Genomic DNA, 118,115 nt, shown 5'->3' on the forward strand with positions numbered 1-118,115 from the left:
CGCACACGGCCTGAAACAGAATTTAATCCCATACATAGCGACATGAAGAGACAAATTAACCTGCTTATGGAAAGATTAATGTTTGAACTGAAGGCTTGCTAGCATTAATCACATGATTGAATGAGGTTAAACAAGGATTTTCTGTCGCTGATGCCTAACTATGAGGGCATTCTTAAAGTTTACAAACTAAATCTATGACATAGACACACTGTGTCTCAAATAACGTGTTATGATCTAATACTTAAAATTAAAACTATATAGACAGTACTAATGTAAAACGTTAATAAAATAAGGAACATACTACAGTTAAGAGGATCCTACATTAGGGGTTCATTCAATTTAACAGTCCTTAAGGGAAGTGACATTAAAAATGCTTGCAATTTAAACAATGCCAGGCTGATGCTAGATAGTGAACTTGACCAGCATGCGTCTTTTTCATTTTAACGCAGCATCACTGATAGCAAATTGTGTTTCGTCTGTTATCAGTTCCTGTTGTGCTTGATGGAACAAATAAATGTTTATTGCATTATTTCATTTGTTCAGAAAATGTGTTTCATCCGTTTTTATTTTGTATAGTTTATTCTTTTTTCCCAGTGTGAACACAGGCAATTAGTTACAGATACTCAAACGTAATAGACAATATTATACAAGTGTCTAATTTGCTACTAAAGCAATATGCTTCAACTGGTTTAATTGATGTTATCTTTCGTTAGCAGTGTTTGAAAGCAAATATCTGTTCACTGGTGCTGGGCTGATTTTTTTTTAAACCGTAAAACTGCAAGAGCCCATAAACCACTCTGTACTTCTGCAGAATATAAACTTTATTTGAAACACTGATCAGCGAAGGTGTAATTCCCTAATAAGTTTACACCAGTGGATATCCACCTGAAAGACAAAAGCATTAAGAAAGTAGGATCTCTAGCAACCTACCAACAAGAGCATGGGCCGCTTCCATGTGGTGAGGCCGATAATCCCCGACAGGATAACCTGTGGAGAACAAAATCAGCTGCATTCAGTGCACAGCCAGATTAACAACGCCATGTCTCATGTTCATTAAAGATGGTGTTAAATCTGTGCCTCAGTAGGATGACGTTAAGAAGTGCTGTTGTACACACTCATTCAGATAGCGTTGTAGACTCACACTAGACTCAGTTCTCATCTCAAGGTCTTTTTTTTTAAATACTGGAGCTTTGAGTACCACTTCCTGTTTTGCATTTGTGTGTATCTGCCAGGATGGCATTTCTCAATTATTGTCCGGCAAAGCATGTAGTGTAGTGGTTAGCACTGTTGCCTCACAGCAAGAAGGTCCTGGGTTCGAGCCCAGCAGCTGGCGACGGCCTTTCTGTGTGGAGTTTGCATGTTCTACCCGTGTCTGCTCCGGTTTCCCCCAAAGACATTAAGGTTAGGCTAATTGGTGGCTCTAAATTGAGCATGAATGGTTGTTTGTCTCTATGTGTCAGCCGTGCGATAACCTGGTGACTCGTCCAGAGTGTACCCTGCCTCTCACCCATAGTCAGCTGGGATAGGTTCCAGCTTGCTTGCGACCCTGTAGAACAGGATAAATGGCTACAGATAGTGGATGGATATCCAGCAAAGCAGAAAGAATTTTATAGTTTAGTACAAAATACCTCGGCGGCACGGTGGTGTAGTGGTTAGCGCTGTTGCCTCACAGCAAGAAGGTCCTGGGTTCGAGCCCCGTGGTCGGCGAGGGCCTTTCTGTGTGGAGTTTGCATGTTCTCCCTGTGTCCGCGTGGGTTTCCTCCGGGTGCTCCGGTTTCCCCCACAGTCCAAAGACATGCAGGTTAGGTTAACTGGTGGCTCTAAATTGACCGTAGGTGTGAATGTGAGTGTGAATGGTTGTCTGTGTCTATGTGTCAGCCCTGTGATGACCTGGCGACTTGTCCAGGGTGTACCCCGCCTTTCGCCCGTAGTCAGCTGGGGTAGGCTCCAGCTTGCCTGCGACCCTGTAGAAGGATAAAGCAGCTAGAGATAATGAGATGAGATGAGACAAAATACCTCAACAAAGTGAAACAGTTTGAAGTGCATATCGTGAACACTTTCCTGCCCTGACAGGATTATAACCACTGCCTTGTTTTTGATGCACTGCCCAGTGTTCCCACATTCAGCATCCTGAGAAGACGTGAACATGTTCTTGTGTTTTCCTCATGTCCATATAGGTATATATGAGCAGTATGAGCAGTTCTGGTGTTCACTGGATGTTTTTGATGTGACAGAATGCTGGGAGCCTTTTTTTAACCACCGCTCCATATCTGCCTGCAGTCTTCTGGGCCCTTCTCCAATATACCCCAAGGAAATACAAGTTTTAGTTTCACTATATGAAACAAACTAATAGTTTGAAAAAAACAAACACACACATTTTTTAGTAACTCTAGTTACTGAAATCTATATAAGCGACCTGCAGAACCAGAACACTTTACCCCTATTTCACACCACAATGTTATGGCGAATAAAAATTAGTGCACCCCTGAATACTGAGAAAGAAACAGGCCTGGAGGACACTCACTGATGATCCTGCCCAAAACGGGCAGGAATTGCGGACAGGAGGCGAGTTGCTGAGGGAGAGCGCTCCGAACGAGAGCGCCACCATAGAGCAGCCGAGCACCAGCTGGAGCAGCCCGAGAGAGAGCAGCGGGCGCGCGGGCAGCAGCGGCGGCACCAACCGCGACTCCGATCCTCGCATCCGCCACGGAACTGCGGCCATACAGCGGCTCCTCCGGGACGGATCTGCGAACTGAGGGGCGAGAGAAGCCCCGGTTAAACGACAGCACGATCCAGGCAAGACTACCGGGAGAGACATGAGAAACACGCCTGCAAGAAAAACACACAAAACATAAACGGTGAATAAACGCGGAGCGACGAGCGACGTTCCGTCATTTTATTTCCGTTCCAGCCCAGAGTCCGCTCGCTCCTGCTCCCATATTCCTCTCGGTCCAAGCGGAGTTCTTTACAGTTTAAAATAGCCACTCGCTGTGACCGGGTGCTCGGATTGCGTTTCACATTTTTGGGCACTGGGACAAGAAAGGCGGAGGAGAGGAGAGGAGAGGAGGGCCCACAAGCCTGCACTCCATCACTGTGAAATGATGAGCTGTGGGTGTGCCCATTTTTTTTTTAAACATGATGTACAATGGGTGGCACGGTGGTGTAGTGGTTCGCACTGTCGCCTCATAGCAAGAAGGTCTGGGTTCGAGCCCCGTGGCCGGCGAGGGCCTTTCTGTGCAGAGTTTGCATGTTCTCCCCGTGTCCGCGTGGGTTTCCTCCACAGTCCAAAGACATGCAGGTTAGGTTAACTGGTGACTCTAAATTGACCGTAGGTGTGAATGTGAGTGTGAATGGTTGTCTGTGTCTATGTGTCAGCCCTGTGATGACCTGGCGACTTGTCCAGGGTGTACCCCGCCTTTCACCCGTAGTCAGCTGGGATAGGCTCCAGCTTGCCTGCGACCCTGTAGAACAGGATAAAGCGGCTAGAGATGATGAGATGAGATGCAATGTTTAAAATGGTGTAGTGGTTAGCACTGTCGCCTCATAGCAAGAAGGTTCTGGGTTCGAGCCCAGCACCTGACAGGGGCCTTTTTGTGTGGAGTTTGCATGTTCTCGCCGTGTCTGCGTGGGTTTCTTCCAGGTGCTCCAGTTTCCTCCACAGTCCAAAGACATGCAGGTTAGGCTAATTGGTGGCTCTAAATTGTCCATAAGTGTATGTGAGTGGTTGAGAGGAGAAAACCTCTACAATAATCCAGTAGAAGGCAACAGGAAACCATTACTGTAATGTTCCTTAGAGACTTTGATGGCTGAAGCTGTCAGAGCATCCATGTCACTGTAGTGATATGCCTGGATGGATGGATGGATGGATGGATGAGTGGGGTGTCACGGCACAGTGGCGTAGTGGTTAGCACTGTCGCCTCATAGTAAGAAGGTTCTGGGTTCGAGCCCAGCAACTGACAGGGGCCTTTCTGTGTGCATGTTCTCCCTGTGTCTGCATGGGTTTCCTCCAGAGTCCAAAGACATGCAGTTAGGTGTCCTTGGATTGGCTACTTTAAATTGTCCATAGGTGTGAATGGTTGAGAGGAGAAAACCTCTATAAGAAGAAGAAGCCTTTATTTGTCACATGCACACTCATCCATCCATTCATTATCTGTAGCCACTTATCCTGTTCTTCAGGGTTGCAGGCAAGCTGGACCCTATCCCAGCTGATTATGGGCGAGAGGCAGGGTACACCCTGAACAAGTCGCCAGGTCATCACAGGGCTGACATAGAGACAAACAACCACTCACATTCACACCTATGGTCAATTTAGAGACACTAATTAACCTAACCTGCATGTCTTTGGGAGACCCACACGGAGAACATGCAAACTCCACACAGAAAGGCCCTCGCCATCCGCTGGGCTCAAACCCAGGACCTTCTTGCTGTGAGGCGACAGTGCTAACCATTACACCACTGTGCCATCCCACTCATCTATCCATTTTGGCATATCACTACAGTGATATGGCTGCTCTGACAGCTTCAGCCATCAAAGTCTCTAGGGAACATTACAGTAGTGGTTTCCTGTTGCCTTCTACTGGATAATTGTAGAGGTTTTCTCCTCTCAACCATTCACACATGCATTCACACCTATGGACAATTTAGAGCCACCAGTTAACCTAACCTGCATGTCTTTGGACTGTGGGAGAAACCAGAGCACCCAGAGGAAACCCACGCAGACACAGCGAGAACATGCAAACTCCACACAGAAAGGCCCCCGCCAACCGCTGGGCTCAAAACCAGAACCTTCTTGCTGTGAGGTGACAGTGCTAACCACTACACCAGTGTGCCACCCATGCATACTCAAGCACAGTGAAATTTGCCCTCTGCATTTAACTCATCTGAAGCAGTGAACACAAGCATGCACACACACACATACCCAGAGCAGTGGGCAGCTATGCTACAGCATCCGGGGAGCAGTTGGGGATTAGGTACCTTGCTCAAGGGCACTACAGCCCAAGGCCACCCCCATGTTAACCTATCCGCATGTCTTTGAACTGTGGGGGAAACCGAAGCACCCAGAGGAAACTCATGCAGACACGGGGAGAACATGCAAACTTCACACAGAAAGGCCCCCACTGGCCATGAACCCAGAACCTGCTTGCTGTGAGGCGACAGTGCTAACCCGTACACCACCATAATAATCCAGTATAAGTCAATGGGAAACTACTACTGTAGTGTTCCCTGTAATGTAGGCAGCATGTTTAAAAGGGTGTACCTCATGGAGCAGGTGTAGTGGTTAGCAATGTCAGCAAGAAGGTTCTGGGTTTGAACCCAGTGGTTGGCTGACAGGGGCCTTTCTGTACAGAGTTTGCATGTTTGTGGGTTTCCCCCACAGTCCAACTGGCTACTCTAAAGTGTCCATTGATCCAGTTTGGAGATGGATGGGCTCCGCCAAGTTTAAATGCCCTACACAGACCTATGATGGACTGTTGAAATGTCATCAGTGGTGCCCCTATGGGACGAAGAAGACCATGAAGTATCTAATTGTAACCCTGTGGAGGCTTGTAGGACCGTTCCTACTGCAAATACTAGGGGTTCAAGCTACTTATCAACAAAATTATGCATCATGAACAGCCCACTTGTCTGCAGATGGTGAACACTGATACAAATTGATTTAACACCCAATCATTTATACAGTTCACAAAGTGACATAAAGATTGTGCCCTGGTCAGTCAGGATCTCTTTCAAAGTCCCGACTCAGGTTTTAACACAGAAGAGTGCCTTAGTCACACTGTACATGGAGATATTATGCAATGGAAGGGTGTACACCTGGGTGCAATGGTGCTTTTGGGGTGGATTCACCAGCTGGCATTCGCGGCATACCGCAAACCACTGGCGAACATCGCCATGAATGCCCAGCCAATAGAATACCAATAGAATAGAATACCCTCCAGGTCCCCCTAATACAGAGCTGACATCAATGGTCCTGGCACCACCTCCCCAGCCAATGCTGTGCTTGTTTCACCCCGCACTTGCAGACTGCAGGACCCATCCACAAACATTAGTGGATCGGTGAGGCGAGGACTAACCACCACCTCCACGTTAACCACTGCCGCCACGCTATGGTTTTGTCCCCAAAATCGAATGATGACAGACACTAAGGGACATGGGTGTCCCCAAACCAGTCTTCCACATCATTTTGGAGAAACTTTATGCCACTCTTTTTTTTTAAAGTATTACTTTTCTTAAGTTCATTGATGTTTCAAGGCATTCATTTATGCATAGCTCTCTTAAGAGCTTGCCACAGCATCTTGATGGGGTTGAGGTCTGTACTTTGACTTGGCCATTCCAATACCATGATTATTTTCTTCTTTAGCAAGAAGGTCCGGGTTCGAGTCCCGTGGCCGGCGAGGGCCTTTCTGTGCGGAGTTTGCATGTTCTCCCCGTGTCCGCGTGGGTTTCCTCTGGGTGCTCCGGTTTCCCCCACAGTCCAAAGACATGCAGGTTAGGTTAACTGGTGACTCTAAATTGACCGTTGGTGTGAATGTGAGTGTGAATGGTTGTCTATATCTATGTGTCAGCCCTGTGATGACCTGGCGACTTGTCCAGGGTGTACCCCGCCTTTCGCCCGTAGTCAGCTGGGATAGGCTCCAGCTTGCCTGCGACCCTGTAGATCAGGATAAAGCGGCTACAGATAATGAGATGAGCCATTCAGATGTCAATTTGCTGGTGTTCTTGGGATCATTGTTCTGTTGCATGACCCAGTTTTGGCCCAGCATAAGCTGCTCGACAGATAGTCTTACATTTGTCTTGAGAATATTCTGGTATAAAGTGGAGTTCATCAATGTCTCAATGATGGCAAGTTTCCCAGGCCCTTTAGCTGCCAAACAAACCAAAATCATTGGCCCACCACCACCATGCTTGACAGTTGATATAAGGTGTTTGTGATGACATGCTGTATTTTTTTTTTTTTTTTGCCAAACATGGCACTATGCATGATGAATTTTATTGTTCCAGAATGTTTGTGGCTTGTTCAGATGTAATTTTGCAATCCTAAGTCATGCTGCCATGTTCTTTTTGAAGAGAAAGGGCTTTTTTTCTTCCTTGAAAGCTATACGTGTTCTGTATTTTTCTGATTGTGTTGCCATGAACATAAACATTTAGTGTGCTAAGGATAACATGATGTAGCTCTTGGGTTTTTCTTTATAACTCTGAGTATTAAATGATCTTGACCTTGGAATGAATTTGCTGAGACACTCACTCCTGGGAATATTGCCAACTGTCTTGAAGGCTCCAATCTTTCTCATTGTAGAATGGTGAATTTCCAATAGTTTGGAGATGGCTATATTACCCTCCCAGATTGATGAGCAGCAACAATTACGACTCTGAGGTCATGGCCAATGTCCTTTTTTCTTGGCATAAAGGAGACACACACCTGAGTGCTCCAAAACACCAAAAGTGCCAGACATTTTGCTTTCATAGAAATAGTCACTCTTCTTGATGATTAATTAATCTTGTCTGTTTCATTAGTGACACCTGGCTGCTAATTACTCTCTTGATTGTGGAAGTAGGAAGGGTGTACTTGTTTTTTCTCTGCCTGATTTCTGAATGTTGGTTTACTTTTGGGGAAAAAATGACTACATATTGTAATCTGTTGTGTTTTTTGTCTGCTAGCCAGACCACCTCCTCTAGCAACGCTGCACGGTGGCACTGAACCCAGGCCGATGTTCCCCTCAGCAATCGCACAATGAATTGCTCCAGTGCCATCGGTCGATGATGTCCGCGGTGGTGCACTCTACAGTCAGCAGCCACCATCTGCAGGCATCTCAGAGCTGTTGGGTGAAGACGACCAGGTGGCTGATCTCACTGCATGCCAGTTTACGGACGAGCTGGCAATGTTGTTCTGAAGTGTGACCTACCCACTGCAGAATAGCCTGCTTCAGGTCTGGATACTCCAGCAGATTGGTGGCTGGGAGCTGTTGAGCTGCAGACTGGGCTTCCCCTGACAGGAGCAGCTAGACAGGCTGCCCACTGCAAGGTTGGCCATGAGCATGCTTAAGTGACATGCTCAAATACCTCCATAAACGCTTCTGGATCATCCTGTGTCTCCATCTTGAGTAGCAGCATGTGAGGTTTGGCTGCAGTATCCACAGGAGCAGCTGCTGGAGTCCCTGCTAGCTTGACCAGGCTCTGGATCACCTGTCGGTCCTCTGCTGGGCCTGGAGCAGAGCCTGGAAGCGTTGCTCCTAATCTGCACACAGTACAACGAAGGTCTGATGTTGAGCTTGGTGGTTGCTGATGAGAGTCTGGATGATCTACGTGACTGGTCTGCTCCATGATGGTGCTCTCTCCTCACTCCCGGGTTTCGGCTCCAGTGTAAGACTCTCGCAGGTTAGGGAATGAGGAACTGGGAGACAAGCTTGCTTGACAACTCAAGATGTGTTTTATTTTTACTTTGACTTCACTTTTTAGTGACTTTCATTTCATATGTTTTTCACACACACTTTTTCCCTGTATATGACTGTATATTAATGAACGACACATGAACTTGACACTAGATGTAATGCTTTGCTGTTTGCTAGTCACTTGAGTTTCATTAGAGAGAGATGCACAAAGGTCATGAGGAATGTTATGTACTGTATATGTGAAAGGTTAATGAGGATAGGATTATATTGAAATCTAAATTTAGTTTTAAGCATGTTAAAAACGTAAAAAAGTCATATTTTCTTTTTCCCCCAAGGTGCTGTTTCAATTACACACACACACACACACACACACACACACACACACACACACACACACACACACACACACACACACACCATTCATCTATAGCTGATATAACCAAAGGATTACTTTGGCAAACCTTCATCAAGCACTACAATACAGAGTTACATCCACAAATGCCAGTTAAAACTTTATTGTGAAAAAAGGAAGCCTTATATTAACTGTGTCCAGAAGCGCTGTCAACTTCTCTGGGCTCGGAGGCATCTGGGATGGACCATCACACAGTGGAAATGTATATTATGTTCAGATGAATCAGTATTCCAGGTCTTTTTTGAAAGAAATGGATGTTGTGTGCTCTGAACCAAAGAGGAAAAGGACCATCCAGACTGTTACCAGCAACAAGTCCAAAAGCCAGGGTCTGTCATGGTATGGGGTTGTGTCAGTGCCCTTGGCAAAGGTAACTTACACTTCTGTGATGGAGCATTAATGCAGAAAAGTATACTGAGATTTTGTAGCAACATACGTATGCTGCCTTCAAGATGACATCTTTTCCAGGGGGTTTTCAACAAGACAAAGCAAAACCACATTCTGCACACATTACAAAGGCTGTGGAAGAAGAGGGTGTCTGTCCCCAATAGAGAACATGTGGCGAATTTTGAAACAAAAAATATGACAGTGACCCTGTACTGTTGCACACCTTAAGACCTGTTTGCAGAAAGAATGGAACACATTAACACCTGAGACACTTCATCACTTGGCGTCTTCAGTCCCTAAACATCTTTTAAGTGTTGTGAGAAGGAATGGCAACATTAAAAAGTGGTAAATGCTTTATAGTCCCGACTTGTTTTTTTTAATATGTTGCAAGAATCAAAATTGAAATGTGTTTATTTTGAAAAAACAATAAAATTTGTGAGGTAAAACATCAAATAATGTGCTGTTGTATTGTTTTGAGTGCAATACAGGTCAAAGATCATTTACAAATCACTGTTTTTCATTTTTATGTCCATTTTAACTTACCATTCAAAGTCAGATTAGTTTATTTGTATAGCGCTTTTAACAACAGACATTGTCACAAAGCAGCTTTACAGAAAATTAAAGACTTTAAACATATAAGCTACTCTTATCCCTTATAAATGTATTTGTGTGTGTGTGTGTGTGTGTGTGTGTGTGTGAGAGAGAGATGTCTTAAATCTACAGGCATATATATATATATATATATATATATATATATATATATATATATATATATATATATGAGTGATTCCACGCTTATGGGTACTGAAATGGGGACATGAACTTATTTTTAAAAATTCACCTAAAACCATTTCTTTTTTTACCATCAGGTCACAAAACATGTAATCTTTAATGAATGATATGTTAAAAGATAACTTTAATTTTCTGAGATGTAATAAAAACATATTTATATGCCAAAGTCAGAACGTAACAGAAGTGTTGTGGACATATATATTCTCAATTTTAACAATGTAGAATTACTTTTTGAAACATAGGAAGGTGATGTTTTAGCAAATATAATTAATAAACATGTGTAGTAGAATAAACATACACATTCTTTCAATAAGATTAACATGGTATATAGCTAGATTGTAATTAATTTGTAACAGACGCGAGATGGACAATCGTAACAGAAGTAATGTAACAGACATCATTTTGGAACTCATAGGCTTGACTTTGGCATATAAATATGTTTTTATTACATCTCAGAAAATTAAAGTTATCTTTTAACATATCATTCATTAAAGATTACATGTTTTGTGACCTGATGGTAAAAAAAGAAATGGTTTTAGGTGAATAAGTTCTTGTCCCCATTTCAGTACCCATAAGCGGGGAATCACTCATATAGATTTATTTTTCTATTTATTTATTAGCGGAAGTAACATTGCCTGGGCTAGAACACTGTCTGGTGTATGCAAATTTTGAGGCATGAATACTGATGAGTCTGGACTGTAACGAAACACTCCAGGATTTTGGAATTGGTCCATTTTACTGCCCTCTTTTGCATATGCATGGTTTTCTTTTGAAAGAGGAGACAGGCATGTTTGAGGTTCACAGAATGTCAGTTCCATGTAAGGAACTCCTCTTTTTCAACTACGCCAAGGTAAATACAGATTTCCATTCGATAGCATGGGGCAGCACGGTAGTGTAGTGGTTAGCACTGTTGCCTCACAGCAAGAAGGTTCTGGGTTTGAGCCCAGAGGCCGACGGGGGCCTTTCTGTTTGCATGTTCTCTGTGTGGGTTTCCTCCAGGTGCTCCAGTTTCCCCCACAGTCCAAAGACATGCAGGCTAGGTTAACTGGTGGCTCTAAATTGACCATAGGTGTGAATGTGAGTGTGAATGGTTGTTTGTCTCTATGTATCAGCCTTGTGATGACCTGGTGACTTGTCCAGGGTGTACCCCGCCTTTCGCCCGTAGTCAGCTGGGATAGGCTCCAGCTTGCCTGCGACCCTGCACAGGATAAACAGTTATGGATAATGAATGGATGAATAATTCTATGGCACCTTTAAGGGGGGCAGACCTGCTTCTATTTTGCTTCTTTTACAATTTTCATTACAAATTATATCATTGACAACAACTTAAGTCGAATCTTTGGAATACTTACATGAATATTTTCTTTGTTGTTCTCAGTAATCTGATGCCGTGTTTTACATGTTTACCTGTATGTATAATTTTGACTCTGTGTTGATATCAGAAAACCCAAAATAAATTCTAACTTGTGCACCACATGCGTGTTTCTTTTAAAGATGTATGTTGTATAATCATCCTTCCCCAGAAAAAAAAAAAAAAATAGTTCACAGAAATCACTGAAAGCCCAATATTTCCATGACATTCATGTCCATGATGAGTGTATGTAAACTTCTGACCATAACTTGAGAGAGATAGCTTTATTAATCCTTGAGGGAAATTCATGAAGTGTTTATATGATTCTAAAAATGGCTTTTAAATAAAGCAGAAAACATTCAGTCGTTAGCAGTATGTGTAAAAGAACACAACAAACCAAAACAGTTTTTTAAAATCATTATTATTATTATTATTATTATTATTATTATTATTATTATTATTATACATACTACCTTGATTGTGAATCTTGCAGACAGATAGTACCTTTTGAATGTGAATGTACTCAGTTATCTCCAAGCAGCTCCCACAACCCTATATAAAAAATAGTACCCTGGTATAATGATGACGCTCGCACTTTAAAACAGACCACTTGAAAATTGGAACGTAAATGGCGTCAAACAAAATTGGTAGCATTCAAATTAGCTTGGAAGGAGAGCTTCCTGAAGTATAGAAAAGCTCTGCTGCTAGATCAACATATCTCTCCTCCCTAACAGAAGATCTTATCTCATGCCGCTTTATCCTGTTCTACAGGGTCGCAGGCAAGCTGGAGCCTATCCCAGCTGACTACGGGCGAAAGGCGGGGTACACCCTGGACAAGTCACCAGGTCATCACAGGGCTGACACATAGACACAGACAACCATTCACACTCACATTCATACCTACGGTCAATTTAGAGTCACCAGTTAACCTAACCTGCATGTCTTTGGACTGTGGGGGAAACCGGAGCACCCGGAGCAAACCCACGCGGACACGAGGAGAACATGCAAACTCCGCACAGAAAGGCCCTCGCCAGCCACGGGGCTCGAACCCAGACCTTCTTGCTGTGAGGCAACAGCGCTAACCACTACACCACCGTGCCACCCCTAATAGAAGATAACAAAAATAATCCTAGATTCCTATTTAATACTGTAGCAAAATTAACCAGGAATAAGTCCACTATAGACACATGCACACCTTTAGTATGTAGTAGCAACGACTTCATGAATTTTTTTCACTGACAAAACTGAAAATATCCGACAAAAAATTCAAACTACTAATTTAAGGTCAGACAACTTAAGTGACAATTTAAGTAACCCTGTAGTTAACAATATAACTGCATCAGGTCAGCAATTAGAATGTTTTATTCCCCTTAGAGAAATCAAACTACTTTCATTAATCTCCGCATCAAAATCCTCAACTTGTGTACTAGATCCCTTACCTACACATCGATTCAAACAGATAATATCTCAAGTAATTGACCCACTTCTAAAAATAATAAATTATTCTCTTATGATTGGCTATGTACCCAAATCCTTTAAACTAGCAGTTATCAAACCCCTGATTAAAAAACCTGACCTTGATCCCTGTCAGCTGTCCAATGATCAGCCAATATCAAACCTCCTCTTTATCTCCAAGATCCTTGAAAAAGCTGTGGCACAGCAGTTATGCTCATATTTACATTTCGTGGATGGTATTCCTATGTATCAGTCAGGATTTAGACCTCATCATAGCACAGAGACAACTCTGGTTAAAGTAGTAAATGACCTACTGTTGGCGTCTGATCAGGGCTGTGTCTCGCTGCTTGTGTTGCTTGACCTTAGTGCAGCATTTGATACCATTGATCATTCCATTCTTTTGGATAGACTAGAAAATGCTGTGGGAGTTAAGGGAACGGCCCTCTCCTGGCTCAGGTCTTATTTAACTGATCGCTATCAGTATGTTGATGTAAATGATAATTTTTCTAGACATACTGAAGTAAAGTTTGGCGTTCCACAAGGTTCTGTCTTAGGCCCACTGCTTTTTTCTTTATATATGTTACCTCTGGGTGATATTATTCATAAGCATGGTATTAGTTTCCACTGTTATGCTGATGACACACAGTTGTATGTTTCTGCAAAACCTGATGAGAGACACCAGTTTAATAGAATTGAGGAATGTGTAAAGGACATTAGACACTGGATGCGTATTAACTTCCTTCTGCTTAACTCTGACAAGACAGAAGTACTTGTTGTACTAGGACCACATGCAGCTAGAAGTAAGTTTTCTGATTACACAGTAACTCTGTATGGCTTTTCTGTTTCTTCATGTGCAGCAGTAAAAGACCTCGGGGTGATTATTGACCCCAGTCTTTCATTTGAAACTTAGATCAAACATTACCTGGATAGCTTTCTTTCATCTCAGAAATATTGCTAAGATAAGAAATTTAATGTCACTACACGACGCAGAAAAACTAGTTCATGCTTTTGTTACCTCCAGGTTGGATTATTGTAATGCCTTATTGTCTGGATGTTTCAATAAGTGCATAAACAAGCTCCAGTTAGTTCAAAATGCAGCAGCAAGAGTCCTTACTAGAACTAGAAAATATGACCACATCACCCCTGTCTTATCCACACCGCATTGGCTCCCAATCAAATTTCATATTGTTTATAAAATACTACTGTTGACCTTTAAAGCACTGAATGGTCTTGCGCCACAGTACCTGAGTGAACTTCTGGTCCTTTATGACCCACCACATCTACTTGGATCAAAAGGTGCAGGCTATCTGCTGGTACCTCGTATAGTGAAGGCTACATCAGGGGGCAGAGCTTTTTCTTACAAAGCCCCACAGTTATGGAACCGCCTTCCAAGTAGTGTTCGGGAATCAGACACAGTCTCAGTGTTTAAGTCTAGGCTGAAAACATATCTGTTTAGTCAAGCCTTTTGTTAATAGTGTTTATGAGGTAAAGGAGTAGATCTGGAGGGTCCTCAGACATATAGTGTTTTGGTAAACTGGGATGTATGGATGCTGTCAGTCCCCCACTTGCTTGCTCACTCGAGTTTGTTGATGGTGTAGTGGCTGCTGCATTATGTCCCGGGGCTCCCTCATGCCTGTGTTACCTTCTGGCTCTCCCCTTTTAGTTATGCTGTCATAGTTAGTTTTGCCGGAGTCCCTGCTTGCGCTCAGCGCAAAATGTATACTGTTTCTACTCATCAGGTGACATTGGGCATACCTAACAACCTGTGTTTTCTCTCTCTTCCCCCATCTGTCCCTCTGAACATCTCAATCCTGAGATCCTGACCTCTTCTGCTCCTCGGACCTGCCTGATCCATCCTGATGCCCTACGTCTGGCTGGAGACTGATCGCATCGCTCCTGTGGAGGACGGCCCCATATGGACAGTTGAAAGTCACACTTGGAAGACACTCTGGACTCTTACAGTAATGCTTTTATGGCTGAGGACTGCAGTTGACTTGCTAACTTTAGGACTGCAGTTGTCATGAACAGTTTTGCACTCAAGTTTCCATTAATGAAGAGTTATAACATCAACGAAACTGACTTCATGTTAAAACTGTGAAAAATGTTATAATCGCGTTGCCTGTTATCACCCAAATGAGGATGGGTTCCCTTTTGAGTCTGGTTCCTCTCGAAGTTTCTTCCTCATGTCGCCTGAGGGAGTTTTCCTCGCCACAGGTTTGCTCATTGGGGATAGATTAGGGATAAAATTAGCTCATGATTAAAGTCATTAGAATTCTGTAAAGCTGCTTTGCGACCATGTTTATTGTTAAAAGCGCTATAGAAATAAACTTAACTATTTACTGCACTACTTGACTAATAGTGCGCCATTTTGGATTCAGCTCCTGTTAAGTGCCTTATATGGTCAAGCCGTTGCCTTGGTGATGACAATGGCTTCCTTCGTCAGGTTGGAGAAGGGTGTGCTAGCTGCGTTAGCTCCGTTAGGCGCTCAGTAGGCAGGCAGTGCTGTCTAACACCGAGCAAACCGGTGACCGAGCTAATGCTTTTAATATCGTTTTCAGTTTATGAGATATTTATTTTAGTAAAATGAAGGATACAGGAGTGCAGAATGTCACTCGAGCTACAGAATGACGGAAATAAGCGCGAGAAGGGAAGCTGCACACCGGAAGTGTTGCACAGCGCGTCAGGATGTTTGAGCAGTGAAACCGCTCGCGCTGTTCCTCCTTCCGGTAAGCTGAAATGTAATTTTCAAAATGGAGAAAGTTTTCACGATAAGCATGATTTGTTTCTGGAGTTAATTTGCCTTAGTTATTTATTCAAAGGTTTGTCATGAACCCAGCAATAATATTTTGATAATAATAATACTTTTTCCTGGTAAATATCTCCCTATAAAGCAGTTACAATGAGACTTTACTAACCTGAGTCTTTCTTTGAGGTTGTTGTGAAGAGACAATGGAAGTGAAGCACTGCATTAATCTGACAATGCTCAGGTACTAAATACTATGTGCTTGAAAGTTTGTGAACCCTTTAGAATTTTCTATATTTCTGCATAAATATGACCTAAAACATCATCAGATTTTCACACAAGTCTTAAAAGTAGATAAAGAGAACCCAGTTAAACAAATGAGACAAAAATATTATACATGGTCATTTATTTACTGAGGAAAATGATCCAATATTAGGCGGCACGGTGGTGTAGCGGTTAGCGCTGTCGCCTCACAGCAAGAAGATCCAGGTTCGAGCCCCGTGGCCGGCGAGGGCCTTTCTGTGTGGAGTTTGCATGTTCTCCCCGTGTCCGCGTGGGTTTCCTCCGGGTGCTCCGGTTTCCCCCACAGTCCAAAGACATGCAGGTTAGGTTAACTGGTGACTCTAAATTGACCGTAGGTGTGAATGTGAGTGTGAATGGTTGTCTGTGTCTATGTGTCAGCCCTGTGATGACCTGGCGACTTGTCCAGGGTGTACCCCGCCTTTCGCCCGTAGTCAGCTGGGATAGGCTCCAGCTTGCCTGCGACCCTGTAGAACAGGATAAAGCGGCTAGAGATAATGAGATGAGATCCAATATTACATATCTGTGAGTGGCAAAAGTATGTGAACCTTTGCTTTCAGTATCTGGTGTGACCCCCTTGTGCAGCAATAACTGCAACTAAACATTTCCGGTAACTGTTGATCAGTCCTGCACACCGGCTTGAAGGAATTTTAGCCCATTCCGCCGTACAGAACAGCTTCAACTCTGGGATGTTGGTGGGTTTCCTCACATGAACTGCTCGCTTCAGGTCCTTCCACAACATTTCCATTGGATTAAGGTCAGGACTTTGACTTGGCCATTCCAAAACATTGACTTCATTCTTCTTTAACCATTCTTTGGTAGAACGACTTGTGTGCTTAGGGTCGTTGTCTTGCTGCATGACCCGCCTTCTCTTGAGATTCAGTTCATGGACAGATGTCCTGACATTTTCCTTTAGAATTCGCTGGTAGAATTCAGAATTCATTGTTCCATCAATGATGGCAAGCCATCCTGGCCCAGATGCAGCAAAACAGGCCCAAACCATGACACTACCACCACCATGTTTCACAGATGGGATAAGGTTCTTATGCTGGAATGCAGTGTTTTCCTTTCTCCAAACATAACACTTCTCATTTAAACCAAAAAGTTCTATTTTGGTCTCATCTGTCCACAAAACATTTTTCCAATAGCCTTCTGGCTTGTCCACATTATCTTTAGCAAACTGCAGATAAGCAGCAATGTTCTTTTTGGAGAGCAGTGGCTTTCTCCTTGCAGCCCTGCCATGCACACCATTGTTGTTCAGTGTTCTCCTGATGGTGGACTCATGAACATTAACATTAGCCAATGTGAGAGAGGCCTTCAGTTGCTTAGAAGTTACCCTGGGGTCCTTTGTGACCTCGCTGACTATTACACGCCTTGCTCTTGGAGTGATTTTTCTTGGTCTATCACTCCTGGGGAGGGTAACAATGGTCTTGAATTTTCCTCCATTTGTACACAGTCTGTCTGACTGTGGATTGGTGGAGTCCAAACTCTTTAGAGATGGTTTTGTAACCTTTTCCAGCCTGATGAGCATCAACAACGCTTTTTCTGAGGTTCTCAGAAATCTCCTTTGTTCGTGCCATGATACACTTTCACAAACATGTGTTGTGAAGATCAGACTTTGATAGATCCCTGTTCTTTAAATAAAACAGGGTGCCCACTCACACCTGATTGTCATCCCATTGATTGAAAACACCTGACTCTAATTTCACCCTCAAATTAACTGCTAACCCTAGAGGTTCACATACTTTTGCCACTCACAGATATGTAATATTGGATCATTTTCCTCAATAAATAAATGACCAAGTATAATATTTTTGTCTCATTTGTTTAACTGGGTTCTCTTTATCTACTTTTAGGACTTGTGTGAAAATCTGATGATGTTTTCGGTCATGTTTATGCAGAAATATAAAAAATTATTTTGTTCTTTATTATTCTAAAAGATTAGAATGCTAATAAAGCAGTGAAGCCAGTGCTATTGAGAGCAAGTAGCACAGACTGTTGAAAGAGAAGCTAAGATTTCTGTCTCCAGACTTTTCTTCCACGCATGCTTGCTACAGTATTGTGTAATTTATGTGTAATTTACTCAGGTACTTTTAAAATCAACATCGACATCTACATGCAACAGAGTGACCTGGCAGCCTGCCATTAATCCCTTACAAAATCCTTTGCCCTGTTGCTATTTTGGTGTCTGGTTAAGTTTTGGCTGAGCTGAAGTCCCTGCTCTAATAGTAACAGTTCGCCACTGCTTGTAAATATGCGTGAAGAATATCTAATGAAGTTTTCGTAGCCTTTCGGTTGTTCAACGTGTCTTTATCTTTCCTGGTGAGCAAAGAAATGCTTCTGCGCATGTGCAGCAGAAAACTTTCTCACTGAATATTCGCATCAGCTCCAACGTGTGATGTCATGTTGTCTTGACAACCATGCAATATCGTAAACCATATTCAATGCTCATTCTCCATTGGGTAGAGTCACGCAATACATGTAGGATAAGCGATATGCTAACAAAATTGCATGTTGTCGAACCAAATGAATGAAACCTGCTAGAAGGGAATAGTATACATGTTTTTATTCCATCGTAAAAGTGTCCTGTATGTATAATTCCCAATATGTCACTCCGGTGACGTTACTCCTAGTGTCTTCCCGCTGGCTGGACACGTGTCGTCAAAATAATGAACCGGTTCAAACTTAAAATTCTTTTAATTTAGTTGTGTATTTTTGTGTGCGTACAGTATGTCCATATAATATAAAGAACATTACACAGTGGTGTAAAGATATGAAGTTTAGCTTCTCATGTTGAAAATACTCATTTACCTTGCTCACTCAATAATAATAATAATAATAATAATAATAATAATAATTATTATTATTATTATTATTATTATTATTATATGGGTCCGTCTCAGAAACTGCTCTCTCATTTGGGACATTATGGTCAAAAAATAAATTTTCTAATTTTACTTTTTTTTTTTCATTTACCGAACACTCAATGTTTCTTTTGTCATGTTTAATAAGAATAAAGATAGCATCTTGCTTTATCTGGCCTCCACTGTGGAACATTTTTTTGATTACAATTCAAATGCTTTTGTAAAATTGATTTACATATAAAATAACTCCATCATGAAGAATTAAAGCCCCTCCTTCACAGAGGAGTGAAAATATTGAATAAATTTCCTCTTTTTGATTGCTTGGGTTAAAAATGCCAAGTTATGATAACTGAATTGATTATTCACTTAAATATGAATAATATGATACATTTTGGGTATTTGATATGGTGAAATAGGACACAATGGAAAAATCAAGAACACACCGGAAAGATGAGAATAACGGCGGTGGTAAAAGAACAGCGGCTGTACCGGCTGAAGGTTGCGCGGGTCTCTGCTGCGGCGCGCGAGCAACGGGACATCACTACCGCACCGGACGGAGCGCGAGGCGGGGGCGGGGCAAAATGACTGGCTGTAGATCCTATCAAAAGTTCGATCTAAATTGATCATGGTTGCAAAATATTGGCCAAAAATACGCAAACACTACGAAATATGAAAGCAAGATGAAAAAGAAACATTCTATTGCCTTATACTGCAAGACTAAAACAAAATAAAACTGTCAAAACTCACCTTTTCAGTGATAACATCCGAACAGATCACTTGCGTAACAGAAAGACCGCAAATGGAAGCACGATCAACTTCTAACTGTTGGAGTGGAAAATTCCATTCTACACATGCAAATTGTTAACGTGTGTCCTTCCCCGCACACAAATAACACGCTACGGTAAAAAATAGACCACAACTCATTTTATAGCTCAGAAATTCATACAAGACCAGCTACCATCGTAACACATTCTGTAAGAAACATATTCTATACCTAACTTTCAGATTTCGTTTTAAAAAACAAAATCGCAGATGGCGTAGTGATTAAGTTACTACTTTTGGTGAGGTAGTGACCTTGACCCTGAGGCTTTCCGGCAGGGGTGCCAGGGTGAAATTGGTCAGGGGGCCAGATTGTTTTCAAGTGGGACCTCAGGGGGCCGCATTACCGGCGTGACAAGACCAAACACTAAACAAATAGACATACTATTTGATATCATTTATGAATATAAATATTATTTATAAATGTTTGTTTTTTTAAATAATAAAAAAACAACAAAATGGACAAGGACACATAAAAACACAACTAAACTGTAAATTACTTTGATCAGATTTATTGACAACTTGCACATAAAACCATGTCAATACACAGGCCTAATTCGGCCAATTAAAAAAGATGGCCCTAAGTAGCCCTAAAGAAGTCAAAAGATGTGCCAAGGTTAAGTACTCCACCAACAGGCCAAGTGACTAAATATTCACTAGAACTTAATAATAAAAGGACATAAGTAACAGATGGTACATTAACTTAAACAACTCCCACAAACTCCCACTCCCACAAACATACCCTCCCAATCATTAGTACTTCACAGCACTATGTTACATGGGCAGACAAGCCAGCTACATTTTACATGTCGAAGCCAGAAGCCTTTTATTTTTCACCAGCTTGTCCACATTGGGGGACAGGCTCTGGGCCGTGGCTATTTTCATGACATCATTGAGATGTCCATGTGTCATACGATTGCGCATTTTCGATTTATTAATATTCATAACTGAAAATGCCTGCTCACATAAATATGTTGTCTCAAACATACAGAGTATTTTACCTGCAAATGCAGTGATAGTCGGGTACTCAGGTGGCAACGATTGGTAGAATGATTCAATACCAACAGATTTGTACATGTCCTTCAACCGCGTGCAGCATTGCAAGTCTATCAGTTTCATTTGCATCGCCTCGGGGACCTCGGAAGCATCCGTGGTGAATGGAGAGCCAAAAAACGCAAAGTCTTTTTCCAGTTCAGTGAAAACCGTGAATCGATTGGCAAACTCGTGCATGAGACCGGAAAGCAAGTTTGCATACTTGTCCATGCTCTGATGACTGACAGACAGAGATTTCAAACAGGGGAAGTGGGCTGCATTGCGCTGACAGAGCTGTGCCTTCCATAATGCAAGTTTACGTTGAAACGCACGGACACCGTCGTAATACTCGGTAACGAGTTTGTTGCGACCTTGCATATTAACATTCAATAAGTTCAGGTGTTCGGTAATGTCCACTAAAAAGGCAAGGTCCCTGGTCCATTCGGTGTCGTCCAATTCCTCCACAGGCTTCCCTTTAGCCTGCATGAACTCGGCTATCTCTTTGCGCAATTTGTAGAACCGTTTGAGCACTGCGCCTCGGCTCAACCAACGCACATCGGTGTGATAGGGAAGGCCCTGGTGGATGTCATTTTCAGATAAAAATGCATCGAATTGCCGGTGCTTGAGCCCTCTCGCTCTGATAAAATTGACAGTGGCAATAACAACACTCATAACATGCTCCATTTTCAGACTCTTGCAGCACAAAGCCTCTTGGTGTAATATACAGTGAAAATTCCAGAATACCTGGTCTGGGCTGGCCTCTCGTACCTTTTCTCTCAACTTAACAACCACTCCGGCCTTTCTCCCTACCATGGAAGGTGCACCATCCGTAGCCACACTGACAGCACGACTCCAGTCCACCTCCAGATTGTCAAGGGCCCCGACAAGGCTAACAAACACGTCGTTAGCTGTAGTGGTGTCTGTCAAAGGCACGATGGAAACAAACTCCTCGGTGACATGTAAGGAAGCATCCACTCCGCGAATAAATATCGCCAACTGGGCTGTATCAGTCACATCAGTGCTCTCATCGAGAGCAATGGAGAACGCGATGAAAGACTTAACTAAACTTTAGATCAAAACACACGATCGTATTGGTTTTGGGTCTGCGGAAAATGGAGTTACAACGGTGATCACATATTTTGCATGATGTTTTATTACGGTTATGATTATTCTGTGAGTGCACCAATCCTTAGGTGTATAAAGTTACAGCTTAAAATACAATTAGTGATAACTGTAGACTTTTCAGTGGACTACAACCTTTTTAAGGGAATGCGATGTAGTCAACCATTTATCATGTCCCAGATCAAGCCGCCATTTTTCCACAAATTTGCAGAATTTTTGCCAAATTCTGAATAGAGTATTCACATCAAAGATTTAGTTTTATCTGTATTATTTCTTTCATCATTTTATTTCAAATTAAAACCAACATCACCATTCAAAATGGTATAGTTTATTAACTGTGTTAGGACTAGGACTGTTTTGGCCTCTAGAGGCCGCTGTTATTTCCTTTTCATGTCGTGTTTATTTTGGCCTCTAGAGGCCGCCACTGTTCCTGTGTCTTGTGTTTGTGTTAATTGCCTAATTATCTTCACCTGTGTCCTTAATTAGTTTGTCTATTTATACCCCTGAGTTCAGTCCTCTTGTCACGGAGTCTTTGTGCTGTTATGTTTATCTCCAGTTTCCTTTGTACTGTGTTTTTTGATCTTCTTAGCTTTTGAATTTTTGCACTTTGCTTTTCTTTTGGATTATACTCTTTGGTTTTTTTTGTCTTTTGTTTTGCCCTGTATATAGTGTATATAGTTTAAATAAACCATTTGATTCTTTTTCTACTTCCGCCTCACGCCTCTGCATTTGAGTCATCCCCCTGGTGGCCTAGTGGGGGTTTGCTGGATTATCACACCAACGAACCAGGTTCGAATCCCAGCAAAACCCTAACAGAAAGACTCCGTCATGACCGACTCAGCAGAGGCTGCTTCAACTGTCTACCCGGCCAACCTTCAGGGAATTATGGCAGCTTTGATACGCTTCGGAGCGACCATGGACGCTCATGGACGTACGCTCACCAGCCAACGTGAGGCCCTCGCTCGCCACGAGGAACTGCTTCAGCAAATTGGGAAAACCCTGGCACAGCTGACATCTCTGCCTGCATCTCCTGCTCCTGATCCAGTTCCTGCTCCTGATCCAGCTCCCACTCCTGCTCCAGTGCCTCCTGCAATGCTGCCTTCTTCACCTCACGAACCCAGCCTTCCTGCACCACAGAGGTATGACGGCAAGCACAGTGAGTGCCGAGAGTTCCTTACCCAGTGTCAACTCACCTTTGAGCTTCAGCCTACCACCTACACTACGGATCGCCGCAAGATTGCCTTTGTGATCACCTTATTAGCTGGTAAGGCGCGAGCCTGGGCTACTGCTATCTGGCAAAGACAGGGACCTGAGTGCTTTGATTTCCAGCTGTTTTCTGAAGAGATGCTTCGGGTCTTCGATCAGGCAGACATCAGTACCGACGCAGCCCGAAAGCTCATGTCCATCCGGCAAGGAGGAAGCGTCGCAGATTACGCCATCTCGTTCCGAACACTCGCAGCTGTAAGTGGATGGAACGAGACTGCCCTGGTGTCAGCCTTCCACCATGGTCTGTCTGACCCCATCAAGGACGGTCTGGCCTCTATTGGATGCCCAAGTGACCTCGAAACCCTCATCTCACATGCTATTCGTCTGGACAACAGGATGAGAGAACGCCACCAAGCCTTGAGCCCCCCCAGCCTCCCTACCTCTACCTGGAGACCGTCTACCTCCTTCAGTGACTGTCCAGAACCCATGCAAGTGGGTCGTACTCGCCTCTCCGCATCTGAGAGGGAGCGCAGAAGGAGGGACAAGTGCTGCATCTACTGTGGCAAGCCTGGTCACTTCCGAGCATCATGTCCCGAACTCTTGGGAAAAGGACCGCCCCGTCCAGCCGAGGGAGGGTTGTGACGGGGCCTACCCTCTCTCCCGGACTCCCTGGCCAAGGAATCTACATCCCGGTCTCCATCTCCTGGGGTGAGTCTGTCCACTCTTGTCAAGCTTTGATAGACTCAGGGGCGGCTGGGAACTTTATGGATATTCACTTCGCCCAAAGCATCAATATTCCGACTGCACCTCTTGAAGTCCCACTGTCTGTGTCTGCCCTCGATGGCCAAGCGTTAGGTGATGGAAGAGTCACCCAAGTTACTTCTCCAGTTTTCCTCCAGTCTCAAGGTCACAAGGAAGAAATATCCCTGCACCTGATTCCTTCACCTGAGTTCCCAGTTATTCTAGGCCTTCCTTGGCTTACTCGCCACAACCCTCGCATAGACTGGGTAACAAGCCAGGTTGTGGAATGGGGCCCTGCATGCCATGCCTCTTGTCTGCTCTCTAGCTCTCCTGTGTCTCCTGCCGAGCCCCCTGATCTCACCGAGTTATCTCAAGTTCCCACAGAGTACTGGGATCTCAAGGAGGTATTCAGCAAGAGCAGGGCCGCCGTTCTTCCTCCGCACCGGGCCTACGACTGTGCCATCGACTTGCTCCCTGGGACTACCCCTCCTCGTGGCAGACTGTTTTCACTCTCTCAGCCAGAACGCAAGGCCATGGAGGAATACCTCAAAGATGCCCTGGTCTCTGGGTTTATTCGACCCTCCACTTCACCTGCTGGAGCCGGCTTCTTCTTTGTCAGCAAGAAGGATGGGGGGCTCCGACCATGTATTGATTACAGGGGCCTGAATAAGATCACTGTGCGCAACCGATATCCCCTTCCGCTGATGTCCACAGCTTTCGACCTGCTCCAAGGCGCCACCGTCTTCACCAAGTTGGACCTACGGAACGCATACCACCTCATCCGTATCCGACAGGGAGACGAGTGGAAGACTGCCTTTAACACCCCGTCTGGGCACTACGAATACCAGGTGATGCCCTTCGGACTCACCAACGCACCAGCTGTTTTTCAGGCCCTAATCAACGACGTCTTAAGGGACATGATTAACCTATACGTTTTTGTCTACCTCGACGACATCCTTATCTTTTCCAAGACCGTGCAGGAGCACCGCCACCATGTCCGCCAGGTTCTCCAGAGGCTGCTACAGAACAATCTGTTCGCCAAGGCCCAGAAATGCGAATTTCATGTTCCCGAGGTCTCCTTTCTGGGATTTATTGTACGGACAGGCCAACTCCAAATGGACCCTGCCAAGACCCTGGCCGTCCGGGATTGGCCTACTCCCAAGTCCGTTAAGGAGGTTCAGCGGTTCTTAGGATTCGCTAACTTCTACCGCAAGTTCATCAGGAACTTCAGTTCTGTGGCAGCACCCATGTCAGACCTCACCAAAGGGACAGGTGGATATTATGGCTGGTCTCCTCAGGCAGAAAAGGCGTTCAAAGACCTCAAGGACCGCTTCTGCACGGCACCCATTCTGGTTCTCCCGGACACCTCCCAACCATTCATCGTGGAGGTGGACGCCTCGGACAGTGGTGTCGGCGCGGTGCTCTCTCAACGTTCGGAAGGAAAGCTGCACCCCTGCGCTTACTTCTCCCACCGCCTGAGTCCTGCTGAGTCCCGGTACGATGTGGGGGATCGAGAACTGCTAGCGGTCAAACTGGCCCTTGAGGAGTGGAGGCACTGGCTGGAGGGAGCACAACATCCATTCCTGGTTTGGACTGACCACAAGAACCTGGAGTACCTCCAGCAAGCCAAGAGACTGAACCCTCGACAGGCTAGGTGGGCCCTGTTTTTCAGTCGGTTTGACTTCACCCTCTCATACCGCCCCGGCTCCAAGAACACCAAACCTGACGCACTGTCCAGACTGTTCTCTGCCACTAACAGGGAGAATGAAGTCGGGCCTATTATCCCTGTGTCCCGGATTGTGGCCCCTGTCCGCTGGGGTATTGAGGAGGCTGTCCGACGAGCCCAACGCCAGGACCCCGGTCCTGGGACGGGGCCACCAGGCCTCTTGTACGTCCCACATCAAGCCCGGGCCAAGGTTCTCCAGTGGGGTCACTCTTCCCCTCTCACCGCCCACCCGGGAGCTCGGAGGACCCTGGACTTCCTGAAAAGACGCTTCTGGTGGCCTAACATGGAGAAGGAAGTAAGGTCATTTGTCCTGTCCTGTGAGGTTTGCACCAGAACCAAGAACCCACGACAGCGTCCCCAGGGTCTCCTGCATCCTCTGACCATTCCCCGGCGTCCCTGGTCCCACGTGGCAGTCGACTTTATCACGGGTCTCCCTGAGTCACAAGGTAACACGGTCATTTTGGTCTTAGTTGACAGATTCTCCAAGGCCTGCCACTTCATACCACTGTGCAAACTCCCCTCTGCTCTTGAAACTGCGAAACTTTTGTTTAATCATGTCTTCCGAGTCTTTGGTCTTCCACAGGACATCGTCTCAGACCGAGGGCCCCAGTTCTCCTCCCGAGTGTGGCACGGGTTCTGCAAGGTCATCGGAGCCACTGCCAGCCTCTCCTCTGGGTTTCACCCACAGTCCAATGGTCAGACGGAGAGGCTCAACCAGGACCTGGAAACCACCCTGCGAGGCCTGGCTATGGATAACCCGACATCGTGGAGCACCTGGCTGCCATGGGCGGAGTACGCCCACAACACCCTGCAGTCATCGGCCACCAAGCTGTCGCCATTCCAGTGCCAATTCGGGTTCCAGCCACCTCTGTTCCCGGACCAGGAGGAGGACGCGGGGGTGCCCTCGGTCAACCAATATGTGAGACGGTGTCGCAAGACCTGGAGCAAGGTCAGGAAGACCCTCATACAGACCTCCAGAACCAACCAGACTCAGGCCAACCGCCATAGAAGACCTGCACACGCTTTCCGCCCTGGGCAGTGTGTTTGGCTGTCCACTAAGGACCTTCCACTGCGGGTGGAGAACCGCAAGCTTGCTCCTCGCTACATTGGCCCCTTTAAGGTGGTGCGCAGGGTGAACCCTGTCTCCTACCGGCTCCAGTTGCCCCGGACTCTGAGGATCAACCCCACTTTCCATGTTTCCCTGTTACGGCCCGTACTGACGTCTACGTATGCCCCTGCCCCTAGGAACCCCCCACCCCCCCGCATCTTCCAGGGGCAGACTGTGTTCACTGTGAATCGCCTGCTTGACTCCCGCCGGGTCCGCGGCGGGTTGCAATATCTGGTGGACTGGGAGGGCTATGGTCCTGAGGAGCGCTGCTGGGTTCCTGCTCGGGATGTCCTTGATAAAGAACTATGTCGGGACTTCCATTCAGCCCATCCGGATCGCCCTGGGAACGTCAGGAGACGCTCCTAGAGGGGGGGGTCCTGTTAGGACTAGGACTGTTTTGGCCTCTAGAGGCCGCTGTTATTTCCTTTTCATGTCGTGTTTATTTTGGCCTCTAGAGGCCGCCACTGTTCCTGTGTCTTGTGTTTGTGTTAATTGCCTAATTATCTTCACCTGTGTCCTTAATTAGTTTGTCTATTTATACCCCTGAGTTCAGTCCTCTTGTCACGGAGTCTTTGTGCTGTTATGTTTATCTCCAGTTTCCTTTGTACTGTGTTTTTTGATCTTCTTAGCTTTTGAATTTTTGCACTTTGCTTTTCTTTTGGATTATACTCTTTGGTTTTTTTTGTCTTTTGTTTTGCCCTGTATATAGTGTATATAGTTTAAATAAACCATTTGATTCTTTTTCTACTTCCGCCTCACGCCTCTGCATTTGAGTCATCCCCCTGGTGGCCTAGTGGGGGTTTGCTGGATTATCACACCAACGAACCAGGTTCGAATCCCAGCAAAACCCTAACAAACTGTGAGTATATTTAGTGGGGTTCCCCCACAGTACCCAGTTTCTGAGACAGACCCATAAATATATATAAAGTCTCCAGTTTCCCTTGGTAGTTTTAATAAAGTTTTTTGAGAACAAAAAAGCTGTTTTGTTTTAAAATCCTAAAGTCAACAGCACCATGATCAACATCCTGCACATTACAGTGAGGAACTGGAGAGAAGAACCAAAGAGACCCAGAAGCTTCAGGAAGAAGTTGAACAAGCCACGAGACTCACTTTGGAAAGAATGGGTCGTGCATTTAGCAACACAGAAACATCAGGAAATCACATTTCTACAAGTGAGAATATTACCACAACTAGCATGTTACAGTCCTTAAATTTGTGTTACCTAGACTTACGTTTACAGTAACGCTTGTCGATCATGAATCAGACGGATCTCCACAATTTGAAGTTTGCAGCCGACATTCTCGCATCCGTTCCATTAACTGTAATGTGGATGTGAATGGAGCGAGTTGTCTGAGTTTCCAAGGCAGAGATGTTCTCGAACATGCACTCGAGGACTATTCACAGCAAGTCTCAGACCTCCAAAAGCAACTGAGAGAGGTCAGGAGAGAGAGAGAGAGAGAGAGAGAGTGTGTTTAGTCAGTCTTCTGCATGTCATGTGATTTTATATATATATATATATATATATATATATATATATATATATTTGTAAATCACAGTATGAACAGTGTATGGTAAATTGGTGTCGTGTGAAAAAATGATGAAAGCAGACAATTTCTCATTTTGTACTATTTATGGCATGCATACATGTATGAGTCATCTGTTGGTGATGGCTTTACAGACGTACGAGCTGCACGAACTTCAGAAGTTTAATTTCACCCAGTCCATCATCAAATTAGAGAACAAACTGCAAGAAAGCCAAACCGAGAAAGATACCCTGGCAAACTTAAGGTAAGAGATCGAAGACTAAAATGTGTCTTTTAAAAAGTCCAAAAATATAACACTTCCCTTTGTTATATACTGTATATCATAATATCTTTTCACAGACTAAAGGAATCTCAGAAACATACCAAGCTGATGGAGCAACTACAGGCAGCTCAGCTGGAGCTGCACTTGCTGAAACAGACAGAAGGCGACAAACTGATGGAAGCTGAGGACAGAGTGAATACTTTAAGCATGAAAGCAGAAATGATGGCACAAATGCTGCAGGACATCTTCACCAGGCTTTCAGATTATGAGAAACGCAGTGGAAAAAGCAGCTTTCTTTGCTATGATGGAGCCTTCAGCCAAAGCCAGCTTCATCTAGGACATGCAGTGGAGAAAGCACTACAAGACCTGGAGAATGACAACCGTGGCCTCCAGGAAAAACTGCAAATGGTATGTCACTTAGTTGTAGGTACCCTTTTTATTTAGTGGGTTTCCTCTGGACTTTCAGGTTTCCTCACGCCTTCTAAGACATGCTAATAGGTGAATTCACTACTCTTACACTACGTTCAGACTGCAACCTGAAACGACCCATATCCGATTTGTTGTGAAATCCGATTTTTTTGTTAGGCCGTTCACATTACCAATTATATGAGACTTGTATGCGATCTCCAATATGAACGGAAAACGACCCAAAAGTGTCCCGCATGCGCAAATTGACACGTAATAAGCACATCTACGTAATACGTAAAAAAAAAAAAAAGCGCACTCTTCAAGTTTAATGATTTTTTTGTTTGTTTGTTTAATTGGTTAGTGTTAAAGTGTGAGGTCTCGTGTGTGTTTTTGTTTCCGAACTGAAATGAAAACGTGTAGCCTGGTAACGAGGGTTGACTCCTAAATGTCTCTCTAATTTCTATATAAGTGCACTACATGTTACTAGGAAGTAATGGATTTTTAAACTCTATATAGTGCACTCGAGCTTCAGTAGGCAGTCATTTGGGATACGGCCGCTGTATTACCAAACTCTTAATTCAGGCTTAATAATTTGCACATATTTATTTCGTCATATTAATAAACTTTTTCTACATTTTTATAAATATTTATTTAGATTGTTTATAGCCAGCTGAATTCTGCAACTTCTCTCAGCGCTGGCTCAAGGTGCATAAACACCAGTGCAGTTTGCTATGGAGATGAGGCGAGACCTGGTGATGTGGTTTTTGTGGCGGCGGCGGAACTCACACAATAATCTGATTAACAGCAGACTAATGAGACCGAAGGTGTCAAATTACTGGAAATTTCCAGAACAATCTTATAATCTTGTAATACAGGATGGTTTAAGTTATAAATCAGTTATAGAAACTGTTTTATTTAATCAGGCTAACAGAGGCGGCACGGTGGTGTAGTGGTTAGCGCTGTCGCCTCACAGCAAGAAGGTCCTGGGTTCGAGCCCCGGGGCCGGCGAGGGCCTTTCTGTGCAGAGTTTGCATGTTCTCCCTGTGTCCGCGTGGGTTTCCTCCGGGTGCTCCGGTTTCCCCCACAGTCCAAGGTTAGGTTAACCGGTGACTCTAAGTTGACCGTAGGTGTGAATGTGTGAATGGTTGTCTGTGTCTATGTGTCAGCCCTGTGATGACCTGGCAACTTGTCCAGGGTGTACCCCGCCTTTCGCCCGTAGTCAGCTGGGATAGGCTCCAGCTTGCCTGCGACCCTGTAGAACAGGATAAAGCGGCTAGAGATAATGAGATGAGATGAGGCTAACAGATCAACATCCAGGTCCCTACCAAATCCACCATTAGCTTGATCAATTCTATAAAAGTCTATTTAAATTCTGAAAACTGTACAAATGTTGTTGTTTTCCACCAAAGAGGCGGGATTAGCCAACGCAGAATAGTGACGTTTGTCTCTTGTTGATGACGTGTAGGTCGCATGAATGCGACCTGTCCGGTCAGACTGCAGTCGCATGTGAAAATAACGGATATGCATCGGATTTAGGACCACATATCCAAGCGGCCTGGGTCGCATGTGAAAAAATCGGATCTGTGTTGTTCAGATTGTCAATAACAAATCGGATACAGGTCGCATATGGGCAAAAAAATCGGATATGGGTCGTTTCAGGGTGCAGTCTGAACGTAGTCTAAATTGCCTCTAGGTGTATGTGAGAATGTACCTGATTCACTCCAGATTCACCATGACCCCAGACCATGATAAAGTGCTTCCTGAAAAAGAATGATAAAGGAGCAGTCAGTGATTTTGTTGAGTTATGTGAAGTTAGCTGGTCTGAATCTAAAACTTTAAAGGAGGCTCTACTTTGTCGTGTTGCATCCAAATCCAGGCCATCAAAACACATGCTGCTTTGGCTATGATGAAAGAAGGTGGACATGTCTCCTTGTCCTGAGTAGTTTATTGTTACTAATCCACATAATTGGTTTTGATTTCAAAGCCAGCAGAAGCATATCTTTTATTGTTCTATCCATATTCGCTGAATATGTGTAGTCGTGCGCTCTGATTGGCTACTGTACTATTAGGATATCAGCTCATATACTGTGAGTAGAGAAAAAAATGGCGGCGCGTGTTGCTGAACCAACTGAGGACGAAATAAAAACTCGACTCGGAAATGAAACTCCAAAAAAATACAAAAAAGCAACAAAATATGGAATGAAAGTATTTGATGGTAAGAACATATCTTTTTAAAAATTTTCAAGAATTATTATTATTATTATTATTATTATTATTATCGCATTTTTCACAAATTGCTCCTGTCTTTTCACCAGTTTGTTTGCATTCTTCATCTTTAAGCATTAAAATTTGTTGAATTTTTTTTAGACTGGTTCAAAAGCTCAAAGAAGTTTGAAAATTACAGAACTGAAATGTCTAAGGAAGAATTAAATAAATGTCTAAAGCTATTCTTTAAGTTCGTTTCTTAAGACACGTATTTTTTAGTATGTTACCTCGTTTGTTGACAGTTTCGGCGAACACTTCCGCCTTCTTCAAAACAGTCACCAGATGTCGAGTGGTGACGTGCCTTATCAGCTGATGTTACTCTATGGAGGCGTGAACGTCCCGCCCAATTTGACAGGTAGTCCACGCCTCCTGCTGTCAGGTCGCTGCCCCAGGACGGCGCTCCAGGTGTGTGACAGCGCGTACGCTCCCTCATCCCGGTTCATCGTTCTCTGCGCACGCTTTCGTATCTCCACTGCCTCTAAAATCCAACGTTGGTATCTATTCTCTTCAGCGCGAATGACTCTGGCCTCTTCCCAATTCATTATATGATTTTGCCGTTTGCAGTGGTCTGAAATGGCTGATTTTAAGTTTTCTTGGTGTGCTTTTTCTTTTTCGGATCTTGTGAGTCTTTTTGTTGTTTCTTTTTCACATTCTAATTGGTGTTCTTTCCTGCGAGTGTGGAAGCATCTGCCCGTTTCACCAATATAGACTTTATTGCATGACCGTCAAGGGATTTCATATATGACATTGCATTTATTGTCCAGTTGTATTTTGTCTTTGGGGTGAACTAGCAGCTGTCGGAGGTTCTTGTATGGTTTGACCGGGGTGTTGATGTGGTATTTCCTCATGGATCGTTGGATGCGTTCTGTAACTCCTTTTATGTATGGTAATGTGACAAAGCCCCGGTTTGTTTTTTCTGTGTTTTTTCTTGTTTGTTTGTTTTTTTCCTTTTTTTGTGTCTGTAATTTTCCTTTTCGTATTGCCCACGGTGGATATTGGCAGTTTTTTTAATGCCTGTTACTCGACATCTGGTGACTGTTTTGAAGAAGGCGGAAGTGTTCGCCGAAACTGTCAACAAACGAGGTAACATACTAAAAAATACGTGTCTTAAGAAACGAACTTAAAGAATAGTTATAATAATCAGACATAATGAATTTTCACTACATACAAAATGTCTAAAGCTGTTCTATACCTCGGCAAGACGGCACTTTCTGCAAAAAAAACAGCACTAAAGTCAATTCGTGCATCCATCAATAGGTTTAAGAAGTCCGCCTCAGCAGAAATGATTTTGTCGGATGTTTTGTATGTGGATAGAATAAAACACTACGCGCCTCATCGGCTATCAGCTCATGTACGACTCAATTTCGTAGAATAATTATAAACCATGAAAAATGTTGGAAAATGAGGAGACAAAATACAAAGTGTGTCACACCTTTAATTATATTTAATCAGCTGAATTGATGTTCATGTAAGGAGGTGAACCTCTTAGCTAAGTGATTGGTAATAAGTTATCATGGTTAATTATCGTTTTGTTTGTTTGTTTGTTTGTTTGTTATTAGGTGGAGAGAGAGCTGAAAGAGCTGAAGGAACTGGGTCAGGAAAGAACAGAATCTCTTCTGCAGGAGCATAAGGAAAGGTATGCGCATTTTGCCTCCATGTAACTAGTGTTTAAATGAACCTGTTAATTTTTTTATTCCTTAGCCTTTAGCGGAGTGACACATTATGTTTTATGCGTCTGTCTGTGGCAGCACGGTGGTGCAGTGGTTAGCACTGTCGCCTTACAGCAACAGGAGGTTCTGGGTTTGAACCTCATGGCCAAGTGGGACCTTTCTGTGTGTAGTTTGCATGTTTTCCCTGTGCCTGTATGTGTTTCATTCCAAAGACATGTGGATTAGGCTCATGTGAATGGTTGTTAACCCTGTGATAGATTGGCGGCCTGCCCAGGATGTACCCCGTCTCTCGCCCGATTGGCTCCAGCTTCTCCTTTGGCCCTGATTGAAAATGGATGGATGTAACTTTTTTTTGTGCTTTTTTTTTTTTAAAGAATGGAGCAGCTCGTTTCCAGTTATGAGCAGAAGGTGGCGATGTTGACTGAGAAACTGAATCACTCTCAGACTAATGCAGATGGTCTGCAACACCAGCTGGACATATTACAGTAAGAGCCATGCTGACATGTCACACTCTCTACTAGGCCCAAAGCTTTAGACTTAAAAAAAAATAAGTAGCTTTAGACCTCAATAGTTCAGTTGTGTCTAAACTTTCAACGCATTCAATACAATTTTAAATGGTTAACTCAAAAAAAAAAAAGCAGGAATGCCTCATTTATTTCAGAGGAATCAGAAAAAAAACCCCAACTCGAGCCACTTTTAAAGGCTATGCAAAACCTCTTTACCTAGCCTCTTTCTATACATAACTAGTTTGTATTTTCAGCTGATCTCTGTTTTGTGTTCATACAAGACAACAGCTCCAAAGCCAGACCTCACTGCACCAAGCAGAGATGAGTGATATGGAGTCTGCTGTCTCCATACTACGCTCAGACCTGCTGGAGAAACAGCAGACTTACACAGTTAAGGTAATGAAAAAAACCCAACCCAACTCAAAAAATATGACAACAAGATTTCAGAAGCTGAATGAGTTTCCATTTGTCACAAAAAAATATGATAAACACATGCTGTTTTTCTCCACATCCTCCATCTACTCTGAGACAAACAAGCATGTGGAGGTTATAAAGTGTCCTGGTTTCTTGGAAAAGGAGTGAACATGTGGTTCGTTGATTAGGTCAGAGTTCTGGAGGAGGCGCTGGCTCAGGCAGAATCCCAGGCAGAGCAGGTCCAGCGAGAGAGAGCCCTCTGCCTCCAGCAGGCTGAAGAACTGGACACGCAGCTCTGCCAACTTACAGTAATACATGTTTGACCCTAATGCACATTTCACTTCAGAAGAGCAGACATTCGTTTTTAGAGTGTTTCAAGGAAATCTAAGCTTTCTCTTCTCAGAAACACGTTTCAGCAGTTTGAAATCCTTCTTATGGACAAACCACATAAGAACCTCCCAAAAAGAGGTTTTTATAAACACAGATATGTGATCATCTTTCTTGATCACATATTTTGCCCAGTATTTTTATTTATTTATGTTTTTTTTGGGGGGGAATTATTCCTATTCTTGAATATCTTCTGCTCTTCACTTAATCTGCTTGCAGCAACTGATAAAGGAGTTTCGAAATACAACCCCGATTCCAAAAAAGTTGGGACAAAGTACAAATTGTAAATAAAAACGGAATGCAATGATGTGGAAGTTTCAAAATTCCATATTTTATTCAGAATAGAACATAGATGACATGTCAAATGTTTAAACTGAGAAAATGTATCATTTAAAGAGAAAAATTAGGTGATTTTAAATTTCATGATAACAACACATCTCAAAAAAGTTGGGACAAGGCCATGTTTACCACTGTGAGACATCCCCTTTTCTCTTTACAACAGTCTGTAAATGTCTGGGGACTGAGGAGACAAGTTGCTCAAGTTTAGAGATAGGAATGTTAACCCATTCTTGTCTAATGTAGGATTCTAGTTGCTCAACTGTTTTAGGTCTTTTGTGTCGTATCTTCCGTTTTATGATGCGCCAAATGTTTTCTATGGGTGAAAGATCTGGACTGCAGGCTGGCCAGTTCAGTACCCGGACCCTTCTACTACGCAGCCATGATGCTGTAATTGATGCAGTATGTGGTTTGGCATTGTCATGTTGGAAAATGCAAGGTCTTCCCTGAAAGAGACGTCGTCTGGATGGGAGCATATGTTGCTCTAGAACCTGGATATACCTTTCAGCATTGATGGTGTCTTTCCAGATGTGTAAGCTGCCCATGCCACACGCACTAATGCAACCCCATACCATCAGAGATGCAGGCTTCTGAACTGAGCGCTGATAACAACTCGGGTCGTCCTTCTCCTCTTTAGTCCGAATGACACGGCGTCCCTGATTTCCATAAAGAACTTCAAATTTTGATTCGTCTGACCACAGAACAGTTTTCCACTTTGCCACAGTCCATTTTAAATGAGCCTTGGCCCAGAGAAGACGTCTGCACTTCTGGATCATGTTTAGATACGGCTTCTTCTTTGAACTATAGAGTTTTAGCTGGCAACGGCGGATGGTATGGTGAATTGTGTTCACAGATAATGTTCTCTGGAAATATTCCTGAGCCCATTTTGTGATTTCCAATACAGAAGCATGCCTGTATGTGATGCAGTGCCGTCTAAGGGCCCGAAGATCACGGGCACCCAGTATGGTTTTCCGGCCTTGACCCTTACGCACAGAGATTCTTCCAGATTCTCTGAATCTTTTGATGATATTATGCACTGTAGATGATGATATGTTCAAACTCTTTGCAATTTTACACTGTCGAACTCCTTTCTGATATTGCTCCACTATTTGTCGGCACAGAATTAGGGGGATTGGTGATCCTCTTCCCATCTTTACTTCTGAGAGCCGCTGCCACTCCAAGATGCTCTTTTTATACCCAGTCATGTTAATGACCTATTGCCAGTTAACCTAATGAGTTGCAATTTGGTCCTCCAGCTGTTCCTTTTTTGTACCTTTAACTTTTCCAGCCTCGTATTGCCCCGTCCCAACTTTTTTGAGATGTGTTGCTGTCATGAAATTTCAAATGAGCCAATATTTGGCATGAAATTTCATAATGTCTCACTTTCGACATTTGATATGTTGTCTATGTTCTATTGTGAATATAATATCAGTTTTTGAGATTTGTAAATTATTGCATTCCGTTTTTATTTACAATTTGTACTTTGTCCCAACTTTTTTGGAATCGGGGTTGTAAGTGTTGAGTTCAGTCACAGCAGATTACAGAACACTGTAGTGATATTCAGAGTGAAATACAGAAATTGGATGATGACAACCATTTTATTACGCCATCTCAGACAGAGTTCAGTCAGACTGCAGGCGACCTGTGCCTAGAGCAGCAACAGACGCACAAGTTGGAGCAGCGTAGCCTTAGAGTCCAGCACCTCGAGAACCTCATCCGATCTCTTAGAGAGCAGTGCCAGAGACCTCTGGAGATGCAGGTTATTAGGAAAAAATTGCTGTGTATGTAATGTGCAGTACCTTAGTCTGAATATCTGAAAACCTGTAGCTTGATTTAGGATGACTGTCAAATAGTACAAGCATTTTTTTTATTTACTTATCAGACAGACAGTAGAAAGAGGCACAAGAAGAGCTAGAGCAGCTTCATTGTGAGATACAACAGCTCAAGCAGGCCAATAAAAACACTTTTCATGTGGGAAAACAGGCCGCAGCTTTCCTAGTATTTATTGTAATCTTATTTGATTAATTTGATCTCAGACTTATTTTCAGCTATTGTTTTGTTATTATCATAATCGCATTAAGAGCTTACCGCCTGAAAGCACTTAAGTCAGAATTGAATTCGGAATCACACTAGAACAACGAGGCATGTGGCCTAACTACATGCTCTTTCACACACAGTGTCGAATGATTTGTGTGAAACGACGTGAATCCACATGCCATATGAAATGATGTATGCAACGCAGGAGCAGAGCAGCGGGGCAGCCAGGAGGCTACATTCTCCGCTGGGCGAACAGGATGCAGAGCTGCCACTCAAGCAGCAAGAAGTTCAACAGGGCCAGGCTCAGCTGGAGGAGGCATGGGCAAAGGTGCAGGCGCTACAGACCGAGGTGGAACTGTTGAGGCTCAGGCTGGAAGATGGAAAAAAGAGTGGCGAGTTGTTCATGAGGCCTCTAGTGGCCCTGCAGCAGGAGAGGAAGAGCCTGACCGTGCAGCTCGAGCAGCTCCGGCTGGACAACCTGCAGTTGAGGGTAAGCCAATAGAGGACATTAAAGCTGTACTGCCTTTCAGATTTTAAGTGTAGGTCATAAAAAGAATTTTCCCCGACACCCAGTTATTTTTGTTCAGTGGACCGAAAGCTACTGAATTCGAATCATAGACTTCCAATTTTATTAATTTTTAAAAATAGAACAATGAATGAATTTAGGGCCATAAATTCTCTGCTATTTTTTCCTGCTTCACCGTGACGCAAAACAAGACACTACATCATGCATCACGTGGTGGGCTTTCCCCGTTTGCGCAAGGCATTGTGGGATACAAATTTGAAACAGAAGAGAAAAATGGAGGACGTGAGCATGCGAATGAAACGTGAAAGACCGGCTACAGTAACGGAAAGCGAGAAGAAAAGGCGAAGGAAAGGAAACGCAGGACCAAACTTATAAATATCGGCGGTCAGCGAGCACCTCAGTGTGATCAGCCGTTCGTTTAGCGACAGAATGATGTCACTGTCAGTGCACCGTCAAGGTAAACCTGCACATGCGCAGATGGACTTCCTCTGTCTGCTTGACTGCGTAAAGCAAGTGATTTGATGCACATTATTTGCTCAGGAATCCCCTCAAATTAAATAACTTCCCTGCCACAGAACAGCCTGGGTTTTTTTTTTTTTTTTAGATATTACAGACATAAGGGTTGTTTTACAATCAGGGTGCGCAAGCTAAAAATCACATTTAACACTTATTATCTTCAATATCAAAAGGCTTGACTAAATAAACTTGGTTGTTTATTGTAGCCCTGTGATAGCTCTATTTTACCATGCAAAAAAAATGTGGTGATAATGTTATTTTTGGTGAATGTATGGCAATATATGTCATATTTAGCAAAATTACTCATGTCATTTAGAAAAAAAGTGCTTTTTTGACCACAGGTAGCTCCAAAAGGGATGCACTTAAATCATTCTTTATACCATAAAACATATATTTGATTCCATATCATTGGAAACATAAAGTTTTAATGTTGAATGGCAGTAAGTTTTCAGACTATTTTGATCAAATTAGTATGTAACTGTGTCAAAAAAAAGTCCTCTCCGAGACAGCTAATTTTTCAATATAAAATAACATATCTAAAATGATTATTTTCATCCTAAAATGTGGTCAAGATATTGTGACATAAATATTAGAGACAACTAACACAAAGCTTACAGCCTTATATTTAAAAGCACTATGGAAGTAGTGGATTCTGAATTGTCAAAAACAAAAGTCCTCTCCGAGAATGACTTCATTTGTTTCTCCCAGCCCTGCTTAAAGCTACACTTAATCTTATAATACAAACTATTACACATGCCTATTTTCATATGTGTATTAATTTCCAAAAGTGCAGATTTGATAGTTTTTTTTTTATTTGAATTTTGGACCCCTGTGACACAAACTTTGTACCCTGATTGTAAAACAACCCATAAACGTATATCACGATGACAAAATTTCAGAGGGAAATAAATTTCACCGATTTTATGAAATCGAAAGGCCGTCTACTTTTAAAAAATCATGATTTTTTTTAAACTGATCATTGAATCACGTTAAATGTATTGACTGGTTTATTCATCATGCGCACAACAGTCACACCTACAGGCAATTTAGAGTAGGCAATCCACCTATTAGCATGTTTTTGGCAGGTCAAAGAACCCAGAGGAGATCCTTGTGGACGCAGCGAGAACATGAAAAACAATGGCGTAACCAGAGCCCAGGATCAGACTGAGGATGTTATAAAGCTCAACTAGATCACATCAGCGAGACCCACTTACTGCTATACCAATAACAGCTGTGCCCTGTCTCTGTTAATCGCCGTCTCACTGACTTGTTGCCATTGCGTGTCATATTTAGAGTTGAGTTATGAGCATGTAATGAGAAGATAGTACCAAAATTGCACACATCTGTATTCAGACTTCAGACAAAACAACTGTACTTATGCAGTATTTGGACAGTTGCACAAGAATGGCACGAATCTGCTGAGAAACAGTGTATTGTACAATAATGAACCATGATATTCATATTATTTTGTTGTACAACCAGAATGAATGAAGTCCTTAATTTCAAAGCTGATTATTTTACTGTGGGTGAAATATCATCATGCGCACTGAGCATAGTCTGGTTAACACCAGACCATATCACAAGTGAATATGGTCTGGAATCCGCCTATTGAATTTCTCGTAGGGGAGGTGTGGTTTACGATTGTCAACGGCCGTTTATTGGACGTTGCGAATGTCTATCATTTGGCGTATACGTAGCCCATGGCCAATCATGGCAGTTGTACCCGGTGACGTAGTTAGAGTGACGAAGAGGCGAAGAAGAGAAGGAAAGAGAAAGAGAAGGCAAAACAAAAATAGGAAAACAATGGCACCGAACGATTACTGCCGTTTGTGCAAGACAAATAAAAAAGTTATATATAATAAAATAATAAAAGTTTGGTTCGTATCGCTCGCCGCCATGTTAAATGTGATCCGTAAACAGTCCCAAATAAACTACAAGCTTCCGTTTGTCGAGTAGTACGCGTCACCGTCTTTCCACCCCTCCCCACTCTCTGATTGGGTCCCTAACTCAGGCGAGCCTTTAGACCATAGTTTCCATGCTGTCTTTTCAGATCGGAATGATTGTGCAAAGCAGCATGGGATTTCCCAGGCTACACTGAGCAGGGTTTTCATTAAGAAATGAAGTAGGGGTGGAGAGAAGGAAATGGGGGGGCTCCCTCTCCTGCTGGGGGGCCTCCCCCAGAAAATTTTCAGTTTTTAGATGCTCTCTGGTGCATTCTAGGCCCCATTTTCCCTGATGATAATGACCATTTTTATTGCTATTTTATGGGTGCTTATTATCAGTTTATGCATGAAAATGAGTGTATGGCACAACAATTTTATATTTCACCCTTCTGCACCTTCCTTTGCTTGCCTATGGCTTACACTACTGTACAATGTAGTATCCTTCGGCTCTTAGTCACCCTCTGAAGTGTACTAACCTGTTCGTAACGCAACTACAAGGTGAGTGGTGTCTGTACTTTCCTGCAAGAGCCATTAGCTAGGCAACCTCAGTACAGGAGGATCTCTTATTTACCAATTTCTCCTCATTTGGGCACCTTTCTTGCCAAACTTGGAAAGAATCTGGACAAGGTTGGTCGGTCCTGTTGCGTTTTCATTTTGAACTGTAGCGAATCAGAAGCGAGCGTTCTGGCGCCCCAACGTTGCCGCAACAAGCAGCCAATCAGCATCAAGCTTTCATACAGTGTAGCTGACGTGATTGAAGGTCAAGGCCATAAAGCTGCTGCGAGTACACAAACATAGTAAAAAGTGTAAAAGAACGTTAAAAGAACGTGAAAATAACTACTGATAACCATAGGAAAGAAAAGTTACTGGAAAATAGGAAATCTACTAGCATTGTTAGTTGAGGAACTTTGAAAAGTAACCAGCGCCAGGCTGATCATAGCTGGATTTTGCACTGGGTGCCAGCCCTTGATGAAACCCCTGTTGAGATATTTAGTGTTTATACACCCATAATTATTATAATTTCAGTCACGCCTTCCAAAACTGACAGGATTGCAATAACGCCATGCAATGGATCTTCATTTCACTGTCATCACAGGAAGAAGCAAGCACTAATAAAGTGCAAGCTGCACCTTTATCGTACATTTACAGACTTTTTTAAAGTTGTATGGTAAATCTCAAAGTTCTCGTGGTAGAGTTTGATTGTCTATTATGTTTTAATTTTGTTGACTTTATGTTGGTCCAATTGGCAAGATGTTTTGGAATGAAGTTTGGTCATCATTTCTACTTCCACTTATGGTCACTAAACTATAATTGTAACTGCTGAGAGGTAGCATACAAACCTCTGGTCTATGCATATATAATAACCTGTACTTGTCTGTGTGAACAGGCTGCCCTGCTGGAGGCAGAACTGAGGCTGAGTGCTGTGGAGCAGGAGAAGACCCAGCAGCAGGCAGCCCTGTCCGAGAGAACCTGCAGCCTCCACCAGCTAACTCTGGAGAAACAGCAGATTACTGCTGAGCTGGAGAGCCAGCGCAAGAAGCTAGATCAGCTCAAAGGTAAAGCGAAATACTCATCTGAGCACGCCAGATGTACAACTCCAAATCAGAAAAAGTTGGGAAGGTACGCTGAAATTAAAACTGAAAACAATGATTTGTAAATAATCTTTGAGTTGTATTGCACTCAAACCAATACAACAGCACATTATTTGACTTCCATGAATTTTATTGTTTTTTTTTTTTTTTTTTTCAAAATAAGCACATTAAAATTTTGATTCTTGCAACGCATTTCAAGAAGTGTTGGGACAGTAAAGCATTTATCACTTTATAATGTTGCCATTCCTTCTCACAAAACTAAAAGATGTTTGGGGACTGAAGACACCAAGGAATGAAGTGTTTCAGGTGTTATTTTGTTCCAATCTTCCTCTAAACAGGTCTTGAGGTTGAGGTACAACAGTATCGGGGTCATCATTGTCATGTTTTTCGTTTCAAAATACTCCACACATTCTCAATTGGGGATAGAGAGGACAGACACCCTCTTCTTCCACAGCCATGTCTTTGTAACGTGTGCAGAATGTGATTTTGCATTGTCTTGTTGAAATATCCCCGGAAAAGATCTTGAAGGCAGAATATGTTACTCCAAAATCTCAAAGTACTTTTCTGCATTAATGCTGCCATCACGAAAGTGTAAGTTTCCTTTGCCAAGGGCACTGACACAACCCCATACCATGACACACCCTGGCTTTTGGACTCGTTACTGGTAACAGTCTGGATGGTCTTTTTTGTCTTTGGTCTGGAGCACACGGCATCAATTTCTTCTAAAAAAGACCTGGAATACTGATTTCTCTGACCACAATACACGTTTCCACTGTGTGATGGTCCATCCCGGATGCCTCCAAGCTGAGAGAAGTTGATGGCACTTCTGGACATAGTTAATACAAGGCTTCTTTTTTGCACAGTAAAATTTTAACTGACATTTGTGGATGTAACACCGCTTGACAAAGATTTGCCAAAGTAATCTTGAGCCCATGTGAAATGACTTTCATCTATATATGAATATAACTATCGATGAATGCTATGGATGAATGACTTTTCTTGATGCAGTGCCGTCTTAGGGGTTGGAGACCACTGGTGTTCAGCTTGGGCTTGGACCCTTGCCCTTTACTCACCAAAATTCCTCCAGATTCCTTGAATTGTTTAATGATATACACCATAGAGGGTAAAATATCAGAATCCTTTCCTAACGTTCTTTGAGGAACATTGTTTTTAAACATTTCAATAAATTTCTCATGCATTTCTTGACACACCGGAGATCCTCAGCCCAACTTTGCTCCTCAAAGACTAGGCCTTTCCTGGATACTGATTTTGTACCAAATCAGGATTACAATCACCTGTTGAGATCACCTCTTTCAAATCACATCATTATTTAATTGTTTTACCTCATTACTCGCCCTAAATCGCCCCATCCCAACTTTTTGTGCAATGTGTTGCAGGTCTGAAATGCAGGAATGGATGTATATTAACAAATGAACTGAAGTTGAGCAGACATGCAGTATATCTTGGGTTCACACTGTCTGCAATGAAATACAAGTCAAAGTAAATTTAGAAATCACTGCTTTCTTTTTTTTATTTGCATTTTCCATATCATCATAACTTTTCCTGATTTGGGGTTGTAGTATTGTACTTAGAAAGATACATTTACAAATTTAAGCTGAATTTGCTGGTCAAGTTGCTGATTATAATGGAATATACTGTACGGTATGTTGTGGAACCTAGTCATATATGAACCTAGTTTACTGTTTCTATTTCACTTCTCCATCAGGAGAAGGCAGTGTGAAACATCGGAGTACCCCCTGTGCACATGTGCATACTGAGACCTTGCAACAGAGTCACATAGTGGTGCATGGCACAGTCTTTTCAATAAATACTGTTGTTGCACAACTGTTTTTACCTTTCTTCTTTGTGCCTGTGTGCATGTCTAATTAAGAGTATACTTTATAGAGCTATTAATTTATCAGCTTGCGACCATGGTTGGAGCTACAGGTGGCCTTATCTCCAAAACTGGGGATAGCCACCTCTCATTTCTTCCCACGGTTGGATTCTCCCATGAATGTTCTCCACATCCTCTGCCTTCTAGCAATGAGCAGGTCTATTGGCTAACTGCTAGCGGGACTGATTGGCTTTCTCTTGACTTACAATGCTCTCTGGGGTTGGCCTTTTCCCTCCTCACTACCTACTCCTTTTTTCTCATCATGAACATTACATTACCTGGCATTTAGGAGACACTCTTATCCACAGTGACGTACAACGAGCGCAAAAGTCAGGTACACAAAGTGCTGAACTTCTAGATAAGTTCTAGTGCCAACTGAGCAAGTGACAATAGTACTTAGTGTAATCTACTGTTGAAGTACCAATACTCAAACATCCAAGGAAACAAATCAACCATATAAAGTACAACTAAATAGAGAACTCAAAAGGCGAATCCCAGACGAGACAGTACACAGCCTGGATTGGTCTAGATCGAAGTAGAGTTACACAGTGGGCAGGGTAGAAGGGGAAAGGTGCAGCCTGAAGAGGTGAGTCTTCAGTCTGCGTTTGAAGGTGGTCAGGGAGTTGGCAGTTCTGACCTCAATGGGAAGGTCATTCCACCAATGGGGAACCAGGACAGACCGCAGTCTTGAGCGGGCTGGGCAGGAGCAGAGAAGAGGAGGGGCCAGGCAGCCAGTAGTAGGCTCCTGTTGGCCCCCACAAAGAATCAGGATATGCATGCTGCGTTCACTCTTATCAACCATGATACAGTGCTCAGTGTCTTACAGTTAATTGCCATAAGACTAGATTTACTAAGAATGTTAGTCAGCTCTATGCTTGCCAGTCAGATTCAGGAAGGTTGTCATGCGTGGTATTGGCGTCTGTAGAAGATTCTAGGAGTAATTATGGCAGTAGTGATCCCCCTAGGCTTGTTGTCTTTGGACATTTCAGAGAAGTGGGTTATCTGCCTTTGGCTGGACCTCTCATTGACAGAAATTCCTGTCTCAGGTAAACACAAGAAGCAGGTTTCACAAAGGGCCTCAGTAATGGTGATGATACACGGGGCAACTTTTTGGGCAATGTTGCCGAGCAATGTTGCTGGGCAATTGCGTTTTGACTCTTTTCTATTGAGATTGGGCAACATTGCTTCTTTCTGAATGGTTTTGATAATCTCTGGCAACTTTTTGAGATAAGCCAATCAGAACGCGAGTATCGAGTCATGTGACCTCCGGTGAGGTTCGGATCAGAAATTTCAAACAAATATGGCGGCTGCAGTGTCAGTGGAGTGAAGAGATGGAGAGACTCCTCATCTGTTTTTACGCCGGTAAGTTGTTATTTTAATATTCTATATGGAGGAATTTACCTCACCAAAGCTCTAAAAAACAACAGACAGCTTGATTAAATGGTCACAGCAAAAATTAAGACATCGATTTTTTTTTTTTTAGCTAACTGTAAACTGCCATTGCTAACTGTTGTTGCCCTGAAAAGTTGCCCTGTGTCTCACATAGTTGCCCGTTGCCAGCAACTTTGCTCGGCAACATTGCCCAAAAAGTTGCCCCGTGTATCATCACCATAAGAGTAACTCCTATACAGTGGCGTCATAAACACATTGTTGAGATGATGCGTATATCCAGAGAAGTGGTGTCTGCACCCAGAAATGGTAGCCCAGATCTGGCACTTCTTTGCCAGTGCCAAATCACCACATTATTGTTTGTGCTTCTCTCTAGCAGACCCAGATAGCCTTCTGGGATAGGATGCCCTGATGCTGTAGCTCACCACTGGTCTATCCATGTAGATTTCAGCATCTAAGCCTTATGGTTGTGGCCCTGTGATGGCTGGCATAACCTTGGTTCACACTACTGTTTTCAGTAGTCATGAGTAGTTACATTTCAAATGTGATACTCTAAACCTAGAATAACTGCTAGAGCTCCTTGTCAGTCAGGAACCAGCTCTGGCTTGGAGAGAAGGTTCCAAGTAGAGATGGCTACATGCAGGGCCTTAGCTAGGAATTTTTTGTGCCCCCCTGAAAAGGTAGTGTTGTAGGCCCCACTTAGAAACCATTTTTGGAGGAGGTTATTGGTTGGGGAATTAAAACTTATTCTGTTTCAATTAATATGATTAAGCCTATTATGTATACAACATTTTGGCCATAGAAAAGGGCTGATGGATGACTATAATTTTGTGCCCCCCCCAACAAACAAACAAAAACCACCATTTACTTCACTTGCAATGACCATGGATCTATGGCAGTGGTATCTATGGTTGGTACTGCATTTTACATCACTGTGTGACATTTTTGAAAGGTCTTGACATGCATGCCCACACCCACAAGGAGTTACTAAATTTATATATGTAACTAGCAGTTTGTGCAGTCATTGTGTTGGTTCTCTCTATTAGAAGAACAGGAGGCTTTAAAAGAAGAACACAACAGTAAAACTGAGGAGCTACACTGGCAGAACAGCAAGCTAAAAGCCCAGCGTAACAACATCCGAAATGACTTGGAGCAGGCCAAAAGTGCCCTCAAAACACTGGAGGGTGCTGATGAACATGGTACACACACACACACACACACACACACACACACACACACACACACACACACACACCAAATACTGTATATAAGGTAACATTACAGTGCTTAAAAAGTAAAGCAGAAAATCTCTTTTGCTCTCCAGTAGGGAACTTCAGTAGATTTTTAACCTTATGCACACCATATCAGTAAATTGAACAGTGCCAAAGTCTCATTCATCTCATCTCATTATCTCTAGCCGCTTTATCCTGATCTACAGGGTCGCAGGCAAGCTGGAGCCTATCCCAGCTGACTACGGGCGAAAGGCGGGGTACACCCTGGACAAGTCGCCAGGTCATCACAGGGCTGACACATAGACACAGACAACCATTCACACTCACATTCACACCTACGGTCAATTTAGAGTCACCAGTTAACCTAACCTGCATGTCTTTGGACTGTGGGGGAAACCGGAGCACCCGGAGGAAACCCATGCGGACACGGGGAGAACATGCAAACTCCGCACAGAAAGGCCCTCGCCGGCCACGGGGCTCGAACCCGGACCTTCTTGCTGTGAGGCAACAGCGCTAACCACTACACCACCATGCCGCCCCGTGCCAAAGTATTATTCCAATTTTGAAGTTCCAGTAATCTTTATAACAATTATGTCCTGTCAGTCCTAAAAGCTGTATTCACATTAATCTCTCTAATCATATTTTATTTGGATATTGGATATTTATCAGCGGCACAGTGGTGTAGTGGTTAGCACTGTCACCTCACAGCAAGAAGGTTCTGGGTTTGAGCCCCGTGGCCGGCGAGGGCCTTTCTGTATGGAGTTTGCATGTTCTCCCCGTGTCCGCGTGGGTTTCCTCCGGGTGCTCCGGTTTCCCCCACAGTCCAAAGACATGCAGGTTAGGTTAACTGGTGACTCTAAATTGACCGTAGGTGTGAATGTGAGTGTGAATGGTTGTCTGTGTCTATGTGTCAGCCCTGTGATGATCTGGCGACTTGTCCAGGGTGTACCCTGCCTTTCGCCCGTAGTCAGCTGGGATAGGCTCCAGCTTGCCCGCGACCCTGCACAGGATAAGCGGTTATGGATAATGGATGGATGGATATTTATCAGGATATGGCAGATGAGGTGATTGATGGATATAGGTTGAGTCAACTAGAACGAGTCATGTATTATGGACACACAGGCACTTCACATTAGCTGATATGGGACATGAAACATTAAAGCACGCTATATCAGTTTCTTTCCATTAAAAATATGAATTAATTGCATCAACAAATACAAAATCATCTATTAAATTCAGCAAAATCGTTATATTCGTGATGATTATATGGCATTTCTGCTCGACTTCCGATATGCATTTTTTGCAACCGGAAGAGCCGCTGTCATGTGATCATACGTCACAAAAACTTTCGGGCACAGCACAAGCGGGTAGATGAATGGAGAAGTGGATGACAAGAAAATTGTTTTTATAGTCTTTAAAGTACATTGGACATCATACATTGGACATCATGGTGTATTGTGCTGCTTATGGTTGCAATAATTCCAATGGGAAATGCCCTGGAGTAAGTTTTTTTTGCATTCCCCAAGGACCCGAAGCTGAGGAAAGTGTGGGCTCACCTGCGCATGCGCAGTAGGCTTCGCGCATGCGCAGTAGGCTTGGTAGGACAACTTTACAGAACACCTGTTGAAAAAAACTTTGCACGTACTGTTTCCCACAAACTGTATTCGGACCATTTCACTGAGGATTCTTTCAACATTAATACTCAGGTACTGAGCGATATTAATTCATGAAACAGGAAGCATAAGGATGAGGAAAAAAAACAGTTCAAATCGGGAAGCCGCGCACACCTGCGCCAGGCTGCACAAATGCGCGCAGTTTCCCGACCCAAACCGCCTCTCTCTCATCCTTACACTTCATGCCTCATGCTCCATGAACCAACATCGCTATTTTTTTTTTTAAAATCGGATCTGCGCGATTCAGCCGTGAAAAAGGCGGCATCCGCCGAAAGGCGCGCTGTTTGCATCCCTGCACGGAGGCCAGGGGACAGGGCAGGAATATTTTTGTTGATATGAGTGATCCGGTGTGATTTCGCGATCCCCCTGTTGAAGACCTCTGCGCTAAGCGTCTGAAAGCCGAGGTAAGGATTAGTATTATAATTTTGGGTGTATCAATTATTGATTATCATAATTCTGACTCGTTTCGCCATTTTGAATGTTTTCATCTCGGACTCTGGAAGCATTGTATCTCAATCAATCTCGAAAAATATCAGCAAAAAAAAAACTAGCTTGCAACGGACTTTAGCTAGATCTATGATGAACTTTCAATGTATGATACAAAAATAATACTTCTTTCAACAGATCATTAGCCTTTGAGCAGAATTGTTTTTAACTTACCAGGAAGTGTTATCGAGCCGACCGCTTTCAGTTTCATGGGGATTGAATGAACTCTCACTCTCAGAATCATCTGACCCGTCAGAGTAAAGACAAGATCTATGTTCATGTGAATTTCCAGCTATCGGTTCGAATTGATAGGGTCTAACTTCACATCTCTGTGAAACATCGGGAATGTCACTGTCGATGGTGTCCATTTCGGTAACCTGTTTACATTAGATTCCCAAGCGCTGGCTCCTTGGAAAGTTTTTGTGACGTCACGGGTCACGTGACCACCTAGCTCATTAACGAATCCTTGTTTTACGCTGATGTATAGAAAAAGTTGAATAATGTGATGATTTTCACATTTTTGACGCCCTGCAGTGATTTAGATGGCATTTCTTATGTCCTTTATACATAATTATGCCCAGGTAAAAATCCATGTCCCATATCCTTTAATAAACACAGACCACAGCACAATGAAGTTCTGCTTCACTTAACGATGTGCTGCATAGGTTTTCCTCAAAGTCTGTGTACAGTTATGTCATTCAAAGCAGAACATTTTACTGTCTCCTGTTATGATGGTTATTATTCTGAATTTGCATAAAATCCAGTTAACACATTTCAGTAAATGTTTCACTTTTGGCTTGCGTAAATTGTTTACTTCCAGTTATATTGTAGAAAAATATCTGCCATCTATTTTAAAGCATTGTGATTGGTGTAAGCACTGTATATTTTAATTCAGTTTGATTCTATTAAGGTCCTGGTTTCATCTCAAAAATGGTATACAGCATGCATGCTCTTACAGAGCTTCTTTCAGTAGTCTTAAGTGCAAGTCAGTTAACTGTTAAAAATAGACCTAAATTTAGTCACTGCACTCCGTGATGAAAAGTGAGCAGGAATCAGCTGTGCCGGCCCCTCTCTGAAACTTCCATTTACTGATTAAACACAGACAAAGATGTCATTTTCAATTAGACCAAGTTTTATCTTTACAATACAATAATGGGGAAACAGTGGAGCCAAGTTGGCACTTGCTGACCCCACAAGATCACTTTCTAATTGTAGACCTATCAAAGCCCTGGGAAAAGAATGTATAGGAAGTGTTAATGTACACATGTGCAAATATAGACCTCCATCTCCAGTGAGAGTAGCCCGTGCTTGAAGGGAGAGGATGTTTATTTAATCAGCCGTCTTTTTTTTGTCAGAAGATAATTCACAATGTTCATTCAGTGAGGTGAGATCTGGGTCAGGTTAAAATAATAGGTGGAAGACTCTGACCCGGTGGGTTCATTCAGCTTCTTTAAGGAATCTATTCATATGTGTAGCCTTCCCTTCATTATCCCTTAGTTCTGGAGAATAGCAGGAAGGCTACATACTGGGATGCTGGTTTTGGAGCATCTTGGTGCACTAGCTTCCTCCTATTATTTTCCATGTGTTTTTCCATCATGTGACTACGTAATCCAACTGCTCTTCACCCATTTGTTCGTTTGCTCGACGTCATCATGGTACGATTGTTACACTGAGAAATTGTGTAGTGTCAAATGCTTTGAAAGCATTGTGTTTGTATTAGCTGGGTCCTGAGCAGTGGAGTCTAGTTTCTATATTGCTTTTGTGTTACTGCACGGTACATAGGCGCTTGTGGAAAGAATGGAAACAATGTGGTCCCATATGACGCAAGCTTTTGAGAAGCTAGACAAAGCATCCTTTGAAATGCTAGCAGGAACGTAACAGTGTAGCTGCTAACTCACTTTCTTCAGGTCATGTGAAGCAGCTGTTCTGAATGTTGAGTCCAGTTTAAATTTTGGTCATTGATGTTCATGGTTTTATATTCCAAATTTAACAGAATAACACATATCTCAGTGTCTTCATTGCCTTTAGTAGCGTCCTGGTAATGCTTCTAAGCTCATATAATGTGGTTATATTTTTGATTATACAGCTGTGGTCAGAAGTTTACATACAGTGACATGAATGTCATCTTGCATATGAATGTCATGCCAATATTCAGGATTTCAGTAATTTCTTTGAACTGTTCTTTTATCTGTGGCAGAATTAGGGCTGCTCGATATTGGAAAAAATCAATATCACGATTTTTTCAGTAAATATTGATATCGCGATTTTTAAAACCATATTTATACACCTTTTTTTAAAGCCTCGATCATCAACACCCGAGGCACCGGGCCATATTTTTATAGTACAGGCCTCATAGGCTACCTGTCAGCCCTTCCCGTTGTACTCTGAAACGCCTTTTACTTAAACTATTTACTGTGCAAGCGCGTACTTTGCATAGGTCCTATCGCCTGCACAAGGCTCACGTTCCCCTCACTCAACATTTCCGATCACAGAGGATGGAGCCAGCGCTGGTATTACCAGTGATTACTGCGTAACGCCCACACTGGCTCGTAGCCAGCCAAGGATAAAATCTCTCTCTCACACACACACTACAACGTAAGCTTGTGTGTTGTTAAGACACCAACATTAAACACGCACACACACGGACTGGCCATTGGGAGTAGCGGGAGTTTTCCCGGTGGGCCGGTGGTTCAGCGTGGGCCGGCGGAGAAAAAAAAAAAAACAATTATCATATTAAAGGCCAGCGCGCAACTGTAATAAACAATGTTAACAGTTTCTTAAAGAAACTGTTAACATTGCTTATCATATTAAAGGCCAGCGCGCAACTGTTTTTTTTTTTTTTTTTTTCTCCGCCAGCCCACCGGGAAAACTCCCGCTACTCCCGATGGCCAGTCCGTGTGTGAACACGCACAATATAGAGACAAGTCCTTAAGAATTAACATACATGAAAATAGCTCAGCGGCATGTAAACATTCCCTGAAAGTGTAGGTGGCACTGCGGCTAGATGCTACGTGAAATGGCACAAGGCAAACACCATGCTTCGCTCAGTCAACAGACAAAATCCACGAACCCAGTAGTCCTCCTACTACTGTGGGTTAGTGTTCTGTGGCCAAAAACACCCTATGCACAGTCATTCCAAAACATCCCCACTAGTTGCAGGTTATGTCTCAAATACAGATATGCGTTGTGGATTAAGCGATCTATTTTCAAGCATCAGGCTTCTCTTCCTTCATCTTCCAAATGTGGACTCCGCTATCTTTTTGGCATGTCAGCATTGAAATACCATTTGCAGAGATATTTCACTCGAAAAGTAAAAGCAACACATGATTAGGGCTACATGATTAGCAGGGGGACACCGTTTTAAGTGCACGGAATTTTAAAAACAATGTAATTACATCTGAGTCCGTCTACATCGCACAATAAACCCGTCCTTAGCAGAACCTACTTCAAAGCATGATGCGAGCTGCAGATGCACAAGTCAAAATCAAATGAACCCAAGTAAACATGCCGCGGCGGGCAACATTAATAACCAAATTGCCTTACCTTAAAACGCTGCCTTGACCACAGGACGACTCGCAATTATTCCACTTAAATCCACACGGTTTAACACATCTAACACAGCTAGCAAGCTGGATATGTGCTAATATTGTTGTGCTTGTTTTCTTCCGTAGATGCCATTTTTACATTACCCAGTCCCACATCCAAAAATATGACGTAAATATATGTTAATTGTATTATTATAACTATTAGCAAGCAAATCAAGCAACATATTAACAAATCAATATATCAAATCACCCGACACGTATGAAAACAGAAGAACTGATTTTTTACTGTTGCGGAGATATCGCGGGAGTAGAATGGATGACGTATACAAGGCTACGGTGTGCCTTAGGGGACAGAAGGGTTCGTTTTACCTTACAAATGACAAAAAATCGTTTCATATCGATATTATGAATTTTGATATCGTTTGACACCAATATCGATATCGTGATAAAAATACGATATATTGCACAGCTCTAGGCAGAATGTACAGCATACAACTTTAATTAAAAAAAAACACTAGAATTTTGTGCACAAGTTTTAATTTTCTTTGGGTTTTCTGAAATCAACACAGGGTCAAAAATTTACATACGCTCACTTAGATGATTAATTTAGAGGTGCTGAAACTTCCAAAATGTCTCTTATCTTGCCAAGACCGAGGTCTCTTAACTTCCTGTTAGTGATCATGATTGACTACAGCTGGTAGCTTCTCTGTGCCTTCATAAAAAGGGTTTGTTTACAGCACTCATTGGATGACCAACACGCATTAAAATGGGAAAGTCCAAGGAGCTCAGTGCAGATCTGAGAAAGAGGATCGCAGATATACACAACTCCGGAATGTCTCTTGGAGCCATTTCTAAACAACTGCAAATTCCAAGATCAGTTCAAACAATTGTATGCAAGTTATTGTGAGGTGTTGTCACTTTGCCAAGCCACTTTGCTTCAAGAAAACCCAAACTGTCACCCTCAGCTGAAAGGAAATTGGTTTGGATGGTCAGGAACAACCTGGGAACCACCATGGCACAGCCCTGCCATGAACTGGAAGCTGATGGATCACTGTCTACACTTCAGATCACTGTGGTCTAAGAGGCTGCTATCCAAGAAAGAACCCCCTGCTCCAAAACTGACACCTTCAAGCTTAACTAAAGTTTGAAGCTGACCACACAGACAAGGAAAAATCCTTCTGGAGGATAGCTGTATGGCCAGATGAGACAAAGATTGAGTTGTTTGGCCACAATGACCACCATGTACAGAGAGACACTGTACCAACTGGTGGTGGTGGTAGGATCATCAGGCTGTTTTTACTGCCAGTGGAACTGGTTCATTGCACAAAGTGGACGGAATAATGAAGAAGGAGGACTACCTCAGAATTCTTCAGCATAAACCATCAGAAACTTGAACATGACTTGGGAGTTACAGCAGGACAATGAACCCAAACACGCATCAGAGCTGGTTGTGGAGGATAAAGCAGGCTAACATTAAGCTTAAAACAAGTCCTGACTTCAACCCTGTTGAAAACATATGGACCGTGCTTATAAGTCGAGTCCATGCCAAGAAAAAAAAAAATTTAATTGAACTCTACCAATTCTACCATGAAGAGTCGTGAAACATCCGACCAGAATTCTGCCAGAAGCTTGTTCATGGTAAACAAAAATGTTTGGTCAACGTGAATCTTGCGAAGAGACATTTTACCCAAATATTAGATGTGCTGTATGTATATTTTTGACTCTGTTTGTATAATTTTGACCCTGTGTTGATTTCAGAAAACCCAAAGAAAATGAAACCTTGTGCACCAAATTCTAGTTGTTTTTTTTTTTAAATTAAAGCTGTATGCTGTACAATCATTCTGCCACAGAAAAAGAACAGTTCAAAGAAATTACTGAAAGCCCAAATATTGCCATGACATTCATATCCAAGATGACATTCATGTCACTGTCTGTAAACTTCTGACCACAACTGTAAATGGTTGGTGCTGTATGTGGTCTTTTAGGTCTAAAGGTTGCCTTGGGCATAATGAAGCAGATCACTGCCAAGCGAGAACAGGTTGACTTACTCCATAGCCGTGTACAGATGCTGGAGGAGACCACAGAAAAACTCACTCAGGTACAGCTTTTTTACTTGCAGTTTCAATGACAAACTCGATCGTCTACTGCATTTTCCTGCTGCACAGTCAGGAATAAGAAACTGCCTCAAACAGGAGTTAGTGGAACACCGGGATCTACTTCGAGTTCATTTTCCACCAACATCAGAGATGACTGTAATATCACAGTGATAACACAAATAGCATCTGTATTATCATTACAGCACACAATAATGCATTTGTAAAGTGCAACATGAAAGAAGTGTTTGGATTAACATTATCTGGTTCTCTGCTCAGTCCTTTGGTAAAGCATCTTATTAGCTCATACAGTCCGTCCGTCCACAATTCACAAAAATTGCTACTCCTCCCTGAGTTTTCACTGGATTTTGACTCTGATTGTTTTGTTTGGAAGATATAATTGTTCTCATGAAGAGCAACTTAGCTAATTATAAAAAAGTCTGGTTTCTCATGGTACAGCCATGTGAGCTACTGCGTCACTGACACTCCTGGTATTAGCTGCAACACAATTACTGGAAAAAGGCAGATCACTGAAGGGACAAACTGCGCAATATTGGTTTTAATGGTATAAACATCAGTCTATACTGCTTTCCTTTCTTTCTGAATTTTTTGTGGTCTGCAGTGGGGAAAAACACTTGGTTCCTGAACTATTTTTTCTAAAAAGTGAGTAGTCTTTGCAGTGTGCTTGCTATGTATGGATTAATTAAAGGTCCCATGGCATGAAATTTTCACTTTCTGAGGTTTTTTAATGTTAAAATGAGTTCCTCTGACCTTCTTAAGTCACCCCAGTGGCTAGAAATTTCATAATGTGTAAACCAAACTATGCCCAACATTTGAGAATGGCGCGTCAAAACGGCGCGTTGATAAGCTCTTCCCTTTACTACGTCAGCAAGGGAGATGATCCCCATGCCCCCCCTCTGGATTCCCACCCACTGTATGGATTGCCCCGCCCAGTTGTAGTGAGGAGACCATAGAGGACACAACAACATGGCATCACCTAAGCGAGCGAAACATGGAAATTGCGCTGTGCATGGATGTGACAACACAGAAAAGAGTCTGTTTTTACTGCCGACGGGAGAGCCCCTGAAGACGCAGTGGCTTAATTTTATTTACTCCAATAATACGCCGTCGAGTCTACCTAAGACGGTGTATGTTTGTCGGAAGCATTTTCCTGAGGAATGTTTCCACAACTTGGGACAGTACAGGGCAGGTTTTGCACATCAACTGTCACTGAAGCCTGGGTCCGTACCAAGCATCCCTGCCGCATCAGCAACAAACACCGAACAAGTAAGTGTATAACTGTTAAGTCGTTTTGCCGTGTTTTAAAATCGGTGCGTTAGCCTAGCAATGGCTACATTAGCTGTGCAGCTAACCGCTTCCTGCAGTTAGCCAGGTAATCTGCGCTACAAAACTAAAGATCATGCAGCATGCTATGTTAAACTGAGTTTAGTCTGGAAATTGACTGTAACTTATGAGCTTATGTTTGACTATTGCTCCGCAATGCATGTCTTCTGTTGGATAAGCGCTATGTGGCTGTAGTTGCTGCTTCTATCCTCTTTGGTTATGGAGTGCGTGTTCAAGCCTAGGGTATTATACGTTCGTAAACTACCACTCCGAACACTCTCACTCTCTGTTCTCTGTGTCACGTTGAGTTTACGAAAGGAGTCCGAGGGAGAACGGGGTTTTGTCTTAGCAGCGTGGCTACAGGCGCTGATAGCAGCGAGTATGTGTGTGCGCAGCTTGGTCAAGCCCCTCCCCCTCCACCCATGACCCACCCCCACCCTCTACCCTTCCCCGCCTCCTGCTTCTCATTAGCAAAATGACGCACTGGGAAAAGCGCTGAAATGGGGCTTTCTCCCAGGAGGCTATATTTACGTGCCGAGGGTTCATTTCGAGAAAGGCTGCGGATATAACATCCAGAAGCCTCCACGAGCCCGTTTAAAGCATCAACAAACTACCATGCCATGGGACCTTTAACAGTTATTCCATGAAATCGAGTCGTACATGAGCTGATAGCCGACGAGGTGCTTAGCATTCACTGGCTTTTGAGAAACGGAGCATTTTTATTTTTTATTTTTTGCAAATTTGATAAATAAACTTTATCCAAAACTTTATCCAAAACATCCGACAAAATAATTTCCGCTTAGAATGTAAACAAATCGGTGAAATCACAGGAGCAATTTGTGAAAAATGCTGTAATAATAATTCTTGAAAAATAAAAAAAAGATACGTTCTTACCATCAGTTACTTTCATCCCATATTTTGTTGTTGTTTTTTTTTGTATTTTTTGGGGTTTTGTTTTCGAGTAGAGTTTTTATTTCGTCCTCGGTTGGTTCAGAAACACACTCCGCCATTTTGTTTTTCTCTACTTACAGTATATGAGCTGATATCCTAGTAGTAGAGTAGCCAATCAGAGCACATGATTGCTCATATCCAGTCAATGTGGATAGAATAATCAATATTACGCTTGGATATAATGCTTTTAATAAAGTCTGAGTAACCCAGATGCTGTGGATGGGCTATTGGGCTCTCAGGAGAAAAACTACCAGGTGATGAAGAGCAAACGTCACGCACAGGAGCTGCTTTTTGAGAGGGAGAGAAGGAAGAGGCTTGAAATTGAGTTGGAGGCTTACCATGCTAAGGAGAATCTGCAGAAGAGTGAAATTGAGCGACTCGACACAGCTCTGCACAAGGTTCTCTTAAATCTGTGTTTTCAATGGTTTACGGTTATTTAGCACAAGTCTTTTAGTGCAAGTTCTAAAGTCTCTCAGCACAACTCTATGTTCTTTAGCACAAGATCCAAGAACACTTAATTTTTATTATGAATACTTACTGATCATGTTTAAAGATGTTTGATGGATTTTTTTTTTTTTAATGAAAGTTGCCGATCGAAAGATTCCGATCGAAAATGAGCGATTGTATTTCCCCACTTTTTTTGGTTAAAGACTTTGTAGCTTTATTAGTCAGATACATATGAAAACAGTAATATGTGATATCAAATGGACTTTTAATAATTTGAGTAAGTTTTTGGGAATAGAGTCCGCTCTTAGTCGGCAAAACACGTTGTCAGGCAAGGCAAGAGACATAATCCCCCGGTTAATTAATTCAGCAAACGCGGAGTTATTGACAGTCAGTTGAATCTGTGATATGATCAGAAGTGACTGAAGTTATGTATGAAGGTGCCCACAATTCAAGGTTTGTTATGGCTTAACTACAAATATCCAAAGACACCAAAGGATCTGATTTTCAGTCCACGTTTCGGGGATCAACAACTGATCCTTCACATGCACAGCAGCAGAAATTCCAGTTTCCAGTCCCTAAGCAATCATAATAAACCCCTTCCTATATCAAGATGAGTTGGGTTTTTTTTTTCGATTATTGTGACCATAATCCAGAGTTGTGCTAAAGAACATAGAGTTGTGCTAAGAGACTTTAGAACTTGTGCTAAAAAACTTTAGATTTGTGCTAAAAGACTTTTGTGCTAAATAACCGGATACCTTTTCAATCACAAGAATCATGTAACACATGTAAAGCATGGAAATTGAAAAGCAGGCACAAGAATACATTTTAATATGAAAGTTAATGTTTCATATATGTTTTATTAATTTACCTACAATAATGTTACCGAATCACTGATGCCTAGCTGAATTTCAGATTAAAAATCCAGTCTTCACCTTGTCTTCTCATTGACGCTATAGTCTACTTCATACCATAACAGAACTATTGGAGATTCAGCAACCAAAAAAGAGTGACTCCAAAAAGTGCCTGTTGGATATTATGAAGTTTACAGACAGTAACATGAATGTCATCTTGGATATGAATGTCATGGCAGTATTTGGGCTTTCAGTAATTTCTTTGAACTGTTCTTTTTCTGTAGCAGAATGATTGTACAGCATACAACTTTAATTAAAAAAAAAACACACTAGAATTTGGTGCATAAGGTTTCATTTTCTTTGGGTTTTCTGAAATCAGCACAGGGTGAAAAATATACATACAGCACATCTAATATTTAGGTAAAATGTCTCTTCGCAAGATTCACGTTGACCAAACATTTTTGTTTACCATGAACAAGCTTCTGGCAGAATTCTGGTCGGATGTTTCACGACTCTTCATGGTAGAATTGGTAGAGTTCAATTAAATTTGTTTTTTTCTTGGCATGGACTCGACTTATAAGCACGGTCCATATGTTTTCAACAGGGTTGAAGTCAGGACTTGTTTTAAGCTTAATGTTAGCCTGCTTTATCCTCCACAACCAGCTCTGATGTGTGTTTGGGTTCATTGTCCTGTTGTAACTCCCAAGTCGTGTTCAATTTTCTGATGGTTTATGCTGAAGAATTCTGAGGTAGTCCTTCTTCATTATTCCATCCACTTTGTGCAATGAACCAGTTCCACTGGCAGCAAAACAGCCCCAGAGCATGATGATCCTACCACCACCACAGTGTTCCTCTGTACATGGTGGTCATTGTGGCCAAACAACTCAATCTTTGTCTCATCTGGCCATACAGCTATCCTCCAGAAGGCTTTTTCTTTCTCCGTGTGGTCAGCTTCAAACTTTAGTTAAGTTTGAAGGTGTCAGTTTTGGAGCAGGCAGCCTCGTAGTCCATGGACCAGGGGTGTCGTAGAGGGGGGAAAGGGGGACTGAGTTACCAGGGCCTCAAGTGAGGGGAGGGCCCTTGAGGAGTCTGTAATTTTATTTTCCTTTAAATATCAATGCCATTTAAAGATCACAATATGTTGCTAACTAATGTAAATGTAATGTTTTGGGTAAATAAATCGTTTGATTAATGGATTGAATTGTGTGTCCTAGCCTACATATAGTGTCTGGGGACAGGCCCCCCCACCCTTTGCACGAAATGGTTTAGTCCGCTTTCACCGGGCTTTTTAAAGGGCTGATGACACAAACATGACTCTATGCAATTTCTTAAATAAACTATACAACATGGCAAACGTTAGATTTCTGTTATAATTACGTGAAAAGAAGCTGTTGTTACGCGAATATCCAACTTTTAATTGCACAGCGCAAGAAAACTGGGTCCGTGGCTCGCAGCCATGTTGTGACGTCAGCGGAAGAACACGCTGCGGTTCACTGGCTGTTCTACTCTGGTTCTATTCAGTGGAAATGGCGCATGAAAACACCGGTGAACTCTCTAGTGCTAGCTCTTCCTCTTCTGGGAGTCTAGAATTGTGTCGATCTCTTCCGAATAGAATCTATATCTAGTCTACCCTCTTTACCCTTTGCCTCTCATTGCTAGGCGGCAGTTACATGAAAGCCGCAAGCTTTCACAAGCAAATACATGACTGATCTCATGCCAACTTTATGATTACATTTATGATTATCATGTAGAATCTATAGCTCTACGTACCTTTATCTTATGTCGTTTCACAACACATGTTCTGACAGGAGGACTGTCTTTGGATCCGGCATAGCTACTAGTAGACCCCCTCCGGAATACTGGCAGTGTTGCCAGATTGGGAGGTTTCCCGCCCAGTTGGGTGGTTTCAAGTGCATTTTGGTGGGTTTTGAACATATTTTGGGCTGGAAAACGTCAGCAGTATCTGTTGCCAGATACTGCTGACGTTTTCCAGCCCAAAATATGTTCAAAACCCACCAAAATGCACTTGAAACCGCCCAACTGGGTGGGAAACCTCCCAATCTGGCAACACTGTGTAGGCACTGCTGATGGTAGTAACCGTTTGTGCTGAACTGAACACCCAAGAGATTCCTTTAAGCTGGGAAGGGTGTCAAAACAATCCAAATCGAAGTGTTCAGAGCACAGGACGGATGTTGGTGAGGGCTCCCACTTGTCACGAGTGCGCCTGACTTGCTTCACCCACTTCGCATGCAGCTCGGGATCTCTGGGAAACTTGAATAAACTTACCCCATCCTTGTGGGTTTTGGAGCAAAAGCCGGCAACACAACGCGAAGGCATAATAACTTATATATATAAAATAATGTCTAATAAAAATACTAATAATGATAAACTGAACACCTGTCGCATCAACAACAAACTGGTAAGTTAGGAGGAAGGTTCTTTCGCTGACGTCATATAGCTCCTCCTCCTCTTTCGTCTCCTGGGTGCTGCAGCCCCGTCAAATTTGCCCAAATAGCCGCGTTTTTTATCATAACTTGTAAAATAGGCGCCTTCGTGAATTAATATATGGATCATCGGGAATTACTTTTTATGTTATAAAACATCGCCAAAGATGTCAAAAACGTGTCATCAGCACTTTAACTAGGCGCATTTAACGTAGCGTTCATTCTGCTGAAGCAGCACTGCGCATTGTAGGCTATCTGTGCTATGGAAGATGATGCACAAGAAAACAAAATCCGGTTTTCAGAAACGGAAAGAGACAAGAAAAGAAATGAGAGAAAGCAACTGCTCACAAACTTCTTTCCCAAGAAAGGCGAGCCCAAATGTGAAAGCAAATAGCCTACATTAAATGAACACCCGTGGTTATAAATGCTTCAATACCACCATGATTGTCAGTGCTAAAAACTGCACAACACAAAATTAGAAATAACATGATGCCTTTTTTGTTTGCATTGCAATAGTATACTAATCAAAAATTAAATTAATATTTATTATTGGGCCATAACATAATTAGGCTAATAGCCTAATTTAGTCTCAATGTCATAGGTTCATAAGGGTAGGCTGTCAAATTAGTAGCAAAGCTAACTTGTGAAACGCATGGCACTCAGTTTCAGAGACTGTCACAGAGGGTGATGCAGCACAGACCCCTCTTCCTCTGATGCTGTGGATTTGAGACAAGGTGAGCCTTGTCTCAAGTACATAATGCCACATTTCCTCATAACCTGTCCCCTCTTCAACTCCTTAATGCCATATATAAGCTGCAGCTACAGAGCATTTTTGGGGAAATATGCATTGCATTGAGGATTTTCTGCACTTTACCTGTAACTGTTGCTGGTGGTGAGTGGGCTCTTGGTGGCAAAATCATTGATGAGGTCCTTAAAGTCCAGTTTTCTTGCCAACTGACTTTCAATGGAGAGAAGGGCAAGGCTGTCCGCCCCTGTCCATGGTGGTCTGAACTGTAGACAGTGATCCAAGATGAAACTGGTTAAAAACTACTTGAGATCAACAATGAGCCAGGATAGATTGAACAGCCTTGCCCTTCTCTCCATTGAAAGTCAGTTGGCAAGAAAACTGGACTTTAAGGACCTCATCAATGATTTTGCCACCAAGAAGACCCGTCAGTGGGCACTAACTGGGGTATAAATTCCAGTGTATAGCACTTTGTGGAAGCCTGTTTTCTTTTTGCCCTTTTTAAAATGAAAAATGACGAGAGTCAAGTTTTGTTTACCTTTCATTCTAAAGGAAGTATTTTGTTAATGTAGAAATCTGGAAATGGCATTTTTCTTTTATGTAATAAATAAGCTACTTGATAAAAATCTGTTCTCTTCAGCCCAATGCAAAGGTGCTCAATTTTCATGCAGGCCTATTATGTTTGGTAACCTTTGGTGGCATTTACTGTTACAACTTTTAATCATTCTGCAAATAAAACAAAGATTCAGTGAAGTATTGTGTGATTTAAGGTTTTTTATTCATTTAAGAGTTGTTAGATTAATGTGTGGCTACATAACTGACTGGACTGGTAGTACGCCCTTGTTGTTAGATACTTTCAGCATTGTTAACTGCTGAGCTTTTTTCTGGGGGGGGGGGGCCCCATGGCCACGGCCACTGCTTGTGCATAGGGCCCAGAATTTGGTGCTACGCCCCTGTCCATGGTGATCTGAACTATAGACAGTGATCCATCAGCTTCCAGTTCATGGCAGGGCTGTGCCATGGTTGTTCCCAGGTTGTTCCTGACCATCCAAACCAATTTCCTTTCAGCTGAAGGTGACAGTTTGGGTTTTCTTGAAGCAAAGTGGCTTGGCAAAGTGACTACACCTCACAATAACTTGGATACAATTGTTTGAACTGATCTTGGAATTTGCAGTTGTTTAGAAATGGCTCCAAGAGACATTCTGGAGTTGTGTACATCTGCAATCCTCTTTCTCAGATCTGCACTGAGTTCCTTGGACTTTCCCATTTTAATGCGTATTGGTCAATCCAATGAGTGCTGTAAACAAACCCTTTTTATGAAGGCACAGAGAAGCTACCAGCAGTAGTCAATCATGATCACTAACAGGAAGTTAAGAGACCTCGGCCTTGGCAAGATAAGAGACATTTTGGAAGTTTCAGCACCTCTGAATTAATCATCTAAGTGAGCGTATGTAAATTTTTGACCCTGTGTTGATTTCAGAAAACCCAAAGAAAATTAAAACTTGAGCACCAAATTCTAGTGTGTTCTTTTTTTAATTAAAGATGTATGCTGTACAATCTGCCACAGAAAAAGAACAGTTCAAAGAAATTACTGAAATCCCGAATATTGCCATGACATTCATATGCAAGATGACATTCATGTCACTGTATGTAAACTTCTGACTACAACTGTATTTATTCAGCATTTATTTATTTAATAATTTCCTATCTAGCAGGTGATTTGGCCAAAAAAAAAAAATAGGACACGCCTCTTTTGATACACTTGCATTAGGAAAATTTCCTTTGAATAACTGATATGAAAATTCATTCTGACAGTCTTGCTGAAAGGTGCAGTATAGGGTTTGTCTCCCATGACTGTGCTTCATCTCTTCCAGATGTCTGACAGTTTTGCAGAGTGCCAAGAACACATTCAGAAACAGCAGCAAGAGATCATGAGGCTGAAACTCCAGCACACTCTGGAGCTGAAGGTATGCTTTGTACTGAGAAGCCCATTCAGCTGTGCTAACAGTGATTACTATGATTACTATCACAGTGTTCAACAGTACAATACTGCTTTGTATATCTTGTCTAGGAGGGCCAGAACTTAGGATCCACAAGTGCCAGAACTTGTGAGCAGGGACAAGACGTACAAGCTCCACAGATCAACAAACACAGACCACCCATCACCAGCCCTACACTTCCAGCACAAGTACCATTTCAAGAAGCTCACTCTGCGAACCAGGTGGAGGTATAAACCCTTACAATTGCAAATATTAAACTTAACAATTATTAGAATAATTTGGAGAGATTTTTTTTTCTTTTTGGTGTATCCAGTTAAACATTAGAAGCCAGAACTGCAGCCCCGTTCTGGAGCTGCGGAGCCTGGTTAAAGAACTACGCAGTGTGATCGATATGGAGCAGAGCCCTGACACCAGCTATACCAGCTCCAGGAGGTTCGGGGAAACACACTGGAGCAGAAAGTAAGAGATCAGTTATTAATGAACACTTCTATAGAACAACCATAATAAGAGAAGCCAGAAGAGAGAACACCGTTCTTGCAAATAAGGGTGCAGGTGTCTTATTAAATAACCTGTGCATCAAAACATATAGAAGGAATACGCCAGTGTTTTTTTTTTTTCCCCCAACAATCTATCCACATCACCTGTGGTGTCGGTGTAATTCCATACACTGGGAAAGCTTCTACAGAACCAGTCAAAAGTTTGGACACACCTATTCATTCATGGGTTTTTCTATATTTTGACTATTTTCTACATTACATCAACACTATGAAATAACATATGGTAAACAAAAACAAATATGTTTCATCTTTTAGATTCTTCAAAGTATCCAGCGTTTCCCTCGATGACGTTTTGCACACTATTGGCGTTATCATAACCAGCTTCATGAGGTCGTCACCTGGAATGCTTTTCAATTAATAGCTGTGCCTCGTCAAAAATTAATTAGTACAATTTCTTGCCTTCTTAATGCATTTGAGATCAAATAGTAAATAATAAAAATAGAGTCATAGAGAATAGCCCTATTCCACATAACTGTAGTAATCCATATTATGTCAAGAACCGAACAACTAAGTAAAGAGAAACGACATCCATCAAAGACATGAAGTGACTTTTAATGAATAAAAATAAAGAAAAAGCACTGAATTATTAAAAAGGTGTCAAAAATTTTGACTGGTACTTTCTGTAATGAGAAAATCATGGGAAACCCGTCTACTTTGAAATTTACTTGTAAGTTCAAGGGCTGTTACTGAGGTCTGTCAACAAACTAATGAGTTACATGCCTGCATTTTTTTTATTTACTGTTACTGTTGTACTCAGTAATATAGAACCCAATAAATATTTGAAGTCGAGACAAAAATGAAGCAACGGTGTGAGAAGAAGATGCACTACTTAAGAAAACTCTACGTTTGAAAAATATTGTGTAAAAATAAAACAGGACAGCATATCCATAATTAAATAATATTGGCTAGCATTGAGTGGTATATCAGATGTATTCCATTCAGCTAGCACGATATTGAACGAGTCGAAGACGAGCTGAATGGAATATATCTGATATACCATGAAAAAAGCCAGCCAATATTATTATTATTATTATTATTATTATTATACATGGGCGGCACGGTGGTGTAGTGGTTAGCGCTGTCACCTCACAGCAAGAAGGTCCGGGTTCGAGCCCCGTGGCCGGCGAGGGCCTTTCTGTGCGGAGTTTGCATGTTTTCCCCGTGTCCGCGTGGGTTTCCTCCGGGTGCTCCGGTTTCCCCCACAGTCCAAAGACATGAAGGTTAGGTTAACTGGTGACTCTAAGGCCAAGTTTACATTAAACCGTATCTGTCTCGTTTTCTTCGCGGATGCACTGTCCGTTTACATTAAAACGCCGGGAAACGGGAATCCGCCAGGGTCCACGTATTCAATCCAGATCGTGTCTGGTCCGGTGCTGTGTAAACATTGAGAATACGCGGATACGCTGTGCTGAGCTCTAGCTGGCGTCGTCATTGGACAACGTCACTGTGACATCCACCTTCCTGATTCGCTGGCGTTGGTCATGTGACGTGACTGCTGAAAAACGGCGCGGACTTCCGCCTTGTATCACCTTTCATTAAATAGTATAAAAGTATGAAAATACTGCAAATACTGATGCAAATACTGCCCATTGTGTAGTTATGATTGTCTTTAGGCTTGCCATCCTTCCACTTGCAAGTGGTAAGTGACGCGCATGCCCAATATGCACTGGGAGCACACACACAGCGGCTCAGTCCCGAATCACTGCTCGTGCGCTTCACTCGCGCGCTCTGTGAGCTGCGCAGGGCCGGAGTGCGCACCCTCCAGAGGGCACTCGCTGTTCAGGGCGGAGTGATTTGGAGCGCAGGATGCCTGCGGAGCCGAGCGTATCCGTGTATTGGCGTTGCTGTGTGCACGCGAATCCTGTATTGGCGTTGCTGTGTGCACACTAATCGTTTTGAAAACGTTAATCTGATGATCCGCTGATACGGTCTAATGTAAACCCCACCTAAATTGACCGTAAGTGTGAATGTGAGTGTGAATGGTTGTCTGTGTCTATGTGTCAGCCCTGTGATGACCTGGCGACTTGTCCAGGGTGTACCCCGCCTTTCGCCTGTAGTCAGCTGGGATAGGCTCCAGCTTGCCTGCGACCCTGTAGAACAGGATAAAGCGGCTACAGATAATGAGATGAGATGAGATTATTATACATTCCTTTCGGGTGTTCAACGCATCTTTCTCTTTCAAAACTCTCTCAGAGTCTTCTGTATTTAACAAAGCAAACCTGGCGGCCATGTTTGCTTACAAATTGTCACAGTCACTCATTAGCACGGAAGTTTTACGTCTCCGACATGTGACATCATGTTATCTTGACAACCATGCAATATTGTAAACCATATTCAACGCTCATTCTCCATTGGGTAGAGTGATGTAATACATGTAGGATAAGCGATATGCTCACAATATTGCATGCTATCAAACCAAATGAACAAAACCCGCTAGAAGGGAATAGAACACATTTTTATTCCATCGAAAAAGTGTCCCGAATGTATAATAAAGTCACTACTTATTGCATGTTGTATATATTTTATATATCAGTTTTTGTTCATTTTTATGAAGGGTGCAAATAATAGTGGATTCGAAGGTGTCCACAAATTCTTCCTTCTAAAAAGTAATCCCATCTCTGAAAGGATGAATTTTATAAACGTAGAGCTCATTTGTGACAGAAGAATTCATAGAGAAATTAGACAAAAATGCATGTTTTGAACATTCAGCTAAATAAATTTGCATATACAGTATAGTGCAATGGACATTATCACTAAGCAGCTTTACAGAAATACGGATCTAGATTTAGATCTCTAATGCGCAATCCCTCTTGATTTTCTAAACAGCTGTTTGGGTTTTGTTCTCACAGTACAGGGAAATTAGTCAATTCTTGTCTGTGGTAATCACCCAAATGTCATGATGGGGTTGAAAAACCCTGGAGTATTTTTTTATCAAGTAAAATCGTATTTGGGGCAATACAATATTAAGTAATTTTTTTTTTAGCCTTTATTTTTCCAGGAATGTCCCATTGAGATACAATATCTCTTCTGCCAGGGAGCCCTGGCCAAGATAGGTGGCAAAAAGTTACAGTAAATACAAAGACCATAACAGAAGACGCACACTACAATAAAACATTCAGTTTAAAAGAAAACAAAGAATAAAGAAAAAACCATAAAGGAGGGTACAGTTAAGATATGTTAAGAAACCAGAGAAGCTCGGTTAGAAACAATGACATTGTTCTGTAATAGTTGCTTTTAAAAGGTTTTTAAATACATTGAGAGAGGGTAATAACTCAAGATTTAGTATGTTCTGAAGTAGAGCCCTGCACTCCCGCGGGAGTCCCGCAGGACCCGACGCAAAGCAGTGCAGCGCGGGACAAATTTTGAAAGCTCATTGCGGGCGCGGGCGGGAGGGGGAGTGCACAATGCGGGCGCGGGCGGGAGAGATGATAAGCTGCAGTCCCGCTAACTAAAAACGTGTTTAAAATAAAATTTATAAATTATTAATTTATGTCTATCGTATATAATTTGTGCTGGATATTTTATTTGGCATTAATAAAAACATTTTAAGATGCCTAAATTTGTGAATGTGGTCTAATCTCGCGTACGTTTCCGATTCCTTTCCGCTCTTCCGTGTTTGAGATCTCCGATCATGGCAGAAGAGCAGAGCTCCTCTAGTGAAGCTCACAGTGCTTCAGAAGTGCTGCTTTAAAAAGAGGTACATTTACCGTTAAAAAGTCAAGAGTATTAGTCCTAAGTATTAAAAAGTATTAAAAAGTATTAACTAGTATTAAAAAGGACCGTGTATCGCACAGATTGTTCAATTTAAAGCTAGAAATAGACAGTGTATAATCTGAGGAGCTGGTTGTGGTTGCGCAGCACTTCACATGAGAGGAGAATGAAATCGCGGTTGGAATCATAACGCCACAGACTCGGAAGTGGGAGTGCGAGTGCGCAAAGCGAGAGCTGTCAATCAAAGCGAGAGCTGTCAATCATGAGCGCATGCAGCGCTCAACTTGGAATGTGTCAGCAGAATGTCAGAGTCTAAACAATAAACTTACAATAAATGAAGGATCGGTCAGTGGAGAGCTCAGCTAAGCTCAGCATGTTTAATTCCCCAAGCCAATGACAGGAACTTTCGTGAGAAATAACGCGAACGTCTGCATCATGCGGGATTTGCGGGTGGGAGTGGGACAAAATATGGCAGGTGCGGGCGGGAGCTGGACTGAAAATCATAATTCTTTGCGGGAGCAGGCGGGGGCGGGACTGCACAATGCGGGAGCGGGACTGAAAATTCTGTCCCACGCAGACCTCTATTCTGAAGTTCATTCCAGGCATGTGGTGCAAATGAGCTAAAGGCAGTTTTGCCCAACACTGTTCGTGTTGTTGGGATGTTCAAGATTATTTTATTTGAGGACCTTGTGCTATAAGCACAGGTTTAACGTGACAACAAATTACCGATATAGGGTGGTAGTTTACCAATCAATGCTTTAACTATGAAAATCAGAACATGACTTTTTTCCTTCTGAGCAACAGTGAACCATTTCATACAATTTACAGTGATGTGTTCTTGCTTTTGCGTCTGTCACAATTAAGTTTCTTTAATTAAACTAGAAATATTACATTGGCAATGGTAGTTTATATTGTGTTTGATTTAAAAGCATATCCTACTGCAATATCTTCATCACTTGTGACTGAAATGAAGTATTTATGCAGAGATGAAGTGACCGAGAATGCTGAACGTGAAAGCTGGAAGACAAGCCCAAGTACCAGTTACAAGTGAGAGCATCCCTAAGATTGTGTATATTTGTCATCGTTGTTTTTGGGTTTTTTTTCCCCATGCATGAATGTGTATTTGCAGTCATTGCTTGGAGCTTGCTTGCGTAATGTACACTCCTATGTCAGTCTCTTTTCTGTAAGACATGATTGTATGGCAATACATCCTGACTGTGTGTGGAACTCCTCTCTTTCTTCATTCTGTGTTGCACTATTAATGCACACTGCCATTAATGCACGGTTGGTCTGCCTTGCATGTGTGTTGTCATAATGCAGTAAGCAAGATCCTGTCCGAGCCCCTAACCTCAGTAAACAGGACACGAACAGTGCTTTCTCAGCTAACAGTGAGTGTACTGCTGTAATGATGAATAATTAATAAATGGACACTTCCATTTAGAAAAACAAAGGCCTCGCCTCTTAAATTTTATTCATGATTTTTGTGCAAGGGCATATAGCTAACAATTTTAGACGGAATTTAAATATTATAAAGTGCAATGTCTCCTTTAATTTGAGTTAATGTACCTTTTTGTTTGTAATTATTTCTGTTTTCAAAGATGAAGCTGGACTGAAAGCAGGCCTGCCTTGCTACACTTCGTTTTGTGTAGCAGCATTGGGACGGCGGTCTCCGGTACACTCCCTCCTGACCTCTGACCTTCCTACCAATATCCATAGGAGCCCCAAGACACAAAGCCCTGCCCTTACTGTGCAAACATGTGAGTCTTAACTTTGTACCAAACCAAATTTCTACTGTTTTAGAGACATAATTCTCTAGCACAAGCCTGAATGTAACTGGATTGCAACATTATTTGTGTGACTACTGTTTTATTTATATGGTATTTTATTTATACTTTTTACTGTTTAAGATGCAGTGTTCTACTTTTGGCCTCCTTACATACACTGTATTCAAAAGTTTGTGGACACCTGTCCCTCACGCCCACATGTGGTTCTTTCCCAAACTTTGGCCACAAAGATAGGACACAACTGTGTAGAATTGTATGCTGTACCATTACAATTTCCCTTCACTGGAACTAAGAGGCCCAAACCTGTTCCAGTATCACAGTGCTCTTGTGCACAAAGCCAGCCATGAAGGCGTGGTTTTCAGAAGTTGATGTGGAAGAATCTAAGCGACCTGCACAGAGCCCTGACCTCAACTCCATTGAACACCTAGAACGAGCTGGAACACTGACCATGCTCTTCTCGCCCAACATCAGTGCCTGATCTCACTAATGTTCTTGTGGACATATGGACAAATCCCCACAGCCGCATTCTAAAAACTAGTGGAAAGCCTTCCCAGGAGAGTGGAGGTTGGTATAACATCAAAAGGGGACTAAATCTGGTGCGGGATGTTCAAAAAGCACATTTGGTGCAGTCATTTGGTGTCTACAAATTTTTGACTATATAGTGTAAGCCAAATGAAACACTCCTTCCTGAACTTGGCCAAATGAGTGCTGTCACTTGATCCTGGAAAAAAGGGTCTGAATGAATGCATGTAACTTATGCACGTACTTTTTTTTTTTTAATTCTGTAATTATGCATCAGAAATCAACATAAAATAAAAAGCAATGTTTGTGTTCTAAAATAATATGAAATGTGAGTAGTTCACTATCTCCACCAGGCACTTATTGGAGTTAAAGCGTAAATGGCTTCTACATATAAGGCTTTATAATGCATGAATGTATTTGAATACTAAACCTTTTAAGCAATAACATTTTTTGCAATTAAAAAAATCTAACTTGACATCTTGCTTATGTCAATATATAGTATACAGTGGGGCTTGAAAGTTTGTGAACCCTTTAGAATTTTCTATATTTCTGCATAAATATGACCTAAAGCATCATCAGATTTTCACACAAGTCCTGAAAGTAGATAAAGAGAACCCAGTTAAACAAATGAGACAAAAATATTACACTTGGTCATTTATTTATTGAGGAAAATGATCCAATATTACATATCTGTGAGTGGCCAAAGTATGTGAACCTCTAGGATGAGCAGTTAATTTGAAGGTGAAATTAGAGTCAGGTGTTTTCAATCAATGTGTGAGTGGGCACCCTGTTTTATTTAAAGAACAGGGATCTATCAAAGTCTGATCTTCACAACACATGTTTGTGGAAGTGTATCATGGCACGAACAAAGGAGATTTCTGAGGACCTCAGAAAAAGCGTTGTTGATGCTCATCAGGCTGGAAAAGGTTACAAAACCATCTCTAAAGACTTTGGACTCCACCAATCCACAGTCAGACAGATTGTGGATAAATGGAGGAAATTCAAGATCATTGTTACCCTCCCCAGGAGTGGTCGACCAACAAAGATCACTCCAAGAGCAAGGCGTGTAATAGTCGGCGAGGTCACAAAGGACCCCAGGGTAACTTCTAAGCAACTGAAGGCCTCTCTCACATTGGCTAATGTTAATGTTTATGAGTCCACAATCAGGAGAACACTGAACAACAATGGTGTGCATAGCAGGGTTGCAAGGAGAAAGCCACTGCTCTCCAAAAAGATCATTGCTGCTTGTCTGCAGTTTGCTAAAGATCACGTGGACAAGCCAGAAGGCTATTGGAAAAATCTTTTGTGGACGGATGAGACCAAAATAGAACTTTTTGGTTGAAATGAGAAGCGTTATGTTTGGAGAAAGGAAAACACTGCATTCCAGCATAAGAACCTTATCCCATCTGTGAAACATGGTGGTGGTAGTATCATGGTTTGGGCCTGTTTTGCTGCATCTGGGCCAGGATGGCTTGCCATCATTGATGGAATGATGAATTCTGAATTCTACCAGCGAATTCTAAAGGAAAATGTCAGGACATCTGTCCATGAACTGAATCTCAAGAGAAGGTGGGTCATGCAGCAAGACAATGATCCTAAGCACACAAGTTGTTCTACCAAAGAATGGTTAAAGAAGAATAAAGCTAATGTTTTGGAATGGCCAAGTCAAAGTCCTGACCTTAATCCAATGGAAATGTTGTGGAAGGACCTGATGCGAGCAGTTCATGTGAGGAAACCCACCCGCATCCCAGAGTTGAAGCTGTTCTGTACGGAGGAATGGGCTAAAATTCCTCCAAGCCGGTGTGCAGGACTGATCAACAGTTACTGGAAACGTTTAGTTGCAGTTATTGCTGCACAAGGGGGTCACACCAGATACTGAAAGCAAAGGTTCACATACTTTTGCCACGCACAGATATGTAATATTGGATCATTTTCCTCAATAAATAAATGACCAAGTATAATATTTTGTCTCATTTCTTTAACTGGGTTCTCTTTATCTACTTTTAGGACTTGTGTGAAAATCTGATGATGTTTTCGGTCATATTTATGCAAAAATATAGAAAATTCTAAAGGGTTCAAAAACTTTCAAGCACCACTGTATATGCTTTTATGTTTACTGGAACAGATATCATTAAGCAAGCTGAAATAACAGGGCAGACATGCAAGAAACAGCAGAGCAAGTTGGATAGTCTTCAGAACAAAGCAGATGATCATCAAATAAAGAATCAAGGTAGGAGTATTTCTGATAATAAAAATATTTTTGGAGACTTTATGGGATTTTTCTTGTGCAATGGAAAGCTTATCTTCCCATTTTTGTGTCTGACACTTTTGCAGAAATGACTTCGATGATGATAAGTCAGCAAAAGACGAGAAGGAGGATCAAAGACAGAAAGACACTCAAAAAAAGATAAGCTTCTAGACCAGACAGAATGAATATTAATAATTAATATCTGAAAAATAAATGCCTTTTTTACATACAAAAATAGAATGAGTTATGATAAATGACTACAGCGTGCCATCTGATGAAATTATTTCGACTCATAATTTAAATAAAGGACATTTCCAACATTTTTGCAGTTAAAAATAGTAATGAGTGTTGTCCAGCATTTCGTTATCCTTTACTAGTGTTTCAGGTTAGAGTAGTGCTCAAATGTACCACATTCATGATAGCTGAGGTGTATTTAAAGCATGGCAGTTCCCAAGTGTGTCAGTGTGAAACTGTTGACACGTCTGTCGCACTGGTCCTGTTCTCCTGCTCGTCCTCTGAAAAAACTGCGCTGAGAAACTGCAGAGGAATATAAATTAATCTCAGCTGTGTTCAGCTATGGAATGTATAACAGTCTAGTTTTCAGGTTTCATGAGTCAATACATTATTCTTTGTCCTCACCCTGGGAACTCTCAATCCTTTATTGATGATGAACTGCTTGAAGGCCTGAGCTCCATGAATCTGCTTCAGTTCTTCATCCTGTTTGTTAAAGAAAAATGAACAGACCTTACGTGACTGAAGGATGGCTTGACCTACCTGTCTGCTGTCAGTGGCTCCAGCTGATTACGCTCACCTTCTCAGTGGACTGCAGCTCAAACTCAGAATCTTCAGTCACCAAAGGGTCTCTCAGTGGCTCATTTGCAGGACGCTTCTTCCATGTTTTAGGGTTTAGATACCATGCGCCATATGTAGTTTTTTTACTGGGAGTATACACCTGGTGTTGAGAGAATAATTGGACAAGAATAAGGTTTGTGTATGTTGCATTCATTAATTTTTTTCATTAAAGAATTTTAAAAAATGTAAATATTGACTCGTTTTTGATCGTTTGTTACTTGTTTCACCACACAAAGCTGAGAAATCAAATATATATGTAAATGCAAATATGAAAAATATCCAATGCAGTACATTTCAGCGTGAGCAGAGTTGACCTGCAGGTGCAAGCTGCCTATTCTCTGTTCTCCACTCTGGATAAGAATCTTTATTCTCACCCTCTTGCTATTTATTATTATTATTTATACCGGCACGGTGGTGTAGTGGTTAGCACTGTCGCCTCACAGCAAGAAGGTCCTGGGTTTGAGCCCTGGGGCCGGCGAGGGCCTTTCTGTGTGGAGTTTGCATGTTCTCCCCGTGTCCGCATGGGTTTCCTCCGGGTGCTCCGGTTTCCCCCACAGTCCAAAGACATGCAGGTTAGGTTAACTGGTGACTCTAAATTGACCGTAGGTGTGAATGTGAGTGTGAATGGTTGTCTGTGTCTATGTGTCAGCCCTGTGATGACCTGGTGACTTGTCCAGGGTGTACCCCGCCTTTCACCCGTAGTCAGCTGGGATAGGCTCCAGCTTGCCTGCGACCCTGTAGAAGGATAAAGCGGCTAGAGATAATGAGATGAGATGAGATTATTTATACCCCTGCTCCGAAGGGGGGGATACTGGTTTTTTACCTCTGTCCATATCTCCGTCCATCCAAAACACCGTTTTTCTCAGCAACCACAAATCATAGCCACTTGGTACCAAACTTCAGCTTGGGGTTCTATACCGTGCATACCGTTTTCAGGTCTGTCGCACATCGACTTCCTGTTTACCGACTGAATGTATTTATGAAACGTGAATTTACAAAATTTTCCTAACGCTTTTCTTAGCAACTACAAATCACAACTGCTTGATATTTGGTACCGAGCTTCAGCTTGGGGTTCTATACTGTGTATACCGTGTTCAGGTCTGTCGCACATTGACTTCCTGTTTACCGACTGAATGTATTTACGAAACATATAGGGTGGATTTTGACACTATTTCAAGAAGCAAAATGATATTTCAAAAGGACAGTTTACCAGGATGCTATTTGAAATTCCTGGGGAGAGACACTGCTCTTGTTTCAGGGTTAATTATTTGTTGAAGTCAACATTTATAATAAGTGTCCTACTGCATTCTGATATAAGCGAGAGTGGGGGGGATACGTAAGTGAGCAGTAGCTCACAGTTGATCTTGTTTCGAAAAGTAAGTACTGATCCATTAGTAATACATTTGGCACTAATAGCAACCTTTAATCTACCCTCTACTCTCATATACAGTACTGTGCAAAAGTCTTAGGCACCCTTTTTTTCATATAAACTTTATTATAGATTTCTCCAAATAAATTGGGCCTTCAAATTGGTGCAAGCGTTCACCCTATCGTCAACACTGTCATAGCCATATAAGGCAAGATGCTCAAGAGGGTATAATTGGTCCTGTTATTAAATAATCTGTTAGTTTATTGATACAGAATAGGAAATTAAACACTCTCTCCAAGTGCAGCCTTTGGGGTTGAAAATATGCAGTGGCAGACTTTGTTCCACCTTCATAAATTAGTAGCAGTCATGCGATAGAAAGACCTAGCTAGCTGGTAAATGATTACTTGAGATAAAATTGTGTAAAAATAAAGATAACTCTAAAACGGTGTCTTCTGTGTTACTGTAAGCTCAGTGGTTACCTTGTTTAGCTCAGAGTCTTTCAGTTGCAGGTTGTGTGAATAGTCTTTATGCAGCTCATCTGGTTTTTCATTAGTTCCAACATCTTGGAATGTTACGACGGGCTTCTTTTCACAGCCGCTGGCAAACAGGCTCAGGATAGTGGACTCTGTCACGCCATTGGTCTCCTCACCCTAAAATAAATAACCTTATAAAAACTGATGAAAGGTTACACAAGGAGAATACATAGACGGAAATGGCATAAGTGATGTCAGTAGAGGCCCATTCTCTCTTTAATGAATGCCTGTTTGTTGTAATGTGGACTGACCAGTGAGGTGACCCAGTCACAGAAGAGCTTAGTGACTCTATTGATTTCTTCATCCAGAGAGGCGGAGTGCAAGCTTTTGTTGCTAATCATTTGGTCTTCATTGGCAAAGATTTCCTTTGCTTCCTTCAATTTATAGGGATTCCAAGAAGTAGAGGGTTTTACCTCCTCTTGCCTGGAATTGTGGAGACGATGTGTTTGTATCAGACTTTTTTTTTTTTCCATTTGGTTCACTTTTATCCAGAATGACTTACAAGTGAGGCAGTAAAATAATCAGAGGTGGACAAAGTACCCAACTTCATTACTTAAGTCAAAGTACAGATCCCACTGGTCAAATGTTATTCCGATACAAGTGAAAGTTCTCCAGTCAAATTTTTGCTTAAGTTAAAGTACTGAAGTACTTGCGTTTAAAAATACTTACACTACTGTTCAAAAGTTTGGGGTCACTTTGAAATGTCCTTATTTTTGAAAGAAAAGCACTGTTCTTTTCAATGAAGATCACTTTAAACTAATCAGAAATACACTCTATACATTGCTAATGTGGTAAATGACTATTCTAGCTGCAAATGTTTGGTTTTTGGTGCAATATCTCCATAGGTGTATAGAGGCCCATTTCCAGCAACTCTCACTCCAGTGTTCTAATGGTACAATGTGTTTGCTCATTGCCTCAGAAGGCTAATGGATGATTAGAAAACCCTTGTACAATCATGTTAGCACAGCTGAAAACAGTTTAGCTCTTTAGAGAAGCTATAAAACTGACCTTCCTTTGAGCAGATTGAGTTTCTGGAGCATCACATTTGTGGGGTCGATTAAATGCTCAAAATGGCCAGAAAAATGTCTTGACTATATTTTCTATTCATTTTACAACTTATGGTGGTAAATAAAAGTGTGACTTTTCATGGAAAACACAAAATTGTCTGGGTGACCCCAAACTTTTGAATGGTAGTGTAAGTATTAAAAGTACATTTTCTGTCAACACATTGTTGTATTATTGTCACAACACTTATAATACCTCATGCCTCTGAAGCGACCGACTGGATTATTTTGTGAATTCACAAAATGAACGCATGCTGTGCCATTATGGTGGTTTAAAGTTAAGCTAGCTAATCAGTGAAACTCCATTTTTACATGCTACATCCACACAACAACGGCAACGAGATTTTTTTTTTTTAAATATGGGCACATATGGGCAACGGATCAGTAAAATTTCAGGTTCATATGGCAACGCAACGCTTGCTGAAAACGATGCAATACACATGCCACACCTCTACGTGCACTGTAAGACGGTCCCATCGGAGACACCAGAACAATAGAAGAAGTAGATGCATGCGCATAAACCCCTTCTTCTGTAGCATTAGCCACATAAAGTTTTGATTATTAATCAGTAGCGTAAAACTAAAGATGCGGAAAGAGGAATGAATGGGGGTAGATGGAAGCCGGTACGCCAACATTCTGATATCCTCCAGAATTCTTTAATGGTCCGGAATAAATTGAATGCTACACGTTGATGGATTACTTTGTTCTTCTACGCCCTTTTTGAGGAATGTATTGTCGGACTTAAACCAACATCTGAAGAGGTGAGATCGCTCCTTTTTTTTTCCTATGTTTGCTGGCAGGATTGTTTTTGTTTTTGGAAAGTGCACGGGCGGTGCGCGGTTTGGTACTGCTTCTGCAGTGTTTGGACTAAAGACTCTGCCCTAAGGGCTATTCTCTCTCTCTCTCTCTCTCTCTCTCTCTCTCTCTCTCTCACTTTGCACCATTACACAATAAATATTCACAGTGAAAATATTTTGTAAGCGCGTTTCATGAACCAAGTTATAGGATTTGTTGACAACTCGCATCAAGTTCGTTACACTTCTACCCGGCATGAAGCACTGACAGTCATGTGGTTGTGACATCATCGTAAACAAATCCGTTCTACTCATCCAGACGACTTCGCAATGGCGCCGTTGCCAGATTTTTTCACTCTGGAACCCGTTCTCAAAAGATTTCGTTTTGGGGCACCCAAAACGCCGGTGCCGTGTGGACGCCAGGCCGAAACGATAAACAATTTTATCAGATTCACCTGAATCCGTTGCCGTGTGGACAGGGCCTAACAGTGTTCAAGTTAACTAGCAATGTGTAATCGTTAGCTGTGGACAAGGCTACGGCAACTTGGTGGACAAATCCATAGAAAGTCATTTGACTAACCAGACTGCATAGCTATTGCAACGTTATCGCTAGCTCTAAAAGCACAGACAACTTCACTGCAAACTTTCTCTTGGGATAAAACATTTATATCCCTCAATATGCTTCTGCAGGTTGGATGGCGAGTTTTTGTAGGCTGTGATGTGGTTCATTTTAAGCAAACAAAGCAAACATTTAAAACGAAACAACTCTATTCCTTTCAGAAAACTGAAACGTGGGTTCATGGGCCATGGGTGTGTGTGCATTCCCCAGAAGAACCGCCTCCTTCCATTCTACCATCAACTGATCGTGTTCAAATAATGCTGCTGAGAAATCACTGAACTTGATTTTATACAGTCTGCGGATGTGATGTGACCCTAGTTATTACTGATCGGCTGTCTCAGTGTCACCTGTGGAAAAATCAATTGTGTTTTCGAAAAAAAAAGAAAAAACATCCACTTTCAAAGCTGCTTCATAGTAACGAGGACCTTGTTAGAAATGTAGTGGTGTGAAAAGTACAATATTTGCCTTTCAAATGTAGTGAAGTTAAAGTCATAAGTTTCCAGAAAAAATAATACTTAAGTAAAGTACAGATACTCAAAAACTGTACTTAAATACAGTATTCAAGTAAATGCACTTCGTTACTGTCCACCTCTGAAAATAATAGAGCTGATAAAGCAAAAACAGATAAAGATGATAGAGATAAATACAGCAAACAGTCAAAACAAAACAGCAAGTTCTGGTGTTCATGAATGCATACACAGAAACGGAGATAAGCAAACTTATCTATGAGAGCTGGAGACAGTGTTAGGAGATTAAGGTCTTATAACACATTTTATTACCTGCAGAACAACAAGAAGGAGAAATCCTGATATATGACATTCAGCAGGTGCACGTTCAGTGCTGTCCAGTCCTTACTTTGATGGGCTCCCAGATTTATGAAACTAACATTCCATAAGTTTATCAGTTTACCTTGGACGAAAAAACAGGTGAGTGTGTCTGTAAGCCAAGCAGAGGCTCTTGGATAGACAGAACACTTACGTTAGACTATTAGGCGATTCTATTGTCTGCTCTGGTAAAGTGTCCTGAATAAGGCCTTCACTTGGCACCAGATACCCTTTGCTACACTCCTCTTGTTTGGCAACAGGTGTCTCAATCCTGACATGCATGGCTGGGTCCAGGATGGACAGGACATCATCGAACAGCTAAAAAAACCAAAGTCAAAATAGATTACTTTAGTAGTTCCCATTTGACAACCTAGGTGCGTTCTAACCCTCATTATTCTATCCACATTCACTAGATATGAGCAGTCGCACGTTCTGATTGGCTACTACTAGGCTATCAGCTCATATACCATGAATAGAGAAAAACAAAATGGCGGCGCGTTGCTGAACGAACTGAGGACGAAATAAAAACACTACTTGAAAACAAAACCCCCCAAAATACAAAAAAAGCAACAAAATATGGAATAAAAGTATTTCATGGTAAGAACGTATCTTTTTTTTTCAAGAATTATTATTATAGCATTTTTCACAAATTGCTAGTCATTTCGCTGATTTGTTTACATTCTAAGTGGGAATGATTTTGTCGGATGTTTTGTAAAAAGTTTTTATTTATCGAATTTGCAAAAAATAAAATAAAAATGCTCTGTTTCTGAAAGTCCAGTGAACGTCGAAAGAATAAAACAATTATTCCTACGTGCCTCGTCAGCTATCAGCTCATGTACAACTTGATTTTATGGAATAACTATTAATTATTTTTTTCGCAGTCCGGTTTCCATCAAATCCTGTGCTCTGATTGGCTGGCGAGCGGGTCCGTATCCTACGATATGGACCCCAGTTACGGATCTCTGGCGACTCATTCATTCACAACAACAACAAACATAGTAGCAATTTTTGTCAACATTTATTTTCGCATTTCTCAGGAAAATAGCATTAATTTTACATCATTGATCGTGATAACGACAATCTTCACAGCAAAAGCGAGTTTTACTACCCTGAGGAAGACAAAATAAAAGAAAACATTTCAGGAGAAAGCTAAAAACCTGTAAACGCCAAGCAAAAACATGGCTGAATCCTGAATGACTCGATTTTGTATAAATAGGGGACTACATAGGCAGCAAAATGTAATTTTTTTTTTTCCTGCCATGGAAGTGCACTTGTATACCGAGGAGGAAGCAATTTGCATTACAGCTGTGAATGACAATTCAAAATGGCGGCTCGGCTCGGTTTTCCCTTTCGGGCACTCTCGTTTTCTGTTAGAATTTGGTAAAGAAAAAAATAAATATATTATTTACCAGCTTAAGGTCAGTCCATATGGTGAAATACCGTGACCTCAGCCTTAAATACTGACCTCGGCCCAGAGGGCCTTGCTGAGTACTTTCAAGACCTCGGTCACGGTATTTCACCATACGGACCTCCCAGCTGGTAAATAACATACAGTGGGGCAAAAAAGTATTTAGTCAGCCACCAATTGTGCAAGTTCTCCCACTTAAAAAGATGAGAGAGGCCTGTAATTTTCATCATAGGTATACCTCAACTATAAGAGACAGAATGGGGGGAAAGAATCCAGGAAATCACATTGTAGGATTATTTAATGAATTAATTGGTAAATTCCTCGGTAAAATAAGTATTTGGTCACCTACAGTACAAACAAGCAAGATTTCTGGCTCTCACAGACCTGTAACAACTTCTTTAAAGTGCTGATGACACATTTTTGACATCTTTGGCAATGTTTTATAACATAAAAAGTAATTCCCAATGATCCATATATTAATTCACGAAGGCGCCTATTTTACAAGTTATGATAAAAAACGCGGCTATTTGGGCAAATTTGACGGGGCTGCAGCACCCAGGAGACGAAAGAGGAAGAGGAGCTATATGACGTCAGTGAAAGAACCTTCCTCCTAACTTACCAGTTTGTTGTTGATGCGGCAGGTGTTCAGTTTATCATTATTAGTATTTTTATTATACATTATTATACATTATTATATATTTAAAAAAAAAATCTCCTTCTCACCCCCGGCGGCGGGGTGGTATCCATGTCATCCTCAAGCTCAGGTCCTCTACCAGAGGCCTGGGAGTTTGAGGGTTCTGCGCAGTATCTTCGATGTTCCTAGGACTGCGCTCTTCTGGACTGAGGCTTCAGATGTTGTTCCTGGGATTTGCTGGAGCCACTCTCCCAGTTTGGGGGTTACTGCCCCAAGTGCCCCCACTACCACGGGGACCACGCAACCCTTGACCTTCCACATCCGTTCCAGCTGCTCTTTCAACCCTTGATACTTCTCAAGTTTCTCATGTTCCTTCTTCCTGATGTTGGCGTCAGCTGGGATCGCCACATCTATCACCACCACCCTCTTCTGCTCTTTGTCCACCACCACTATGTCCGGTTGGTTAGCCAGGATCTGTTTGTCAGTCTGGAAGCTGAAGTCCCATAGAACCTTGGCCCTGTTGTTCTCAGCCACCTTCTGTGGTATGGCCCATTGGGACTTGGGTACTTCTATTCCATACTGGTTGCAGATGTTCCTGTATACTATCCCAGCCACTTGGTTGTGCCTCTCCATGTACGCTGATCCAGCTAGCATCTTACACCCTGCTACTATGTGCTGGACTGTTTCAGGGGCTTCTTTGCACAGTCTGCATCTTGGGTCTGATCTACTCTGGTAGATCCTGGCCTCTATGGCTCTTGTGCTTATGGCCTGTTCTTGTGCTGCCATGATTAGTGCCTCTGTGCTGTCTGTCAGTCCTGCATTATCCAGCCACTGGTAGGATTTCTTGATATCAGCCACTTCCTCTATCTGACAGTGGTACATGCCATGTAAGGGTTTGTCTCTCCAGGTTGTCTGTTCCTCCTCCTCCTCTGCACTCTCATCAGGGTTCTGCTGCCTGAGACATTCACTTAGCAGTTCATCCTTTGGGGCCATCTTTCTGATGTATTCTCGGATTTTCGATGTTTCATCCTGGACCGTGGTCTTGATGCTCACTAGCCCTCGGCCTCCCTCTTTCCGCTTAGTGTATAGTCTCAGGGTGCTGGACTTGGGGTGGAACCCTCCATGCATGGTGAGGAGCTTTCTAGTCTTGATATCTGTGGCTTCTATCTCCTCCTTTGGCCAGTTTATGATACCAGCGGGGTATCTGATGACTGGTACTGCGTACATGTTGATGGCTCGGACCTTGTTCTTACCATTCAGCTGACTTTTCAGGACCTGCCTTACTCTCTGGAGGTATTTGGCTGTGGTTGACTTCCTTGTGGCTTCTTCATGGTTTCCATTAGCCTGTGGGATGCCAAGGTACTTGTAGCTGTCTTGGATATCACCTATGTTGCCCTCTGGTAGGTCAATCCCCTCAGTCCGGATCATCTTGCCTCTCTTTGAGACCATCCGGCCACACTTGTCCAATCCGAATGACATCCCTATGTCATCGCTGTAGATCCGGGTGGTGTGGATCAGCGAGTCTATTTCTCACTCGTTCCTGGCATACAGCTTGATGTCATCCATGTAGAGCAGGTGGCTGATTGTTGCCCCACTACGGAATCGGTACCTGTAGCCGCTCTTCGTGATGATCTGACTGAGGGGGTTCAGGCCTATGCAGAACAGCAGTGGTGATAGTGCATCTCCTTGGTATATGCCGCACTTGATGTTGACTTGGGCAATGGGTTTTGAGTTGGCCTCTAGGGTTGTCTTCCACATTTCCATTGAGTTCTGGATGAAGGTCCTTAGGTTCCTGTTGATCTTATACAGTTCCAGACATTCCAGTATCCATGTGTGTGGCATTTCGTTGTAGGCTTTCTTGTAGTCAATCCAGGTAGTGCACAGGTTGGTCTGTCTCTTCTTACAGTCTCGGGCAACTGTTCTATCGACCAGTAGCTGGTGCTTGGCTCCTCTGGTGTTACTGCCAATTCCTTTCTGTGCCTCGCTCATGTATTGAGCCACATGCTTACTCATTTTTGCCACAATGATGCCTGACAGGGCCTTCCATGTTGTGCAGAGACAGGTAATTGGCCCATAGTTGGATGGGATGGGTCCCTTCTGGGGGTCCTTCATGATTAGGACTGTCCTGCCTTGGGTTAGCCATTCTGGGTGGGTTCCATCCCTCAGCAGCTCGTTCATGGAGTGCAGTTAGCTTCTTCAGCCAGTACGTATGGATCATATCGGGGCCTGGTGCTGTCCAGCTCTTCATCTTTGACACTCTTTCTTGGACGTCTGCCATTGAGATGGTTACTGGTTCTTGTTCTGGGAGGTTGCTGTGGTCAGCTCTTAGGTCCACTAACCATTGGGCATCGGTGCTGTATGATGCCTTTCTTTCCCATATGTCTTTCCAGTATTTTTCCACCTCAGCTCTTGGTGGGTCTGACCGGTTGTTGTTCCCCTGCCACTGAGATTCTGGCTGGTTCAGTGGAGAACAGCTTGTTTATTCTCCTGGCCTCTCCCTCCTTGGTGTATCTCTTCAACCGGGTGGCCAGAGCTGTTAGTCGCTGTTTGGCAGTTTCGAGTGCCTCTGGTATGGAGAGTGAGTTGTACTTCCTGGGTGCCCCTTTATTCACCATGTTCCCTTTCTGTAGTTCAGCTAGCTGGCTAACTTCTCTCCATGCTGCCTTTATCTTGGCCTCTAATCGTCTCTTCCATGGTGGATACTGTTTGGTATGTCCCGAGCCCACCTTGTGTCCAATGATCTCCATGATTACTGTTGCTGTACTGTGTATCAGCTTGTTGGTCTCAGTGATGGTTCTTGTGGAGATTGTCTTCAGAGCAGCATTCACATCTACTAGTAGATCTTCTGAAGGTACTTGGCAACTCAGCTTCGGTATGTCGGGGGCTCCAGGTTTCCAGTTGGGTCACGATCTTCCTTCTCAGGTCAGCAGCTCTTGTGTTGAGGCTGTTAGCTGTTGGGGCTTGGTACCCAATCTCTGGTTGTGGGGATGATGACATCTCCCCGCTGACCTGTCTTCCTGGATCCCCCTTGCATCGTTGTTGTATTTTATTAATCTCTAGTCGATTACGGTCCCACATTCGCTGCATGTATCCCCTCTCTCTGGGATTGCTTGTATAGTAGCATTCCAGCAAATCCGTATTTTCTGTCCTCGTCCATCGATGTCTTGTTCCAGTAGTCCCGGGCGACCCGGGCGACGTCTGAGCCAGTATGACTCTATCAGTTATGTCTTCACTCATTCCTGAGGTAGGCTGATATATCATGAGGGGTTTTTGCCTAAGGACCCTTACTGGATGATGTTTTGCCCCGACCGGGATTCGAACCCCGATCTCCTGCGTTGTAGTCAGTGAGCGTTACCACTGTACTATCCAGCTGATATATATATAGTTATTATGCCTTCGCATTGTGTTGCCGGCTTTTGCTCCAAAACCCACAAGGATGGGGTAAGTTTATTCAAGTTTCCCAGAGATCCCGAGCTGCATGCGAAGTGGGTGAAGCAAGTCAGGCGCACTCGTGACAAGTGGGAGCCCTCACCAACATCCGTCCTGTGCTCTGAACACTTCGATTTGGATTGTTTTGACACCCTTCCCAGCTTAAAGGAATCTCTTGGGTGTGCAGTTCAGCACAAACGTGTGTTGCTACCATCAGCAGTGCCTACAGTATTCTGGAGGGGGTCTACTAGTAGCTATGCCGGATCCAGCAGTCGCCTGGGACAAGGCGACTCCTCCAAAGACAGTCCTCCTGTCAGAACATGTGTTGAGAAACGACATAAGATAAAGGTACGTAGAGCTATAGAGTGCTCAGACATGATGCTAAAAATAGTAACCATGCGGTCTGCGTAGCCATCTTGGAAGTGACTCGCTCCAGAGCGCTCATAGAGTACACATCATAGAGTACACATTCATGATAATCATAAATGTAATCATAAAGTCGGCGTGATATCAGTCATGTATTTGCTTGTGAAAGCTTGCGGCTTTCATGTAACTGCTGCCTAGCAACGAGAGGCAAAGGGTAAAGAGGGTAGGCTATCATAGATTCTATTCAGAAGAGATCAATACATGATTGCTTAAAAATTAGGTATTTTAACAATTTGCATCTGTTTTGTGATTATCGTGACACTTGTGTGTTATATAGAACTGTATGTCTTATCAGCACATCGAGGATCTTCCACCGGAGGCTTTAGCAAGTACTCGTAGCAACACTACACTTTACCCTTTGCCATGCGTTGTTAGGGAACGATAGCAAGTACCCCGATGACCGACTTCAAGAATATGTAGAAAAAATTTAGAAATTATACTTTCCAAAAGTCATTTGAGCTTAGTGTATTGCATTTCCATTTATATTGTAGGTTCTTGCTGATGTTTTTGCGGAGTATGACGCAGCTGCTGAATCAGAAGCTGCAGAGTTTGTATGTACTAGTTGTGAACATTCACATTATTATCAATCTCATTTATTTAAAATCAGATAAAATCATGCCATCATGATCACTGCTTAAAGTACCAGTATTTGGTTGTTGAAGAGCTAGCACTAGAAAGTTCACCGGCGTTTTCATGCGCCATTTCCATTGAGTAGAACAGCCAGTGAACCGCAGCGTGTTCTTCCGCTGACGTCACAACATGGCCGCGAGCCACGGACCCAGTTTTCTTGCGCTGTGCAATTAAAAGTTGGATATTCGCGTAACAACAGCTTCTTTTCACGTAATTATAACAGAAATCTAACATGTTTGCCATGTTGTATAGTTTATTTAAGAAATTGCATAGAGTCATGTTCGTGTCATCAGCACTTTAAGAGGCTCCTCTGTCCTCCACTCGTTACCTGTATAGATAGTTTTCACATGACGTCACAGAGTCGGGGATTCCCTAGTGGTGGCCATCTTGCGGGTCAAGCTTACCGTACGGGTGACTGAGCACACATTGTAACGCGCGAGTACAAAGTCTTCAAAAGAACCCAAGCAGGCTATTTAAAGCTAGCAATGGTGCACACCTGTTGTATTCATGACTGTCGTAATAGGTCAAATGATGAAGTCAAGCAGAGCTTTTATGGAATTCCCACTGTACGGGAGCACAAAGGCGAGCAAACAAAGAAACTCAGCATACAAAGGAGAAATCTATGGCTTGCGAGAATCAACCGCAAGGATTATCAGCCTTCCAAACACAGCAAAGTCTGCTCCGATCATTTTATAAGTGGCAAGTTGTTTAAATAAACAATCAATTGTGTTTAAGTTTGTTTTTGGAAACCAAAACATCATGTGAACAATCTCTGGAGAATGCCTAACTGGAACCGCTGAGTGTACGTTTACATTGCAATGTACACTTAATATCGCTCGTTTGTCACGTTTCTATTTGAAACTTGTCACTTCACTCACGCAAGGGTCATTTTTGAAAAACATTTTAGGTCTATTCTGTATGATTTGATTTGTGTTTGGGATGCAAACAGCGCGCCTTTTGGCGGATGCCGCCTGAATCGCGCAGATCCGATTTTTTTTTTTTTAGGGGGGGCGTTGGAGTGTCTGATTATAATTTCGAAGTAAATTCTGTATTAAAATTACTAAATAAGCAAATCCGTTACAGTCCATGAAACAGGAAGTATAAGGATGAGAAAAAAACAGTTTAAATCGGAAAGCTGCGCACATTTGCACAGCCCGAGCGGTGTGCAGGACTGCGCAAATGTGCGCAGCTTTCCGATTTAAACTGTTTTTTTCTCATCCTTATACTTCCTGTTTCATGGACTGTAACGGATTTGCTTATTTAGTAATTTTAATACAGAATTTACTTCGAAATTATAATCAGACACTCCAACGCCCCCCCTAAAAAAAAAATCAGATCTGCGCGATTCAGCCATGAAAAAGGCGGCATCCGCCAAAAGGCGCGCTGTGAATATATGAAGTTGTATATATCAGACAGCCTTTAAAGTTTGATGAAGTCAGTTTCAGGCTTTGGAGCAGGCTTTGGCAGTTTCAGGCTTTGGCAGCCCTGCATAGTCACTTGAAAATGCATCTTTGTCCACTTCGTAGGGGTCAATTCCCCCAATCAAGGCCAGTTTGGCTGCATACCGTTGTCGTGAGATGTCGTCTAATGTATCTATATACTTCTGTTTGCTTGAGTTTGCCGACATTGATCTTTATTTTAGAAAACTGACTATATAACTTCATAAATTTGTCTGAGATAACGTAGCCGGTAATGGCAATGGTCCGTTTTGTTTGCCCCACAAGATGGCGGCTGGAGGGCGTTCCCCAGAATGCCGTGACGTCAGTGAAAACTATCTATTAATGGGACCTGTTTGAACTCGTTATCAGTATAAAAGACACCTGTCCACAACCTCAAACAGTCACACTCCAAACTCCACTATGGCCAAGACCAAAGAGCTGTCAAAGGACACCAGAAACAAAATTGTAGACCTGCACCAGGCTGGGAAGACTGAATCTGCAATAGGTAAGCAGCTTGGTGTGAAGAAATCAACTAGGGGAGCAATTATTAGAAAATGGAAGACATACAAGACCACTGATAATCTCCCTCGATCTAGGGCTCCACGCAAGATCTCACCCCGTGGGGTCAAAATGATCACAAGAACGGTGAGCAAAAATCCCAGAACCACACGGGGGGATCTAGTGAATGACCTGCAGAGAGTTGGGACCAAAGTAACAAAGGCTACCATCAGTAACACACTACGCCACCAGGGACTCAAATCCTGCAGTGCCAGATGTGTCCCCCTGCTTAAGCCAGTACATGTCCAGGCCCTTCTGAAGTTTGCTAGAGAGCATTTGGATGATCCAGAAGAGGATTGGGAGAATGTCATCTGGTCAGATGAAACCAAAATAGAACTTTTTGGTAAAAATTCAACTTGTCGTGTTTGGAGGAGAAAGAATGCTGAGTTGCATCCAAAGAACACCATACCTACTGTGAAACATGGGGGTGGAAACATCATGCTTTGGGGCTGTTTTTCTGCAAAGGGACCAGGACGACTGATCTGTGTAAAGGAAAGAATGAATGGGGCCATGTATCGTGAGATTTTGAGTGAAAACTTCCTTCCATCAGCAAGGGCATTGAAGATGAAACGTGGCTGGGTCTTTCAGCATGACAATGATCCCAAACACACCTCCCGGGCAACAAAGGAGTGGCTTCGTAAGAAGCATTTCAAGGTCCTGGAGTGGCCTAGCTAGTCTCCAGATCTCAACCCCATAGAAAATCTTTGGAGGGAGTTGAAAGTCTGTGTTGCCCAGCGACAGCCCCAAAACCTCACTGCTCTAGAGGAGATCTGCATGGAGGAATGGGCCAAAATACCAGCAACAGTGTGTGAAAACCTTGTGAAGACTTACAGAAAACGTTTGACCTCTGTCATTGCCAACAAAGGGTATATAACAAAGTATTGAGATCAACTTTTGTTATTGACCAAATACTTATTTTCCACCATAATTTGCAAATAAATTCTTTAAAAATCAGACAATGTGATTTTCTGGATTTTTTTTCTCATTTTGTCTCTCATAGTTGAAGTGTACCTATGATGAAAATTACAGGCTTCGCTCATCTTTTTAAGTGGGAGAACTTGCACAATTGGTGACTGACTAAATACTTTTTTGCCCCACTGTGTGTGTGTGTGTGTGTGTGTGTGTGTGTGTGTGTGTGTGTGTGTGTGTGTGTGTGTGTATGTATGTTGTAAATGAACTAGGAGCATTACAGTTTTAAATTTTCACTGTATGATAACCTAGTCTAAAAAGGTTATCAGTGTCTTGGTGAAAATTGAATGAAATTTTTGGGAAAAGTCTCTTTGCACATCCTTGTATACATGAAAAGCCCGACAAGGTCAAATGCCTTATTTGTTTTCTTATCTATTGCCTTATAAAGATATTTTTGAGAATGCCTTTTCCATAAAATCTCTTCCACTGGCAGTATTTATCACATTGTTGTTATAAGCAGAAAGACAGACTGACTACAAGGAAAGGGTGTGTGCTCATTTGTGAAATTTTTGGGATGTCACAGCCAGATACAAAAGGGAAGATAATCAGGCTTTGGTATATCTGAGACTTCAAACAAATTACACCAGTGATTGTAAATCACAATTTCTTGGGAAATCTTTGTTTTGATGGCCATGTGACTGCTGACCAGACTGCTGTGTCAGAGATTATGTGTTTTGTCTAGTTCAAAGCAATGTTGATGGTGTCGTGTTACGTGCTTCTTGATCGGTTTCATGTAGTCTACCTCAGGTGCCATGCCACTTCCTAAATGTGGATAGAGAGCGAGCGGGTGTGTGCTCAAGCTCTGCTCCACTGCGTCCACAGATTGGCGGCGTGTCTCACGTAGGCAATTCTGTTTGGAGAAGCAGGCCTGGTTTTTGGTAAAGTGTCTTTTTGGTGATTTCTCTGGCTTACAGGACAGGCCAAAAATGGGAGCTTCAATTCCACGCTGGGGTTGTGTGAAAGTCCCTGCTTGGGGTATGGGGTAACCGTCTCTAAAATCATCAAGTCCTGCTGTCAAAAAGCGCCATCTGCATCCATTCAGGGCCCCGGAGAGCTGCAGCTTCAGAACTGGGTCCTTCAGACACTTAGTGCGGAGTCTTTCTTTATACCTGCACCAAGACCAAAGACAAACTGTTGCTGAAATCTTCATTTTATGAAAATACACCCAAAAACGTGTGGACATCTGACCATCACACCCATGTGTTCTAGTTGAACATCCCATTCTAAAGATATAATAATAATAACTTATATAGCGCCATTTACATCCAATAATCATAAGCGCTTTACAATGTCAAAATAAATATCAGTACAACCAATTATCTAAAAAATACAATAGCTAAAAATATATAATTAAAATACAATAAAAGATAAATTAAATTAAATAAGTAGTACTGCTACTAATAATAAAATTCATAAATGAAATCAAAATGCAGCTGTAAACAAATGTGTCTTCAACTTACGTTTAAAAACGTAAGTTAATTTCACGGAGACAAGGAGGAAGGCTGTTCCATAAAGTTGGTGCAGCATAAGTAAAGGATCTAGCACCCTGAGTTTTACGCATGATCTCCCGAGGAACTTCTAACATTAAGCTATTATTAGACCGTAAACAGTAGAAGCTCTTTTGCTTAATACTAATTAGATCATTAAGGTATGATGAAGCCAGTGCAGACATGGGCACTAGTATGGAGTTCCCCTCTTTGCAGCTATAACTGTTCATCTGGAAGACTTTCCACTACATTTTGGTGTGTGGCTGTAGGGATTCATGGCCATTCTTCCAGAAGAGCATTAGTGTAGTCAGGTACTGATGTCGAGTGAGGAGGCCTGGGGAGCAGTCAGCATTGCAGTTCATCTCAAAGGTGATCAGTGGGGTTAAGGTCAGGGCTCTGTGCAATTCACTTGAGTTCTTCAGTGTCTTCGTGGACTTGGATTTTTGCACAGGTTCATTGTCGTACTGAAACAGGTTCGGGCCCCTTAGTTCCAGTGAAGGGAAATTTTAATGCTACAGAATACAAAGACATATACTAATGTGTGCGTCCAACTTTCTGGCAACAGTTTGGGGAAGAACCACATGGTCAGGTGTCCACATACGTTTGGCCATGGAGTGTATATTTATACACACAAACCTACATACTGACGACTGTGTATATCACTCACCCCTTCACCCCACCCAGTGTATGCACCGATATCCACCTTGGAATTTCTTAGAAGGAACACGAAACCAGCGCAGATCATAAACGGTGCACAGAGTCTTTTAATCCAGAGTTTTCCCAACATATTTCAAACCAGATATAGTAGATACTGATTTTACTGTACAATCGAAGATGATTTGAAGATGCTCATGGACCATTGTTGTTCTTCTTATATATTAATGACTTTCATAACAGCTCTAATTTCTTTGATTTTCATTTATTCACTGATGATTTCAATTTATTCTGCGAACACAAACATATCAAAGAACTTGAAGCTACCATGACTTGTGAGTTAAGAAATGTTCACAGCTGGCTTTGTGCAAATAGATTATCTCTTGATGTAGACAAGTCAAACGGTGTAATTTTCCATCCATCACAAAAAAAAATTTGACAATATCCATTTTAAACTCAAAACTCATGACAAGCAACTAAACGGAGGGTATTTTTTATCAAATATTTAGGCATTATGATAGACTCTAACTTAAACTGGAAAAAAAACATGTTGATTGTGTTGTGAAGATTAGAAAAGGTATTAGAGTCTTAAGTAAGAGCTGTTACTATGTTAATCAGGACACTTTGTTAAGTTTGTATTATGCCTTAATTTATCCTTTCCTGATATACGGTCTAATTGCTTGAGGAAATACTTATGAGTCTGCAATTAATCCAATATTCCATCCATCCATCCATCCATCCATCCATTATCTGTAGCTGATTATCTTGTTCTACAGGGTCGCAGATAAGCTGGAGCCTATCCCAGCTGACTATGGGCGAGAGGCGGGGCACACCCTGGACAAGTCGCCAGGTTATTGTACAATTGTTACCTTTTGTATTCCAAACTTTTTTCACTAAAGTGGATAAGTTTCATGCCTATAACACAAGGCATGTTCCAAAACAGTCATACTATCTTCCTAAAATTATGGAAAATTTAATATTCATTTCCAAAGTCCCATAGTCTGGAATGGTATCGAAGTTGATATCAAGTGCCTGTTATTTTCTCTGTTTAAACAAAAACTAAAACAAAACTTTCTTAACAGCTATTAGTCAATTATTGATATGAATACATATTCAAATTATACCACTGTTTTGCAAGGCTTTTTTTTATGTTTTTGTGTTATACGTGGAAAGTGTCTAAATGTCCAACCTTAGATAGCAAATACTTTATAAAAGCTGACAACCTGGCATTTTTAGCCATCTATACTCTCAGAAAATAAAGTACAATTTTGTACCTTTAGGGCTACAATGGCTTGCCACTGGGGCAGTATCCTCTAAGGCAGTGTTTCTCAACCACTGGGCTGTGGCCCATTAATGGGCCACAAAGTGCCCTCTAGTGGGCTGCGAATTTTTTTTCAAGTTGAAGCTAATTTTTACTCATAGTAGAGTACAATTGCTGGGTTGCATCCAATGTCACATCCGCCTCATTAAGCTCCGGTCACACTACAGCTTGCAATGCTTTGCAATGGGTTATCGATGAAAATAAGGCATTTTGGTGGCGATATCCAGGTGAGCTAAAAGCAGTGGTCACACAGCAGGTGAACACTTCACTGTCACGCCTTTGCACACTTGATCCTGGCACAGCTCGAGCGGCCGTGTGTACTCCCGGAGCACATTGCGCATGTGCTTGGGACCCGGTCGTTATGGGAAGCACCCGATACTAATTTGTACGGTGGCCGGGAAGTGCAAAGCAAAATTACAAAATGTGAAACACTTGTAGATTTGAGCGCAATCATATACACGCACAGATGCGGATGCTGTTTTCACAGAGCTTTGCAAAGCATTATCATTATCACTGTCACGTTTGTTTCTAGACATCTTTATAATGCTGTTTAAATATTCTGCTTTCTGTTTTGCTTTTGTAAATATCACACCTATAATAAACACTCTTCCTGCACTTAGATCCGTCTACCGCCGTCTATCTTGTAGTGTCCTGATGGCCAGATCTTTAACCCAGCCACATATATAAAGCTGTACTCCTCCATGCTTTTCCAGGTTTTCATCTGTGTGTCTGTGTAGAATGATGTCTGCAGCACCAGGTAGTTTGAGATGTCAGGGAACTCAACAGATGGATAATTTTCCAACTCGTAGGAAAAATCTTTCTTTGTTAACGTGTAAGGATCTATCCCATTGAGCGGTTTCTATATCCACTTCTTTTGAGTGTACTTCTTGGTTTTAATAAGTTGCTTGTTTGCTGGACACAAACATGGCAATAAGTTCTTGTGTTAATGGACCAGACTCCACTTTTGGATCATTAATCCCTTTTGACTGAGAATGTCCTGCATGCATGGTTTGGCTTCTGGCACATCCGTACAGTTTTAAATACAATACCTACAATTAAAAACAGTTTGTTTTTCTTGCATTTATTTAATTCCTAGGCTCCCATCTGTAACAGGGAGTGATGTTGTATCCCATTAATATACTTTACAATAGAATACTAGATTCTAATAGATGGGACAAAATAATTGAGGATTTTTAAAATGGGCCCTGACTCGTTATAAGTATGAATAAGTGAGCCTCAAAGCCGAAAAGGTTGAGAACCGCTGCTCTAAGGTACCCTTTATATACTGATTAGGAACATATATGTACCTTTTTGGCCCTAAAAAGGTACACATGGTTACCTTGAGGTAGAGCCCTGCACTCCCGCGGGAGTCCCACAGGACCCGACGCAAAGCAGTAGGGCGCGGGACAAATTTTGAAAGCTCATTGCGGGCGCGGGTGGGAGAGGGAGTGCACAATGCGGGAGCGGGCGGGAGAGGTGATAAGCTGCAGTCCCGCTAACTAAAAACGTGTTTAAAATAAAATTGATTAATTATTAATTTATGTCTATCATATATAATTTGTGCTGGATATTTTATTTGGCATTAATAAAAACATTTTAAGATGCCTAAATTTGCGGATGTGGTCTAATCTCGCGTACGTTTCCGATACCTTTCCGCTCTTCCGTGTTTGAGATCTCCGATCATAGCAGAAGAGCAGAGCTCCTCTAGTGAAGCTCACAGTGCTTCAGAAGTAAGTGCTGCTTTAAAAAGAGGTACATTTACTGTTAAAAAGTCAAGAGTCCTGAAATCAGACATTTGGAAGTCGTTCTCACTCGTGTACGATGCAGAGGGAAATCAGCTCAGCTGCCCTTTGCTTGTTGTGATAAGTGCCAAAAGGTTCCGACATACAACGGCCATAAATCAGGTACATCAGGCCTGACTCGCCATGTATGTACTGTCTTAAAAGGACAACAATTGTTGGAGTTCAGCACGGACGCAGATAGAGGGGGGGACAGGGGGGATTCGTCCCACCCAGATTTAAATTCACCTCGTTCGGTCCCCCCCACTTATAGGGAGGAAAAAACGTCTATGCTGTCTTTCTTTGCATAAGGCAAACCTCACGGAAAAATCAAAAGACTAATTACTAGTGCTGCACAATTAATCGAATTTAATCGAAAATCGCGATTTTGGCTGCCACGATTAAATTAAATGAAAATCGCGATTTATTTCCATTTAAAATGCGAGCTCTGCTACATATCTGATCAAGCACGTTTTGACCAGTACTCCGCCAAACCATTAGGGGGCGAACCGACGCATGTAAGGTTTCATTACTCCGCCTAAATAAGCAAGCAAGCCAAGTGCGCAGAGCTTCAGTGCAGCGGTATCTTCAAGGGGTGATAGCGTGAGAGTAGGTAACAGATTGAGGTGAGAGAGAAAAGCTAACTATGTCGGAACAACAGACTATTTAGCACTGGAGGCAATGTTGTGACCTGCCTTCGCTCATGTTTAAAGCCAGAGCATGTTGATAGGCTGGTCTTTCTAGCTAAAAACTTGTAGGCCTCAGTATAATGCTATGTAATTGTTGCAATTGAGTTTTCAGTTCCTTCATCCTTTGGTAATTTCTTGGATAAATTTCATTTATTTGTCATTTGGAAATCAGAATTTCTCTTTTAAATTTCATTCTGCACTGAAAGCTGTTCATATTGTTTGTTTGAATATAGTGAAATAAAATTTAAGTGATTTCCCTAACATCAAGAATAATCATGATTAATAATCGTGATTACAATTTTGATCAAGATAATCGTGATTATCATTTTTTCCATAATCGTGCAGCCCTACTAATTACCATTCGGTTTATTGAGGTGCACAGCAGTACATACATAGTTGCAAAAACTCACATAAAACAAAACAAAGACTGATATTCGGTTGGTTGAGCTGCGCAGACTGCACAGGTTGCGAGCTCGAGCTTGGTTGCTATGGTTACCCACAACAAGTTTGACAGGCATATCGGGGACAGCTCCTAGTTCAGGACCCCAACACGGCATGATGAAGGGTGCCAAACCGAAAAGGCAGAAAACGATTGCATCGTTTTTTTCAAAAAACAACGACTGTAAGTAAACTGTGCCTTACTTTATCATATCACCTTGCAATTTTTTGATAGTCTGTTCAAAGTAATGTCGTAGTGAAAGTAAAATCGTACGGAGTAGAGATGCCTTTCTGGTAGCCTCCTTCTTTTGGTGGTAGCCTGTAGATATAGTGCTCAGAAGGCAGTTTTAAGGGCATCAGAGTATATTCCTCGCACAACACATGTTGGGGGTGGGGGTGGGGTTGGTTTGCTGGCAGCTTTGTCCCCCCCAGTTCAAAAAACGTATCTGCGCCCCTGGAGTTCAGAGGGAACAATGCAAAAGTGACAGATGCGTTGAAGGCAAAGACCGTGGAGAAATGCGTTGATTTTGTTGCTGCGGACCTCCGCCCGTATGACAGCATCGCTGGTCGGGGATTAGTTCAGTTAGCCCAACACTTAGTTGACACGGCAGCCACAATAGGCAAATTCGATGTGCGAGATATTCTGCCCCATCCAACAACTGTGCCATGTCATGTAGATGATAGGGCACTCAAATTTAGAAGAGCTGTTGTTGATGACATGAACAATGACAAGAACTTTCGTGAGAAATAACGCGAACGTCTGCATCATGTGGGATTTGCGGGCGGGAGCGGGACAACATATGGCAGGCGCAGGCGGGAGCGGGACTGAAAATCGTAATTCTTTGCGGGAGCGGGACTGCACAATGCGGGAGCGGGACTGAAAATTCTGTCCCGCGCAGACCTCTACCTTGAGGCCCAATAATAAGCCTTAGGCAGTACATTAGTGTAGATTGTACCTTGGGGGACAAAAATGGACTTCTACTGTACCCCTGTTTCTGACAGCGTAGGGTTATTTGAGGTTGCCAGTGCCCTCAGTTTATTTTATTAAAACTTGTGAAAAATATCTATTCAAAAATGTAAATAGCGCTAATAAGGAGGTAATAAAGAGATTGTTGTTGTTGATGATGATCTATACAATTCTATAATACAGAGTTAATACATAATGAATGCAATTAATGCAAATAAACTTAAACAGTAAAAATAAACCAAAATAAAACAGATTAAGTTAGATATAGTTCAATTCTACAGTGTGTAAGGTGAAGTGCCATCTGGAACAGAAAGAAAATAATGCTTAACATGTCTACAAATAATAAATGACACTGTAAATAGAAGCTATTTTGCTGTATAAGACACACAGAGAAACTGCTCGAGTACAGTACCAGGGATGAACAGAGGTTCTGTGTCCGGGTCCAAGTTGACCTTTATTGTCAGTCATATTGTGTATTTTGTTGCCAGTCAGCTTTTACTGATCATCTATATGACCTATGTACCTGATATGACATATTCTTTGTATAACTACTGTTTTTAAAGCAAGCAAACAAACAAAAAAACACCTCCAAAACGTTGCCCAGTTTGGCTAACACTGCTATACTGACTGGACTAGCTGTGTGTGGTTGCTATGGCAGCGTATGAGCACGAGCGAGGCGTGTTCTACAATCACTTGGTGAAGTGCGCACTCCGCAGTAGAGCAGAGACACGAATTGGGACAGAAGCCAAGGAATTTGAAGTAATCTAGCAGCATGGTGGGACACAGACAGAACTGTGGCAAGGATTAAAAACCACAGTGACTGCAGTTTATGCTGCTTTGTGTTTTGCCCCTCCCTCGGCCACCCCATTGTAAAAAGCCTGGCATCCCATCAGGGTGTAATCCTACCTCACACCTAGTGTTCCCAGGATGGGCTCCGGATCTACTGTGGCCCTGATAAAGCAATAACTTAAAATGTATTGAAGTGAGTCAGTTCAGAAGAAAGTATGATGTTATTTACCCCGGTTCAAGCTATAAAGAAGCCTTACAGCACGGTGGTGTAGTGGTTAGCACCGTTGCCTCACAGCAAGAAGATTCTGGGTTTGAACCCAGCAGCCGGCGAGGGTCTTTCTGTGTGGAGTTTGCATGTTCTTCCCGTGTCTGCGTGGGTTTCCTCCGGGTGCTCCGGTTTCCCCCACAGTCCAAAGACATGCAGTTAGGTTAATGTGGGGCGGCCTTGGGCTGAAGTGCCCTTGAGCAAGGTACCCAACCCCTGACTGCTCCCCGGGCGCTCTAGTGTGGCTGCCCACTGCTCCGGGTGTGTGTGTCAGGGCTTTCCATTAGCACCTGCCCACCCGCTAAATGCGGGTAAAATTCGGCCTTGGCAGGTAATGACTTTAGTCTCACTAGCCACTTTGGCGGGTGGTTTATTCTGTGGTATGACAATATATTTTAATTGTACTTTTCTCTGAAGGCATCTGATATAATAAACACATTGCAATGTAAGGCGGCACGGTGGTGTAGCTTAGTGGTTAGCGCTGTCGCCTCACAGCAAGAAGGTCCGGGTTCAAGCCCCGTGGCCGGCGAGGGCCTTTCTGTGCGGAGTTTGCATGTTCTCCCCGTGTCCACCTGGGTTTCCTCCGGGTGCTACGGTTTCCCCCACAGTCCAAAGACATGCAGGTTAGGTTAACTGGTGACTCTAAATTGACCGTAGGTGTGAATGTGAGTGTGAATGGTTGTCTGTGTCTATGTGTCAGCCCTGTGATGACCTGGCGACTTGTCCAGGGTGTACCCTGCCTTTCGCCCGTAGTCAGCTGGGATAGGCTCCAGCTTGCCTGCAACCCTGTAGAACAGGATAAAGCGGCCAGAGATAATGAGATGAGATGAGACACTGCAATGTAATATTACTTGCCTACAACTCCCATGAGCCCCTGCATAAACATTCTGACATGTTAGAATTGTTGAGAACGTTTGTTAACGGCTCAGATAAAATCAGTGATATGGTAAGCTGCGGTTAATGAACGAAGCAACAAAGTTGCTGTGGCAGCATAGAGCTGGAGTTTCAAACCCTGCTGCTCAGGGGAAAGGGGCAGAGATGCGCAGTGCCACAGCAGCATTTTAAAATCCCCGGGGTCTGTGATGCGCAAAGCGCGCGCCGAAACATGTTTAATATTTAAATGAGAGGGTGAATTACACATCACACAAGAGATCTCATCTCTTCTCATTATCTCTAGCCGCTTTATCCTGTTCTACAGGGTCGCAGGCAAGCTGGAGCCTATCCCAGCTGACTACGGGCGAAAGGCGGGGTACACCCTGGACAAGTCACCAGGTCATCACAGGGCTGACACATAGACACAGACAACCATTCACACTCACATTCACACCTACGGTCAATTTAGAGTCACCAGTTAGCCTAACCTGCATGTCTTTGGACTGTGGGGGAAACCGAAGCACCCGGAAGAAACCCACGCGGACACGGGGAGAACATGCAAACTCCGCACAGAAAGGCCCTCGCCGGCCACGGGGCTTGAACCCAGAACCTTCTTGCTGTGAGGCGACAGTGCTAACCACTACACCACTCTTATGCTGCCCACAAGAGATCTATTCCTGAAATTACTCTTAATGGTGTTTGAACTGAATATCATCAGTTTTGAAAAAAAAAAATCATGTATGTGGCAAGAGTAATAATAATTTAAGCTTGTTTAATGGTTTGATCTGGCCCAAGCAATGAGGACAAAAGATCCCCTCACCAGGCAGCCTATGGAACTGAGATACATAACAATCTAGCATCCGTTACACCTACACACACACACACACACACACACAAAAAAAAAAAAAATAATAAAATTCTGGGAAAAAAATCAGTATACACCACCATGTTTTAGGCAAAGTTATCCAAGGCAAACATAAGTTGAAACTTTCCACTCTATTGGCTTATCGAATGATTTATTTTTAAAATCACAAACAAGGCAGGCTACAACTGCGCTGCTGCACATGTAGTCCGGAGTAAACCTGAAAAGTAGTGTTGTGTAGAGCCCTGCACTCCCGCGGGAGTCCCGTGGGACCCGACGCAAAGCAGTGCGGCGCGGGACAAATTTTGAAAGCTCATTGCGGGCGTGGGCAGGAGGGGGAGTGCACAATGCGGGAGCGGGCGGGAGAGGTGATAAGCTGCAGTCCCGCTAACTAAAAACGTGTTTAAAATAAAATTTATAAATTATTAATTTATGTTTATCATATATAATTTGTGCTGGATATTTTATTTGGCATTAATAAAAACATTTTAAGATGCCTAAATTTGCGGATGTGGTCTAATCTCGCGTACATTTCCGATTCCTTTCCGCTCTTCCGTGTTTGAGATCTCCGATCATGGCAGAAGAGCAGAGCTCCTCTCACAGTGCTTCAGAAGTGCTGCTTTAAAAAGAGGGACATTTACCGTTAAAAAGTCAAGAGTATTAGTCCTAAGTATTAAAAAGTATTAAAAAGTATTAACTAGTATGAAAAAGGACTGTGTATCGCACAGATTGTTCAATTTAAAGCTAGAAATAGACAGTGTATAATCTGAGGAGCTGGTTGTGGTTGCGCAGCACTTCATATGAGAGGAGAATGAAATCGCGGTTGGAATCATAACGCCACAGACTCGGAAGTGCAAGTGCGCAAAGCGAGAGCTGTCAATCAAAGTGAGAGCTGTCAATCATGAGCGCATGCAGCGCTCAACTTGGAATGTGTCAGCAGAATGTCAGAGTTTAAACAATAAACTTACAATAAATGAAGGATCGGTCAGTGGAGAGCTCAGCTAAGCTCAGCATGTTTAATTCCCCAAGCCAATGACAGGAACTTTCGTGAGAAATAACATGAACGTCTGCATCATGCGGGATTTGCGGGCGGAAGCGGGACAAAATATGGCAGGCGCGGGCGGGAGCTGGACTGAAAATCATAATTCTTTGCGGGAGCGGGCGGGAGCGGGACTGCACAATGCAGGAGCGGGAGGGAGCGGGACTGAAAATTCTGTCCCGCGCAGACCTGAGTAAACCCGATCTGCTCAGAGAGTCAATATGAGCTCCTCTTGAGCTCCTCCTATATGGAAATCCACTAGAGGCAAAACATGGCCATGTTCACATTACACCACAGGTTCCTGAATGTGGTCCTGGAATGCACCATTTTCCCCTGGTTCAGCTATAATCAGCTGATTAACTAATTATACAACAGTTCAGTAATATACAGACTCACTAATTTGATTGGCTGAGCAGCGTTCCATTAGTGCCTATGTTTAGTAGAACCGAACTGGGATGTGACCCCTTTTCAACCCACAGAGAACGGATTCTGTTCTTGTTCAAAGAATCCTGAATGGAATTGGTTCAAGAACCTGTTCCCTATTGGTTGAAAAGGTGTACCTACTCATTCATAAGGTTTTTTTTTTGTAGGCTGTAGCCGCGATGTCATCATGTTATCAGAATCAGTGTAATGCATCTCTCATAACTCAGGACGGAACAGTACCGTCGTGTGTGTGTATTATTTACCAGCTGGGGGGGTCCGTATCGTGAAATACCGTGACCAAGGTCTTGAAAATACTGACCGAGGCCTCTGGGCTGAGGTCACGGTATTTCACGATATGGACCGACCTTAAGCTGGGAAATCTCATCTCATTATCTCTAGCTGCTTTATCCTGTTCTACAGGGTCGCAGGCAAGCTGGAGCCTATCCCAGCTGACTACGAAGTTCGAAAATGTAAATTTAACAGCTTCATGAAAGTGCACTGATGGTTACCATGGAAACCCCATGTCTCCTGCACTGTGTTCCTTCCCCAAGTCACACGTGCACGCTCATTCGCTTTTGTGTTCTTGGTCTCAGAGCCACGCGCACCAAACAGAGACAGAATCAATGTTTTACATCATTAACAATGCACTTTTTACGGAGACGTTTTAATGTTATTCTTTATTTTTTTTATCCAGTTGAATATTTAGCATACAAATGTATTTTCAGCTCTTAAAAATGACCGAGGTCCGGACCGTGGGGGCCTCAGAGCTGGCTGTGGCCATGGAGATGAACAAGACGCTAATAGGAAGACAAGACAGTTCAATGACAAATGGAAGTTCGGGTGAGATTGGCTAGTTCATAGCAAAACCGAAAATACCATGTACTGCGAAGACTGTAGAAGGTCTGGCAAAGACAGGCACCAGTAATTTTAAACTCGAAACTATAAAGGATCATGAAAAGTCAAATGCACACATCGGTACTATAACATCAAAACAGGCGAAGATGGCTGGTCACTACAGGACAGCATTGCTTTCAGTCCCTGGCTGTCATGAAGTCGGCTGAGCTGGAGAGGATGGAGCTGCTGTTTAGAAATGTTCACGCGATTGGAAAGAAGTTGATCCTGCCCCAGCTATCAACTTACAGTATGGCCTGCTGGAAGCCTCAGGTCACGAAGACCATTTTTCATGGACCATTCAGACTCATCTGATGATGAATGTAATGAGGACATTTAATGTCTCTCTCTAGACATGTTCTCACTCACTCACTCACTCACACACACACACACACACACACACACTATTAATAGATAATACATAATAATACTTGATAATACATATAATACTTGCATATCAAAACATCAAATGTTTTTCAATGATAAATTATTTGAATTGGACTTTTAATATTAGAATCAGTTCAGTTGTACTGAATGTTATTTTTCATATTATACGATATTTCATATTGTAAGGGGCTTGAATTTGAGTTCAATAAACAGAATACTCTGTTTATATTTTTGTCTAAATTGGTTGCATGTTTTTATATAGGGAGCTACCTTAACAGCAATGAATACTTGAGTGCTACTGTAGAGATACATTATACACTGCCATTCATAATTAAATCTAGATCTTCCGAACTTTAACGTATCATGGTGAATAAAAAACTTTGATTTCCTGGCAACAAAATTGTGGCTAGTGTAAAGGCTGAATGGCTAGTGACTCGGGAAAACCACTAGCCACAGTGGCCAGTGAGCAAAAAAGTTAATGTAAAGCCCTGGTGTGTGTGTGTGTGTGTGTGTGTGTGTGTGTGTGTGTGTGTGTGTGTTTTCACTGCTTCAGATGGGTTAAATGCTGAGGATGAATTTCACTGTGCTTGAAGTGTGCATGTGACAAATAAAGGTTTCTTCTTCTTCTAAATTACCTCCTCTCAGTGATAAATGGGAGGAATTATGTATTAAGTTTATGAAGAAACGCAGTGGGGTCCGTCTCATAAAATGCCTTATTTCCCCTTCGATTTCCATCAACCTTATAATCTTAGGTCAGGGCGCTTTAGGATAATTGAAGTGGTGGCTAGAACTTTAATGATTTAATGATTTCATCACCATCCACCACCAAAAGTGCTTACTGGATATGTTACAAGTTGATACGAAGATATAATATTATGTACTTATTGACTGAGTGGAAGGGCTGGACGGGAAAATATTTGGCTCGTGGTCAAGCCATATGGCCCTTGTTGCTCTCGGTCCATACAGCATGACTAAGAACCAAATATTTTCCTGTCCAGTCCGACCTAAGTCATTCAGTAAGCATTTTATCATATGACCTTTTTAAACTAACATACACAGTGGAAAACAATGAACAATGGCATGTGAAAAGTGAACCAATCAATTTTTATTTGATTGACAGGAAACCATTTATATGCTGAATCACCTTTGCACAAGTCTGAAATAACAGTTTGATTTTGATAAAATACAATTGACTTTACTGTTCTCTTGAAATGAAAATGATTTTAAGATAACATCGTTAGTAAAAACTCAAGTCAGCTCATGGAGACAACATCAATACAAGCCTATTAAGTCTACACAAAAGAACTTTGATTCGAAAACAAAACAGAGTCGAGTCAGCAGTCGAGTCATCAGGTCTGCGTCTGATAAATTATCTGGATAATAAAATTCACTTTCACTGTGCTCAGTTGTGTCTCTCATTGTTCAAAGTAACAATTCAGGGCAAAATGAAAATGGCGGAAGCGAAGGAAACGGGTCCGGGGCCGCATACGGCTTTTTCTGGACGGAATTCAAAAATCTGTATCTGCCCAGTCATGTGACTTTTCCCAATGGTTTTATTAAGAGCTCACACGCGGGTCCGTCACATGATAAAGATTTAATATTGCTTGGCTTAATTTTCTCAATTGATAGTATTCAATAATTATTTATCGATTAAGAAGAAGAAGCCTTTATTTGGTCACATGTACACCAAAGCACAGTGAAATTCCTCCTCTGCATTTAACCCATCTGAAGCAGTGAACACGCACACATGCACACACAAGTGAGCAATGAGCATGCCTGCACACAGAGAGAGAGAGAGCAGTGGGCAGCTATGCCACAGTGCCCGGGAAGCAGTCGGGGGTTAGGTGCCTTGCTCAAGGGCACTTCAGTCATGATACACAGGGAGGGGAAAGTGCTGTTCATTATTCATCCTCTGTTCATCCTCTCACATTTTTCTTGCTGGTCCTGGGAATCGAACCTACCCTTTGGGCCCAAGGCTGCTTCTCTAACCTTCAGGCCAATAATCTTGTACCTGCTGTTGTAATAATCCTCTGAACAGGACACAACAACTTTGTGCCCACATCATCCCAGAATACAACAGTGTGAGGAATTTAATGCAGCTTATTTTTGCTCTTTATCCAATATTAATTTAGAATTAATCAGCACTTTTTAACACCATATTTATACCACAAATATTTATACAGTACTATGCAAAAGTGGGTGGCACGGTGGTGTAGTGGTTCGCACTGTCACCTCACAGCAAAAAGGTTCTGGGTTCAAGCCCAGTGGCCGATGAGGCCTTTCTGTGTGGAGTTTGCATGTTCTCCCCGTGTCCACGTGGGTTTCCTCCGGGTGCTCCAGTTTCCCCCACAGTCCAAAGACATGCAGGTTAGGTTAACTGGTGACTCTAAATTGACCGTAGGTGTGAATGTGAGTGTGAATGCTTGTCTGTGTCTATGTGTCAGCCCTGTGATGACCTGGCGACTTGTCCAGGGTGTACCCCGCCTTTCGCCCGTAGTCAGCTGGGATAGGCTCCAGCTTGCCTGCAACCCTGTAGAACAGGATAAGCGGCTACAGATAATGGATGGATGGATGGATGGATGGATGGATGGATGGATGGACGATGCAAAAGTCTTAGGCACATGCAAAGAAACACTGTAGAGCAAAGATTCCTTCAAAAATAATGAAATGTTTCTACTACCCTGATTCCAAAAAAGTTGGGACAAAGTACAAATTGTAAATAAAAATGGAATGCAATAATTTACAAATCTCAAAAACTGATATTGTATTCACAATAGAACATAGACAACATATGAAATGTCGAAAGTGAGACATTTTGAAATTTCATGCCAAATATTGGCTCATTTGAAATTTCATGACAGCAACACATCTCAAAAAAGTTGGGACAGGGGCAATAAGAGGCTGGAAAGTTAAAGGTACAAAAAAGGAACAGCTGGAGGACCAAATTGCAACTCATTAGGTCAATTGGCAATAGGTCATTAACATGACTGGGTATAAAAAGAGCACCTTGGAGTGGCAGCGGCTCTCAGAAGTAAAGACGGGAAGAGGATCACCAATCCCCCTAATTCTGCGCCGACAAATAGTGGAGCAATATCAGAAAGGAGTTCGACAGTGTAAAACTGCAAAGAGTTTGAACATCTCATCATCTACAGTGCATAATATCATCAAAAGATTCAGAGAATCTGGAAGAATCTCTGTGTGTAAGGGTCAAGGCCGGAAAACCATACTGGGTGCCTGTGATCTTCGGGCCCTTAGACGGCACTGCATCACATACAGGCATGCTTCTGTATTGGAAATCACAAAATGGGCTCAGGAATATTTCCAGAGAACATTATCTGTGAACACAATTCAGCATGCCATCCGCCATTGCCAGCTAAAACTCTATAGTTCAAAGAAGAAGCCGTATCTAAACATGATCCAGAAGCGCAGACGTCTTCTCTGGGCCAAGGCTCATTTAAAATGGACTGTGGCAAAGTGGAAAACTGTTCTGTGGTCAGACGAATCAAAATTTGAAGTTCTTTATGGAAATCAGGGATGCCGCGTCATTCGGATTAAAGAGGAGAAGGACGACCCAAGTTGTTATCAGCGCTCAGTTCAGAAGCCTGCATCTCTGATGGTATGGGGTTGCATTAGTGTGTGTGGCATGGGCAGCTTACAGATCTGGAAAGACACCATCAATACTGAAAGGTATATCCAGGTTCTAGAGCAACATATGCTCCCATCCAGACGACGTCTCTTTCAGGGAAGACCTTGCATTTTCCAACATGACAATGCCAAACCACATACTGCATCAATTACAGCATCATGGCTGCGTAGAAGAAGGGTCCGGGTACTGAACTGGCCAGCCTGCAGTCCAGATCTTTCACTCATAGAAAACATTTGGCGCATCATAAAACAGAAGATACGACACAAAAGACCTAAAACAGTTGAGCAACTAGAATCCTACATTAGACAAGAATGGGTTAACATTCCTATCCCTAAACTTGAGCAACTTGTCTCCTCAGTCCCCAGACGTTTACAGACTGTTGTAAAGAGAAAAGGGGATGTCTCACAGTGGTAAACATGGCCTTGTCCCAACTTTTTTGAGATGTGTTGTTGCCATGAAATTTAAAATCACCTAATTTTTCTCTTTAAATGATACATTTTCTCAGTTTAAACATTTGATATGTCATCTATGTTCTATTCTGAATAAAATATGGAATTTTGAACCTTCCACATCATTGCATTCCATTTTTATTTACAATTTGTACTTTATCCCAACTTTTTTGGAATCGGGGTTGTACATTTAAAAAAATATATAAAGAGCAGTAAACCATGATAAATGAAACAAAGACAATATTTGGTGTGAGACGACCCTTTACTTTAAAAATAGTAGTCTCAGGTACAGTGAGTGCAGTTTAATAAGGAAATGAGCTGTAGGTTTTACTGAGCATCTTACAGAACCAGCCACAGTTCTTCTGGACACTTTGACTGTCACACTCGCTTCATTTTGCACCAAAACCCAGCAGCCTTCATTATGTTTTCTTTTTTTAATTTGTAAAGTGCTCTCTTATGTAATCTGCTGCTTTCTTTACTGACATGCAAACATCCAAAATGTTTAGTACTGACTCAATAATGTACAAGACATCAAATAAAAATATATAACAAAGTTTGTACAGAAACAATAGGGCATCGAAGACTTTTGCACAGTACTGTATATCAAATATATAATTAATATATTTTTAAAAAAGATCTGACTCAGGCGAATAAGAATGTCTAATAGAGAATAACAACAAGCTGCTAGCATATCATTTCTATCCAATTTCGTCTTGCAAGTGGTTGCAAGTGACAAAGGCTTATTCTCAAATGAAGTCTGATGTGTATGAACCAAGTAACAGAAAGGGAAAGATGACAATATGTATAGCAAATACGGCCTCGTACATGACTTCGTGACTTAGTTGGAAGGACAAGTGACAAAGGACAAGTGACAAAGGCTTATTCTCAAATGACTCTGTACGTTTTAACATCTGGATTATATGCCTGCATTATAATTTTAAACTCCAAATTTTAACTGTAGCAGCATGGTGGTGTAGTGGTTAGCGCTGTTGCCTCACAGCAAGAAGGTCCGGGTTCGAGCCCCGTGGCCAGTGAGGGCCTTTCTGTGTGGAGTTTGCATGTTCTCCCCGTGTCCGGGTTTCCTCCGGGTGCTACGGTTTCCCCCACAGTCCAAAGACATGCAGGTTAGGTTAACTGGTGACTCTAAATTGATCGTAGGTGTGAGTGTGAATGGTTGTCTGTGTCTATGTGTCAGCCCTGTGATGACCTGGCGACTTGTCCAGGGTGTACCCTGCCTTTCACCCGTAGTCAGCTGGGATAGGCTCCAGCTTGCTTGCGACCCTGTAGAACAGGATAAAGCGGCTAGAGATGATGAGATGAGATGTTAACTGTGTATGAAAATAAAACAAATGTAGAATACATACTAAGGTAACATAAACAAATGCTGAAGCCAAAAGGCTGAACCTGATCTAATTACATTGTACAGCACTTTGGAAAAGGAAGTGGTTTATGCAAATGTATTAAAGGAGTAACATTGCCGGAAAGTTTGACGTTTTTAGTGCAAGGTCTGTGAGAAAGAAGAACTATGAGATCTTTTCTCCCCCTGTTGTCCTGTTCGCTTCACACCCTGATCACATGACTCTCACATGTACTGAAGTTATGCTGAGCTCAAAGTAAAGCAGTAGCACTATAGACACTCTATACACAGGCTTATAACACTCTGTCATTAGTGTTCCTCAAAATAAACAAGCTTCATCATGGATGCAAACATGTCTAGTAACTGCAATACCTTATACCAGGCTAAAAACTCGAGCATCGCTCTCAGTGAGTAGCTATGCACAGATATTGTATGTCTGATTCATTTGTATTTAACACATTTAAGCAAAATCATATGGAATGGGTGTGGCCAGTCATACCTGTTATGATGATGAACCTATAATTGAAAATATCTTGCGAGTAAGGGTTCTAAAATACTGAGTCCTTCCAACTAAGTCACGAAGTCATGTACGAGGCCGTATTTGCTATACATACTGTCATCTTTCCCTTTCTGTTACTTGGTTCATACACATCAGACTTCATGTACATCATACAGCAGTGACGAACCGTTACTATTAGAGCTGGGACTTCAGCTCAGCCAAAACTTATCCAGACACCAAAAAAGCAACAGGGCAAAGGATTTTGTAAGGGATTAGCAGCAGGCTGCCAGGTCGCTCCGTTGTATGTAGCTGTCGATGTTGATTTTAAAAATAACTACAGTGGTGCTTGAAAGTTTGTGAACCCTTTAGAATTTTCTATATTTCTGCATAAATATGACTGAAAACATCATCAGATTTTCACACAAGTCCTAAAAGTAGATAAAGAGAACCCAGTTAAACAAATCAGACAAAAATATTATACTTGGTCACTTATTTACTGAGGAAAATGATCCAATATTGCATATCTGTGAGTGGCAAAAGTATGTGAACCTCTAGGATTAGCAGTTAATTTGAAGGTGAAATTAGAGTCAGGTGTTTTCACTCAATGGGATGTCAATCAGGTGTGAGTGGGCACCCTGTTTTATTTAAAGAACAGGGATCTATCAAAGTCTGATCTTCACAACACATGTTTGTGGAAGTGTATCATGGCATGAACAAAGGAGATTTCTGAGGACCTCAGAAAGAGCGTTGTTGATGCTCATCAGGCTGGAAAAGGTTACAAAACCATCTCTAAAGAGTTTGGACTCCACCAATCCACAGTCAGACAGATTGTGTACAAATGGAGGAAATTCAAGACCATTGTTACCCTCCCCAGGAGTGGTCGACCAACAAAGATCACTCCAAGAGCAAGGCGTGTAATAGTCGGCAAGGTCACAAAGGACCCCAGGGTAACTTCTAAGCAACTGAAGGCCTCTCTCACATTGGCTAATGTTAATGTTCATGAGTCCATCATCAGGAGAACACCGAACAACAATGGTGTGCATGGCAGGGTCGCAAGGAGAAAGCCACTGCACTCCAAAAAGAACATTGCTGCTTGTCTGCAGTTTGCGAAAGATCATGTGTACAAGCCAGAAGGCTATTTGAAAATACACTATATGGCCAAAAGTATGTGAACACCTGACCATGATACCCATATGTGCTTATTAGAACATCTTATTGCAAAGACATGATATTAATATGGAGTTGGTCCTCCTTTTCCTGCTTTTACAGCCTCCACTTTTCTGGGAAGGCTTTCCACTAGATTTTGGAATGTGGCTGTGGGTATTTATCCATTCATACTGTCCCAGTGATAAGCCATGGTACCCCCCAAAGGTACAATATGTACTTTATTTCCTCAGAGTGTGGCAAACCATGTCTTCATGACACTGGATTTGTCATACTGGAATTGGTTTGGACCTCTTAGTTCCTGTGAAGGGAAATTGTACTGCTACAGTATTACAGTTGTGGCAAAAGTTTGAGGATAGGCCCACATATTGAGGTCATGGTTAGGAGTCCAAATGCTTTTAGCCATATAGTATATATTTGAGAATATTTATTGGTTTTCCATGTACAGTAGCTGCCCTTAGAAGTCCTGAGAAATGTGTTTCCAGTAATAAACACGTTTCTCAGTACAGGAAACTTTGAAATTCATTGACCAAATAAAAGTATAGTGGACTGACATTACACCAGAAATACTGGAGTATTTCTTTTATGCGCTTGTGAATTGCTTTTACTTTGTTATGACTTTAAATATCACAAACACTAAGGACTTTATGGATAGCATTTTATTGTATATATGGCATGTTTATGCTGTATTTATTATCATGCTTAAGAGTTTGTGTCCAAGACATTCAGTCTTTCTTTCAAGAAACTCTGTAATTGTATGTGCAGTCCACTCCTAGTGAACTTTTAGTGCATCCATGAGAGTAAATACAAATTAACTATATTTGCTCTGCACACTCCTTTAACAAACTCGTCAGAACTCCTGGTGGCGTGACTTTCAGTGAAATTGTGTGTGTGCGCGTGCGTGCGCTGAGGGTTTTGTTTAGTTTTGTTACAGCCCTAAAAAGTGGACTGAGTAGTTCATGTGTAGAAACTGAATATGTGCATTAAAGTGTTTGATAAATAGTCAGCCCAGTGAACACACCCTAAATTGTTAGTCACCAAACTCACATGAAACAATATTTGAATATACAAATTATTAATCATTGATAAGTTTCACACACATTTTGCAGGATTAAAATCAGCTTCGCTGTTGGGCAAATTGATGATCATGCCATTGTAAGGCAACTCTTTCTAAAATCCTAAAAGCTATTCACCAGAATATTCATAGATGGTACATTCCCAGAACTCTCTGAAGATATTCCAACAGTGCACAATATGTGAGAGAATGCAAAACTGCTTGCACAGCTAGTAAACAGTCATGACGCATGGGAATATTCCCCCTGAAAGAGAGTTTTCTCTGTTGAGGCAGTCTGCTGGGAAATTAAACAGATGTACACCACTGTTAAACGTTTACGGGGTTATTCTCCTGAGGACCCACCGCTACAGGTGAGACAGATACAACCTCCCTGCTGTGTAAAGAGTACACCAATGGAATGCCTCTCTGAAACAATCATGATGTGTGAACTCATCATTTTTCAGGTCATCTGACATAGAAGGAGGGAATCAGAAGAAAAAAACAAACTGTTTGTCAGTTTTGAAATAACACCAAGAGAAACTCCCTTCTGGCCAGTGCAGAATCAATGCACATTATGTTCGTTTAACTAAACAGGCAGATTCATCCAACTGATGTTTTTAAGAAATGTTATTTAGATTTATGTGTACATCTTCATAAGGCAGCACGATGGTGTAGTGGTTAGCGCTGTCACCTCACAGCAAGAAGGTCTTGGGTTCGAGCCCAGTGACTGATGAGGCCTTTCTGTGTGGAGTTTGCATGTTCTCCCCGTGTCTGTGTGGGTTTCCTCCGGGTGCTCTGGTTTCCCCCACAGTCCAAAGACATGCAGATTAGGCTAATTGGTGGCTCTAAATTGACTGTGGGTGTGAGTGTGAATGGTTGTTTGTCTCTGTGTCATCTAGCGACTTGTCCAGGGTGTACTCTTGCCCATAGTCAGCTGGGATAGGCTCCAGCTTGCCCATGACCCTGCACAGGATAAGTGGTAATGGATGGATGGATGGACATTTTCATAGTGCACATGTCCCCAAATGACTCCTCAAAAACTATCTATGGATGACCAAAATTTATTGCTCAACTGCTCAAGTATAACTGTCACTATGTCCCTCATCAAAAAATTCCTGTGCAGGGATTGGCCAAGGATGGCTCATCTCATCTCATCTCATTATCTGTAGCCGCTTTATCCTGTTCTACAGGGTCGCAGGCAAGCTGGAGCCTATCCCAGCTGACTACGGGCGAAAGGCGGGGTACACCCTGGACAAGTCGCCAGGTCATCACAGGGCTGACACATAGACACAGACAACCATTCACGCTCACATTCACACCTACGGTCAATTTAGAGTCACCAGTTAACCTAACCTGCATGTCTTTGGACTGTGGGGGAAACTGGAGCACCCGGAGGAAACCACGTGGACACGGGGAGAACATGCAAACTCCACACAGAAAGGCCCTTGCCGGCCACGGGGCTCGAACCCGGACCTTCTTGCTGTGAGGCGACAGCGCTAACCACTACACCACAAGGATGGCTCATGTGGCATAAAATAGTTCCACCATTGATTAAGCAAGGTATCTTGTGACATCAAAAATAAAAAAATGGATATGGCACGAGTCAGTCATGGTGTATCCTGGATATCCCATGAACTAACATCACAATTTCAAGCTGTACGGCCGACTCGATTCACAGCTGTGGCTCCATGAGCATTTCTCTGTGTGTAGATGTACGCATCATGATCATGCCTAGCAAAGCAGGTGATAGCATGGTAAAAATAAATAAGTAAATAAATAAATACATTTTTAAAAAGGTTTAAAAAAGCGATAGTATGGCACTTTGCACATGTGTGAGTTGAAGGTCGCTCCAAAGTAAACAACAAACATGGCTACCTCCAGTGAGTTTATGCTGAGATTCAATCTCATAGACAAAAGTTAAAAGTTAACACTTTTAGTTTGGAATTTTTTGATGAGGAATATAAATCAAATATACCATGCACTGAGAGGGATCGGTAATTACGGATTCTCTGAGGTGACTGGCAACAATGCAATATTGCGCAGCCCCTCAGAAAATAGTACTATACCAGTCACCTCAGAAAATCCATAATTTCAACTGAAGCCTCTCAGTGCATGGTATATTTGATTTCTGTAACAGCACGCCCTGAAATGTTAATATTGCAGAACGTCCACAAGCCAAGTCACTTCCTGTTATCACTTACATGATAGCAGCTATAAACAGACGTTTCCTCATCAGTCTCTCTGTTTTCTCTCTCTATCTCTCTCAAAGTTAACAAGACAAAACAAAACAAAAACGCAGATTGTCATGTTACAGAGAAACCAGGAAGTGCACACTCCTCTTAGTCCTCTATCCTTCTATAACTGTTAAAAACATTTCCTTACAGAAATCTTCACCATCCGATTAAAACAAGTAAACATTTTCCTTTGTTAAATAACAACACATTATTTATCTGTTTATTATTATATTATGTAGATCATCTACCGTACATGGCCTTGTGAATTGGTTATACAAACATTAACAGAGCCATTAATATAAATCTGTGATTTGAATTACAGTCAAATCACAGAAAATAAAATACATTACTGTATCTTTAGGGGTACAACAGATTGTCACTGGGGCAGGACCCTCTAAGGTAGTCATTTTACCCTTTATATACTGCTTGGGAACATATACAATGGTGCTTGAAAGTTTGTGAACCCTTTAGAATTTTCTATATTTCTGCATAAATATGACCTAAAACAACATCAGATTTTCACACAAGTCCTAAAAGTAAATAAAGAGAACCCAATTAAACAGATGAGACAAAAATATTATACTTTGGTCATTCTCATTGCAACCCTGCCATGCACACCATTGTTGTTCAGTGTTCTCCTGATGGTGGACTCATTAACATTAGCCAATGTGAGAGAGGCCTTCAGTTGCTTAGAAGTTACCCTGGGGTCCTTTGTGACCTCGCTGATTATTACACGCTGTTCTTGGAGTGATCTTTGTTGGTCGACCACTCCTGGGGAGGGTAACAATGGTCTTGAATTTCCTCCATTTGTATACAATCTGTCTGACTGTGAATTGGTGGAGTCCAAACTCTTTAGAGATGGTTTTTTAACCTTTTCCAGCCTGATGAGCATCAACAACGCTTTTTCTGAGGTCCTCAGAAATCTCCTTTGTTCATGCCATGATACACTTCCACAAATGTGTGTTGTGAAGATTAGCCTTTGATAGATCCCTGTTCTTTAAATAAAACAGGGTGCCCACTCACACCTGATTGTCATCCCATTGATTGAAAACACCTGACTCTAATTTCACCTTCAAATTAACTGTTAATCCTAGAGGTTCACATACTTTTTCCACTCACAGATATGTAATATTGGATAATTTTCCTCAATAAATAAATAAATGACCAAGTATAATATTTTTGTTTCATTTGTTTAACTGGGTTCTCTTTATCTACTTTTTGGACTTGTGTGAAAATCTGATGATGTTTTCGGTCATATTTATGCAGAAATATAGAAAATTCTAAAGGGTTCACAAACTTTCAAGCACCACTGTATATTGAGGTCCAATAATGAGCCCTAGGGGTGACATTAGTACATTAGATTGTACTTTGGGGGATAGAAATGGGCTCCTGCTGTACCCCTGTTTCTAACAATGTAGTGTTATAGAAAATGAATCAACAGTGCCGTAGTAGTGCAGTGCAGTGTCTGTGTTAATGTGTTTAGTTGCTTTAGTTACATATGTCCGTATATCCCTGTGCCTGTTCAGGTCACATATAAAAACAAATTAAAGATGTGTGTAATGGCCAAATGTTCCTTTACTTAAATTCTCTTCTGATGGAGAGTATATTAAATGGTCCCCCGAGTAACATCTTCCTGTTTTAAATTATTACACAGATTTTTCCAGCTATTGTTCTTAAGAGTTTTTATTTGTCATTGTGTGCACATGTGTGTGCAGTGTGCATCTCTACAAAAACTTTTCACTCAGAGCATGGCCACTCAGTCTAATAGTAATGCATCATTTTCTAAAAAATTCTGTCGACGACTATATTAATTTAGTCTCGTGTGAACCTGGTAAATCAGAACATGTAACTATTGTTAGACTCTATTTGCCACTTAGTGTTGGGAAGTCACTTCAACTTTCCATCATCTGAAAGCAGTCTTTAAATATTTCACACTTCCTTCGCACAGCATGTTTCCTACCTTCATACGAAATATGAACCAAGAGAAATGACTTTGTGCTTTATAAAGTTAAACTTAGATGGTACACTCATGCGCTTTCCTGGCAGCCATCTGGTAAACCATCTTGTTTGGGTAATTTATATTTGCCAGAAAAAAATAACCTTGTTTATGACATAATAATAACCTTGAACATGTCCTCAAGGTTAACTTTTGATGCTGATTGTGATGCACATTCAGTTGTCATTTTTAGAATGATGGGAACAACACTCACAAGAAGTCTAACAGGATAACCTAAATTTCTCCCAAGAGAACTTACACTGTCAGAAATGATATCAGAACAATGGAGTGAAATATTAAGCTGGAAGCAAGCTTGAAGAACTTTGTTTTCTGTTTATTGTGAAAGCCAGCTCCCTGCGTATGGTTCGCTGTAAAATAAGCCTGTAGTTCTAGGAAGTCCGCCACACCTTAGGTCAAAACAAGGACATTTTACATTCATTCAACTTCACCGAAGGGAAGTGTTTGGAAATCTGGAAGGATGCACAATTATAAAGTAAAAAAATAATAATAATTTGTCATATGGAAAGATAGTACATTGTGTGTTAACTATTAACTCACCAAAACTAAACTTTATGTACTTTTCAGTTTCAGAATGATTTATCCATCCATCCATCCATCCATCCATCCATCCATCCATCATCTGTAGCCGCTTATCCTGTTCTACAGGGTCACAGGCAAGCTGGAGCCTATCCCAGCTGACTATAGGCGAGAGGCCGGGTACACCCTGGACAAGTTGCCAGGTCATCACAGAAGAATGATTTATTTAATCATAATTAGTCTCTTGATAACGATGTGCTTCATTTGTGTAATTTTTATTTTCGCTCCTGTGCAATGTTTTTCCTCAGTGTAACTCGATCTCCTGGGAGAGCTTGAAGCAAAATCTCAGGCACATAAATTTGATGGAGTTTCCCACCGCAGATAATGATTTGACCCTTCAATGAATCTCATCGAGTATAAAGGTCTGACTCTCTGTGCTGGGCTCTAACTCCTGGATATCAGTCTTTGCAGTCAGTGGGAATGTCAAACTCCCATAGTCTTTTGTATTGAATAAGCTGTATCAGGTCATGCACAGTTGCATTCTTAGTCCCTACAGCAGAATTCTTGCATGTCTTAACAGTTGGTGTGGTTGTAGTTCTGTGAAAAATGCGGAAAGCCCTGAGAACTGAGATAGATTGTGGAGGTGTAAGAAATTACAAGTCAAAATATGCAATATATTTTGGCATGTGTTATTAGACTGAATTAATAGACTGAGTTTTGTTTTTTTTTAAAGTCATTACACAACTGACTGTCTTAATTCATCTTTGGTGTATGCCTTCAAAATCACATTTTCAAAAGGATGCGAATAAAATACACACATGCACTCACAGAAAACAAAGTACATTATTGTACCTTTAGTGGGACAACGGCTTGTCACTGGGGCAGTACCCTCTAAAGTACTTATTCGTACCATTTATATACTGATTGGGAACATAACGTACCTTTTTGACCCTAAAAAGGTACACATAGTTACCTTGAGGGCCAATAATGAGCCTTAGGGGGTACATTAGTGTAGATTGTACCTTGGGGGACAGAAATGGACTCCTACTGTACCCCTGTTTCTGACAGTGTGGAAAAGTTCATGTTCTGTGTTTTTATTACAATAAAAGCTGTAAGGAAAATCATTTTTAATTTCTTATTGTTGTGATGTCACTAGTTTGTAGACAATTACAAATGAACTAAGTTTACACTGTATGAATTACAGCCTGATTTTGCTGTTGCAGACCAAAAAAAAAAAAAAAAGCATATTGGAAATGAATTCTTTAGTTGTGAGTTGAGATCGGTGGTCTTAGAAAACAATGTGACATGCTCATTAAGGCAATTTGGTGCCATTGTGACCAAAGACAGTTGATGACAGTTTGGGCAGTATATATTAAAGTATCAGAGAACACTGCTACATACTCATTCCTGCTGGTCCAGGGAATCAAACCAACAACCTTTTTGTCCCAAAGCTGCTTCTCTAATCATTAGACCATGGCTTCCCACAATATGCTACCCAACATCATAGGGCTGCAAGAAACTCATGAGATAGCTACTAATTGGGTAGTTGCAATGGGAAAACAAAGGAAACAGCCCTTATTACCTCAAGCTCACTTTGAAAAATGGTACTGTTTATGCAAGCTTGTTTTCTTCACAAACACTGATTAATGACAAAAGCAGAATGTAGTAATTGTCTTTAACTGTAGGCCTATCTGTAGGTTAGGGGATCTGCATGGTTCATGGTGACTTGCAATGGACTGGTGTATTCTTGCCTCAAGCCCTAGGCTCCAGATCTCCTGCAGGATAAGCAGGATAAAGCCTAGTTCATGAAAATTAATGAATACTCAAATGATATAATGATTCACTGTGTTGCACTTAAGGCCTCTGCATGCTCTTGCGACAAGGTTTTCGCAGATAGCTTTTCGCAGACAGTTGTAATTTATCGTTGAGCGGGGAGTAATAGGCGTGCGCGATGTTATTCACCGGCACAACGCAAGGGGGTGCGAAGTCGCTAGGAGTAGTTGGTGGGTGTGGTTAGTGGAGTGTTTATCCTCCGGTTACTTATAATGACTAGAACTTTTTTTTTTATAATGACTAGAACTGGAGTCGTATAGATGTACGTACTTCCTCACTTCCTCAATCAACCGCTCTTCATGCTGCTCCATCTTCGCTCGTGTTTTTAAAAATGCCGGTCGTGAAAACAAAAACCGGGAAAGTAGGGAAGCGGAAGTGAGTGTACAGCGGGTAGAGTGGACCAATCAGAGCCCTCTTGTCTGCGGCACTGTCTGCGAGGCTTCTGCGGTGGTCACAATTTTTGGGAGGTGCGTGCAGAGCGTCTGCGAAGGTGGGGGGGCTACGCAGACACTGTCTGCGACACCGTCTGCGAGGACTGGGTTGTCAGCATAAATTGACCTTTAGAAATAATGTCACATTTGGGGCGGCATGATGGTGCAGTAGCTAGCAAGCAGCAGTGGTCACAGCAAGAAGGTTCTGGGTTCGACCCACATGGCCGATTGGGGCCTTTCTGTGTGGAGTTTGCATGTTCTCCACATGCCTGTGTGAGTTTTCTGCAGGCACTCCGGTTTCCTCCCACAGTCCAAAGACATGTGGATTAGGTCAACTGGCTCCTCTAAATTGCCCATAGCTGTGAATGTGAGTGAGAATAGTTGTTTGTCTCTGGTGACCTGCCCAGGGTGTACCCTGCCTCTCACCTGAAGTCAGCTGGGATTGGCTCCAGCTTCCTCCAGATGTGTATGTATTAGGAGGAAAAACATAAAAAATAAAAAACGTACAATAAGCTGGTTGCATAAGTGTGCACACCCTTAAACTAATACTTTGTTGAACCACCATTTGAATTAATTACAGCATTCAGTCTTTTTGGGTCGGAGTCTATCAGCCTACCACATCTAGACTTGGCAATATTTGCCCACCCTTCCTTGCAAAAATGCTCTAAATCTGTCAGATTGCGAGGGCCTCTCTTGTGCACAACCCTCTGCAGGTCACCCCACAGATTTTCAATTGGATTTAGGTCTGGGCTCTGGCTGGGCCATTCCAAAACTTTTTTGGGGTCATCGTCATGCTGAAAGATGAAATTCCTCTTCATCTTCAGCTTTCTAGCAGACACCTGAAGGTTTTGGGCCAAAATTGACTGGTATTTAGAACTGTTCATAATTCCCTCCACCTTGACTAAAGCCCCTGTTCCAGCTGAAGAAAAACAACCCCAAAACATGATGCTGCCACCACCATGCTTCACCGTGGGGATGGTGTTCTTTTAGTGATGTGCGGTGTTGTTTATGCACCAAACATACCTTTTGGAATTGTGGCCAAAAAGTTCAACCTTGGTTTCATCAGACCATAACACATTTTCCCCACATGCTTTTGGGAGAGTTGATGTATTTTTTATTTTTTTTTGCAAAATTTAGCCGGGCATGGATGTTTTTCTTTGACCCTACTTCATAGTCCAGACATATGGAGAATACAAGAAATTGCTGTCACATGTAGTACACAACCAGTACTTGCCAGAAATTCCTGCAGCTCCTTCAGTGTTACTGTAGGCCTCTCGGCAGCCTCCCTGACCAGTTTGCGTCTTGTCTTTTCATCAATTTTGGAGGGACGTCCAGTTCTCGGTAATGTCACTGTTGTCCCATATGTTCTCCACTTCTTGATGACTGTCTTCACTGTGCTCCATGGTATATCTAATGCCATGGAAATGTTTTTGTCCCCTTCTCCTGACTGATACCTTTCAACAATGAGATCCCTTTGGTGCTTTGTAAGCTCTCTGTGAACCCTGGCTTTTGCTGGAGGATTCAACAGAGTAAATGTCTGAACTTTATTTGGGGTTAATCAGAGTCATTTTAATTGATGGCAGGTGTGAACCCAAAAAGACTGAATGCTGTAATTAAATCGAAAGGTCATTCAACAAACTATTAGTTTAAGGGTGTGCACACTTATGCAACCAGCTAATTGTACATTTTTTATTTTTTATGTTTTTCCCCCAAACAGATTTGTTTGTTTTTCAATTGAATTGTACAGGTTATAGGTCACATTAAAGGTGGGAAAAGTTTTGAAATTATTTATTGCGGTCTCATTTATTTTTCATCAGTAAAACCTATCGTTTTAACGGGGTGTGTACACTTTTTATATCCACTGTATATCAGTATATACAGTACAACCCCGATTCCAAAAAAGTTGGGACAAAGTACAAATTGTAAATAAAAACGAAATGCAATAATTTACAAATCTCAAAAACTGATATTGTATACACAATAGAACATAGACAACATATCAAATGTTGAAAGTGAGACATTTTGAAATTTCATGCCAAATATTGGCTCATTTGAAATTTCATGACAGCAACACATCTCAAAAAAGTTGGGACAGGGGCAATAAGAGGCTGGAAAAGTTAAAGGTACAAAAAAGGAATAGCTGGAGGACCAAATAGCAACTCATTAGGTCAATTGGCAATAGGTCATTAACATGACTGGGTATAAAAAGAGCATCTTGGAGTGGCAGCGGCTTTCAGAAGTAAAGATGGGAAGAGGATCACCAATCCCCCTAATTCTGCGCCGACAAATAGTGGAGCAATATCAGAAAGGAGTTTGACAGTGTAAAATTGCAAAGAGTTTGAACATATCATCATCTACAGTGCATAATATCATCAAAAGATTCAGAGAATCTGGAAGAATCTCTGTGCGTAAGAGTCAAGTCCGGAAAACCATACTGGGTGCCCGTGATCTTTGGGCCCTTAGACGGCACTGCATCACATACAGGCATGCTTCTGTATTGGAAATCACAAAATGGGCTCAGGAATATTTCCAGAGAACAATATCTGTGAACACAATTCACCGTGCCAGCTAAAACTCTGTAGTTCAAAGAAGAAGCCGTATCGAAACATGATCCAGTAGCGCAGACGTCTTCTCTGGGCCAAGGCTCATTTAAAATGTACTGTGGCAAAGTGGAAAACTGTTCTGTGGTCAGACGAATCAAAATTTGAAGTTCTTTATGGAAATCAGGGATGCCGTGTCATTCGGACTAAAGAGGAGAAGGACGACCCAAGTTGTTATTAGTGCTCAGTTCAGAAGCCTGCATCTCTGATGGTATGGGGTTGCATTAGTGCGTGTGGCATGGGCAGCTTACACATCTGGAAAGACACCATCAATGCTGAAAGGTATATCCAGGTTCTAGAGCAACATATGCGCCCATCTAGACGACGTCTCTTTCAGGGAAGACCTTGCATTTTCCAACATGACGATGCCAAATCACATACTGCATCAATTACAGCATCATGGCTGCGTAGAAGAAGGGTCCGGGTACTGAACTGGCCAGCCTGCAGTCCAGATCTTTCACCCATAGAAAACATTTGGTGCATCATAAAACGCAAGATACGACAAAAAAGACCTAAGACAGTTGCGCAACTAGAATCCTACATTAGACAAGAATGGGTTAACATTCCTATCCCTAAACTTGAACAACTTGTCTCCTCAGTCCCCAGACGTTTACAGACTGTTGTAAAGAGAAAAGGGGATGTCTCACAGTGGTAAACATGGCCTTGTCCCAACTTTTTTGAGATGTGTTGTTGTCATGAAATTTAAAATCACCTAATTTTTCTCTTTAAATGATACATTTTCTCAGTTTAAACATTTGACATGTCATCTATGTTCTATTCTGAATAAAATATGGAATTTTGAAACTTCCACATCATTGCATTCCGTTTTTATTTACAATTTGTACTTTGTCCCAACTTTTTTGGAATCGGGGTTGTACATCAGTCTATCATACATAGCAGGAAGAACAGTATATTTTAGCGAAGGGCCTGGTCAAAGCTGAATAAATGTCCACTCTGCGTTATACTTTGCTTGTTTTCAGAACGGTTTGATCACCTTCTATTCAGGATAAGCTCTTTGCATGCTCACTTACTTACTTCGGCTTAGATTAAAAAAAAAAACACTTATTATTAGAGGCGTCTTTTTAATAGTAATCTTACTAATGATAGCTTAATTATATGCTTTTTTCAGTGCAGATTTAG

General features: G+C 42.1%; 3 protein-coding genes across 4 annotated transcripts in view; 1 reads left to right on the forward strand and 2 right to left on the reverse strand.

Moving 5' to 3' along the window:
* Positions 1 to 3,007, reverse strand: part of fam189a2 (family with sequence similarity 189 member A2) — a 33,258-nt gene extending 30,251 nt beyond the window's left edge. For both annotated transcript variants that reach the window (XM_060907025.1, XM_060907024.1), the window contains exons 1-2: positions 2,525 to 3,007; positions 931 to 987 (exon numbers count right to left, since the gene is read on the reverse strand). In XM_060907025.1, the coding sequence (XP_060763008.1) occupies positions 931 to 987; positions 2,525 to 2,818 (351 nt within the window). In that variant the 5' untranslated portion in view covers positions 2,819 to 3,007. The remainder of the gene's footprint in view (positions 1 to 930; positions 988 to 2,524) is intronic.
* A 12,223-nt stretch (positions 3,008 to 15,230) lies between these two features.
* LOC132872284 (coiled-coil domain-containing protein 158-like) lies at positions 15,231 to 71,806 on the forward strand. Its single transcript, XM_060907026.1, is given in 24 exon segments — positions 15,231 to 15,507; positions 15,726 to 15,768; positions 27,481 to 27,614; positions 27,707 to 27,879; positions 28,121 to 28,230; positions 28,326 to 28,656; positions 32,481 to 32,557; positions 32,966 to 33,076; positions 33,379 to 33,493; positions 33,700 to 33,819; positions 36,477 to 36,761; positions 40,644 to 40,812; positions 45,178 to 45,330; positions 53,053 to 53,165; positions 55,695 to 55,853; positions 61,817 to 61,909; positions 62,014 to 62,169; positions 62,256 to 62,401; positions 67,195 to 67,257; positions 67,531 to 67,598; positions 67,809 to 67,967; positions 70,642 to 70,746; positions 70,851 to 70,915; positions 70,917 to 71,806. Coding segments are annotated over 24 exon segments (3,102 nt in total). The 5' UTR covers positions 15,231 to 15,386; the 3' UTR covers positions 70,950 to 71,806.
* zgc:158260 (uncharacterized protein LOC571389 homolog) lies at positions 71,224 to 89,366 on the reverse strand. The gene is made up of 8 exons (XM_060907128.1): positions 89,323 to 89,366; positions 87,055 to 87,421; positions 76,974 to 77,137; positions 73,770 to 73,941; positions 73,465 to 73,635; positions 71,576 to 71,716; positions 71,404 to 71,517; positions 71,224 to 71,301 (listed from the first exon to the last, which is right to left on the reverse strand). The coding sequence occupies exons 1-8, from the start codon at positions 89,364 to 89,366 to the stop codon at positions 71,224 to 71,226; spliced, it is 1,251 nt and encodes a 416-aa protein (XP_060763111.1).
* Positions 89,367 to 118,115: the final 28,749 nt, after the last annotated feature.

This window comes from Neoarius graeffei, chromosome 24, assembly GCF_027579695.1.
Source record: "Neoarius graeffei isolate fNeoGra1 chromosome 24, fNeoGra1.pri, whole genome shotgun sequence".
Classification (NCBI taxonomy): domain Eukaryota; kingdom Metazoa; phylum Chordata; class Actinopteri; order Siluriformes; family Ariidae; genus Neoarius; species Neoarius graeffei.

Excerpts from the sequence above, each read along its gene's own strand:
- zgc:158260 (XM_060907128.1), bottom strand. The coding sequence starts at position 89,366 with ATGAAACTTATCCACTTTAGTGAAAAAAGTTTGGAATACAAAAG. Across the intron at positions 71,717-73,464 it reads AAGACTCTGAGCTAAACAAG|GTGTATACTCCCAGTAAAAA; the intron begins GTAACCACTGAG and ends TCTCAACACCAG. Across the intron at positions 71,302-71,403 it reads AAGGATTGAGAGTTCCCAGG|TTTCTCAGCGCAGTTTTTTC; the intron begins GTGAGGACAAAG and ends ATTCCTCTGCAG.